The following is a 144179-nucleotide window of genomic DNA, read 5'->3' as shown; positions in this document are numbered from 1 at the left end:
TTGTTCATTCATAGTGATTTTAAAATATATTGAAGTTTGTTGCAATTTCTACTGAGCAAATTGCTGAGAAATTACTGAAGGTAAAATTCAGATGTTCATTTGAACAAACTTCCACGTGTGTATAAGTTCAGGAAAAACAAATACAGAAACCAAAAGGAAAATAATTTACAATTTGTTTGAATACTTGAAAATACTTTGTCCTCATACACACTTATAGTGCTAACTCAATCCAGTTTAAGTATTTTTTACTTCTCATAGTTGTGTGAAATTTCCACCTCACATTTGTTCATACAGAGATTTCTATAGACAGGTGCTGAATCTTTTCTCAGGAACAATTTCACATTTTCTAAACACACAGCTGTTTGAATTTTTGGATGTGATTCATGGAGACAGCCAACCCTTAGGATTCTACAGATAAATTATTGCTTGCATTACTCTGGGTTAAAATTATATCTTATAAAATGGTCATAAATATTAGTTAACCCACTAACTCTGAATATTACATAACACACTGGTCTTGATATGTTCATATTTCTTGATACCTCTTGTAGATACATCCAAGAAGTGTGGACATAATATGGAATTGAAGTTATTAGCAGGGAATAACTTTCTTCTCCTAAAAAATAAAACATAAACCACACATTACTAGATATATTTTCTGAACTTTTAATTCAGTACTGGTTTGCACATTACTAAACAAGCCTGCTGGATCAAACCTGTTCAAATCTCATAATTACGGCATTCTTCTGGGGCTTGCTGGTGATTTTTAAGCATCTGAGTACACCATTGAATGGATGGTTTCTCTTTATTTTACTTAAGAGAAGTTGAAGCATTCCTCAGATTAGTGTGACCACATCAGTGTAGGTTAAAAAAAAGTGCTCTGAGTGAAGAATTGAATTTACATTCAGGTCTTTAACATATAAATATGCCAGCTGTGTACTGCTGGTACAGATCTGAACTGTCAAGATGCATCTTACTACCGAGGCACTTTATTTTTTACAAAAATTGACCAGTCATAATTTTTTTCCCAAGTTTCTTTCAACTGGTAAAATATGAAAGTTGAAAATATAAGAGCCAGGGCTCTCCCAAAAAAGTCAATTTCCTGGTTGTGCAAGGAGTGGATGAAGGTTCAGATGAGGGCTGTCCCTTGGAGTAATGCTGATGCCCTGTGTCCTGGTACCCCTCAGCAGCACATGGGGGTGCATTCACCTATGGGGTGTGTAGGCCTTCCTGGGGTCCCCTGAACTGAGGCTGCATCTGCAGAAGGTGGATGAAGTGAAGATGGTGTCCTCACAGTTGCAGTGGCAGGCAGCCACTTGTGGCACAAGGGAGAGCCAGGGCCTGATTCACCATCCTATCCACTCTGGGGTTCCTTCACATCTGCAATAAAGTGCAAGCTACATTCCCAAAGGACTAGACACTAATTCATTATGAACAGGGAATTTGGAAACTTTCGTATTTATTTTTATTGGGTGGCAACTGTTTTTTCTGCAGCTATTTCAGAATTATAGCTTATTTCATAGGCCATCTGAAAATTAACAAAGAGTGTGGAAAACCAAATATAAGGCTGCAGACTATTCTTGACTTCATGAAATATATTATTTTCCTGATGATAAAGGACTATCTTAATATCTTTAGCACTGCAAATATGCTACCTTTATAAACATTCTTTGGATATGTGTTGCTGCTAATTCTAGCAAACCTACATAAACATAATTTGCAAAAAGACAAAAAAGGAAAGTGAGTTACTAAACAGTGTTTAGGTTTACTAAGTAAACTTATGTTAGCATTCTGTATGCTTCCTTAAAATTAATTAGTGAACAGACAGCTGACAAGCTAAGAGTAAAGCTAGAAAGTTGGGAATAATTAACAGAAAGAAAATGAAAGGCACTTTTATTCCTCTTTGCTACAGAGTCATAAAATATAATTTGTACTATGACAGTTGCTTAAATATTTAGTAGAATAAAGTAATTTATGCATAAGAGAGTATAACTATAAATATAACTGCAGTCAGGAAACTGTACGAGTAGAAAAAAATTAATTTAAATTGAAGCCAGAAGTATGGAGATGTTCCATTGTCCTCTTTTCCAGTGGGTGGTTGTTCTGAATATGTAGATATCAGCAGGGGACCTTGGCCTCTCCATGGGTGTAGGTGTTTACCCCATCTTGTCACTTTTAGGCCTGATGCCATAGGAAGTGAGCTTTTCATCATTTATGACAAGCACTTTTGATACTGACTAGTGATTCAGAGCTCTGTCACTAGATGCAAAATTATATGATCTTACCTTTTTGAATGCGTACTCAGAAGCTTTCCATTGTTTTCTGTTGTTATGGGAAATGGGACGATTTAAATTATCAACTATAGGAAAAGAGACACTAGACATGAAATATTTCAAATAAAAAAAAAGAAGTGGATTGAAACTTACTTCAGCTTCATAGAATCACAGAACCACAGAGTGGTTTGTGTTGGAAGAGACCTTCAACATCATGTAGTTCCAACACTTCTGCCATGGACAGGGACATCTTTCACTACCTTGGGTTGGTCAAGAGCCCCATCCAACCCAGTCTCGAACACTTCCAGGAATAGGGCATCCACAACTCCTCTGGTTAATCTGTTCTATTATCTCACTACCCTTACAGTAAAGAATTTCTTCCTAATATGTAATCTAAACCTACTATCTTTCAGTTTGAAGCCATTCTCCCTTGTCCTGTCACTGCATGCCCTTGTAAATAACGTCTCTCCATCTTTCTTGTAGGCTCCCTTTAGGTACTGGCAGGCACCTAAGCCTTATCTTTTCAGGCTGAACAATCCCAATTCTCCTAGCCTTTCCTTGTAAGAGAGGTACTCCACCCTTTTAATCATCCAGGTGACCTTCTCTGGACTTGCTCCAACAGGTCGGTGTCCTTCCTCTGCTGGGGACCCCAGAGTTGGATGCAGCCCTCCAGGTCCGGGTCTCACCAGAGCAGAGCAGAGGAACAAAATCACTTCCCTCACCCTGCTGGTCACGCTGCTTTTAATGCAGCCCAGGACACAATTGGCTTTCTGGACTGCAAGTGCACATTGCCAGGTCATGTCCAGCCTTTCACCTACCAGCACCCTTAAGTCCTTCTCTGAAGGTTGTTTCTGAACTATTCATCCCTCAGCCTGAATTGAGACTGGGAGTTGCCCTGATCCAGGTGCAGCACCTTGGACTTGGTCTTGTTAAACTACTTGAGATTCCCATGAGCCCACTTCTAGAGCCTGTCCAGGTCCCTCTGGATGGCATCCCATCCCTCAGATGTGTCAACCACACCACTCAGCTTGGTGTCATCTGCAAACTTGCTTATGGTGCACCTAATCCTTCTGTCTATTAATGAAGATATTAAATAACATTGGTCCCAATACAGACCCCTGAAGGACACCACATGTCACAGATGCCCATCAGGACTCTGAGCCATTGACCACTACCATCTGGATGTGACCATCCAACCACTTTTCTTATTCATCTAACAGACCACCCATCAAAACCATCTCTCTCCAATTTAGAGAGAAGGATGTTGTGGAGGACTGTGTAAAAGGTTTTACAGAAGTCCAGATAAATGCCACCTGTAGCCCTTCCCTTGTCCACTGCTGTAGTCACTCCATCATAAAAGGCTACTAGACTGGTCAGGCAGGACTTGACCGTGGTGAAACCGTGCTGGCCATGTCAAATCACTTTCTTGAAGCTGAGTAGACTTAAAATGAATGTTGCCTCTTTAAGACTAACATTTTTCCTTATTTTAAGTAAGGTGGAGCATTTATAGTAGTTAATGTAGTAAAAGAATTCTTGATGGTGCTGCTATGTTCCAAGTGAGTATAATGATCAGAGTTTCAAGAAAGGAGTTAAGACTATAGTCCTACTATCCAAACATGAGAGACTAAGTTTGAGCCTCAAACTCAAGTTGCATTCCTATGGGAAAAACAAAAAAACAAACTTATTAAAAAAACTTTGTCATAGCAAAAGTGCTTTTTTCAGAGTAAGACCAAATGCATTTTTGAGTCTACAGGAGGAAGGGATGCCAGCAGCAGCAACAGCCACTGTACAAACCCTCTTAACCCGCCATTTCAAAAAGAGTAAACTTTGGTTTCTTTTCCAACTATTTCAGGTTTCATATCTTATGAAAAACAACGTAGTATTTTGTTTAAAAACTATCTGAACCAAGGACAAATTGTCAGACTTAATTAGGAATGTTCTGTCTGTCTGTTTATTGGTTTAAAATATTTCCTAATGAAGTATAAAGACATTTTGTGCCTCAATAGTACAATGAGTACAATATTCAGTGTTTTGTATGACTTAGATGTCAGAGGATTGTCTGAGCATCTGCACTTTGAAAAGCATATGAAAAAACATTTTCTAAGAAGTAATATCATATCTTTAGACGAAAAAGTTGTTTCAAATGAAACTCAGCCGATTCCTGCAGATTAGTAGTAGTGAGATCTCAAGACGGACATGAAGACAGAAAGTCCAGTAAAACCAGCAGAATAGGCACAAGTTCTTTGTAAACCCAGTATTATCCAAAACCAAAGGAAAAATGTACTGCTCTCACTACTTATACAGCATTTCAAGTCTCAAAAAAGCTAAATAATACTGTGGTTTAGATGCTGCACTATCATCAAACGGCTAGGTTTGCAGAGTTTTTTATACTGAAGACAAAGAGGGAGGTATCTGCTGCTGTTTTTAGGAACTCCCTTTTTTCTTCTGTTTGCCTATGTACAGTTGCTGAACTGCAAGTTCTACAAAGGAATGAAGTTTTTATGGAAAGCCACTGAAAAATAAAGGCAGAACTAATATATCAAATGAAAATACAACAAACAAACAAACAAAAAACCCAGAACAAACAAACAAAAACAATCAAACAAAAACAAACCAAAACAAACAACAACAAAAAAAAAACAACTTGGTACAAAGGCAGAAAATGATAACTGAGCAATTCCTCTTTATTTGGTCTCAAACTAGCAAAATTTATTCTTCTCAAGCATGAATTTGAACCCATTGTGTTAAAAACTGACAAATCACTGACAAAAAAAAGAGATTGTTGACCCTCCAGCCAGTCCAGGAACCTGTTACTGTGAGAAGAAGAGGATGAGGAGCAGAAAGGAGAGGAGAAGGGGTAAGATGAAGTGGCTGCCATGTATCAGAGTGCCACCCTCCAAAAGTGTGAAGAAATTATGCAAGCTGTTAGTGGAGAAGTAGGTCCTCTAAAGGCACCAGAAGCCCTCTGTTGTGCTATGCTAAGTCTCAAAGCCAAGTACTCAAAAATCATATTAAATGTGGATAGTTGTTAGATGGTAAAAGACAAGAATTTCCAAGGTTCTGAGCTTCTACTGCTACCAGTTGACTTCACTAGACTTGTGGATGCTACATGTCTATGTGAGGAGTATCAAATTAAGCAAAAGCAGCTATATATAAAAAGCATAAATAATCCCCTCTGAAAATGCAGTCTACTTTTATACATGCCTGTGTGGAAATGGTTACAAGAGGTGTGCTTAAAGGGCGTTTGTCACATAAAGAACGTTGCATTTCAGTGCCAGAGATTGTTATTCTCCTTCTAAAAAATAGTGCAGGGAGTTTACAGGAACTGGAAAAAACGGAAGAGAGAAAATGAGGAAAAGATTCAAAAACAGGCAGATAATCACACAATATTTTACTTCTTGAATTTTAAATTAAATTAAAATATATTGTACCACCAAATACCATTTCCTTTCCTGTCAGCTAGGAGAACCATTCTTGCTGAGTGGATTGAAGAAGTGGGTATTAGTTTGCTCAACAGTATTCAGTCTTCCTGCATTTACTAACCTGTTTGATTAATTTTTTAGCATGTTTTACTAAAGCCAGTTCTCTAAAATCACTGACATAAGCTTCAAATATTAATTTAAAATGCAAATGTCTGAAAAAGTGTCCAGTCTACTTGTACTGCCTTTCTATCAGAAAAGTAATTTTGAAATATATTTCCAAGTATCCAAAAATGAACTCTTCTATAGGGATTAAGTGAAGCAAATATGAGGGCATTGTTCTTGCTGTACCTAATAAAACACTATTTCCTTTTCTTCTTTTTTTTTTTACTCTCTTTTCAAAGCTTTTTGCTACTTGTAAGGATAGCAGCCACATAAATCTGAACAGATTTAGGCATCACTGCCCGCTGGCAAATAGGTTACTAGCCTATCTATAAACTGCATAATTTCTGCAATACTATTCCATCCTAAAGTCACTTTTCCAGTCTGTGTTATTTCTGAATAACATTGCTACCATGGGGTTTTTTCCCCCTTGTGTAGCTGTGTCTACATAGCCACAAGTATACAGGTAACTGCTTACACTATTGAATAACATTTAAATAATCACATTTTCAAACGTACTTCAAATTGCTTTGTGAGCAGTAGACCAGAGGAACAAAGCCAAGCCAAAAGCTTTCTCAAATCTTTCAAAACTACATGTAGAAGTAAAATTTTTGTAAAAAAAAAAATTGACATAGGAATTCCAACAAGTAGGTTTGCCAAATAAATGCTCTTATAAAACTGAAATATTTAAACTTAGTTAAGATAAAAGAAATTATTAAACATACAGAATTCTAATTATTCTATTATAGTAGCTTATAGTATGCATCTTAAATAATAGCAGATTGATATATATTTCTGATACATTACAAGATTCCCAAACTCAGCTTAGTATGATGACCCCTAGAAGTAGTAATGTGGCTCCTATCAGTTCTTCAGGGAAGGCAGTGAGGCACTAACCTAGGTGTGGAGCAGATACTCATTTCTACTTAGCATCCAGGAGCTCGCTGTACACTTTTAACACAGAGATGCAGAAGAGGGACCCCATCTCCCTGAGAAGGCATGTTATCTGCTCAGTGGTACTTGCACTCCCTGAGACCCCTCACAGCTTCCCCAAGCCACTAAAAAATGGTTTACTGAGAAGCTAGAGTAGCTTCAACTCAGTCTTTCTGACTGGGAAAAGCTTTAATCAGTGTCCTAGAATCCAGGGACTCTTGAATCCAGGCTGAGTTTCCCAGAGACACTGAAAGACCTTTTTCTAAGTCATAGTTGAGTTTTGGCATGACCTAAATTTTGAGAAATCATTTTAGTCCTTTTAGACTTTTTGTCTACAGTCATATAGGGTGCTGCCCATGACAGGAAAAGCAGGGTTAAAGTCCCCTGTATTAATTTCTCTGCATCTCCAAGACCACTGTTATATTCAGAATGAAGAATAAAAACACTTCCTATTTTATGAAATACTATTTCAGTAAAATATTTGACAACTTAACACTGAGACCAATTGTAACCCTACAACTGAGGAGAGCACACGAAAGGAATTAATTACAAAGGCAGTACACAGGGAATGGGAAGTTCCCATGCTTGTTTTGCAACTGTAGCCACCTTCTCATGAACCTATATATTTGTTCCCTTAGTAAACTTTACCCTTAGTGCTGTCTATTCCTGTGCATATTTCTCAAAGCACAGACTCCACATGCTCCACGAAGTTTTTTGGCACAGAGAAAGTCTCTTCAGTGCTTTCTACATGTTGTCACTGCTAATTAAAAGAATAAGATAACCCTTTTTTTTCCCCAAAGACAAAGCAAGAATGTGTCCTACAGCTGCTGATATTCCAGTTTAATCAAAAAAGCATATATGCCACTAGTTTAGTCCATGTTCTTTGCATTAGCACATCTAATCACTGCAAACCATCTGTCACTCAAACATCAAATTTTTTTTCCAGAAATCTCTGGAATTCCCATCTGCCATGTCCACAAGTATGAAAAATGAATTTCTCAGTCAAAGTTGCAGGATAATTTTCAGCAATTTTCTCATAAGTTTGTAGGTGTTAGAAAGAATTCGTGTCCTGAAAGTAGATGTGTTTCTTCAAGGTAAACTATTTTAAGTAAAGTTTATGAGATTTGAGAGATACTATGTGTATACTTCCAGGTGATGGTTGGAGAACGTAACTAAAGCTAATGCAATGAATTACATTTCCGTTATGTTTAACATACTGGAAGTGGAAGAATTTGGCCAAAAATGCTGCATAGGGACAATCTGGTCACAGTTTGGCTTTTGAAAGAAAATAATATGCTAAAGTTGGTTGCTGTAGTTTGAGATTTTCAGAATTTGTGAGACTCCAAAAATAAGATATGTTGGAAAATTAAGGGATGAAGATTCCATTACTATCAATGTGATAGTATCACATGGTGTGATTCTTCTGTACAGGGCCAGGAGTTGGACTCAGTTATCCTGATGGGTCCCTTCCAACTCAGTATATTCTGTGATTCTGATTCTATCAAATATACCAGGCACCGTGGTGGTATGCTATTATAACAGTGAAGCACTGTACTACTCTTCTCATGTAACTTGGCAACAGAGGTTCTGTGTGACAGAGGTGTCAGCCAGTGAGCTCTATAAATCCCAATAGCACTGTCTGCATTTTTGGCTAATATAACCATCCCTTGAAAACTGAGAAGATCACTAGACTGTTCTGTAAGAGTGAAGTCATCACCAAAATGAAGTTTCCATGGTTAAAATAATATTTGCAATTCATTTGCTTATATTCAAATATACTACTTCTTCCCAACCAGTAAGATATTCTGAACTAATTTATAATTTTTTGTACTAACTCCCAAAAACTGAAACGACACATCTGTTAAGAGAAGGGAAATGGTGGAAAGTGAAATCTCACATTAGGAACTGTAGTCAGAAAATGATATTTTCCATTATTTCATCACATTTAACTGCACTAGCCATCCAATAAAACACCCAAGAGTATTCTGGAACTGAAAAAAATAGATTGATTTCTTGTTTATTTATGTGTTTAACAATGGAGAGTGACTACACATTAACGTAAACCTACAAGGCAGCCCTGGAAGAATCACAGCTGCAGCTTGCTGCTAAAAGCATCTACTCTAAACAGGCAAGATAGACTCCTAAATGGGTTTGACACTACAAACATTACCCCTGGAGTGGTGGTAGATCTCAGACTGGTGGTAGTGTCGGAGAGAGGGGTGATACTTTGGAGGAAAACACTAAGTAGAAGCAAACTTAAGGAGAAAGGGGACATTGAAAGGAACAGGGAATAATGAAACAGTGTAAGATGAGAGGCAGCTGTGGCTTAAATGGAGATGTGTCCATGAAAATTTACAGATCCAAATCTCCCTTAAGTAGAAATGTCTCCAAATCTTCACAGAACCCTCCTTAGGCTACGTCTGGAGCTGCCCTTGTAGCTGAAGTTTCTGGCTTGATCTTACCTCTGAATTTCACCCTGGAAGTTGGGTAGGAAAGGAGGAAGATGACCTGAATTTTAGTTTTCCCAAAACTCTCTTTTCCATGGGTCTGGGATCAGAGTGATACTTTGGAGATCAAAAGTTAACAGCTGGGCCCCATCATATCCCTTCTCCTTCAGGACAGCTGCCCATGCCATCTGGAAGAAATGCGGTTTCTACCTCACACAAAGTTCTCTCTCTCACCACACAGTTACTACAAGGCTTGTTTATTCCACTGTTGTAGCATATTCCCTCCTTTGCATTTTTCTGTTCCCACCCATCATTTACTCATAACAGATGACATCATTGCTGGACAAATATATGGTGAAGGTGTTTTCAGCCTTTGTAAAAGCTCTAAAGCATGTGCAGAAAGTCCATTATTAGCCTAGATTTGTAAAAAGCCCTCTCTCCTTCTTTTATTGTTTCCTTTTGGTATCTTTCCTTCTAACAATGTCTACATAAACATAACCCAAATATTTAGGACCCCAAGCTCTCAAATACAACCCATGCCTGTTCATTTTCTTTATGGAAAGTAAGGCTGTGATTAGACATGAAATAACTCTAGCTAATAAATCTGCTTCCAAGGACTGAGTAATCTCATTACAAGTGGGAAATGATGGTTTATTCATCAACATGTGGAGTGCTTTAAAAGTGCTGGAACTGCCAAGCCAATGTAGAGAGGCAGGGAAAGTCAGCTTGAAGAAAAGAAGGAACCTCTAGTGATGTTTTATATATGTAGAGACTTATGTTGGAAAGAATATCCTGGAAAATAGGCTAATTGTAAAAATCTTTAGGATGTGAGGCCTGCATAAATATTACCCATTCGTATAACAGGTTAATTTTGATGTTCTTAATAGAGATGAGAACATATGTTGTACATGGTGGAAAGGAGGTATAAAGTAATTTCTAAGTGCATTTTCTTTCTACTTGGAAAACCTCATGGTGAGATGTCAGCCTCGTGTTACACAAAATGCCAGATTAGCTTCAAAAAAATGGGTTTTCTTTTGAGCTAATTGTGGTTTTGCTAGTATGATTCAGTTTGGGAGAAAAGGAAATCTCTGCAACTTTCCAGAGAGAGAATCAATTTTTCTCCACAGCTCTTTTCTTTCTTTCGTGATTGAATACAATGCCTATAGTGACATCTGTTTCCACTGGGATGGAAGACGCAATATCAGTCCAAAAGAACTTGTAACTGTTGACACTGAGCATGGTTTTAAGAACCTTGATTGCCAAACTAGAATGTTTAATTATCACATTTTTTCTCTTTTCACTGGGAAATGTGTGTGCACTTTTTTAATTTGCACAATGAAATTTGAACAAAAATTAGGCCCTAAGCTGTCTTTTGTGTTTTGGTTGTTTTTTTTTTTTCATAACTAGTTGTGGAGGAATGTTTAGTTTCAGGGGCCAGATATAGTACTCTTTCATCAGCTGTGCAGGAATTGAAATGAACTTTTTTGTTGGAAAATAAAGCGCTACAAATTTAGTTCTCAGAGTTAAATTAAATGTCATCTTCATACCTGACAGCCTACATTTTTCATAGAGTAATCACAAAGATGTTCTGAGAGTGCTAGAAACTGAGCTAGTTTATAAGCCATGAATATTTGAATTGTTTTTCTTTATGGCCAAATGGAAGAAACTGTTGAGTTCCTTCCCAGAATAAGACAGCTGGCACTCTCAAAGCCAGGACTCCAGTGTATGTGACATCTCAGCAAAGGTTGAGTAACATGGGTGAAACTGTTTCCATGAACTGATGAGAATAGAGAACTGTGTGGTTTTTTGGTTGAAATTGGCTGCTTTGTAAGAAGCAGACAGAAATTAGATTGCAAACCATAAGAAAAATTAGTGTGGACCTGAGAATGTTCTAAAGGACATAGACTGAAGAATTAGAAGATTCAAGCAAGGAAATAGTCTCCATCTACCTCTTCTTTTGCACGCATATGGGCTTGTCATTCATTTTACATAGATTAGGTTGTGTTACAGAAATTTCTGTCTTATGAAATCATACTTTCTTTATTGGGAGGGAAAAAAGCAAACCATCAAGAGAAGTTTCAGTGAGCACCCAACAGAATTCTTGGAGAGGGAAGGAACAGAAAGTCTTGTCAGGAGGGAAAGGAATATATCCATATCTTCACAGAATCACAGGGTGGTTAAAGTTGACAAGGACCTATAGGGATCACCTAGTTCACCTTCATGCAAAGCAAGCTGAATAGCTTTAAGGATGGATATAACAGAAGCTCACTGAACACCTCTCCAATAAACTTCTTTGTTTTAGCAATACAGACAGACTGAATTAAACAGACAGGTGTTGAAGTGAATAATTCAAGGGACCTGTACTAGGACTAAGAAAGACAAATGCAGATGTAGGGAAAATACATAGATATAATTCAGAAAAAAAAAAAAAAAAAAGAAAAAGTAATTTAAAGGTCTTTTGAAGATAAGGGTATAGGCTTTACCTTTTGCCAAATCAGTCTAATTTTATGAAGTTTCAAGGTAAATATGAAACCTTGGTTCCTCTGTAGAAAATGGCAAAATTCTGAATTACTTCCAATACAGAAAAATACCACTCTAATGTTTGAGAAAAATATACATTAAAAGGTAAAACTAATGTAACAGGGGTAAGGCAAGTACAAATTAAAAGAACCATCAGAAAAATGAATTCATGGTTTCAACAAATTGAGATCAAACAAAAAATTGACCATGGTTTCCCATTATGCAAAAAATCACGGATGTTTAAAAGTGGGGAAATAGACAAGACAACATCACCACCGTGACAGTTCTGAAGCTTGTCAATAAGATGCTAAAGAGGAAGCAGAAAAAAACTAACACCAGGGACAGAAGAAAACCCTCTAAGTTTCATCTCATGATGAAGACTATCTGATTGAGCTAATATGTCACTGAGGCTGCTTACAGCACCCTGATGAAAGCAAAACTAGTTCAGAAATTTGGAAGGTGTTTTATTTACTGGTTTGTTAAGGGCATGCTGAACCAGTACAGAGCACAGAAGGATATACTGGCAATCACAATGAACCCTCTTGTTTTTGAAACAGAAAAATATGCTATAAATAAATGTCTGAGAAGCCGTGGTGCTTACCATTTAAATGCTTGAGCTGGTCTAGGCAAAAAATAAATATTGCTACTCTTTGCCAAGCTGATGGGTAAAACAGTCTCGTAATGTTTCCAGTACTTTATGCCTATGGCTTGGTCATAGACCACAAGTAAAACTTTTCCATGACCATTTTGGAATTTCCACTTCTGTTCAAGATTGGGAAATGCAGTCACCATTAGCACAAGGGAAAAAAAAAAAGGAGTTTCAAGAAACTTTTACCAAACTTCTGCATCACAATATTGTTTGAGTCTTTGTCTTATTTTTTTTTCACATAGTGTGTCTCATATAACACTCCAAAACTTGTTACTGTAACAACAGAGCACAGCACCATACATAGGAGGAAAACCTGAGGACTTTGACTTAGAGAGGATCTAAAGAATTAATGAAAACATCTGACGCTGTTCCACAGAGCCCCCACAGGATCTAAGAAAGTGAAGAAATGGTGGAATGACCAAAGTGGAATCTGTGTGGGTTGAGAACAGTATGTGAGAAGGATGGGACAGCTACAGTAGCAGAGCAGGAATAGGGAAGGGTTTTGTTTCTTCTGGCATCAGAGCTACTGGTGGCAGCTTTGGTCAGACTTCATGGACAGCCAAGGCAGTGAGAGAGTGGTCTTTCTCCTGCTGCTTGCTTTTCCCCATTTGACTTGCTATATCCAACTCCTGCAGTGCATGGATGGAACAGAGGAAGCAATAGCTATTGCAGCCCTCAGGATTGCAAGGCAACTGCACCTTGCTCTTGGCACACCTCTAGCAAACTTCACAACATACCCTGGGCAGCTGAGGTACTGTGCTGCTGGTGCTCCCTCTGATGACCATCTGGGCTGCTCTGAGTGTCATGGCTTTCAAACCCTCCACCCTTTCAGTACTCAATCTCTCCTTAATGTCAGGAGAGTGACATCTTCTTCCAGTACTGGCAGGTTTCAGGGACTGTCCCAGTAATATTTCCTTGGAACATCATAGAAGCAGGTGGCTGGAAGGTGCTTCAAGAGGGCAGATGTTCAGCCCATCTTTGTGTTCAAGGGTAGTTTCAAGCATACCTATGCAATACAGATATCCATGCATTTTAAAGAACATATCTTAGGTATTTAAAGGGATACTGCAATTTCTTTAAGTAACCATTCAAGTGATCAGTTAATGACTGATCTAAATCTGTCTTGGTGCAAAATGAGCCAATCTCTGCACATCCTACTCCCTGTGATCCAGGAGCCCAATCAGTCACTGTTTTCTGGGTAGCTGTCTTGCCATAGTTATTATCATTTGCCTTTTCAACTCCTCATTTCCAGTCTAAACAAACCCAGCTCTCTCAGCTTTTCCACATAAGTCTTATTTTCTGACTGTCTGTTTAGTAGGAAACCACAGACCAGCTTACAGGTTTACTTTGAAATCGCGTACTAAGCTTCTATTATCTACACACCAGAAATAACAAAGTAATATCAAGTATTGCAAGATAAGCGACAGAAATTTCAGAATGGGTTTTCATAACTTGATAGCATCTAAAAAGCTCTTACGTGCAAATGTATTTAGTGCTCTGGATAGTTTCAGATCATGAGGTAGTGAATATACCAGGGAACTCTGGAACCATCATGTTTACTATTGCAAAAAATAATCTCTCCTCCCAGATTCCTCTCTCTCTCCAGTTCTCTAGACAATTTCAATTGCATGAAGCAAAGAAAATTTATGTCTGAAAGCAGAAAACTAAAAAGATGGATGATCTCATCAGTTCCTACTCAATCTGTCCCAATGCTTCACATGCTACAGCAAGTACCCTGCTCAGCATTTGCAAGGGGCATTTCACACTTCGTGGCACAAATGCACTTGTTGCTTCACTGAGGGTAGTATTTGTCATTGATGCTGCAATTATGGTCAGCAACTAGCTGTACTGACACTGTGGAGCCTTTACTGTTTCACAATCCCAATCAGGATGAGTAATTTTTCCCATTTGAGATCTTCTTTGACTGTTTTTTTTTTGATCTTGCTCTTGTCTAGAGCAGTAAAGAGCATGTGTGTCCATACTGACAAGAGTAGGCAGGAGCCTTCACAGGGAGCTGTCAGTGTACCGCTGCAGCCAGCTGCTTGCAGATACAGGGCTGATCCAGCCAAACCTGCTGTGTGAGTTTTGAAGATGGCTGCTTGCAATAAAACTCTTCCAATCCACAGCCCAGCATGCAGTGTCCCCAGAAGATTTCCACAGACAGTCTGAGTTTTTCAGAGATTGCCAGAGCTTCCCCCTGCATGAACGTAGCCTCACACTGAATGGGGGCCACTGAGTGGAGCCAAGTCGGGAGCCACAGTTATCTCTCTTGTCCCCTCCCTCCTCTGCAGGATGCACCACTGAGAGATAGAACCAGTGCCACAGGGACAGCAGGATGAGAGGATGTTTCTCATTGGACCCAGATCAGCCCTGTGGAGTGGGATAAAAGGATCCCCTGAGGGTCACAGAAAGGTGTTTTCTAAATCCATCACAGACTGTGAACAGCAGGATAGCAAGGAGGTGCTACTGCCATCTTTTACCTACACATGGTCATGCTAAGTCCTGGAGGGAAATGCTTAGGATAACACGCTAAGTGTCTTAATAAACTTGCAAAGTTAATGACTGATCTAAATCTGTCTTGGTGCAAAATGAGCCAGTCTCTGCACATCCTACTTGCAAAGAAAAGAGGTGTCTGGTCCTGAAAACGTCTTGAACCTTCTTAACAAAGCTTCTGCCTTGTGCCACACTATGACATGGTGGAGCAAACACTCTTCCCATTCCAGAGTGCTCAGTGAGCAGGAGGAGAAATCCCTGTTCTCACCGGAAGAAAATTATATGTTTCTCCAAGGTTATAAGTGCCTTCCATCATGGTTAATTCTGTGTTTCTTCAGGTGTCAGGGTACTAATCTAATATTTCCCTTTGTACACCAACATGGGTGCTACTAGGAGTCCTAATTACTTCTGCACATTCCAGTATACCTTTTACTGTGGTAAGGAAATAAGATAATAGGGAAATGCCTACCGTTTTTATTTTTTAACAAGCTTTCTGAGATAAATCACAAATATGTAGACTAAATAGTAGGTATGGCAAATTAAAAGGCTTGGAAGAGAACAGTTATGTGGGGCTGTCACACTTCTCTCCAGTACTGAAGTACAGGTGTCTGTGCTACGTGATGCACTCAAGATGTGTTGGATCTATGTACTATGCACATTTTACACTATTGGTTTTTGCAGAGTAAATTTAATGATATCAGGACATTGACAATAAGCATAGTTGCTTGCCTAGGAAGCAGATACAAAGTAAGTCAAGAGCTTTTCAGATCCATGTAGGTTTGTTGCACAATTCAGTTGCTTAGGGACATACCGGAAATTTTGGATGTATGGCAGCCTGGATGGAGTTTCTGACTGAGTGCAACCACATCTCATCTGCCAGCACCATCAAACAGCTGCTTATCTGATAGAAAATCTCCACTACCAATACAAACATTTCCAGAAAAATTTCATTTTCAATAAAAAACATACATTGTAGGGAAAATTCAAACTTATAGTCTTTCTCCTTCTTCATCTTTCCTTCCCTCCCCAAAAATTATCTGCAATTTGCCAATTTTTTTTCAGTTCTTTCCTCCATCTCCCCCTTCCCTTCTTTTACTCCCTCCCTCCTTGAGCAATTAACTCTGTAGTAACCAGCCAGCACATAACAGGGGCTTGTACCTTTTAGCATCCTCTGTTGTAGAAGATGCTAGAAATAACAAGTTTTGATATTTTCCTGCGTTATGGAACTGTCATTCAAGCAGGTCATGTCTAGAGTACTACTGAAATGAAAGCTTTTTCAGTCAGTTTTCTCCTCTGTTTGGTCTATCTGATCCATGCACCTCCAAGCCCTTTCTCTACTTGCAATATAGCATCCAGGCCACCAGCATTCCTCAGGCTACCCATGCCTTAACTTTGGATGACCTCCTTTTCTAAAGATTAAATCTGTATGCTCTTTCTCTCTTTCCTTCTTTCCTAGCCCAATTTTTGACAAAAATAAAGACAGAAGGAGGGTCCTGTTGACCTGTGACCAGGCTCTGTAACCCAGAACACATCTGGGAAGGAAGAGCAAAGTGATCTCTCGTCCCAGCTACATCTGACATCCCCCTAACTCCCTCACCCACTTCTGCTGCCCTGAACTCCCAAACCGCTCCTTTACCCTTTAACTGCTTCATGACTTCTTATTCCATTTATTCTCCTCTATCTTTCTGCAGTTTCTCCTTCTTTCCCAAAGCTGCTACCTGATATTCCTCCATCACTACCCATCCAGTGCATGCATCTTGCACTTTCTTTTCACAACCAGCTTCTAATTAGACAGTAAATTCTGATTACATTTCTTCCACACACAAACACTTCCTTCATCAGAGCTGCATTTTAGTGAAACGCAGACATTTCTCAGATTTCAGCCAAGAGAAAGGGTCAGATTTATATTGCTTGGGTATGACATGGAATGAGCAACCCAAGTATGTTCCCTTGAGCAATTAAGTTCATATAACCGCCAGCTCATGGGTAGATACTTGCTGGGATATTCTGTCTGCCAGTGCTTACTTTAATTCATCTACCTTACAGCTTGGCATAACTCTCTGCAAAAACTAATCCCTTTCTTTTTCTAGTCTTGTTTCCCATGGAAGTGGCAGGTTTGTAGTGAACACCTGAGAGGTCATGGGGTGGCAGTGAAGCCAGGCTTTGTGGCTCCATAGGCAGTTACGTAGTTGTTAACATGTACACACAGCAAGAGATTTCATGGTGTTTTATTCAGAAAGTTGTATCTTAAGAACCTTTTGCCTAATGAACCTGAGGTCTGGACCACAAAACCAATCCTGCATCATGAGCAATTCTAGACGAGATCAGCAAGAGTTTATGGTTATGGTCTTAAATTAAAAAAAAAAAAGTTTGCAAACGTAAGGAGTTCTCCACCTTAGTTGCTACAAAACTGGCAGTGTACTATAATAAAGCATTTGAGGGCTCTGGCAGTCACAAAGTAGAAACATAAATGCAGTCCTGCTTTTCTAACATAAGCACTATAAAAACAGTTCTACTATAATGTGTAAAGGAGCTGTTAGACGAGAGCGTCTTTGATTAAGAAATCTTAGACCACATCAGACAACCCTATTGTCTCATAACAACTACTTTAAGAAAACTCATAACATGGCCTGCTTCTGCCAAGTAGGACACTTAAGATGGCCAGCCACTATCATTGCTTTCCCTTTGTAATCTGGGACGGGGAATATCAGCTTCAACAGAGTCTTCCCTCCTTCTTAATGACTCGCACATGGCTGTGCTGGCACTTCCTGCAGTTCCTCCCAGAAGTTTTCGAAGTGTTTAGTGTTCAATTATTGCTGCATCAGTGCATCTTCATTCTACAGGAATAGGGAAGTGCACTTCCATTATCATCTTGCACTGAGGTTAATTAAAAACAGCTTGTGGCCTGTTTGACAGTTCCATTTTGTCACATATTGCAGCGACATCTGAAAGCAGTGGTTCTGCTTGTTTATTGGGTCACATAAATATATCTGGTAAAGATGGTTCTGCACAGAAATGTTTAAAACAAATATGCTTATGCATATGTGGATGTGTGTTTGTACACATATGTTTTCTGGGGCCTCATTCCCTCATGTCCTGTAATTCACCCAACCATTCATATAAAGGACAATGTATCTAGACATCTTTCCACAGTGGATGTGATCTCATTTCTAGAAAATATCATGAAAACCTTGCTGCAAAGGAGCAGGTCCTTATATTCACAGTTGTGGCATCTTAGCTACTTTCAGAAAGCCACCACCAGTATTGCTCTTAAATCAGACTGACTAGTTTAGAACACTCTTGAATACTTACCACTATATGGTAAACCAGAAATAAAATTAAAAACTAAAGTTTTCACCACATATCTTCTGCAGGGCTACACTCTGAGGTATTTTCAGTAACATCAAGCTGCCACAGTGCTGTGGCAGCTTTTTCTAGAGGTCCTGCATAGGAACCAAAAACCCTGCTTACACAGTTCCCCTACTGCCTTCTATCTGCCTTCACATAGTATTTGCATATTTGAAAATGTCTGCTGAAAACCTAATTACAACTGCAGTAAACATTAAAGACTTCTGTAGTTAAATTGCTCACATAACACTGATTTGGGTTTGGTTTGGTTTTTAATATGAAAACAACAAGCATTCCACAGCCAATTATACATACCTTAAACAAAGTTCAGAGCAGAGAAACCCCCTGATCACTGATGCTATTTAACTCCCTTCAAGTAGCCAAATCACAGAACTACAGATGCAGATGAAGAAAGACTACCAGTAATCCACAAAAATGCTGAAACAAGTGCTTGTCCAGCCCACTGGTCTAGTGTCCATTGTTCATGTCATAAAGTTAAAGGCTGCTGCTTGTTGTTTCTTCAGAGTGCTGGTTTTACACAGGGAAGAGTGGTGAAGGTTACTCAACATGCAGACCCTCCTTCAAAGATTTTAGTCCCCAGGATGAGTTGATCAGCCCCTGTTTGACAGTGGGGAAAGTCTACTACCATCCAAGTTCATATGATGGAAGGTATGAAGAGCATTAAGGGAGTGGTTTCAAGAATAAAACTGAAAAAGATCAAAAGAACACCATTTGGATTTGTCATTAGTTGAGGCTTGACTTGGACACTGCTAACAAAGCAACTCTTTAATCTAGAATCTTTTATTACTGCAGAGAACAAATGCAAGGTACGAAATATTTGGTTTAATTATTTTTCTCTCTTCCTCTCCTCCGCCCCAGGAAAGTGAACAATTCAGACTCTAATGCGGGTTTTAGAGGTGCAGCTGTGTGTTGTGTTTCCAAGTTCCTTTTTAACTCGCACTTCTAGCAACCAGTCACAAAAGTTATAGATTGTTAAAAAAACCTGGGTTTGGGTTTCCTCATGCTAAAATGAAAGACTAATTCTCTAGAAATCCCTGAGGCAAAGTAAACTGTGCCAAGTGTAATTTTGTTTCCTTGCTGATTGTCTTCTTTCTCCGATACAGTCATTCATTTGCTCTGTCACATGTTCCAAATTATAGAAAGCATTTATCAGAAAATTTCTGGCCTGTGACTGTCAATGACTATGTGGATTTCTCTGGTAGCCTCCAGGCTTTTTTTCTTCTCTGTTCCAAAAGACGTATTTCCCATTTTTATTTTCAAAGAGGAACTAAGGTGTTATTACTGTAATTGCAGAGATTGTTATAGCGTTATTATTACTTCCTTTTTCTGCTTATGCAGAACTACCAGGAACGTATCTTTTTCTACTTGATACCTTTGTCAAGGATGGTTTTAACAGGCTAGTAAATCTAAATAGGAGTCAACTTTTTTTCTAGGGGCTTGAGCAACACAAACTTGTATTTGAGGCTTTGACTGGAATAGGGGTGAGGCAGATCCTCCCCTCCACCCACTTTATAATTAAGTATGATTTATTAGTAATTTTTTTCCAGTATAGCTTCAACTGAAGATTAAAATATGTCCTTTCCTAGTTTTAGAAATTCCAAGAAATAGTATCCAGACCCTTTAGTCTCATGAGACAGAAGACAGCTTGCTCTGAAAACAGACTAACAACAGACACGTGATATTTCCACCAGGACCATGAAGTCATTATACTTTACATTGCATGAAGGTGAAAAAAAAAGCATCTTTTAAAATAATGTTATACAGGCTTTCTTCTAGTACTGGGGTAATGAGCTGGAAAAAAATCCAGAGAGGGTCTTGGTTTTTATAGCTTGGAAGCTGCAGCTGATCTCCAAAATCATGACCTTATAATTTTGTCTCCAAATTTTACTTCTTACTTACTCCTCTGCTGCCATTTCTATGATAGCTGTCCAGATGCCACTCTTCAATAAAGTCTGATCTTTTCAGGATTTGCAACTATTTGAAACTATTGGTCTGAAGATTCTCATAAAGTGGATCTTTTAAGGGATGATCCGTGGTGTCATGTAACCTCATATTCAGATACAAATGAAGTAGCAAATAAGCAAAGGAACAAGAACATTTTAGGTTTTTAAGGTGTAACAGTGGAAAATATAACATGCAGTTTCACTCCATTTTAGTCCAGACATCAGCTAATTGTAGTACTCAAAGAAAAATTTTTCTGTTGTTCTGTTTCTGACAGCCACAGGCTCCCTCTGTAAATGCAAACAGGAACTATGATGTAACTAATAAAGTCTGAGTCTTCATTCTTTCTGTGCTGTTTACATAGTGGACTTTTGAATAAATTCAATTTAAAAGAAAGCTCCATGGATTGATCTTGGCAGTTAATCACAGGATATGAGCAAGAAGAAAGGTTCTACTTCACATTTCTTTAGATTAGTTGATGAATCCTATTTCCTAACAACTGTTCGTCTACTACTGTCAGTGTTATAAAGCAGATCATTCTGAAGAAAATTGCTCTGTACAAATCTGGGGGAAAATGAACATCTTTTCATCACTGAGATATTGAGAGACTCACTGAACATAAAAGAAAATCTAAAGTCTCTCCATAGTTGTAAAGAACTCAGCAATACAATTTACAATTATATTAACACATGGAATTCTTTCTGGAAGCAGTTTCTGTGAAAGACTCTGGACAAAGAGGAAGGAAATATAAGGAATTTGGAGCAAGTTTTACTCAGTCATATTTGAGTTTAGGCTTGCAGACTTTTGTGCTTTTCCAAATAGAATCTGATGGCATCAATAATATGTAGCATAACAGGAGACAGAGACCAGCTGTGCTTTGAGAGTTAATCTCATAAACTGCTTCCAGAGGAAGGTCATATTCAGAACCCTGAGGGCTTCCAATATGTTCAGACTTGAAAGGTATGTCAAGGAGGAATTGATTTTAAACCATCTAATTTTAACATGCAGTTGGGCCCCAGCACCGCAAATCCCCCATGCACATTGCAAAATATCAGAGCTCTCAAATTTTGCATCTCCAGGAGAATACATGTAATAACCAGAGATACTCAAAACTTAGTGATTTATTTAACACAGTACCTCCTATGACCTTTAAGATAAAAAGGTGCATTTCCTCTCACAATACCCATATTGCTTGCAGTGCAAGTACTGTGTACAGCATGCAGGACTCTGATTTGTTAACTCCCATGCTCCATGGCTCTTTTAAAGCAAAATGCCCCTAATACTACCAGACAAAAGTTCACATAGCTTCCACATACATATTAAAAAAAGGGAAGGGAAGGGAAGAAAAATTAAAAATTCATTAGGTTATAATATATGAATATATTATAAAAGACCAGCTGTCAATCTGAGATTTAGGTTCATTTCATTCAATACAAACATATGTAGAAAGCCAAGGAGATATCACCCCCTCTTTTTGCTCTCTTTCAGACTGTTTAGAATTTTAATAATGGTCACTTAGTAATGGAGGTAAAATATACAGAAAAATTCAGTAAAGTTTGTTCTTCCCAGGGCTGTGACACGCTGCTTATTAACAGCCAATCATCTCATTTGAATCAGAGGGAAACTACTAGTAACATGACACTTGTCTATGAATCAAAAAGAGACACTTTCACAAGGACTGACAAAAATCTGAGTTCCATCATAGACTGTTGAATATGACTGGGGAACTCTCCCAGCAAAAAGTCCACTACTCTGAATGAGATTTGATATCTTGTATTCATAGTAATATGTCTGTGTGTCAGACTGGCCTTTTGGTATTGAACAGCATTAAAATGCTTGCAGGGGAAATTTGCACTACAGATTTTCAAGAAGACGGTAGATGTTAATTTTGCATTTGCTAGAAGTGAAAATGAGAGGAATTAACCATCATTCAGGGGATATTTGATTATCATCTTGGTTCAGATATTGCAGCAATTTTAAAAGAGAGTAAGCTCATTTTTATTTCCTCTCATGATTACCGTTGAAGATGCTTAAGACTGAATAATGCCTACATGTTACGTTTGGATGTTCCAGGTCTGGGTTACTAGAAATTAAAGAGGTACTTTTAAAGACTTTAAAAATTAACTGACTCAGAAGATAATCTCAAGCTATTTTACTTACAAGAAGGTAATAGAGTGGTACAATCAGCGAGTGCAAAATTCACACTGCACAAAGAAATCACACAAAAAAATTTTTCTATTTGGTATAAGTTAAGGTTTTATTGTAGGCTGAATTTTAAATTAAATTTCTCAGCTGGTATCACTCTGAGTTTATAGCCATAAAGATCTTAATGTTTCCACAAAATTTCTGAGAATCTTCACTTTCACCCTTTTACAGAACTTGCCTCCATATATCAAATCTAGAAAGACAAAAATGCAGATTCCTTTGTCTATAAAGTATAGGACAAAAAAAAGTGAAGAATCACAATGAACGCAAGGGACTGATTCCCCTTTAACACCTGAGTTGTCCCCAAAAGAGAAAAGAAACTTCATGTGGGAAGTTTGAAAATTTTATCTTATGAAGCACTGCTTTTCACAAAGACCAAGATACCCTGATCACAAGTTATGCAATTAGAAGTTACAGTGCTAAGGGGAAAGGACTTTCATTTCATCTAACTTCCTTTATCTGTAAGTTAAGCATCCAAAGTAATCAGTTATGTATGCAACCTCTCTAGTGCATGGAGAGGGTTAGGCTGTTACAGGAAGTGGTTCATCCTGTTAGTCATACAGCCCTATATTAAGATGATTCCAGCACCACGTGGCTATGCAATTTCTTTCCACAGATCGCAGAAAAAGCCTAGATGAATAGCTGAGGTTGGATACCTAGGATCCATAAGCCACATCCCTAAACTACTGGAAACCCTTTAAAACCTGTCCTTTCCCCCACCTTGCCATCCAAACCAGCACTGCAGTGTTAAGGTGTGAGGAATATTTGCCACTTTAACATCAATACCTTGCATCCGGGTCCCCCTCTCATCCACATAGTGTTTCTTCCACATGCTGTTCAGAATCAGTGACAAGAACCAGGCCTTCACTGATTTATAAAAGGAAGGCATAATCATGCAACTCACCTGTTCAGGATTTCCATCCTTTACATATATATAGCTAGGGTAAAAACAGTGTCCAAATGAATATTTTTACTTAGGGATAGTGCAAGGCTGATACTTCAGAAACATTTTTCTGTGAATTTAGTTTACACTCAGGTGTCTTAAGAAAATGAAAGTCCATGGCACATCTTTTCTTCGGACAATTTTCCACAGCAATAGTATACTGTATTTAAGCCCTATTTCAAGCCTGTGCTTTATGTTACTCTTCATAATGAAGATAAATTCATCTGTCAAATACTCTTCCAGAATCCTGAGACCTGCTTAGATAACAGGGCTCTACTTTGTCTTCAGACTTTTAAAAAATATCCTAAAACAACTTAAACTTTATAGATATTGTAATCTTTGATAGTTGTCATTAATAGCAAGACACTTAGATTTTGAATTTTCCTCTGTATCCATAAAAATAACATGTTGAAATTGTTTCCACTTGAGTCAATCTACTTACTTTTTGCAACTTGAAATTTGCAAGCTCAGAAATACAACTGAGTGGAACTGCATTACCTGAAGTTTCATAACAGTCCTAAGATTTCATAAATTTTCTCCTTATGCCAAAGAACAATAGGAGAAATCACTGTGTCCCAAAATAGTCACTTTCTGGAGACCTGAGGTTATCACCTCTCATTTGATAAACCCAAGTTCAAGTATCACTTGGGACTAGGCCTGGGACTAGCACAAAGCTCTTGCATTGCAATGTGCACTCTAACCACCAGGCAACTGGGTGAGCGCAGGGGCTCTCTCAGCTTTTCTCTTTCACAATTAATCAGCAATTCTATCCTGAATCTAAAAAGACTTTCTTAATAAATTTTCTTTACACAGCACATTTCTGTGGAAAGATTCAGTGACAGCGAATAGATATTTTCTGACCTGAAAAATATCTTGTTTGCCAAAGAGGTTTTCTGACAACTCTATTAGGGTAAGGAAACTTAATGCCACTTTTCAAATTAGCTGGGCATATTTGATCTCTCTCTCTGTATTGGAGAAACCAGGGGTATTGAATCTGTGAGAGGAGACTTCTGTCCGAGGTCTCTGCCCCTCCAATTTGTCTCTAATCAAGACAAGTCCTCTGTGATGTTTTCCTTATTCAATCAGAATTTTCTTCACCCTTTGACTTCTGTCATAACTCCTTGTGTATTTAGCTCTATCTGTACTTAATCCAACTGGATGGGATGCCAAGGGTTAGCAGGGGAAGCTATACATTCGTACCTGTCTATATCTAGCCAGATTCAGAGATGTCTGATAGTTTCTTACCAACTTTCCCACCCCAGCTCCTAACAGCCTGTCTGACACTTCAGAGTTTCTGCTTAGAGGTACATGAAAATGCTTCTGAAACCTAACTCTGTATCTAGTTTTGCCATAGAAATTCCAAAAGCATTGCTGTTATTGCACTATACTGAGTCTGCCCATATAGTGCTGGTTTGACTTTCCTGTGAGAAGACCAGATTCATAAATCTCAAACCCAGCAAACTGGTTTTTTCCCCCATTTATTTTCTTTCTTGTGCATACTATGTCTACTATTTTGTTTTCCTGGACACTTGTCTGACATAGTGATAAGCACAGAGCAGCATTTAAGTCATGAAGGAATAAAATAACAATACTTTCTCGTTGTCTTGGTGTTAGAAACTTCACAATAAGTGTGAGCAGGTTGCCTTGGGCAGATGAAAGAGCATTTATTGGAACAGCATACATCGTAATTTGCTATGACACTGTGTAAAGGAAAAAATACTTATTATAAACTGTTTTATAATACTTTGGCCTTGGGACAAGAGCATGTGATATCTAACCACAGTCTACAGAGCTGCTCTGAAAACTAGAGTTATATTATGCAGTTAGAGGGTTCATAAGTTTCTTAGGATCAAAAGGTAGAGAAAAGTACCAGGATAAAATAAGAAGATTACTAACTTTAAATAAGCAGTTGTGGAAACAAGGGCAGACAACACTTCGTTTTCACTGCATTAAGCAGTTCAGTGTTTGTCCAGAAGCTTTGTGTTGACTATTCCTTATTGGCTACTATCAAACTATTATACTGTTATTAAAGCACTTTTCTACTCTGACTTTCTTTTTTTCCAAGCTAAAATATAGTATCCATTCTCTGTTGAGCTGGACCAAGATCAGTGCCAGGCACTGAAAACAGTAGCAGTGAGGCAGCTGGGATAAAGGTGCTATCCAGTTTAGCTTTGAAAACGTGTATTTGGACCTAATGTTTTTTGGCAACAGAAATTCTTGTGTGAGTCCCCTAGAAAGCTTCCAAAGGCAAGGATGGTCAAATTCCATGCAGAAATGGAAGCAAGTTACAGAATAGGGAATTAGTATTGCCCTTGAATGTGTCTTGGACCTCACTGTTCACCATCAACAGATTTTCAAAGTGAAAGGACAGAAAACAAACTTATTGTGTTACTTAGTAAAATTTACTTAGTAAAAACTTTTTTCCAGGTTTTTAATATTGTTCTACTAAAGTGTCTTTCATATCTGTTTTCCCTTATCTTGTGTCAGGAGTGTCTGACAACTTTTTTGCATAGCCCATAGGAAGACAAGAAAAAAAAGATAATGTGGGCATGGAGTCTCCTTTCATCAATTTTGAGGCTTTCCCTGTATCTTGCCAAGATTCTGACTGTCCTATTTCAATAATAAAATTCTAAAGTATCACATTAAGAACAGAATTCTGACGGCGAAATTTATCAGAATACGAAAATTATAGCCCCGTCTAAAAAAAAAAAAAAAAGAAAAAAGAGAGAGAGGGAAAAAAAAGGCTTCTTCCATCATGCCTAGACTATCTGATGGAAAAAAGAGCAAAGGCTGTCTTAGCAAGGCTAGGGGGTCCAAGTGTAGTGATCTGCGCTGGGGGTTGTTGAATAGGAATGTTTATAACATGGAACTTCTCAGGACAAGCACCATGTAAAGGAATAACATGAAACAGAGAGGGATAAGGATGAGACAGGAAATATGCTCCTGCAGTCTCACAAAAGGCAGTAGTCCAGCATTAGCCAGAGGATCTTCGGCAAAATGCTACTATGAACACTCACAACTTTGGGGAGACACCCTACACTTCACCCTATCCCTCTACCCACGTACCCTGCCCCACAATCTGCAGGTGAGATAGCCTGCAAACTGGCTTGAAAAAAGCATTGGACTGTTCTGTGCATGAGCTGGGAGGTGACAGCACAGCAGCATGTGGAGCTTGGCTCTGTGGTTCCACACACTGCAGCCAGCCACCATCTCGGAGCATACTGCAATCACAGGAGCTGGTCACTGAAATCCCCATTGCTGAACAGACAGAACTGAGAAACTCAGTAACCTCACCACTTCTGAACTCATCAGCAGAGTTTATATAACGATGAGCCATCAGCTCTTTCACTTCAAGTACTGCCTCAATTTACGTGGCATAGCAGCAATCTAGCTTTGGAGAAAAATGTGAAGGAATGTGTTCCCTGGGGAGTAATTTAATATACAGTGTGAGTAAGAAGGAGGTTGTGCTGTTAAATGATACACATTTCTATCCAGAACATTTTTATTAGTCTTGGAACAAAATTAAAGTTTCCACTCTCATTTGCTAAGGTTAATCCAGATTTCTATGAGATGTGCCCCAAACAGATCTAATCTTTTTAATGAACTGTTCTGCTCATTAATTTCTTTAGCTCTTCTTTTTTTTCTCCTGCACTGAAGATACTATAGGCGTATGAAAAAGAATGAAAAAGAAAAAACATGTGGAATCAAAAACTTCAGACTAACAGATAAAACCCCAAGGACTCTCAGTTGTAAATTTAATACAGGACTGGCTAATGTTTAGACATTAAAAGGGAAATTAAAATTTTAATTAAAAATTATATTACTGTATTACAGAATTATTTTAAAATCCTATTTTTCAATATCTTTTCAATCTCCTAATTAAAAATATATTTTTCTTTTAAAATACTATCCTTTAGGACTTAAAATGTAAATAAATTATTTGCTATAATCCAATTTCCTAGTGTAGCAGTTGCTAGTATGGAGCTTGTATTGTTATTGTCTGTAGCTCAGGAAATCCACTGCTGAGTATTTTCAAAATTTCTAGTTGTGTATCACTCTTTTTTTCTTCTGAATTTCTTAATTTTTCCCATCATTCTTCTTTTGCACCTCAATGATCTATGCTTTTCCCTTAAAACAATATGTCTCGGGCAACATCTCCACAGAATTATCACTGGTAAAAACAGATGTTTAAAAGCCACCTATCAACTACATAAACTTGTTCCCCTTCTTTAATGCTTATTAAGATCCCTGAGGCTCCAGCACACCTAACTATTCTCTCTTAGACTTCCTGTTTCAGAGATCGAAATATTTAGGTTCGGTGTCTTCAATAACTTTCTTAAACCCTCTTTAGTTTCATCAGGCATTCTATGTCTTGTGACATACATTCCACTTCACTCACTTCATCTGATGGGATTTCCAATTTCTGGAATATTATTACTTTGCCTCACCATTTTCAATGTTTTCATTAGCTGTTCTGGAATGTGTGCTCCTTTTGTGTTATAATACTGAACATAAATGCTGAACATCAAAAAGAGCTCAGGAATAAACTAGCAGGGTCACTCCAGAATTTAGCACCTTTGCTGGTAAGTGTAGATCAGCACAAGAGAAAGTCAGACTTTCCTTGAAATAGTTTCCCTCTAGCTAAAAAAATTAGATTCTGGACCTTTAACAAGTCACCTGTTTGCATGCTATTTGCACAAACTACCACAAGCAACTGACAAAAACACAGCTATTGGATTTTGAATTTATTGCCTTGAATCCAGAAAATCCAGAAAATAAGTAGTGTATTAAAATAGTGTATGAAACTCATTAGGGATATTATAGATCCTACAACAATAATAGATCGGTGTTTCTGGTTAGCTTTTGCAACCCATAAAATCATGTTATATCTATTGTTTTTAAAGACACAACCGAGACTTCAGTTTACCACAGGGGTGGTCAGACAACCAGGCCACCGAGTGTCTGTGACTGCCTCTTTCACACTGAAATCAATGGTATCTTCACCATTAACTGCAGGAGAGAGAGAATCAGCTCCTGATAACTGAGAAAGGTATTTTACTTATCTGAAACTGAAATTCCAGGTACAGGTGAGAATAGCATTCATGTCTACACTGATTTCTGCCACCTACAAACTGGGTCTGGAGGGTGAGCAGGGAAGAATATGTGGGCTCTGTTCCTTACCAAACTCTCATCTTCTTTTTCCGCAGTTAAACAGAAGGAACTCTAAATGCTGTTAAAAGGCCACTTTGCTACTTCCAGCTAATTTTTTTTTTCCACCTATTTTCCCTTTTCTCCCCAGGCCTGTATTGCTGCCTTCCAAATGAAGCTAATGAAGACAGCTAATGAACTACAGTTATATTCTTCTACATCACGAATATCTCCTCCCCAAATCCCTATTGGTCTCCATTTCTTCTCCACATATCTTAAATTTCATTCTGTATTTTCTGCCACTTCAGAAAATATTCCAAGGCATCACTGGCTGTAGAGGCTAAATCTTTTTAAATGGGCCATAGCTTGCTTTATCAGTCTACAGTCAACTGGCATGGTACCTGAAAAATATGTTGTAGTCTTCTGTACTGTTAAGGCCCCATTGTCCCAACACCATAGATTGATGCAGACTATTTACTGAGCACAAGATTGGCCTATGCTGTCCCACAGAGTCTCATATTGTTGGAGAAGTTCCAGCAAGCTCAGGTAAAAACCATGTAAAGACTGTCAAACAAGCAGCAGGAATGAGCATCTCTTGCAGACATTTAGCTGGGAGCCTGGCCTTGTTTAGTTTACTTGCAGAGATATAGCCAGAGCATCCAGCAATGTTAGTCATATGCAATGACCCAATTATGCTTCCAGACCAATCCCAGAATCTGCTGCCCAAACCTGTGAGCATCATGCCACTGATGAAACAGAATATAAGCCAGCACTGACACTTTAAACCCAACGTTTAATACTCATACCGAAGAGGGATAGTCTTATCCTTTTATTCCAAATTTACTCTAAGGTGTATTCCAGTAAATTGCTTGCCTTCATACATGGTTGAGTTTTTTTCAGTGTGCCATTTTAAACATGGATGATCAAAATATTTGATCCAGAATTTTCACACTATATGTACATAATGTTTAGATAGATCAGCTCTTGAAAAAAGACATAGAAAAGCTGAGAAAATGACCCTTTATTCAACAGAAAGACAAAATGGCCTTAGTATTCTTACATTGCAAACAAAAATGTGGATAAAATATGATTATTGTGAAACTTTCCATCAACTTGAAATAAATGTCAGGTTGTATTATGACCAAAAATTTATGTTCCCATTACTTCACAACTTCCCTGTCCTAACTTGACTATATTAAAAAAGCCAACCTATTTGTCAACATTACCAGTTTTGCCTTATCCGTTCTCTTTTTCCCATTTGGATTTTTTCTCTTTCTGGAACCTGATCAACTTCTGACTCAGAAGTTTCCCCAGATTTTCAGCTAATTGACCCCTAGGGTTTAATCAGGACTGAAAGCAGAAGCAGGTGGGAAGAATCTTTGCAATTTTGTTTACAAGCACGTATTTCCAGAAACCTCGCCTGAACTTGGTGGAAACACAGCCTTAATTTTCCTTCCATAAACAATGGATTAAGTGAAGTTGCCATAAAAAGCTCTGCTTCAAACATTTCACTTGTATGCTCTTGGAGCCTGTTAGAAGTCTGTTAAGGTTATGACAGGCACGTGACTTTATACGACAATTTTTGCATTTGAATCTAGATCATGAACACGAGGAGCAGGAGTCAAAGAGACGTCATCCTCAAACAGTGCTTTGCACCATGTAGTAGTATCAGGGCCTAGAGAAGGTCACCCTGTTTGCCATCAGAAGTCTCATAATCAAAAAACAGCAAGAATGGCTGACATGAAAACAACAATAATTCAGATAATAATACCCCAATTGAAAATTCAGCATTAAGATCTTTTCCATAGGCTTTGGTATAAGAGCAGGAAAGAAAATAATGTAAGAGTTTGTATCACTTTAAAAGGAAAACTACTATATTCCTAGCTAGGTATTTTGCCTTTACTATTTCCAGCACAAACATATACTAGAGAATAATTTTCATTAACTTCAATATGGTAATCAAGCTTTCAAAGTTTAAAGTATTGGATGATTAGAACTTACTGGAATGGTGACTGTGGCTGAATTAGAACAAAAAAGTGCATTGTACTTAGAAAATACAGAGGGTTTATCAAAAGACTTAAGTTTTGGGTAGTCAAAAGACTTTTAGATGCTTGCATCAAGGTAGGGGTTTTTAAAGTCATCCAGCTGTTCTCTGTGCATCTACTTAAAACACAAAAATACACAAGATTTAAGAAAATCAAGAAAAATAAGTTCACCTACTCAAATATCCCCATAAAGGATTATTTTAAATATTCTGAGGTATTTTCTTGTTTTGGGATATTTTTCTGTGTTATGTCTCCTTTACAAAGCAATTCTCCCAGGGCCATTTACAGAATATCAGATTAAAATGTCATAAAAATAACTGAAATACATTCGAAACACTGATAGAGATGCCAAATCAGCAAAGAGCTCTTCCAACACATTTATATCATGATTACTTAATTATCACTGACTAGTCAGTAGTGTTGTGAGACATTCCTATGTGAGTCTGATGGATTATTGTTGAATTAGGCATCATAAAGCACCCAAAAGGTCTTTTGAATTAACAATAAAAATGAACTGACATCAGTAGTCTCAAATTAGAGAAAATAAAACTAAAAATAAAAACCAAATCCAACACCTTTTTAGAGTTTTACACATATCTTTTATTCTTAGTTCCAATAAATGCCTTTACCCATACAAACAAAAATATTTTGCTTTATAGGTGTTTTCCTTTTGCCCAAAGAACTGCCAGAGGAATGGGTAATGACAACCTAATTTATCACTTCATTAGACTACCTGGGACCAAAGGATCCTTTTGTGGTTTTCTGAGACATGAAAAAGAAGTAACTATGACAACTAAATCCCAAATTTTCACTATTTTTACAGTTACTTTTTCTTGTTTTCATTTCTCAAATATGTTGAACTATGTAAATGATGAAAATAAAATAACTTTGGTACTTTTATAATCAGAAAAAAAGATCGGTATTTTCCCGTTTTCAAAGTATTTGAAAAGGTAGAGGAAAATACTGAGCATGACTGCTTTACACTTTTGTCAGTGTTGCTGTAGTTGTTGCTGTCACTATTATTGTTAGCCAGACAGTGAGGTGTGCCTGTGTCATTTTCTTGAAATGAGATCTCGGGACTAGCAGAAGAACTTTTAAAGTCAGAAGAGAGGTGGGTTTGTTTTCTTTTAACATGAAAATGAATTTTTCCTTAAAAAAAATCTATGAAGAGAGAATACCAAAGTAGAAGAACATAAATCTTATCTCTTTCTCCATCCACTCTTTCCTTGCAAGTCTCTTACTTCAGACCTCAGTATCAGACCACCAGCATTACAATGAACTCTGCAAAGTCCCTTTAAGTCCTTAGTAAAAGTCTAAAGAAAAGCCTAAGGATGTTCTGATTCCACTTCATGTGCCTGCTCCCATGGCTGTTGCAATTTAATAGCTTTTGTCTGTTTTGGGGTTTTTTTTTGTCCTTATATACAGTTTCTTACTAATTTTTGTGTGAACTTTCTGTTGTGTTCTAGACCTTTAATTCAGTTCCTAAAATACCCAAGAAAGAGCACTGAAATACCTGCACAACAGCATACAGTCACCATTTTAGGGGGAACTTCATAAAGCTACACCCAGTACCCTATGCAAGGGAACTCTGTATTAAGATGGCTATCTAGGCATAGCCTATGTGGTAGAAGAAAGTAGATGGAAGGGCAGAGGTGTGGAAAAATAAAAGTAATGCTTCTGACTTCTTATGTGCCTAATATTATATTTAGGCAAAATAAGCCTAGAGAAGCCTACATCTCTTGTAAGAAATGCTGAAAACTGGGAACATCATAGTTGCTGAAGAAGAAACGAAATTTAGCTTCTTCCTTATTTTCTCCTTTTTTTCCCTACACTGGGCAGAAGAATACTGAGCACCAAAGAGGATTTGGGACAGGCTGTCCCGAAATACCTCTACACCTCAGAGGGAAAAATGAGCACAACTGCTCTGGTAATATTGTCTGAAAGGCTTCTCCCTCTCTTTCACTGGTTGCTTAATAGCTTCTTCTCCTTAGGAATGACAGTGAATAGAAGAAATTTATGAATCTATCAGTTTATCTTGGAATAAGATAAAATAAGATGACTTCTTTGGGAAATATAAATTGCAAGCATATAAGACTGTTGTATATATATGCTAATATATCTGCCATGACAGGGAGAAGTTTACGGAATAATGCATATTCCGTTTGTGTGAAAGAGTTGCCCAGGATTTTGTCCGAAGCTCATGAAAGTCCTGAACTGTTTTGAAAATTACATTTAAAACTTTCTTTTTATAGCGAAAAAAAATAATTCAGAATACCTTGAACAAGGGAAGCACTACTGTTAACTCTTTTATTCACTGGAGAAATACCAAGAATCATACACAGCTTTTCAAAAACACTTTGTTATTTTTATTTTACCTATGCTTGGACCTGCTCTAAAGTCAAGTACTTTCTCACCACATTGTCCACTGGGGTTAATAATATATACCCAGAGACACAAAGTATAAATTATCCTGAAGTTTCTCACTGTTTGCCTTTTTTTTAATTTCACACCAGCCATCTCACTACTAATGCGTGTGCCATCTCTATTTGGAAACCAAAAGAGTGTTTTTAATAGGTACAGACAGAAAGTCATAGGAGACAAGTGGTTCTCACCACTCCTGTTCTGTTGTTGGATACATTTATTCTCCATACACATTCTTGCTTGGTTTATTAGGTTTTAGCTATGGTACTAAACTTCTACTTTTCTGTCTTTTTAGAGTGGATTTACTTTATATTAGCAACTAAACATTAATTGCATTAGACAACTAAAGCCAAAGTCTGGATGGTGTGATTGGGTGTATAAACCCATAGTTCAAGACCTCTACTCTGCCTGATTGGGCAAGCCTGTTTTACCACATACCTGCCAAATACTATAATGATCTCCACCCCACAACCACAGGCAATTTTAGGATAAACCTCTCTCTCTCTCTGTTTCTCATTTTCACATTGCTTTTATTAGAAATTCCATCCAACTCAAAAGCATGGCACTATATTCCTTTTTTCAGATACAAATCCACTTCCCAGAAATTTTACCAATGAAATAATAATATTAATATTATTAATAATAAAAATAAAAACCACAACAATTTTTAAAAAAACAACAGACCCAACTACAGTTAAGACAGTTTAGGAGCTTTTCAGTTCCATTAATAGTAGGAAAGTGAAGGTTTATTTTTAACCGAAGCTTTTACTGAAGCAAGCAATTCTTTTTATTATTATTACATTTTTTATTTATCCAGACCAAGATGGGAGTGTCTGGAATGTTACTTTTTATTTTTAAAATAAGTCATCATTTTCACCATCAGAACTCAGATAGGAGTTACACTGATTACAATACTAGTGGTTGAAAGGTCTGAGCATTTTTGCGGTTTGTTGAATAAATATCAGTAATTCAATTCTGTTGTTCTCAAATTTGTGGAATGTGATATTTGGAAGGGTATAAGAACTCTTGGAAGGGTATAAGAAGGGTATAAGCATTCTACTCAAAGAAAAAGTTATTTCAATCTTATAACACTGGATGGAAGAAGGGTTTTTTGGTTTGCTTTGCTTTTTCCCATAAGGGAACAAGAACAAATAGCACCTAACAAATAAAGTCCCTGTAACACTTAACAACAATTGATAAAAATGTCCACACTGATTAAAAGATTCTGTTTCTTTTAGATATGCTGATCATACTCACCTTATCAATACTCTGTGTCACTGTCCAAGAGTAGCATTCAGTCCTGATACTGTTAAATGTTTTCTGTGAGTGACTCGTGAAACAAACTTACAAAGCTCCGAATTTGACTTTAATTTTTTTCAGGCGAGGGACAAGGTGGTTTCTGGCCTCACAGTCTTTATTATCTGTTTCTGCTCAGTGTCTCTAGTTCATACTGCAAAAATCCAGTCCCAGGAAAGAAGTCAATACTATGGCATTTATTTTCTGTGTGAAGTCTCCAAAGACAAAGAAAAGGTCTTTTCAAATTAAAAAACAAAACAAAACAAAACAAACAAACAAACAAACAAAACAAAAACAAAAACAACAGAAGACTGTGAAGTTTTCTCTATTTTGTTACTAGGTTGGTGTCACATGGTGTCACCTCTGCTGCTCTACCTATTGCCAAATGGGCCACATTCGCAAGGAAGACACATTTGAAGTAAACACCATCTGGGAGCACTGCATAGAGTAACTGTGCTGACCAGAGACAGAGTTTCTTCCTTTGGATGACAATTGTCATGTAAGTGCCAAGAATACCTGTAGCTAGAAAACTGTTATATTACCAAAAAAGGGTGCCTAACATTCTCTTTGATACTGCTTAAAGGATCCAGAGCCCTTGAGAACCTACAGGCACTGAAAACTACTATTTCTGGAATATTGTCCATAGCATTTCTATTTTCAGTTACATGTTACTGTTAGAAATGTTAATTAGGAGGTTTTAATTTGGCATAAACTGACTAAAACTGATGGTCCAAAGGAAAATGAAAGGGTGGATCTGCTATTGTACCTGGATCTGCTAGAGTAACCTGGAGTACTGAGTACAGTTCTGGTGCCCCCAACATAAGAATGGCATGGAACTGTTGGATCAAGTCCAGAGGAGGGCCACAAAGTTGATAAGAGGACTGGAGCAACTCTTATAAAAAGGCTGAAAAAGTTGGGACTGTTCAGCCTCGAGAAGAGAAGGTTGCATGGAGACCTCATTTCAACCTTTCAGTATCTGAAGAGGGCCTACAGAAACACCAGAGAGGGGCTCCTCATATGACACTGCAGTGATAAAGCAAGGAGTAATGGGTACAAATTGAAAGAGGGGAAATGTAGGCTACATATTAGGAAGCAATTTTTATTGTGTGGGTGGTGATATACTGGAACAAGTTGACCAGGGAGGTTGTGGATGTCCCAACACTGGCACAGTTCAAGGCCAGATTGAATAAGGCCTTGAGCAACCCAGTCTAGTGGGAGTAGAGGTTGGAACTAGATGATCTTTAAGGTTCCTTCCAACCCTTAACATTCTATTATTCTATGATCATTGAGTTTGGTCCTTTGGAGCCACTGTTTCCTTGCCATGCAGCCACCTCTGTTAGTGTCTCTAGCTACATGTAAAGAGTGATCAGACTTTTCAGCCACTCCTACACTTCCAGAACATTCATCCTTATACTGTTCACATGGCATATTTTCAGGTCCTGTTTTTGCAACTTTTTTCTGGTGGCAAGAAACAAAGTGCTGAACAAGGGAAGAAGCAGAGGAGAGTTAATAAAGGAGCCAGACTCACATATGCACACACAAAAGCAAATAAAAGAAATGAGGAAAGGACAGAGGAGAAAAAGAAAACAAACAGCAGGGAGGTAACAGGGAGACCATACTTTCTCAATGAGTGAGACCAAAAGCTGCAGGAAAGATAATAGTAGCAATTAAATGTTCAGTGGGGTTTTCACCACTGACATGTGTTCTCCTATGCAATGTCCAGATTCATTTGGAGCCTAGAAATGGTATGTGAAATACAGGTGGGTTACATCTACCCTCTCACCCACCAGGCCTCACAGACATGACATTAGGTACCTCTGAATCCCTTTCCCCACCCACGACGTGGGGGAGCCCAGTTCTAGTTCCATCTCCATCTGAAGAACCATTCCGACGTCTTGAGGGATGGGGAAAGGTAACTCCAGGGGTTTCTTCAGGGGTTTCTGGCCCTGAGCCTGGAGGGGAGAGGTGCCCTCCCCTCCCCCCAGCACCCACGTGGTCCCATGGCTGGTACAGAGACAGCACACCGGCATTGGAGAGGAGGCAAGAGAGAGTTTATTGCTGGGGATGTTACATTTATAGGGTTAGGGAGAATCACAGGTTAACCAATTAGAAGTCTCAAGGGGTTTACAGGAACACCCAATCACAGGAAGGGGTTAACAAGGTCCAATGAAACACCTTAGGACATCTTCCCAGGACATTCCTGCATGGGAGATAACAGTTGCTGTGGGGGGTGTTGGGAAGAAGAAACACGTGTTTACAAAGAGACCACCAAAAGCCATTTTAAGACTTGTTTAAACAAGTTTCTCATCAGATTTAGTGCTACAGGTACCCTCTCCTGAGCAATGGCAGGACACTAGACCAGTATGGTGGTCCTATGATTCAAGCAATCCTCTGTCACAAACAAGCAGCCTGCACCCTCCCTCCCCTCCCTGTCCCCAGAGGAAGAACAGGTGCAATACTAGAAGATTAGAGAGCTTTTAAATTCCACTTAATACCATTTCTTTCATCTCTAGATTCAACTTTGCAGTGTAAATATCATACTGTGAAAGCTTAAACAGATAAAAGTGTTGAACTGACTTTATTTTTTTCCAAAAATATGTAAATTCTATGCAAGAGGAAGGGTCCCCTACACAACAACCCAAATCAATGGTTTTCTATTTCAGTACAAGAACTGGCAACAAAATAAGTAGCTGCCTATTATCCATTCCAGCAAAGGGCTACTGGCAAATAAGAAAGTTAAAGGAAAAGAAACTAAGAAAGCAGGAAAGATAGTCATTAAAAAAATGAACATTCAGATGGTGTGTTGATTTTTATATAGAAAGAATTCCAAACAAAATTGAATAAAAGTCTGTCTTTGTCTGTGGTAGAGCTGAACAATTTTTGGCAGGATTTGTTTGTAGGAAACGAAGAGAAGGAACCTACCTAGCAGCATGGTTGATGTAATTATGATCTTATGCAGAATCTATATGCAAAGCTTCCCTCCCAGGATCTTAGAGGAAAAATATTAATCTGGCATAAACTAATCTGGCAGCTGGTCAATCACTAATGTGAGCAGAGACAATTATGGGTGGGGAAACACAAAATGGGAAAAGTCAAGGGGAAGGGAGGGGTTTTGTAGTTTATGATTATTAAAGTAAAATCCTGACCTAAGAGTGGGCCTGGTATGTACCTAAAGACATTTATGTGATTACTGACTTAATCACGAGGAAAAGATTATATTCCAGAGGCATGCGGAGGGAGAAAGGGAGGAGCATCCATTCATATATGGAAGTTGTGGCAGAGGAGAATCTCCTGTTTCCAAAGACAATCTTCAAAGTTAGCATACACATTCAAATTACAGTCGTTAACGCACCCATTCATAAACAAAACAGAAGTCCCTGAGATGCCCAGGCCCGTCAGTTCCCCAGACAAACAAACAAAATGGGCAGAATTTTTTTTATGTGCAGATTACACAAAATGACAAGTTCTCCTTCCCTCCTAAAGCTGCTCAATTTGTATGAGGCAGCTGCACTAGGCACAGGGGCTGTGCATGGCTTTGGAACACTGTGAAATCAATGTGAGGGAGAACAGCAGATCCTGGGAGGAAGCCGGTGCCTTCCTCTGTGGCTGGTTTCAGAGAGGCAGTCTGGTAGAAAATAATGTGCTAGAGGTAATCAACACAAGTATTACTGCAGTAGAAACAGTAAGCCTGACGCAGTTTATTTTCATTCCATTGAAATGTCAAGATTCAGAACTATGTGGGTCTGAGGAGTAAACAGTATCTGTGGCTATCCAGCCTTTACACAGGCTCTGTTCCTTTCATTTTAATAAAAAAGCTCTGAAAGCAGTGCTCCGCTGGCACTCCAGTTATGCATGTGCGTACGTGTGCTAATGTGCATGGAACAAAGGGTGGAGAGGAGCTCTGGACTGTAGTTACTATTTGGAGTATATCTGCTTTGTACTTAGTAACCTTCTACTGCTTCCAAGAACAGCTCGATAAATCATGCCTCTTCCACTGAAACTGCATGCACACCACTGTACATTTTCAGCAGGGATCCAGATGTAAGCAATTAGGCCACACTGTGCTATTCTGCTGCCTCCCATATATGAGACATGGCTAAATAAAAATAAACCAGCTCCTTCTTAAAAATGTGCCTAGTCCTTCCCAGACAGGCAGTGGTTAGCCCATGCTGGCAGATCCAGTGAGCGCTTTCCAAACTCATGGTCTAAATACATGTCTAGACAATGTTCTGACTGCATGATGAGACAAGGTCCTGTCATCCAACAGCCCTCACTTCCCTCTTGCTTCACTGATATGAAGAGCTCTGGCTCTGAGGCTTGCAGATAGCTATGATGTGCAGAACCCCCATCCTCCTGCCACCCCAGAGACACCTTGTTTGGCAACCAGAAAAAAGGAGTACTCTGAAGCAAAAAGGAGTACTCTGAAGCTACCTCACTAATTTCGATAAGTATCTAAAGGGTGGGTGTTGAGAGGATGAAGCCAGGCTCTTCTCACTGTTGCCAACCAATAAAACCAGAGGCAATGGGCAGGAACTGATGCACAGGAAGTTCAACTTGAACATGAGGAAGAACTTTACTGTGTAGGTGACTGTGCACCGGAACAAACTGTCCAGAGAGATTGTGGATTCTCCCTCACTGGAAATATCAAGAACCCTCTGGATACAATCCTGTACCAAGGGCTCTAGAATGACCCTGCTTCAGTGGGGAGGCTGGACCAGATCACTCACTGTAGTCCCTTCTAACTTCTGTGATTCTGTGATTCTCTGAAGCGTAATGTACCCTAGGGATCCAAGAAAGCTGTTTGGACTGAGCTCTCAGTTCCTCTTGGACATGAAGTTTGCCAGGCACCTCGGAGGATGCTGTCATTTCCACTTGCTGTCTCTTTTATGATGAAATTCCAGAAAAAAAAAAAAAAAAAAAAAAAGACAGCTAGAGAAAACTGGTATGCTGGAGAGAAAGGTTTAGGCCTTCAGTAATGTCTAAACAAATGGCAATGAGCCACTTGGGTTGAATTTTTTTCCTCAAAAGATTTCAGACTGCTCTGAATACAATAAAAAATAACTGCCACTTGGGAAGGTAGACATATTTTTCTTTTCTCTTGAGAAATTGTAGATGTTATTCTGTGTTCTGTGGTGAAGAAAAATTTTCTTGAAGCAACTCCCTATCAGTGAGATGCTGAGAGAAAATCTCTAAGCAAGCAATTTGATTGCTCTTTGAAAATACATTGGAGGGGCATAGACATTAGAGAGAGACCCTAAAGCTTTGTTGTAACATCCTAAATATTTCTGGAGTTCAGACATCTTATACCATAATCATATTTTTTTGCTAGATCATCAAACAGTTGGCTGTAGGAAAGCATTTCACTGTACAGCCCTTGAAGTTTTGGGGCCACACAAACAGCTACAGAACAGAGGTTTGGCTCTGCCTGCTGGTTAATCTGCCACCTGTCAGAAAGCCCTTTCCTTTCGGTACAAATTCCTGGTTGACCTAGGCAAGCAGCAATGCTGAGTGTTGCAGGGAGAACTCTCTGCATTTCAGTTGCCCCAGTGGAATATCAGGGGCTGTTCCTCAGGAAACATTTTCCTCTAACCTTGCAGGCAGCTGAGGAAGCAGGGAACATGCTCCTGATGGCCAGGTCTGGCTGCATTTTTTTACTACTGGATCAGCCTGTAACAACAAGAAAGCCTTCTCAGTAACGGTGGACTTCATTTACAGCACCCTTTCCTTCTCTAGACTCCTCTCAGCCTGTCTCAGCATACCACCCTACCAGGCCACTCAGTACCTCCATCAACAATTTTTCTTCTTATGCTCTTTCTTGTCTTTTCTTGTTTTTGTCTTGTATCTTCTCTTCCAGACAAAGATGAGACTCTTATCCAGGGAGGCATAAGCAAATAGCATCTACTTAATTTCCCTTTCTTGAGAAAGTGCAAGTTACTGATGTTGTGCTTAGAAGGCAAGAAATGCAGGCAGCCTCTCACTTTGACCACTATGAACAGTGTTTACATGCCTGTAGACAGCAGTAAGAGATGACTTTTCAAACCTCCTCATACTAAGATCATGGCCAAAGGCAGTATGAGGATATATTTTTTCTGATTATTTCAGTGAACTTTGAATCAGAGAGATGGAACACATGTCCATAGACATGGAACACCTACAGCACACAGCGATGTCTATTTTTACCTGTTCTAATCTTTGGACTTTCCCAACATCCATCAGGTGACCAGTAAAGAGATCTTGCCTTCCTGACAACTGCACAACAGAGCTTTCCAAAAGTTCTATTCCTCAGCAGTCACTTCCAGGGCTGGTTCTTTTGTCAATGGGTTTCTAATTTCACTTAACTTCCCAGCTACCCAGAGTATTACCTTGTGGTGGTTCCTGAGATGAGTTCACCAGTTTTTCATCACAATCGCTGACTTTCACACAGCCAGTCCTTCCCCCTAACCAGACGGTAATTTTGAGATATAGGAATAGGAATATTTGAACCCAAACTTTAGAAGCAATGTCTGCCAAAAATTCTTGTTAAACATGACAGCCTCTCAATTCTGCTAACAGCTGTTACAAGAGAACAGAGCTCCTCATGCAGGGTGAGAGGACAAGCTTGTGTTTCAACTCTTTTGGCAGTATGATGGAAATGGGAGTTTGATACATTGTGGAGGATTTGTAAAACTGAGTGTTTAATTAGAGACTCTTTTTAATTTATTTTTTTTCAGCTGCAAACTAATGAATAAAGTGATAGTTTACAAGCTCTCAAAAGCTGAATGCATAGAACATTTCTCAGAAAGAATATATAAAAAAGCAACATATTTATCTCATGAAGTTATAACGTGGCCAGTAATTTATCAGGAACCTTCCTCTATCATTTTGTGCACAATTCTTTCCAGTCTCTGCTACATGGTATATTTACAATCCCTTTCTATCCAAAGCAGTGGTAAGACATGCTTCGAAACAGTGCATTTTTATAAGGCTTTGTGTGACCTTTTCATTCTGTTGGCCTTCCCAGAATAGGATGATGAATGCAGTCTAGCTTGTTTGAATGTTGCAAGTGGTCAACAATATTTTTGTGGCATGTGGTGACTGCAAAGCCATAAAATACACAGAAGGATGTTGATATGAGAAGTCACAGTGCTGGTAAAACTGGACATCTGTAACCCTGAAGTCATCTGCAAAGCCACAGGAGAAAAAAACCCAATATATCAAATCCAGTTAAAAGCTTTCTGAGACTGGCTTTGACACTCCTTCCTACAAGAGTAGGTGTATAAAAATACTTTTAATCTTTGACTTGACTCCTGGACTTCCAACCTGGACACCTGAGTAGAATGCCAGGGGTATGGAAACAGGGAGGATCGCCACAGCTCCCCGCCCAGTAACCCTCAGAACCAGCATGTGTTGACCGCTCTGCAGTGCTCATGGTCTAGCAGACTCTGAGCTAGGGACTGGCTTCTCATTGTCCCCAGCCCCCCAGCTGCCTGTCCTCCCACATGTTCATTGAAATAGATGCTACATCAGGCTGGGAAACATGGGGACACCACAGCTGTGCAGCCCTGGATTTTAAGCAAGACCAGGACCTCTCTTGGTCTCTCGTCTTTTGATCAACAACCATGTTCTGTCTTCCCCCCTTCCAAGGTCTGGTTTTGTTTAACCATAATATGCAAGGGGAATAATCTAGCATAAAAAAAAAAAACAAAATAAAAAAAAAAAAAACAACACCAAAACAAACAAAAAAATCAAAACAAACAACAAAGGACCCCCTTCCCATTCCGTCTTCAGACACTTCTGCAGTTGCAAACCGGAATGCAGTTTTTCTGTTCAAAGCCGCCAGCCTGAGGTTGCTAAAATGCTGGGCTAGTGCACATGAAACCTTCAGCATGACTGTGAACTGCCCTATGGCTCGAGAAAGTGGGAACTGATCTGCCAATTCCCCCCAAGGAACCCCACAAATTTGCTGCCTTTGCTGCCAGTGCCACCAGTGCTGTTACAAGCCCCAACATTGCCCCTTTGTGGCTGGAGCTCTCCTGCACGTGTCTGGGCCAGTGGTTCCACCGGCTGCTGCCTTGCACACTAAAACTGAAAAGCACCGGTGTGTTTACAGAAAGGGGTGGCCTCGCCCTGCCATCCTGCCCTCTAAATTCCAGTCGGAGCAGATCAGACTAACCAATCTGTGTGTCCTCCAAAACAGACTTCACCTACACCACCCTAGAACCAAGGCTTAGTCCTGAACTCCAACTAGTCATACAACTCTTTTATGACATTTTATCAGCTTCTCTGAAAATCAAGAGAGTTGAACTTATGAATTTGACTGCTTTCTCTTCCAGGCAATATGGTACAACAGACTCAGTGCACATCTGTGTGGGGCTTGGGAAGAGGCAGTGATAGAGCAGAACAAAAGTGCTGTAGCACACTTTTCCATCTCCTCACCTTCCTGACAGGACCGTGCTATACATTAGACCACTTACAGAGTTGCTCTATTCTGCTTTTTGCAGCAGGCAAGATTAATCAGCACACAACCACCTTCCAGCCTCAGTGTGACTGTCGCCCAATCCCTACAAGAGCCATTTTCCCCACACATCCCTGCCTAGGACCCCATTTTCCCTTCATCAGTCCAAGTGTGAATCACCAAGGAACACTACTAGTCACTGCCAGGGTGGTAGAAACACAGGGTGCTCAATCACTTGTTCTGGATTTCATTTCTTCACTGAAACTCAAAACACTTTGGTATGACTGATGTAACCAGACGTGGACAGTTTCCAAGATTCTTGCACATCCCAGACCATCTCTTTTTAACTTAATGACTGTATTAATACTTGAGCAAATCTGCAGGCATTGGTCTTGCTCACCTAGGTAGGAAAAGCCCTTGCTCCTCGGTGCCAAAGTGAAGATGTGTTTTATGACATCTCTGCTCTCTGCTGCAGGCTTTTTGTTATCTTGGTTATTTTTCCAAACCTTCTACCTTCCTTCCCCACCCCCAACCCCCAGCCCCTGAGAAGCTCGTGTGTCCTTTATCAGAATCAGTCTGTGCAAACTGGGGGATGACACAAACCAGACAGCCGGCATCCGCTGCAGACTGGGACAAAAGATGGAAGCAAAAGATAATAATGAAGCACAGCTGGCTGATAAGCATGTTTAAATTTTGCAGAGATTAACTGTGAGAACAGGAAGGAGTTCTTTCTCTCCCTTCTGTTTGTTTAGCTTTCTTTAATTGTTTATTTTTAGGATGAAAAACATACCGATGTGGACTTATCAAGAAAGTTAAAGCAAGGCAAAGGGAGAAATTTGCCTCATTAGAAACATGAAAGCCCCATCACAGCCAAAAGTAAACAGGACTTTCCATTTTCCAGAGCCACGTAAGCTGGCGGAGGGCCGCTCTGCTCCTGGCTGTCCTCACCAGCGCCGGCTGGGAGCGAGGCCGGCGCGGAGCAGAGAGCGCAGCCCCTGGGTCCGCCTGGCTCCCCTGGCTCCGCGACAGGGCGCGGGAGGGAGCAGGGCTGCACAGGCGCCTCCTCGCTCACAGCGGGGACACAGACGGCTGAGCCGGCTCGTTTCACAGCTCCTCTCACACAGCAAAACCCTCCCGTTATTTATCTGGGCCGTCGGAAAGTGCTGTAAGTACAGGCTATTCAGCAGCAAGCCTTTCCTAAAGTCTGCGAGTGTCTGTGCCTGGCTTCTACAGATGTAAAAACAAGCTCTGGAAAATAAGGGTGTTTTGTAAAGGGAACAAGCAAACAAAACACATTTGAAGGAGGTGTTGCAGTTTGAGGGACTGACGCTGCTGTGGCAGTATGAAATGGAAGTTTTCCTGACTTTTTGGGATATAGGGTGTTTCATTGTCCTTATTCCCCTGTCTGCCCTAAATCTGAACCAGCTTTGCTCAGTTCCCTGGAAACCTGTAGCCCCTTCTGTGGATCCCCACTGGTGAGAAAGCTACAGGATGGTATTATAACATCTCACTTCTCCCTCCCTTCTGACCATCAGCACACGCAGGAGGGCCTGCACAACACACTTGTACAAAGATTAGACCAGAAACACTATCTGAGCTTCCTGTTCACACATGAATGAAGAGGCCATAGGGTCAGCTGTACTCTGAGTTCCTCATGATACCCTGCAGAAGCAAAGTTGTGGTGGAGCTGGGTTTCCTATGGCTATGCGTCCCTGAGGTGCTGCCAGGCTTTCAGAGGTGTGACCCTGTATGTCATCACCCTTTGCTGGCACAGCTGGAGCTTGGACACTCATCACACTATGTGAAAAGACTTTTTTGTCCAGGTCTTTAGGACTATTCCTTCACTGGTCACAAGAGACTGAGACAAAACCAGACCAGGAGGGTAGTTCTATGGTGTTCCCCTCTTACCTTATCTTTAAAATAGTACTGGCATGAAATGGAGAAAAAACCAGAGCTATTGAGGTCAGGCATGCTCTCTCAATAGTCATCTTTACTGGGTAGGGAAGAAAAGTTTCACTGTTTTTCAGAACGTATTGAGACTATTACATTAATATGTGGACGAAGTAAGTACAACTGATAGAAACAATGTGCTTCTTGTTCTCTAAACTGTGTGGTTTGTTCACATGAGCCATCCTTTTGGATAGCTACACAGAATTGTTTGCAGGACGTAAAGTGCAGAGGTACAGAAACCAGCTGTACTCAAAGCTTGTCAGTTGTGTTGAAGCCTGACAATTCCCATGACTCAGCTGAGCACTGACCTGCTGCTTCCCCTGTTATCCCCTCTGTTGTTGTCACTGCAAGAATTTTTGTTTCAAATACATTCATGAAATAAAGACCTCTCTTTTTTGATTAAAAACCACCAACCCTCTAGAAGTTGATTAATTCTCTGAGAAGTCTGTAGTTGGCTACAGAAACCCCTTCAGCACAATGATATTAACTTATGTTAATCCTAGTGGCACTGCCACCTCCAGAGGGCTGTGCTGCTCAGGCTTCACCAGCCATGTCTCAGGGTAGGAATACTTGGGATGTCCAAGTGGAATGCATGGTGGGGCCACAACTGCCTGGACCCTGCAAACACTGCAGAAATGTAGCACAGTTTCTCTGACTTCAGTTGCAGGAGGGTGAGGAGACAGATGATATTTTTCAATAGGTAAAGCAAGTGAAGACTCCTAGGTAATTATAACCAGAAGTAAAACACAATGTTTGCTCTAAAAAGCTTCCTATCTAATTACACATATTACTCCACAATTATTATTAATTATTATTGCTGTCTGGATTCATAAATGACAAGTATTTTAATAAGTGCACGAAGTAGATTTCAAAGATTTAAAATGTCACAAGGAATTTTAGGTGATTTTTAGATGTCTGTGTTCTATAAAATCAAGCTTTTACAACAGCTCATGTAAGACAGAAATACAAATACATTGTATACATAATTTGAAGGCGAGCATATTCCCAGTGTGTGGTTTTCCATTTCTGCATTAAAAAAAGGTAAAACAAGATGAATCAAATCTACACACTGTTGGTGCTTTGCTGCAGTGGCTGTCTCAGAACCCAGAATATATCAATTCACATATATGAAATTACCTTTTTCTTTTCTAGTATTGGGGATGGGATGGAAGGAGCAGATTTGAGGTACCGAAAGGTAAAGGATAGGCATCAATGAAGGAAAACAAAGCTTAAATCCAGAAAAGTATCACCAAGTCCATGTGGCTGCTGTGAGATCTGGTTTATTACCTTTGTACTATGTGTGCTTCCACTTAGGAGAAACAGTAATAGAAGCACTGATAATCTGCAACCCAGAATGTGGCAAACGAATAATTGGATTGGCCACATAATGAGGTACAATGTCTAATAGCTGCATTTTTTTTCACCATTTTTAAATAGGTCACATCTTTCCTCTGACTCTGAATTGAATTTTCCTCTGTGCTGACTGCCAAACATGTGACTCTTCGTAGCTGTAAAAAAGAAAGCAGCAGCAGACCCTTGGGGTATAGAGATATTACAGCAGCCACGCAACACATTTCTGCATTCAGAAAAGCTTTAGTATTGGGTCAGGCAATAGCTACTAAGCAAGGACATATGATTTTTTTCATGTTGTCAGAAGAAAATGTGAAACTGATAAGAAACACCTGTGGAAATGGAAAGCCATCTCAGAAACCGGAGTTTGTTTTAGATGATAAAGAGATAAAATCTGAAGGCATGTGTTGCAAGGGAAAATAGTCTTGAACAGAATGTCTGTTTTGAAAAAAAAAAAAAGGAAGAAACAGTGGTACATTTCAGGTAATCAGCTTTCTGCGCAAAGAAAGGTCCTAGAGGATCATAAGGCAACATTGGTGCAATATGTAAAACTGCATGAGCTGCATGGATGTTGTTCAATCATTTTTCTTCATGAAAACATGATGCCATTTACATTTTATTTGCATCTTGTAAATATTTTCTTAGAACCCCAACAGGGCACTGGAAAACATAAAACAGACATTAACAGCTGAACATATGTAACCACTATTTTCTCTTTGCTTGCAGCTCAGCCTATTCCATGTGCTCTGATTTACCACATAGGAATTCTGTCTAGCTACATCTAACTTTTTTGAGGGAAGGTTTTTCAGATCATTCGCTTTACTCAATGCATACATATTTTCATGCCTTTGTCCTACTTGATGTAAAATAAGCATTTTTTAAAGGAAGTCGATCTCAATATTTCTTTTCATAGTATGGAAAGGATGCAGTAGTTAAATACTGAAAAATGTGCAGTACGGTGTAAATTTAATGGAAACATTGTCATGATTCCATGCTTACGTTGTGGCATTAAATCAATCAGAGGACAGAGGCAGACTGCCAGTGTGTGTGATGCCTAGAGGAGGAGGCAGTTCCAGTAATAATTTTAGAGACTATAATGTGACTCTAAAATGGAAATCTCAGCAGCAGCTCTAGGCGAGCTCAGCTGCACAAGATGCACAAGCGCATGCCCAGTTTTAAACACATAAGTAGCTCCAAAATCAATGAGACCACCCACAGGCTTACAATCCTTTGAAGAATTGAGTCCTTAATTGCTCAGTAACTGCTCCGAAAAAGACATCAAGTTCCCTTTGTATTACTTAATATTAAAAAGAGCTTTACAGACATAAAATACTGGAGGATCCCAACCCAAACCAAATGGACAAAGTAAGGAGCCAAAGCAGCCTTGCAGAAGGTCTGCTTTTTGCTAAATGTCTCCCCTGTTTCAGCCCACAACGAGTTGTTCCGCCTGCTGTAGTCCACACTCAGCAACACTTCAGGCAGGACCACCAGACTACAATTGCTTCCCCCTTTGAATGATGAACAATTGACAAGTTTGGGAGATTTGGGGATTATTTTCATTGCAGACAAAGTTCTACTCAACAACCCCTTACTAGAAAGAAAATTATTTCTGTAGCAAACCCTTTTAAGACCTACTTGGGATTCCAAGCTTCTTCATCTGCCAGGGCGTTTCTGCATCTTCACAAACTGTTTTACATGAGAGGCAAATGAACTTTAATGAGCTGATCCTTTGCAGTGTGCTAGGCAGGGAAGTGTTAATATCTCTGCTTTACGGAGACAACTGATCTGCAAGGGGTCAGAAACCTCAGCTGCAGAAAATCTGGAAAGCTAAGCTAACGTTATTGGAGCTGTGCTGATTTATACCAGCTGAACATATGGCCCCAGAAGATTAAGTAGTCTGTGTGGGAAATCTGTGGCACATCTGGGACACTCCAGGGCCTGAGTCACAAGATCATCCTTTCTGCCCATAATGCTTGCAAACATACCTCTACTACGCAGAAGCCTCTGCAAACTTTTTTGCTAACCTCTTGGCAGAGCAATAATGAAATTTTTGAATGACTGAGCCCAGGGAAAGTTGGGGTTAGCTTGTGCTGTTAACAAAACCACTTTCTTTGATTACTTTGTGCATGACACTATTTTATATAGGTAAGCCAAAACTACATAAAAGATTGGATTATTGTACTTGCAGTCATATTCTAAACAGAGACACAGAAGAAGGAATATTCAGTCCAACTTGGGGAAGAGTCTGTCAATATCTTACAAACTGTGATCTGTGTTTCCTTTTTGCCTCAGTCCTGTGCCATACTGGATTTGAGTAGCTGAGAACCAACACGTCACTGCAGAGGTGTTTCCCTGTGTATGCTTTTTTTATCATCGAGGGGTTTATGTCAGCCTAACACTGGCATACACACATTTCCCTCACTACCTTTTGCCCGGGCAAGAGGGAACTTTTGGAAATAAAAGAGGTCTGAATAAAGTCACATACATACTTTATTAGGTTATTAAAGCATGATCATTTTGTAACGGGGGCAGCTATTGTAGCCACAGCAATACTTATTTAACTATTGCTCCGGGTCAGAAAAAAATGAAGGGGGGGGGGGGGGAAAAAAACAAAAAAAAAAAAAAAAAAAAACCAAACAAAAACCAAAACAACACACCAAAACCCAAACAAAAAAAAACTTAAATCTTATCCAAATAGGTTTCTAAAAATATATATCGGGACAAAGCCTGCACAGTTTGTAGGGGAAAAAAGGTGAAGCTGTTCATGTGCAGGATCTGAATGATTTTTGGGTTACTGTGATACCCCAGGCATGGCTTCAAAATGATACAGTGTTAACTGTTTACCTCATTTGCGTTACAGTGATAATTTCAGCTAATGGTACTGGTAAGAGAGGTAATTGCAACCATCGGTCAAAAGTAACAGAACAATACAAAGAAAACTCATTTAGAACTTGTTTTATTACTTCAATATTTTGTATTGAGAAGATCAATATTGCAAATGACATGAAACAGCCATTGACAAATAAGTAACACTGAACAGTATTTCTAATTACCAAGGGAAAAGGTAGAACTGAACTGTATTTAAACAAAGACAAAAAAAAAAAGAAAACAAAAAAGAAAAAGAGAAAAAATAATTATATTCTTGAACAAAGGAGAAGCACAAACACATACCCCACAACACTAGACTGGAAAATGAATGAAAAATGTAATCAAATTACTCCAGAAGTTAAGAAACACAAAATTACTTCATCAGTTTTCAGAAAAATACATCAGACAGCAAAGTTTTTAAAGGATTAATAACATTTCTTACTGTGATCTGTATTTACCCTAAAATCCCAGCCATTTATTTTAGAAAGGTTTATTTTTTAAACACACTTTGTTAAACTACTTGATAAAAGGAGTAAACATTAAGTGACCCTCTAATAAGGAGAAGGAGGGGGAAAAAAATGGAGAAAAGTTTGCTTAGCAGCATGCATTTTCAGCCTGTTATTCAACAATGAAGCAACATCTGTAAGCACTTTCTCAAGTGCTCTGTGTAACCCAGCACTACCACCTGCTGTCTGGGAAGGAAGACTCGATTTCCCTTGTCTTGTACATTAAATCTCCAGTACCATGTAGGCGAGGAGAAATCATGCACTTCAAACATTAAAAGATGAGAAGGAGGACAAATGAACACCAAAAAAAGAGAAAGTAAACTCCCACCACCCCCAGCAGTGTGTAGGAGAGGCAGCTCTGCCCATGTAAACCACAGGGAGATCCTTCCTCAGAAATAGGGTGAAGAAGCTTAGCTGTTCACAACAGCTGTAACAGCATGCTGCTTCTGCTCTCTTGGATCGGATTACCCACAAAATCTTTATAAACTCTGGCACTGTATGTGAGTTGCCTCAAGTGTGCTACCTGACTTCCCCCAAATCCTGCAGTTTACTAGAAAAATAGCTTATGTTGCCTGTGTTTGGTGCTTCTGCCTATGGGGGCTGCTGAAACTTCCTTGCATGATGCTTTCATGGGGAAAATCAATTGAATACTTTCCTCCCAGGTTTATAAACATGGAACTGGATAAGACCTAAAGCTTTTCCTTCAAAAAACCCTGTGAAGAAGTCCCTTATTCCTTCCAATGGGTGGGATGGAAAAGAGAATCTGTGTCATTTCCTTTTAATTAGCAATGCACCAAAAAGAAAGAAAATTGTACCTGAGGAGGCCCTAGGAAAGCCAAAAGAAGACATTCAATACCATTCTGTTGCCTGAATACAAAGATGCAGCTAAAAGCTGTGTCAGCTGCACCTGAGAATTTGACCTGATTCTGCACTGCAGGAATAACTGAATTACAGCTGATGGGAACAACTGTGGGGAAGCCATGCTCCACTCAGGCTGTTAAATGACAGCCCAAAATCCACCTGGTTTTCTTTTTCAACCAGTTTTCCCTTTAGACAGGTAAATCTCTAACTTGGTCTACCTATGTATCTAATTCTTCCTAGGTCCAATGCTCTGTCCGATATCTTGTGCAGACATGCACAGAGCGTGTTTAAAAGGGCATGTCACTGATTAATGGCAAATGGTGCAATTCTTAACAGATAGTGAAATATCCCCCAGCTGCTAATCAGTACTGTCAGTGAACTGTGATATTAGGCATTAGCATTTCTGTGATACAAGGCCTGTGAAACTTGAGAGTCTGGCTGTGGTGTCCATAATCCTCATTTACTCTGAAGAGGAAAGTGTTTCGGAGGGGAAAGGGGAGTATTTGCTTTTTGTTTGTTGTTCTTGTATTTGGCTTTTTTTGGATTTTTTTGTTGCTGTTGCTTCCCCCCCAGAGGAGACGTCTTTCATGCTTTAAGGTTGCTCTTTCTGCATTGTCTCTTTCCATTCAGCTCCTAAGTTGAGATGTGAAGTTTTACTTTATTTGCATGCCCAGTGCACACCTGGAAGCTGTAGAACTAAGCACTAAGCTTATTATCAGGTCAACACAGATTACATTTTCCCGCTCTCCTGGTCTGCAATTCTAGAGCTTTTGCATGAAGCACAGCACAGCCTGATTACCATCCAGATCTTGGAAGAGTGTCAGTTTACAATTTCTGCCCCTCACTTAAACATCTAAAAGAGCTGATGGCAATTTTAAATGTAGACATGGGTTTCTTGTTTGTTTGTTTGTTTGTTTGTTTGTTACTGGCTTTTTTTTGTTTGCTTGTTTGTTTGATTGATTTAGTTGTTTGGGGTTTTTTTCTTACAAAATGGAAGAAATACCTCCACTATATCAATGGAGCTGAAAGTGTTTCAGCTTAGAGTTGGACCAGCAGGGTGACTCTAGAGCTAGGGCAGGCACACAGGAGCCTGCCTGCCCCACCACTGTGGAGGACAGTCAGAAACCTAGGCAAGGTAGAAAAGTAAATATCAGACACATGGGGTGGAGTCCTACTTTCAGCTTTTTGTCTGTACCTATCTCCGCAGCAGGAATGCACTGTTAATGTAGTTTGACATAACAGCCATTGGAGTTGGGTGGGGAAGGTTTTATATTCACTTGATAGCTGTGACATGGATCAAACAAGGACTGCTTTCCTAAACACTGATTCGAAAAAACCTTAGCCAATGCTCACCTTCACTAGCTCCAGAGACTTCTAGAAAGTGATCAGTTTTTAAGTATACTAACCTGTTTCCGTTGGCTGGAAAACAAAAAGGGAATTGTTTTAAATGTGCCGTGCTCCTGTTCAAGTGCCCTGAGGTGGGAGGCTACATTGCTATTGGTACCTTAAGAGAACACATATATGTTGAAGTTGTTATGTGTGTAATATGAATATGAAACTAACACCTAAAAATACATCTGAATTTTTGTAAACACTAAATAAATGCAGGAGAGGTCTGAAATATTTACTAGTATTATCCTTACCCTAGCAGTGGATTTTTGTAGTAGAAAAGCTGCAACATTACTTAGAAAATATAGACCACTAAAAAACTCTAATGAATCAATGAAATGACATACTACAGCACTGAACTTATCAGTGACTTTCAATCTGGGTATGCTGGGAATTTCCCTTTTGACATGTTTAGGATTTCTTAAAAAAACAGGTCATCTTTTAACTGCAAATATGCAGACTGTCAATTGCATAACATGAATGGTAAAAATGATGGAGTTCTTCACTGAGCAATTAAAGATTAAGGTATTTTCACTTTAGTTGCCTCAATGAGACTGATTTAAAAAACACTAATGCTAAATATTTTAAAATAAATCTGGTGTTCTCCTACTTTTTGCCTGTGATTAAATACATTTATTTAAACTGTTTATTATTGCATCAGCAGAGGTAAAAAGCTAACATCTATCCATCCTTTCTACCTGAAAGAAATTCCACTCTGATGTGCTCTCCATCCTCATTGTATTTTTAATGAAGGTGGATTTCTCGGGAGCCTTGAGGGCCTCTAAGTGCACATACCCCAACGCTATCCAGGTTTATCTGGTTATTCACTAAACCATGCAAGGAGAAGATGGCTCTCAACATTGTGACTGCCAAAGAAAAAGTCCCATGGCATAGATGAAAATAAGTTTTGAAGAGAAAAAGAGACTATAAAGTGATAGCAAGTTGGTGATGAAATTCTCATTACTTTTTATGACTTAAATCTATGGGAAATGGACCTTGCAGGCCCTTAAATGTTCCATACTATGTGGAATATTCTTTTATTTCAGAGATCAATCTGAATGAGATTTCCTCGTTTCAGAAATGCCTTTTGCCTCACTAAATCCCTCCACTTTTGTCGAGCCTGAGCTTTCAGAGATGAGTGCAAATTCTGAGGTACTCCAATGAGCAAATACTTTGTCAAGTTCAAGTTTTCCAGTTTAATCATGTAATCAAAAGCCACTTCTCAGTAATTTGACGGTGATTGAGATCAAGCTTTTCTAGCTCTGACAGCTCACTGAAGACATCAGTAGGAATTACCGATATTTTACTGGATGCTAAATATAATTCCTTAAGGGCACAGGGGAGAATAGAGGGAACAAATGCTCCTCAGTTGACTGAAGTTCATCTTCACCATGTGCAAATATGTTACAGAGTGTAACTCTGTTTTGAAGAAGTGTTGGTGAATTAACCTGGTACTGTGGAGGCTCAGTTTCTCCGGGTTCCTGTGCTGAGTCAAAGCCCGCTCTAAAACATTTAAGGTGCCCCGGCTGCACCACGGCACACCTGCTGGAATGCTCCTAAGATTATTGCCAACCACATGAAGACACATGAGCTTTTGCAAGCCTTCATAGGCTTCTTTTATAGCTCCACCACTGAATTGCTTTTCTTTTAGAACCAAGAAACTGGGTGACAAATATTCCTTCAGGAGACCAAGCTGAATGAAATTTATCTTGTTAGTCATAAGTCTTAAATACTTAGCACTAAAGGGGACTCCTTCAGGGATATCTCATATCCTTTTGCCTGAGAAATAAACCACTCCAAAAATAAAATGAGAACAGTGAACTGTTTTCAGCCAAAGAAGAGTTTAAAAATGCTTGGTGTAAAAATTCCTTTCTAATATGTTCTAACAGTTATATTGCTGCAATAATGGCTGTAATATATATAGTCATTTATTTCTCTGCATTGGTAATATGAACATAAAATTGTTACTATTTAGTGTTATTTAGACCACTAGTCCTCTCTCCTCATTATCTTTTATAAACAAAGTTCTCTAGGGTTACATAATTTGTTTTTATGTTGAGCTGATTTTCTCCTTCACTTGTTTGAGCGTCTATGACACCAGTGTCTGTCTGATATCCCCTCTCTAATGCTTTCTTTGAACATCTGTTTTCTACATTTTCACTTTTTTTTTTTCAAGAAAGGGTAAGTTAATAACTCATGCTTAAATTAATGCTGATGTACGATTTGTTCATTTGGTCATCACATTCATGTGATGGATAACCACAAAGGAACTGTATATAAAAGTGCCTCTAATTATTTACATCCTATGATATGAACATTACTTGCCTATGACTGTCCACCATACATCATCATATACAGCTACAAGCTTTATGATAATTATTTTTAAACAACTTAGCCTCAGAATGCAACGAGACAATTTCATCTGGAGGACTCGACTGCCACAGCAAGCACAACCTGGAGGGTGAGACTCATCCTCAAAAAAAGCTGTTGATTTGATCAACTCGTCTTCCACATCCCTATGACATTATTGCTTTAAAAAAAAAATATTCTGCCTTTCACTCCCTTTGCTAGCTTACTCCTTGCTTTTGAGCTCCTCATCTTTGCTTTTTGCTGTTTCAATGTCTCTCAGACCATGCACACTTTTCTATTTTTTTCTCTTAACTCTTCCCTTTTCTTCCATTCACTTGAAGGAATGTTAGTGACCCTTCTCCTGACACTTCCTGGAATAACAGTCCAACACTACGGCATGATAGAACACGCACCCTTGTTTAATTTGTGACTTACAGTTCTGACAGCTGGAAAGTGCCTCTGCCTGTCCATGGAGATGCTGGTAGAGATGGCCTGCTGGGCTGCCCTTGAATGTCAGTAGTGATGGTCCTACGCAAGAGACCGGCCTTGATCTCTGCAGGGGACACATGTGAGGTGCAGCAGGAAACAGAAGATCACTCAGCAATGCGCAGGTTGTGCCCTCATGCTCTTCTACAGCTGTGGGCTCACCTGTGAATTTCAAGACTGACTAAGTGCTAATGTGTTTCACAGGCAAAACTATTTTTAAACTTCTTGTTGAACTTATGGACCAATTTGAATATTCTCAATTTTTTTTTGAGAATATTTTTCCTGTTTTCAGGATTTTCTCTGTTCCTCCTTCATTTATCTCTGTTAAGGAAAAAGCATAAGTACTTCCAGAAAAAAGACAGGAATACATAAAACCATAAAACCATTAACATAAAAGTCTGTGGATAAGATTTTTAAATGACATAAATTAAGAAAACTTTGATTGAAGGTCCTGCTTCTTTTCTGATTTTTAACAGCCTGGGGGACCTGCATTCTCTGGTAACAGAGAATGTAATTTCTACTTCCATTTTAAAGGCTTTAGGATATTGAAGCTCTAAAATACATTTGTTGCATTTTAACATGGATCTGAATAACATTGCTCTTTAAAATGAAAATTGTATTTAACCTGCCTTTTAGCATACTATAAAGTAATTTCAGTATCTTTAGATATAAGGCACATGAGACTTTCTGTGTAGGTGATACATATGGCTTGGAGAGGCTTAGAATTAGCGAAACCTCATCAGAAGAAAAGAGTTTATACACATCTGTTGAAACTGTCCTTTTTAAATACTGAATTTTTTGTCTTTTTACTCCAGGAAAGTAGAAAAGAATGTAATACTTATGACAGCTAGTTATTTACATCCATACAATTATAATTAAGTAATTAATTTCTGAAATTGTTACATACTTTCCTATCTCTTTGTCTAACTATGCAGCCATCATTTTTCAAGAGACTAATAACTTTCCACTAAGTTATTGAGTTTCTTTCAATAATTATTTCGTTTTATCTCCTGATACTTCTGAAAGTACTCTCATCCTAGGTACTCGGATAGAAAATTTAAGCTTTCTTAAAACTCACAGTCATCTTGTGCAGCTGAGAGGAAGAGAAGTGATTTAATCAAAATTACATCATTATCCCCGTTGGGTTAAGGAAAGTCCCCATCCTTTGCTGAAATGGATATTAGAAAAAGGGAGAGTTGAAATAGCTAACAATTCAATTGAAAATGAAATGAAAATAATTCTTGCAGCACTCTTTCAGTTTTCTTCTTACTTTTATCCTGTGAGTATAATTTCTCACAGCTTTTCATTTGAACACAGAAGTCAGCTACATCCCCCATGAGGAGTGCTCTTTGGCACAGACTGCTGCCCCACAGGCAGCAGTAAAGGGCATCCTGTGGGGTTATGTGCCTTAGAATACCTTTCCCAAATGGATTGTTTGCCTGGAAATGTCTCACGTTAATATTGACTTGGAAGAATTTGAAAAGTGAGCTCGAGAGGGGTTAGAGATTTCATAAAGGGGCAAGGCTGATGATGCCACCACTTTTGTAAGGGATATGTTTGACAATGGCTTGAGTTACTACAAAGCTCATTATTATTTCATTATTTCAGTCTTGGAAGAGATTTCAACAGGAATGAATCTCTAATGCAATATGCTAACTTTCCCTGCTACGTTCCTTCCAACTCCCCCAGACAAAACCCTTTGGTAATTGCCACAGCCCCCGCTGCCTGCAACCACAGGCAATACTCTAAAGTACCTTCCTTATGAATGTCTCATTTTCCTCTCCTTATGTAAGATTAACTTTCTTTAATATGCTCAGCTTCTTCCTACACCACAGGTCTCCTCTGAAAACCCTGTTTTTTCCCAATGCTGATCCAACAGAGCATTTGCAGCTCTCCATTCTCCTGACTAACTCGGTTTAGCCCATTCCTGAGCATAAGATATGAGATGTGCTGGCAAAAGGAACTTTTAACTGTACTGCCTGGCAACCTGCTCCCCTGGTGGGAGCCTTCCAAGGGTTTCTTTGCCTCATTCAGCTGATGATTTTTTTATGGAAATTTAAGAACTTAGTATTTAGTTCTCTATCAGATTTGAATAAACTTGGCCAATGGGATTAGAAGGTATAAGACTGGGAGACAAACCCTATGATTAAGTTTAGTTTTCTTTCCCCTACTGAAAGTAGGATGAAAGTAACTTAAAAATAGTGTGTCTTATTACTAGTTTATATAATAGACCATAGCAGAAGTTTTCATCCTTTTATAATTCTCTGAATTTTCCAAGGCCAGACCTCGCAAATGACATTAAAGTAAAACTTAGGATGTCTATAGCAAGTCAAACAATTTGAATCTATAATTAACAGAAAAAGTTAAATTCATTTAAGTGAACTATTTATCCCATTTAAATAAATAAATAAATAAATAAATAGATTAAGACATGAGATTTCCAAACAAACACAAAATGAACTGCAAAACTTTGATTTTCCCCATCATAGTTGTATTTTGCAAAGTCTCCCTACCTACAGTGAAGGTACGGTCAGGCTTTCTCACACCCTGGAACTTACATTGCTTCTTTCTATTGAAACAAATATTATTAAAATAAGACACTAGGAAAAAAACTACTTTTCAATTAAGAAAAATTAATATTCCCATTAATAAGTTAGAGGAAGGGTTATTTTTTTAGTCAATGTGAAAATCAGAAGTATGTCTTCATTCTTTTAATATAAGATACATATTTCTGGTTGTACGGTAACTGCCGTAATTGTCCGGATTATGTGAAATCTACTTCCTACCACTACATTTTTGTATAGATCTTTCATCACCCTGCACCGATGTGTGGCTCTACTTTATATATCTGACTCTAGCATTTTTTGATACAGCAATTTACGTAGCCATGAAGAAGAAGAAAAACCCACAAATATTTGCATTTTCAGAATGCTCTGAACTTTTTCAGCAGTAGTTTCAGTAACAGGACCCCAGTTTAACAAGAAGATTGTGCCCAGCACATTCTTCACCCACAGGAAATGCACGAGGTGTCAGTGCTGACACAGGCCCTGCAGAATGCCACTGCACAGCCCAGCAGTACCCTATCTGTGCCACTGAGAACAAAATAAAAGGAGCACTGAAACGTTCTTGGCAGAGTCTACAGCACAAAGACTCATACTCAGCTTGGGCCTGTACCTTCCCAGCTGAAGCTCTTCTCTGACATGAGAGCTCTGTGCCCACAGCCCCACTGAGCTGTAATTGCCATATGCCCTGAGGGCCTACAAGGGCATGGGGCAACTGTGCTCTTTACAGTCTTCAGAGGGATTAAGGAAGGCTGAGAAGAGCAATGCTTTGCCAGAGATAATTCCATTTAGATTCAACCTCACCTAAATATTTATATTAAGAGCAGTTGAGGATGGTTTTGCACTGAAAGCAGAGGCTGGGGAGTCAGACCTGGCTGTAGTCTCAACTCTGAAAGAGGCTTTCTGCAAAACTGTAAAGCTAGAATCATAGAATCATCTAGGTTGGAAAGAACCTCCCAGATCATTGAGTCCAACTGCTTTAACAAGCACTGCCAAGTCCACCACCAAACCTTGTTCCTTAAGGACCACATCCACACATCTTTCAAATACCTGCAGCGATGGTGACTCAACCACCTCCCTGGGCAGCCTTTTCCAGTGCTTGACAGCCCTTCTGGTGAAGAAATTTTTCCTAATATGCATTCTAAAACTTGCCCGGTGCAATTTGAGTGTTCTGCTCCTCACTCCTGGAGCAATAACTCTACAAATACATACAGGTACCACTTCAGACCCAGAGGTACCAGTGGGATTGGGCACAGGTGACAGAGCCAAACAAGGGTTCAAAAGCATGGGTTTTGGCACTTAATTTCTTTATCCCTAAACCAGGGATATATGCTTCCATTTTTACAGCTTAATTCGTCAGTACTTGCAACCGTTCCAGGATCCCTGACTGGAAGATCTCTACTCGTGCTTTGATTTCTGGACCATCTCTACACAGATTGTCACTGAATTAAAAAAAAAAAAAAAAAAAAAAAAAAAAAAAAAAAAAAAAAAAAAAAAAGAAAGAAAGAAAGAAAGAAAGAAAGAAAACGAAAGAACAAAGTCTTTATCAGTTACACATCTCCATTAAAAATTTTTATTGCTTGACTGAAATATTTAGAAAGCAATTATATCACTACCTAAACAGTTTTGGTTTCAGAAAGGTAAGAGTAAAATCCAGCAGTCATTTTTCCTCCTGAATGCTTGAAATAGAAACAACTGATTCAAGGCTTTACATTACAATTATTCCACTGTGTATTATTTTATAATCATTTCCACTCCAACTATGTGCTGACATTTACATATTATGTTATAGGTTTCAGCATGTTCCCAGCTCTGACTATGTTTTGCACTGTAGGCTAAATTCTTCTGTTATTACTGGTGTTGTTTTTCCAATGTGTCTGCCTGAACTGTCCACATGGAAAACACTCTGGTCTGATGATGTACTTTGTTGGGATTACAAATGGGTCAATTAATAATGGTCAGTGATCAGAAGCACCTCTCAGCTAGGTTACATAGTTTAATATGACAACATAATTCTTTTGTCGTCTTCAACAAGTCACCTGTCCGTAGAATGACATAGTTCATAAAAAAAAACCCCGAGGCAATAAATACTTATTTTTATAATAGTATTATTAAGTAAACACACTCAAATCCCATGTAAATCTTCTCTATTATCTCAAATACCAGAAAAACATTAATGTCTACAGAAGTCCCAGATGTGAAAAAGAAAGTGGAAATAGAATGGTCACCTGCTAACTTATCAAAGACAGAATATCCCACTTAGTATTACCCTGTGGCTACAATAGGCTACAACTGTGTGGTGGTACTTTCACGCAGGGCTCTGTGAAATGCATTCACCCATGCAGATTGGCTGCTCACACAGCACCTGTTTTTTGGTTTTCCTCAGAGAAGTTTCTGACAAGGTACAGATTCTCACACCACCTCATCTACGCAAGTATCTATCAATCTGGAACAGGAACAAACTTGGAAGCCTTCATGAGGCCTTGCTCACATTACTCAAATTTAAGGTCAAACAAGCCCGTGCATTGTCAGGGTACATCAGAAGTCTGACCTTGCTTCAACAGTACTGCAGGAACTTCAACTTTACTACTATTTATTATAAACCTCTTCCCTTAAAGTCTTGAAATCTTTTCTTGTACGATGTTTTTCTCTGAGATCAGTATGATTTTACCCTTTGTTGTAGTTGAGTCTGTTGAGTCTCATAAAAATTACTGGGGTTAGGAGTGGTGGGTGGGCAGGGCTAGGTTTGCTATGGGCCATAAGACTACCACAGCTCTCACAAGTTATATCCAGCTCTCACAAGTCAAGGTAGAAATTTGAAAGACAAGAGATGCCCAAAAGAGGTGTCCAAAAAAGTGCATGAGAATGACTGCAGGACTTGAGCATCTTTTTTCTAGGAACAGACTCAAAAGGATTAGTCTGGTGAGAAATACTTAGGTGACATGATCACAAATGAGTCAGAGACATGGAGTATAAAAAGGTGATAAAAAACAAAACAGTTTTTCCGCACCTTGAATACTGTGTCCAGTTCTGGGCCTCTGACTTAAAGAAAGACATTGAGGTGCTGGAGCATGTCCAGAGAAGAGCAATGAAGCTGTTGAGGAGTCTGGAGAGTAAGTCATATGAGGAGCAACTGAGGGAGATGGGGGTGTTTAGCCTGGACAAAAGGAGACTCGGGGGTGACAGTATTGCTCTCTACAACTATCTGAAAGGAGGTTGTAGCCAGGTGGGGATCAGTCTCTTCTCCTAGGCAACTAGTGACAGGACAGGAGGAAACAGACTCAAGCTGCACCAGGGGAGGTTCAGGTTGGACATCTGGAAGAATTTCTTCACTGAAAGGGTAGTTAAGCACTGGAACAGGCTGCTCAGGGGAGTGTTGGAATCACTATTCCTGGGAGTGTTCAAGAAACAATTTGACACGGTCCTTAGCACTATGGTTTAGTTGATATGATAGCGTTTGGTCAAAGGTAGGACTCGATGGTCTTGGAGGTCTTTTCCAACCTTAATGATTCTACGATTTTGTTTCCTAACTTAGCAAAAGAGGTCAGCCAAGACCAAGTGCTGAATGTTGTAGAAAAGAGGCTTTCAGGAAAAATGCAATACCCATTGATGTCAGAAGGGAATTAATTATTACAACACCTTATCAACAGTTGCAACTCATTCTACTGTCTGATTGCGATTGGATGTTTTCCTAAAAGATGTACTACATTTCATACAGGATTTAATATGGAAATTCTATTGCTCATGTAATAGAGCAATTCAGGGAATTGCTTAGTTTATATCCTTAGAAACCTGATAGTATGATCCTAGACTACAAAGCACTTCCTTGGGAACCATTACTCATTGGCACAAAGAAGAGTTCTTCCCTAAAAACCCACCTCTAAACTGTTCTGTTTCATTTCCAGGGAAGCAGAACTTTTCTTCACGTTCCAAGCTTTCCTTGTGAGTATTTTGCAAAACATGAATGAAAAGTGCTTTGCCATGGAAAATAACACAGGCTGATAACATCAATACAGAGATCAGCCAGGTTGTTGATGGTCGTAGGATGAAGTTTTGCCTGTTTGGTGTCTTTAGTAAGGTTGATCACATATCTGGATTAAGCAATGGCACCTAAAAGCTGACTTAAAATGTAGGCAGAGCTGCACAGAGGGTTTTGGGTCACTGCTCAAGGCTGAAGATGAGAAAAGGTGAAGAAGTTGGGGTAATTAATGCTTTGAGAGCTTTTGCTCAGCTTAGCAAGGGCCCTTCTACAGGCTGCAAATAGAGGAAGGAGGACAAAGAAGAGGGCAGGTGCCAGCGACCACCAACCACCACATCATCTCAACAAGGGTTGTGCCGGGAAATTTTTGCAGAATGCCTCCCATAAAGAAAATGAGAATCTTCAGAGCAATTTACATGGACTGAGCTATATTGCTGAAAAGGGACTCACAGAAAAATGATTTCTGACCCAGCACTCCCTTTGTCTGGAGTGTTGTGTTTCCAGGGAGACAAGTGAGGTGCTAGATACAGGTTTTCTGCTGACTTCCCTTGAAACTTAATTTTTGGCTCAGATCAAAATGCAGTTGAATGAATCAGGGATTAGTCAATATGTGTAGCTTAGTATTGAAATTTCCAGAGCATTACTTCTAAAAGCAGTCCTTCAGAATTTTGTTTATTTTGATAGAGTGCTAAGGTAGTTCATATACTCACATTCTAAGTCAAACATCTGAGCCTTGATAGGTGAATGAAAAGTTAGAAAAAGGGTCTCAGATAAAACTTCTTACTTGATCAGTTTCCCTTCTGTCAGTCAACTGTTGCCTCCAAAATCTGAATGATTTTCCTTGAATATTTAAAGTATGTCTATATTACTGCATAGCACACGATCAGACTTTGAAGGGGAGCAGTACCAAATGTACCTTGGCCGTCAGTTGTGATACGTAATACACATTCAGCTGCTAGCACTGCTAGTACTTGAGTCTCTACTTCAGGTCACTAAAGAGGTGTGAGAAACACACGGTTACAAATGATGCTGCTTCATCTCACCACCAAAACACTCAAAGCATATCTGCTTGCCAAGCTAATAGCATTTCCCATTTCCATCTCACAATTTCCTGATGTCTTACCATCTGGCAACACTGTTGTACTTCAGGGGTTTGTGATACTGCTTCTCCAGTGGAAGCAAACCAAAGATGGACCCAGGAGCCAGAGAAACTCCCACTCCAAACCATTGAAGTATTGAGTAAAACTAATTTTACAGCCCATTTATCAGCTAGGGAAATTATCTTAATGTTCTCAGGTTTGATGCAAGTGCCAATACAGACACAGTGAAAAGCAAAGCTTTCTTCTCAAAAGTTGTTGCAGAGTTTCTATCCTGACTGCCAGTGAGATAGTACTGCACTCTAACTGAGGAGTGCTGCAAGATTTTCTGAGTTGTGAAAAAATTTCAAGTATCCAAAAAGGACATGCCTTTCCTATTACTTGGGCAAACTTTCAAGCACAGCTATAAATCTTCTTCAGTTTATACCCTAGTTTGAAAAAGCATAAAGATCCCCTAGAGTATTTTTCTCTGAGCTAAGGGGCAATACTCTTCTCACTTTTCTTTTTATGAACCTTGCCACTATCAGAGTAAGAAGTTCAATTTTCATCAATATCTTCTTATCCTTCCAGGCTGTTTCCCCAAGGAATGGAATGCTAACAAGCCCCAAGTCGTCAATCCCCTTCCCCACCTCTGAGTTATAATGCTGTATTTTGGATGCACTGTTTTGGAGTGTCTACTGCCAGATGATGCTCATCTTATTTGAACCTCTGCTCCACTTACAAATCCTCCCTCCTTTTGCTTTTCTTCACTGCTGTTGTTAATTGCACCATCTCAGACTTTCTCATTTCCATAATCTTTGATCCTGCCTCCCCCAGCCTCTATGCTACATGAAAGTTCTGCCAAAATATTGCTTGTATACTGTTAGGGTTTCAGTTAGCTGTGTTGTGTTCTTCATTGACACACTAAAATAATATATTGCTTATGTTTAGACAGCTCTGGCTCTATATGTTGTAACTTCATCCAGACTAATTTTAACTATACTGTTGCCAGTGCCCTCCAAACAGCTCAAGAGTTCAAACTTCAATCTTAGCCTGTTAAACAGGATAAATTAGCCTCTCCACTGACCTTGTGGTCAATCCAGTCTTTCATGATACTCCATTCAATAAGTTCAAATTTCTTAAATTTGAAGGTCAGCATACTGCAGATCAATTGCAGAGTTCATGACTGATTCATTCAGTCCTCATGCTAGCTCCAAAATTTCTCTTAGTTTCTTACCATGTTTTTTTTTAACCTTGTTTTCCAGGATATGCTTAAGGTGCACAGTAAAATCATGTCTTACCATTTAGTTACAACACACAGACTTCTCCCCAGCCTTCAGAAGGGATGCAAGCATCTGACAGATGCAAGCCTTCTGCTTTTGCACATTGTGAATAGTTTCAGATTGCACAGAAAGGATTTAAGAGCAAGGCTGGGATAGAAATCTATGTCTACCAGCCTAGAGACTCCAAAACCTTAGCAAGATTTTCTAGCTGAAGTCATCAGCACTCAGACCCACCTCCCCCACTGACCAGTCCTCGGAGAATAAATTTTAGGCCTCTGCTTGCTCACTTTTCACTGAGCACTGACTACATCATTCTTGTGGGTCACTCAGGAAAATGAAAATAAATGCACTCCATGGCAACTCCTCCTATATCATTCTGTGTCTGTTTTCTGCATCACTAACGGTATGTTAGGTGGCTTTTTTGTCATAGCTCTCTTTACCAGCTCTGAATGCTTTATCACTGCACCTATTCTCTCCCATTAGACCAAAATTTGCATCCAAATGATAAATCTCATAAAAAATTTTCCGGGATTTAGCACCTCCTCAAGAGCCAACTAAGGCGAAATCTACTGCTCACAGAAAGACAGAGACAACTCAGGCCAAATACATAGGGACGTTTGAGCAGAAGACCACCTGTATTCCACTTTTGGTTACTCACTCACCCCTTCTTTCGAGCCAAAGAGTTGTGTAATCATGCACATCTGTGTAAATACAGCATGTGAAGAGCCCCTCGTAGTCTGTGTCAGCTTGCTTTCTCCTCCTTGTGGTTTTGGCTGGAACGGTGTTTGATGATGGACTGTCAGCTTTGCATAGAAGGGCTATATCAGATAGCCTTGCATGGAACGTACATGCTGCCCATGGGCTTTGAACCAGACAGCTGGACATACGAGTGGTTTTGTTTTCAGTTCCAAATCTAAAATAGTTTTAGAGGTCACGACAGTGTGTCTCCTTTTTTCACAGCTGTGAAGAAGTCACTGACGTGGTGGAAGAAAAATAAAACAGAGGATGACTCAACGCTAATATGAAAAAGTACAGAAATGTGTCTAAAACCTCAAGATTAATTTATTTTATCTGTTTCTTTTCTGGGATCTGTGCATGTGTATGCAGTAGAGTGTGATGGGACAAGGTGGGAGGAGGGCAAGGATGGTAATATGTGAATGAGTCTACCAGGAGGTAGCTGTGCAAAGTCAGCATTTTTCCCAGAAGAAAAGAAAATTCCCTGAGAATTAAAGCATTGGAAGGTGACTGGTGGCATAAATGGTGCCACTAGTATATTCTCATAGCTGCTTGTGCTCGTATTTGTGAGGGCAGACAGGCCTCAAGATCAGTGTGTTTCCTGGGGACTGGAAACCTTGCTTCTTTCTTTTATAGAAAAGGTTCAGGAATATTTCTGGGGTGTTTATGGAGGAAAGGACTATCCCTAGGACCTCTGCAGTACTGTGACAGATGACTCATAAACCATAAATCTCTAAACTTCAACTAAAAGCATCGATATGTTAAGCTGACAAAAGTGAGTGCTTTTGTGACTCCATGTGTGAGATACAGAGATTGACACAAGTTCATACAACCACTGCATTGAAATAATTCAAGTGACTCATCTTCAGTCTTGAAGGCCTTAATGGTTTATCTCCATCTACTCCATCATATTCACTTCACCAGATGTGATGTCCTTCCATTGCTGTCAGTCTTCACTGCCCAGTTGCAAACCTTCAAGCAAACGTTTTCAGTTTTCTGCAATCTGATCCTTATCCCTGGGAATAGCTTCCAGTAATCATACATAAATCTACATGATTTCCCTTTCCCTTCCTCCTAAAAGCCTATTACCTCTGCTTCAAAACCACTTGAAGCTTTGGGATTGCTTGGCTTGCTGTGTGCTGAGGCCACCACATATCACGTTAACAGGCAAGGTCTTCTTATTTCTCTCCTACAGATCTGTCTATATTTTTTCCTTGACTAGAAATGTCTTTTTTTTTTTTTTTTTTTTGGTGTATGCTGTGCCTAATGTTGCAGAGTCCTGGTCTTTCACACAACATAGAAACACAAATAGTTATAAAGAAACATGTGAGTGTGCATATAGGAAAGTGGGGGAGCACATTTCCCCACATTTCATGAGTGTAAAGCAGTAAAATGAATCAATAGATCAAAATATAGTATTTAAAATTTAGTTTAGTTTTGGTTTTATCTGTTAGATAAAGAAACTGTCTGGAGTTCAAAATTGTTCCTTTTGCCCAGTGCCTGCCAGTGTCTTGCCAACAACAAGACAAAGAAAGATTTCATTTTTCCTCTTTTGGGTGTAACAAAATTGTTCTCCAACAGAAATACAGAAATTTAACTTGGTTTCTTCCCAAAAAGGTAGCTCATTAAGGTTCCTGACAGGAAAAAGCAGTCTGTTAAATGTTGTTCAGCAGCATTGCAGAGCTTCAAAGAGATAGGACTTTCCTTCTCAAAGGGGCCTTATTCTTGAAGTATGCACCCATAAAAAATGAGGATTTAACACGAGGCACTCCTGTCGCTTAAGAGTTATCTGGAGCTAAAAATATAAATCAATTCTATCTACTAGACTTTGTTATCAGTTAAATCAGTACATTCATCATTGAGAACATATGTTTCAAGCTTCTTTACTTATCAGGCAAACAACTACCAGATATACCATCTATGATGATGCTAGGAAGCAATAATCTTCTAATAGGTTTGTTTCCATCTATCAAGTTAAAAGGAGAGAAAAAGAAACTAAACCAAACATACAAACAAGTAACCCCCTCAAAAAAACATACTCACATCATGAACACAGAACATACACTTTAGGTTGACTAACAAATGCATGCACAGAAACTCATCTGTTAACAATATCAGCCTACAAAACCAACTGGTTTAACGCATGCAAAAACTTGTAGGAGGGATCCTAACCAGCTATTTAAATTAGAAAAACTTGTGCTTCAAGCAGAGAAGTTTTTGATCTATGATAAAATATATATACATATATATATATATATATATATAGGCCATAATATGACTTATTTTGTTATCAAACCTCAGCTCTGCTGACACATTAAATCATCTGTCTTGTACCTATTAGACATGGAACAAAAAAACAGATACAAGCTTTGGTCCTAACTTTGAGAAACTTAGTTTGAGATAAAGACTGAAATGTCACCATTTCTAATTATTTGGTTTGCAGGCTTTGGCTTTAGTTTTTATTAACTGTAACAAGTAGTTCTGATTTCACCAAAGTCCCCATGAAAGTCTATTAAGCCTGTCCTTGAGTAGTGATTAAGGACTGCTAAGCCACTTCATTCTATCTTCCCTTACAGTCTTCTGCTTGATCTCACGTACTCGCATTGAATTTTCTTCACTTACTTTATTTTCATCTTCTTTTTACCACGAGAGAAGATTTATGGATATCTGACAGAGCTATATTTGCCTTTTTGGTGTAACCTTTCTACTGATATCCTGAAGCTTCCCTCCAGGCACTGAATTCAGGTATGAATTATTATGAATGATCTGAGGAACCATCCTAACTCAGCCTTCCCTTTCTCCCTCTTTTTTTTTTTCCCCATTAACTGATCAGTTCAAATGGCACCTAAAGAAGTCTATCAAATAATTTTTTTGTTGTTGTTATTGTTTACTCTTCGCCAAATGTCAAGGCATAACCTTGGCTCATGCCAAGGCTGTTCAAGTCATTTTCCGTCCAAGAAGAAGAAAAGCAAGCCTGCCTGAATTTTCTCAAAGGATAAACATACAAAGTGTCTGTGAACTACTCACACAGTCACGGGTTTGCCATTCTTCAGTGGTGTTCTGTCAAATCACTCTCTCACATTCTACTCATTTAAGGCATTGGTAAATTCAGGACCCTCAGAGCAGCACTGGAATATAGATCACGGCCAATTCTTTGAATGTGATCAACCCCACCTTTTACTTGTGGAGGCCACATTTTGCAATCCTCATTTTAGGAAATCATTTTTAATGAACCACACAAGCATTGCATTAAAGAACATAAATCTTCTATTGATATTAAGAGAGCCAAGAATCATCTGTTTCCATGGACTATTTTCACAGTCTCTGTCAATGTATCAAATTGGAGTACATTTCTTCTAAACCTCTAAAGAAATATCTCTGATCCAAGTTCGATTTTAAATGAAATATTCTTGTATATCTTGCTACTGATTGTTCAGCCTGTTCAGGTGGGAAAACTGAGGGGTTGAACAGTAACCTGAGTCTTTAGGACAGAAACTTCAGAAAATAAGCCAAATAAATGTAATAATAATGATACTGATGGTTTTTTGAGGTTTTTTTTGGTCTGGTAAATACATATGTCTTCTATATGCTTCTGTTCAATGAGACTATCTCAGTCTACAATAGCTTCAGCTTCTTCCAGAATAATTATTGTGAAAGCATTAATGCAAGTACAGTCTTCTTCTAACAATACGTGTGTAAAAGTGGCTTGAGCAGCACACATTGTCCTACTGCTTTAAGGGAAAGCCATCAAGTAAGCAACTAGTTCAACTGCATCTTGGCTTGCATAGCAGGTCGTAAAGAAAAGAGAGGGAGCTTGTGCTGGTGTCTCCTTGGATGGAGATCTCACTGTTTTCCCTGCCAATGCCTTGATCCTGTGAGTTACACTTCACCACAGGTGCACAAAAAGACAGCCAATGTCTGGAGCCATTTCAGCATTACTAGATCAATCACTAGACCCTTGGAAATATGAAGATGTCATTAAAATACCTCAATATAAATCTATCCAACTCTGACAAGGAATTTGAAATCTTCTTTGTATTAATGGTACATAATGAATTGAACATACCCAATATAGGCAGATGGAAAATTAATGAACAACGTGTACATATTTTTAGGGTGGTCTTGAAGTCTCTCCAACATAAAAACTTCTTAGGAATGAACTGTTACTTTTTCTCCTTTGTGAACAGCATATCCAGGCAATAGAATCATGCACAAATTTCCAGCAATTTTAAACAATTCTGACTTCAGCTCATTTTGTTCATTTCTCCTCTAAACTTGGGAGCAAAATTTCAGTGATTGTGAATTTTGGCTTTATCTGTATCTCATGTTCTACAGATTGACTTCAAAGAATAGCTGCAGTGGAAAAGTGTGACTTATATGTGAGATAGTAGTTGCAAAATCCTTAGGGAAGAAAATCAAGGTCAGAGTTACTGATCCAGTAGGAAATCCTGGTTTGAATGTGTTTGGGTTTTTTTCCTCCTAATGCTTTCTAGTAATAAATCGCTTTGCAGAATACAAGTAAACCACAGATAGTATAGAAATCAAGTACTCTGTGTAACACTTTACACACAGAAAATTATTATTTATGTATAAGTCTAAAATATTTCCGAAAAAAGTAATTACTTTAACTGTCATAAACATCATATTTTCCACATCTCAGAAGATGATTCTTGTCTTTAGCTGAGTGACAGATTTACCTTTATAACAGAATCTAAGAATCAGAAATGGAATTAAAAATTATATTGCTTGCATTCAAGTGCTCTTATATTTCATACAGTAAGATTCTATATTTACTTTTCAATTGAAAGATCATGTCTTCTCCTCTGATTGAAATAATATTAACCTCTTCTTATGCCACATAATTTGCTTCAATTTCTGTGCACAAGGCACAGTCTCTTTCATTTCAGACCAGATGCAACAGTTGCTCAATGGCAAAACAGCAAATATTAAATAAACCACAAGAAATTGACTGCATTGGTAGGACCCCAGAACTGACGAAAGGAAAGCAGGGCCTTGAGTAAATGATATTGGCTGACGTGAATCATCTAGAGGAAGGCTATGTCATGGAGCTGACTTTGGGAAGAAGAGGGTAGATAGAATATCAGCATTTGAGAGTTTCAAATAAAGCAGCAACTTCTTAATTTTCTCCAAACTATATGGATTCATTTCACTATGAACATAATACAGATCAGCTCTGTGAATTGTTGGAAAGACTAAAGCACTACAGGATGGATATTTTGGAGGACATTCAATTTGTGACTTTGCTTCCTGACTCTCTTGCTCCCCTTTCGCTGCCAGAGAACATTTGTTCCACTGAAATATTGATTTCTGGCCTTTTCCTGTCTTTTCTTAATATTTTTGCTTTAACAAACTCGGTTGATTTTTCCATTCAGTGATATCTCATTTCTACAGCACCTTGAACACTTAGGATTAGAGAAGACAAAAAAAATCTTTTCTCAGATAACATAGTTCATGATATTTCCCAGTGCATCATATGCACCTGACTATATGGCTGGTCCTGCCCTGTGGAAGGGGGGATGATATCCACCAGTTTACTCCCAGTTTACCAGTTTACTGCCGCTTTAAAAGCCTTCAGTTCTATGGCTTGAAATTAATTTCCATCTATGAAGATGGATTTATAGGAGCAGCTTTCATTCCTTCAATGAATAATTTCCTCTAACCAAAAATAGAGAGTAATATTAAGTAATTATGGCTTAGACCTTCTCCAGAGAGCAAACTGGGGCTTCTTTTCTGCAAATCTCTGAAGACTAACTGCAGAAACAGACACATATTCCAGGGACATGGCGGCAACTGGTAAAACAGACAATATGTAAGACTGATAGAGAAATCAAATATTTTCTTACTTTTTAGGAGTTTATAAATTAAACTTGATCAGGATATTAAATTTAGATTACTCAAAATTTCTGCCTACAAAATAGCACAGTTATGCTGAAAAGACAAATTACAAATAGAATGTTCTTTAATCTGTAAGAAAGTTAAAACATCTGTGTCTTTTGCGGTTTAGAGGTGAAAGGCAATTTTGAGCAAAAAGTTATTTCCAGCCATAAAGGTTGAATATCTTTTAGCTGTGACTCTATGAGGTAGCTATAGGACATGCTTGCAAATACTTCTATTTGGCTGACACATTTCCATTTTATTTTAAGATGTGGCACCCATGTCTGTTTGACTATCCATGGACACTCCTACAGAAATGGATATAAAACCAGCGGAATTAAAGTGAATTTACACTGGGTCAGCTGAAAAATATAATGTAGTCCTTGACGCCTGTGATCTGGATGAAATGCTGAAACAAACCCACCCTGTAGTTTCAGCCTTCAATAGTATGTTTAAAGCTGATAGTACCATCTAGTGGGCAGAGAAAGAATTGAAGAGTACAAATACAAGTAACCAGAATCCTGAGAACCTAAGTATTATATTGAGATTTAGAAAATAAAACGACAATAGCTATCACCTATAAGATTGTTGGATCTATAATTTTTTCACATTAATGTCACAAATATATTCAATGGAATACATGTGGGAAAAACATAAAGGAATTTGGTACAATTTTTTCATTACCAGTGACATCTTTCAGCTAAATATAATTGCTCTATAGCTTCTTTCTCATAATTGTAAGCCCTATGTCCTAGTCCTTTAACTCTGTTGGTTTGGGACCGTCCCATAAATCTGCATAGACTCATTTAGCTTTGGTTTAGATTCCTTCTTCTCTTTCTTTTCCAAAACCTACACTATAGTTCTTATTGCCTCATTGTTATTTTAATGTAGCTCAAGAAGAAGCACAACAGATTTCAGTTTTCTTTTTGAATTTATACAGAATGTTTTTTCTTTTTTATCATCTTCTGGTTTAGCTATTTTAGATTGCCTTGCTTCCTGCAGGTTTCCCAGCTCCAGGTTATGTATAATATGTTAGTCTTAAGAACTACATAAGTAAGAACTTAACAATTCTTACACTGTGGACTGCTCAGCACATATGGTATTGTAGAACCAGAGGGTAAAATCAGAATTAATTTTTGATAAAAATTCTTCATAAGATAGTTTCCATTTTCAGTGATTTCAGATCTTCTTACTTTGTGTCATGATTTAACCCCAGCCAGCAACCAAGTACCACGCAGCCACTTGCCAACATCCCCTCCACCAGCAGGATCAGGGAGAGAATCGGAAGGGTAAAAGCCAGAAAACTCATGGGTTGAGATAAAGACAGTTTAATAGGGAAAAAGCCCCACACAAGCAAAACAAGGAATTGATTCACTGTTTTCCGTGGACAGACAGGTGTTCATCCATCTCCAGGAGGGCAGGGTCCCATCGCATGCAACAGTTACCTGGGAAGACAAACACCATCAATCCCAATGTCCCCCTTCTTCTTCCTTCTTCCCCCAGCTTTGTATACTGAGCATGATGCCATGTGGTCTGGAATATCCCTTTGGTCAGTTTGGGTCAGCTGTCCCAGCTGTGTCTCCTCCCAACCTCCCACACACCTCCAACTTCCTTGCCAGCATGGCAGTACAAAAAAGCAGAAAAGGCCTTGGTTCTGTGTGAGCACCGTTCAGCAACAACAAAAACATCTCTATATTATCAACCTCATGTTCAAGCACAAATCCAAAACACAGCCATACTAGCCACTGTGAAGAAAATTAACTCTACCCCAGCCAAACCCAGTACACTTTGTGAAAGACATTTATGTTTATATAGAAACCACAACATAAAAATAACAATCTTTAACAACTAGAGTGCTAGTAACTGATAAATAGTTCTTCATTTGGGACTGTGTCTCACAAGCAAGGATAATTGCAGTATTTCATGAACATTTCTGTGTGAACACCAATATTCTTCTCTGGTCTTTAATTTCTGTCTTGCTGATGAGTCATCAGATTACACTTATCTCTAGTTATCTTATCTCACAGGATGATTTATGAGTGAAGAGTATGAGCAAAACCCACTTTGAGATCCCTTCCCTATTTGTAGTTGGTCTGAGGAACCTGAGAGGACTACGTGTTCTTGGGCATCTACAACTAGCCAGTAATGTCTAAGGATGTCTCAGAGAGAGTTTCAACAGGTTTACCTAAACTTCTTGGGGGAAATTCTTAGCTCACATTCATTGCCATCTCTTCCCCTTAGACAGAGCTAGGCCAATTTACAAGGTCTATGTATCTTCCTCTCCCTTCCCCCACATAGCTTATGCAGTGACCCGTGACTAATGAACTTATGTTCCTGGGGTCTAGGGGACTTCTCTTGACAACCATGAAACAGTAGTCAGGTATGAGCAAAAGCACGGAGAAGTGACAAGAGTAAAAACTATTTGGAAGGATGTTACTGCAGAAGTAGCTGAGACAACTTTGAACATCTGTATTATTGCTACCAGATAGTATTTGAATCCGGTGGCATTGGCAAGAAGGTGGCAGAGAGAGTTTTTCCTATAAAGAGTTCACAAACTATTCACCTCTTTTTACTTAAACGGAGCTTTAGTTTCCAGACTCTGCAGAAACTTAATAAAATGCAAAAGCAGCAGTGGTGACTTCCTATGCTGAATTGCAAATTTTGAGTTAGAGTAGGTTCTACAGGCTTCAACTTTACCATGCTACTTTTGCAGGCACTAAAAATAAATCAACCAATAGTAGTCTTAGCCTCAAAGATTTCTCCACATAAAATGTTCATACAATCCTTCAATAGCAGGCTATTTCATATGTCATATATAAATTCTCCTAGCCTTCTATTTACCACCTTGTAGTGTATTCAGGATTTTAAAACTATATTCCTCATGGTTTATTGCTATGTGTTTGTTTCAGGGGAGAGCAAGGCTGACATCCAGTGGTGTATTTAGCATTCTGTACAGATGGACTATGCCTCCAGTGAAATGAGATCTCACTGAGACCTTGGAGACATAAAACATTACCTCTTAAAGCTTAGGTAAAATTGAGAGTGCATGGTTTTCCCCATGGGCCCCAGACTGCATCTTTTAATAAATAATTTACATTTCTTGATACACTTTAGTACAGAATTAGGAAGCAAAGAGTGTTAGTAAAAAATAGGCCAAAGGATATTCTGTAAACTGGCTTTTGCTCACATGAAATAATAAGTAAATAATGAAATAATAATAAAAACTTCCTCACCAAGTTCAGCAACTTCCCTAGGGTGGATATTCAAGCCAGAAATGTCACTAATCGTGTTATCTGCAGATGTGCCATTTATATTTGTAAGGCTTTCCCACCCTAGCTTTGTAACAGGGAAATAGTGAGAAAAACTAACTATTTTTTTTCCCCTTCATTTTTTTCTGCTGATTTCAAGTATTTAAATATCAAGGCAGGTATTAGGTAGAAGTATGAAGGTGGCAATATTATTTCAGCTTAAATCACTTTAACTACATTGTCTGAACAATATATTATAGAAAGCTGCTGTCTCAGACATTCCACAGAGCTGCTAGAATTTGGGGCACTTTACTGGCCAGAGTTATGCAGTCAGTATATTTTTGAAACTCATGGCAGCATGTATTCAGTATTTAAGTTTGGGAACAGAAGTAAGCATAATATTTCTCCTGATCCATTGCCTTCTAGCCCTGGGCATGTCTCAGGGATAGCCTGCAGCATCCCTTAGGCTGTTCAGGCATAGATTACAGCACAGACAAATGCCATACATGTGGCATCTTGAATGCTCTACAGGGCATCTTCTAGCTGTATGTCACATTGGCTTTGGGAATGTGTTCACTGTAGGTCTCGATGATCCACAGAAGACAGACTAAATATCATACATGGAGGTAGGTTCCTCAGTATTAAGTAACTTTTAAAAATGAGACCCAGGCATAAAATTTTGGGGTTATATGAAAGCCTGCCTTTTACTGAAATATAATATAGTCCTGTCCAAACATTACAACTCCATTATGTGTTTTTGCTACCTTCTTTTTAAGCAAAAAATAAAAAAATTAAAAAAAAAATAAAAAAAATAAAAAAATAAAAATAAAAAAATCAACAGTTGGTACATTTATTCACTAATCATCTGGACTGAATTAGCTTTATCAAAATGTCTTTTCTGGTCATATGACATCAAGATACAACTTCTGATGTCAGGGTTAACAAAACCCAATTTTAATAAGGTCTATAAAACCAAACCTTCAATAAAAGAAGTGATTATGCATGCACCTTCAGGACCCATCCCTGTATGATACAAAAGTATTATGATCCAGATCAATAAAATTACTTCTGTGTCCACACAAGACCTGATTTAGGCAGGTAGGAACCCAATAAAGAGGGGAGGGCTCAGAGAATGAAGTAACATCTTTTATTAAACCAGCTGATGCTGTTAGAAGTAGATGAGCCTCTGAATTCATGACTTCAAATTGAACTCAGTGTAAAGATTGAGGCACCCTATAAACAGAAGCAGAAAACCCCTTGAGCTGAGTGGGGACGTGCCTGCACTATACAAGTTCAGTTGTATTATTTGACCTTCTTCTCTGTGAGAAGGTATTACCTGGAGCTGACAGGAGGTGCCAGTCTCAAGCTGATGAGTTCCAGCACTGACCTTGATCTCTGCCTGTCATGCAAAGCCAAAGTGGAGGAAGGAGTACACCTCCTCCTTTTGCATGGTGATTTTCTGGTTAGTTCTCCTGTCCAGCAGGAAGGAGACCTGGGCCATGCTTCTCCTTGGTACCTGTGGAGACCTGAAGGTCCATCTCAAAGGTCCCAGGTGGGTAGTCCATCAAAAATGATACTCTGAGTTACAGTAGCAAACAAGATTCCTGCCTCTGCTCTCACAAGCGTCTGAGTGTTTCACATTTAGTGTTCAACAGACCTTGTGCAGGAGCCAAGCCACCCCCACTCTTGTCCCCAGGCCACAGACGCATGCTTTCTCTGCCCTAATAATTACTTAATTATTGACGCATGAAAAAGTTTCAACAGATGGTCTGGAGCTGAATAAATTCTATTCCTGCAGGCCAAGGATTCAACAAAATTTGGACTCCACACCCCAGCGAGCCCTCTCGCAGCTGAGTCTGTGGAGCTGGCAATAAGCCCTGAGCCTTTTACTGGATTATGTACTTTGTGTTTTCTGTAAGTGCCAACCAAGACCATAGATAAAGGGGCACAGGGGCCTGGGCAGCAGCACCACAAGCTGCTTTAAGGACATAAGTTTTAGAACTACATATGACTGAGGCAGTTGAGAGGTATCTGTGTCCTTTATTGATCTAATTGGAAACAGCTAAGGAGTGAGCATATTTGTAGCTTAAATCCAATTGGTAATATTTAGGATAACTCCTTTTTACCAGTTAATAGGTAAGGCTTGCAACATATCCAATCCTGTTATTATTTTTTTTCCCCCACATTCCCCCTTTGTCCTTTGCACAATTTTGCCTCTAGTCATTCACAGTCTTGCTGCTCCTTCCCCAAGTCCTATATTCTGCATTGGGGAATGACGCTTTTCACTGACCTAATTTTTCATTTTTCTTTTCTTTTCCTTTCTTTTCTTTTTTCTTAACATTAGTATCTGAACAAATCAGGATGTCATTTGATAGATTTTAAAAGGAGAGGACATTATGATCTGCTGCTTTGAGCAGTTGTATAAATCCGCCAAGGAACCTCACCCAGTCCTTTCCACAAAGAAATGCACAGGCCAGAGGTGAATATATCATGTAGCACAGATGAGAATACCTCAGGTATTGAGGTATTGACTGGACAAACAAGGTTGTGAGAGGGCAGCCCGAGCTGCCAGAATAATACCATGCCGCAGATCAAACAGCAACATTTATTTTAGGACTGGCTTAAATACCACAGATGTCCAAAAGAAATGAAATACGTCTTATATGAAATGATAGCAACCATATCAAGAAAGATTAAGGGTCCATTATACATTTTAAATATATTTTAATTGTGCTGTGATTTGGGAAAGACAAGAGAGAAGGGCTTGATACAAATTCTTGTTGGAAAAACCCATCAGCATATACAAGATATAAATGAATGCAAGTCAGTATCATCTGGAAGGTACTGTGTTACAGCTACCAAATGAATTTATATAATAAATCCAGGAGAAAGACAGCTTATTTTTAGCTAAGCATGTACAGCAAACAAGCCTAGAAATTGAGACTGAAACATGACAATATAGCTGAGAGATACAATAACTAAAAACAAACAAATATATAGTAAGTAATGACAAAAAAATCAGGGTTGACTACTCAGAGCAGGAAACCTTGATGTGTTCAAAGCAGAGTTAGAAGAAAATAATTTATTTAAATGAGCTTTGTATGCTGCACTTGTATTTTTACAGATAATTAAAGAAACACTTAGAGTGACCATACCACCTTGATATTTTCACCTCAAGTAGGATTGCTTTATGCTTTCACCACCCAGTCAGGGAAGAAAGTGTGGGATAGTGTGAAACTTGTCAAGTTCTGCAATTGGTCTGACCCAGGACAATTGTGTTTTGTGGCAACTTAGGAAGATGTAGCATGTGATTTTTCCCACTGATAAGTTGAAAAGAAAACCTTTCAGTCTATGGCATGAAAATGCAGTGTTAAAGTGTCTCCTCCACCTCTGTAGCAGGTGTGTACCTGGATCTCCCAGAATACCCTGCTAAAGCCCTTCCCCGAGCTGAAATACACAGGCAAGATGTTTGGATCCATCAAAGACACTTCTGCAGATGTCACTTCCACGAGGAGTGAGGAGTTTCACATCCAGCAGAGGATAAGAACTTTGCTGCAGCGGGCAGGAGGAGCAATCGTAGGTTCTTTATTCCAACCCGTGCTTCTTTACAAGCTTTTTCCTGGTAGATGTTCCTCAACATTTCACTGCTTAACATCATTTGAAGTGAAATGTTTGGGGCAGGTCTATGGGCTGAAGCAAAGACAGCTATCAGTGTGTGCTTTGTCATATGTCAGAAGGTGGGACCAGAGTCAAGGCTGTGCCACCTCCTCCCTGGTCCCCACCACCCCATCTCTGGGTTTCTGCAGAGACCCACTGGTGACAAGGCCATTGAGCACAGCATGGCAGGAGGGACTGCAAAAAGCAAACACATTGCACTGAAAGGCTCATCTTTCAAAAAACTTCTTTCACAGAAGGAAATTAAAAGAAAGAAAGCTTCCAGGGCCTGTTATCAGTTAAAACACTTGTGTTAATAAGAATCCCAGTTTTAGTTGTTGTTTCCGTTCAAAGGACGCTTTCCAAATAACCCTAATCTAATGAAAGATAAACCATGCTTGTACAAAATAAAACATGAGAGACACTTCGGACTCAATAAAGCCTCTAACAATAACGACAGCAAAAAGTTGACAGAGGAACTTAAGAGTAATTGAAAGTTTTCCAAAGGAAGAAAACAAATCCAGTAAGGTCAGCCTGAAGTATTTAAAGTCTAAAGCAATCATCTGAAATGTGCTTTTCATACTGTAGATTTCACTGGCACATCTTTCCACATCCTGCTTAGAGCTACCTGCATAAGTAATGAGTGCATTAATTAGTTAGAGATAAATACGCAGTGATATATATATATTAATTTTATGTAAATTGTCTATACCATAGAGCTTGACTCTTGTGTCTTTGATCTGCTGATAATCTCCAAGTGTGTAGATTTCAGCAGGCCAAATAATTTTTATCTCTGCTGAGAGTACTTTTGGCAAGTTTTCCATCAGTAGGAAATAAGCTGGAAAATTCTGGTGAAACTTCAAAGCAACAGCTTAAGGTGATCTTTCATTTCATGAATTTCAGACTGTCTCTTCTGTTTAACAACATACTGAGTTCTTTCTCCCTAATACAGTTTTAAAAATTGCATATAAGATGAATTAACAAAAATCATATATGAGATATATGAGAGATCCTGTCACTTTGCAATACAGGGCATTTTTCAAATTATAGAGATACTAAGAGAAGTATTAAAGCCTTGAGTGCTGTCTCTTACTAGTGCATTCATTTGCACAAATAAATGGACTTTAAATCCTTTTACACATGAGTTCTTTCTGCTGGGGTTGGAGGTGCATTGTTCATTTGTTTGACTGATTTCTGCTTTACTTTTTCTCCCAATTTTGTTATAAATATCCATTCTTTTCCATCCCACATTCTATAATAGCAAATTTATGAGTGCTTGTAATGCCCTCAGTTATGTCTCACATGTATACAAGAAATCAGGGACAATATGAAACCTGCTGTAACTTCTACTAGGAAGGGGGGACAATCTAGCTAAAAATCCAAAGGGCAAAAAACCAATCTCTTCCAGGGCTTAAATTACAAGGTAAGGAAAGACACGAATGGATATAATTAGAGGGAGAATTAAAAGAAATCTCAATAGTACTCTCTTCAAAAATACCATAAGTTGTCTGGACTCAGAGGTCAGTGCCTGCTCTTGGCAACCGATCCAGTTATTAATTGTCCAGTCATTAACTGGGGCTATGCAGTTTAAGAAGCCAAGCAAGGTCAGGATATATTTGACCTCTTGAACATTATTTGCAATTGCATTTTTCTAAATTTTAGTGTAATCATTATTCTTAAAACAGTCTGCTTCCTTCTTAAAAGTGCACTTCACAGCAAAAATGCTATTGAAATTCACCGAAAAGAAAAAAAAACCCACAAGATTTACATGATTATTGTTCCAATTCTTGGCTAAACACCTACAAAGCAACATAACAGGGTTTGAACTAATTGGTCACCGTAATGCATCTATCCCAAGAGAAAGCAGAAACCAAAAAAAGCTTTAAAAGCCACCAGTTACACAAAGAAATTGTATCAATATGAATCGTTTCGATGTTTGTTCACTTGATGATGGTTATCTTGAAGGAAAACAAGGGGAATGCAGCTCTGGGAGACCATTTATTTTTTTAGAGTGCTGGAAGAACATGGGATCTATTGACCTGGAACAGCAGCAAGAACAGAAAACAAGGCCAATGACAGTGCCTCTGGCAGCAGTTAAAAGCTGATGTTTCGGGGAAGGGGGAGGCCAGGAGCCAACACAAAGTAAGCTTGCCAGAGCCATAGCACAACTGGTGACAGGGACAGATTTGGGCTTCATCTCAGATGCTACCTTGCTGTACAGCTGCTTCTGCCATACGGTACAGCACGATTTTTCTAACCCATATTTAGCTGTGTGCCCTGCTTCTGCTGAGAGCCATCTGCAGACAGAGGAAGGATTTACCCAGAGATCAGATTACCTTTTGCTCAGTTCATAAAAGGCTGCATCGAAGCAACGAGGAAGCAAGGAGAGGGGCAAGAAAGGTTAACTATTCTCTGGTTAAAAGAAGCATTGGCAAGGAAGAAAGAAAGGGAGGAGACAAGTCAAACCCCCAAGGCAGAATCTGTTTCTGCCCGCCAAGTGAAGAATAGAGCAGGTATCCCACTACATCTGTAGGTGTCTTGTGTAAAAGAAAAAATTTTCCACTCAAAACAGGAATAGGTCCACATGTTATTCCTCAGGGCTAAAGGACCATTACAGATGGCTCTTTTGAACTGGCAGCAGTACCAAGGATGCAAAGGACCCCAGATAGCACTGGATGGAGAAAAGGGCCTGGAATGTGACCTCAAACATGTTCCTGGGGACAATCAGTAACCTAGTCTCATTAACTTGGGTAAAAACTGACACTAAGGACAGGTTAGTCAGCACTCGAACATGAGTCATGGTTGGAAAAGGATAAGTCCCCATCTTTACATTGTTTCACTACCATGATTGTACTGTAAATGCTATCAAACTCATTCCTAGTCCAGAAAGTAGTGCACATTGCCACACTCTCACAAACTCAGAGAATAAGACGCTGACCAGATCAGCTGATGTAGCCAGATCTGTTGGCTGTGTATCAGGGACGGGGACTGAATGTGGATGTCTGGATTTCCTTCAAAGAACTGCTTCTCAGAAGTGGTTCAGACGCAGCCCAGACCAGAGGAAATTAGTTTCTATTTCTAGTACCAAAATTAATGCTCCCAAAAGATCAACTTCTTCTTTTGATAAATGCTTATCAGTAATGCTTCCACCATTTGAGGTTGCACAAAGGTAGGGACTACCAGCAAGAAAATGCTGAAAATTAGTCCAGTGTGACCATGAGCAAACTCAAGTACTAATCTCCTCCTAAGCCTGTGCTAACAACTGCAAAAAACCCACACTGTATTCCCTCTCTTCTTCCAGGGCCTAGGATATGGCAAGTAATAAGGTCACATGGCAAGCTAGGAAGGACTAGGAGACACTGTCTTGTCAGTTAACCAGGGACTCCATTACAATATATACAACAAATGCTGTAATTAAGGATAGGTAAGGTTTACTCACCTCTTACTGCTCAACCAGGAACACCAAATAGGTGACTTAGTCCTTAGATGACTGAAACAAGGCATTTTTGCCTGTGAACATAGTTGCTATGCCTCCATGGCAAAAATAAAACAATCACGGAGTGTCACATTGGTTTAAAAATTTTATGACACAGTAATGTTTCTCTGAACTTGAAATTCTTTTAGAAGTGGCTTGGAGAAAAAATAAAAGCAGCTTCCAGAGTGCTTCACTGGCACATTAAGTTATGCATTCTAAGTCCTGGAGGTGAAACGTTTTTAGCATTTACGGGAGCTCTGAGCTTCCAGTCCTCATGCTGAGACAGTTACTAATACATGACAGAAAGCATCTGTGATCTACTGCTTGCAGGGTTCAAGCCCCAAAGCATCCAGAAAGCCTGTGCATAATCCTTCACTCACATGGCAGATTGACTGCACCACGCATAAGTCAGTGTGATGTATACACTCTGATATGACAGGTCCAAAATATAATGTACTCTATAAATGATTTGATCTTAATTAGAAGAACAAGGGTCTTTTACATGACAATTTTCTTTTAGAAAAAGGCAAAGGGCATTAAGAGATATTAATGTCAGCATCAGTCCTCATAAACAGGGACAATATCTATTCTAAGGCTTTTGGGTATAAAGTACACATTAAAAATGGGATTATGCTACTCTGAAAGGGAAAATGATTGCTACTCTAATTTCCGACTAAACCAGACTGGGGCGTCACTATGAACACAGCAGTTCTTTATAGAAAGAGTAACAGCCCAGTATTCTGTTGGAAAATACCTGGTCCATTTCTTTGATGTCCAGGGTACTGTTAGTCTCTCCATGAGTGCACAGGCAAGTACATCCATGCAGGACCAGGGCCAAGCAGCTGACCTGAAGACAGGCTGTAACAGACCTTTCTGAATCACAGCCTTCGTCACATGAATGTTTCTACCCTGCACTGTTTTTTTTTCCTGGTGGACTGGATCAAAGCTGTCTAGCTGGCAAGAGATTTCATTCACTTCAGTCAGCAGGGAAGTATGTCTGGTTTAAACCTGAATTTCAAGGAGGGCATAGTTTCACAACCTTGGTTTTCCTGAGTAATATGATTACTTGTTTTCACCTGATGTGGCATTGGCGCCTGCTATCTAGCAGCTTCTCCCTGTTTGTGCAGTTTCTGCAATTAAGATGTCAGGCTGATAAGCAGGGATATTATGTAAGTGGTGTCTATGGGAATTCTGAGTGGACGAAAATAAAGGGAAAGAAAAAAGGTGTTATGATAGTACCTGGCAAAACTATGCATCTTACAAGCAGAAAAGCACATCTCTCTTTGCCAGCTTGTCTCAGAGTACTGCATGGGAGAACAGGCTGTGCTCTCCAATGTTTTGCCTAAGGAAAGCTTCAGGAAGCTCTGCAGCACAGCTTGTGAAGCGGCTTGTCACACTCCTGCAATGAGAATGCATCCCTGTGGTGCCTCTTGCCTTTCTCAGTCAGCTGCTTGCTTTGGGTGGAGGTGGGGGGGCTTTCTTCTGGAGGAGCTCTGTGTTAGGGAGCTGTGACTGCAAGTCTGAACCACTGAAAGAGTTGTCTTGCTTGTCTCCCTGAAGTCACAGTATGGAAACATGTATGTGAGACCCCATGATCCGGAGAATGGCCTTCCCAGGGACTGTCTTTCCTTGCATTTCAGGAGTGCTGACTGATTTTCCCAAATGTAGGTAACTCGGCTGGCATGAAATGGAGGTGGAGGGTGTGGAAACTCATACACAGTCTTCCTTGAAAAGAAACAGCTAATGCACACAGCCATCACATGCTCAGTTAAGTACATTTCACACACTGCAACACCAGTGGAGGGGGATGGGGTTGCAATCCCCTTAGCTCACCTAGAAAATCTGTGCCTGTTCTCACATGCTGGAAACACACGACCTGAAACACAAGACAGTACATCTGGGAACAGATCAGAATAGCAATTTCCTTTACTGGCTAGATTAAAAATTGTGGAGAACAGACATTCGTATCCCAGTATCTGTTGAGGATTCATGAGAGAATTGTGGTCAATTTTATCATGTTTGCGCTTAAATTCTCCAATGTGTAGTCTTTTAAACTCAGTTGATATGGAAGAAGCCCTTGATTAGACACTATGCCTCCACAAAAACACATTACATTTTTTTATTTTCATCGATGCCAATTCACCTCAATGCACAAGCAGAGCTTTTGGGTTGGGGATTGATAGAAACTGCACTAAAAACATTTTAAAAATAACTGATACAATTAAAAAACCTACTGGAATTAAAATAGGAAAAACTTATAACTTGGGCTTGGAGTGCTCAGACTGGAAACTGGGGTGCTGCTACCCATGTGTTCAGTATGGCCCCTGTGTGAGGCAGAGGCCATGACATTTGCTGAGAGAAACGCACATCAATTCCAAACAGCACATTAGATCATTTTAATGCCCACAGTTATAAATTGCAATGGGCTGCAACTTGTCCTAGTGACAATCCACACATCCAGTGCTGTTGGGTATTTCAGTCTTGCAACTGCCTTTTTTTCTCCAAATGGGTTGCTCAGCAGTAATGATTATTCAGAGAAAAGTGGCAGACAAGGTCAGGTAGCAGCAGAATGAAAAGTGAAAACTTGAAAGATACTAGATGAATATTTATGCAGAGCAATCTTCACTCTCAAATTATGGAGCATAATGGGATCAGCAAAGCTAACGAAATTCACGCTGCCTGAACTTCCTCTGTGAGAACTTAAGTTTAATCTGCACATAAGACTGACAACCCGTGAACACAGAGAAAACATTCAATGGCATGTAAAAACTTCATTGAAATAATGTTTCTGACTATATCAGTGTTCTGGCAATGACAGAATAAACAACAATTTTTTTCAGACAGATTTGAAATCCACCGGCCACTTCTTTGAAATGGCATCCAAACATTGTCACAGCAGACTTTGTTCTTTTGTTTTGCTGCCGATTTGGTATGGTAACTGAAAAGCATCCATGAGGATCCAGTAATGAGTACAAGAATTTCAGAACAGCCTGGCACTGAACTGATGACGACAAGAAGCAGCCAGGCACTGTTTCGCCCTCATATTGAAAGATTTGTCAGGGAATACTTTTCATTGCAAAAACAAATGGCAGTTAGCTGAATTTGGAGAATCCGTCTTACTTCAAAAGATTTTTTTCTCAAGTATCTTGGTGCACATGGGCAGTGAAATCCATTCCTGTGCTGTAAGGTCAGCACAAGAGCTGCAGATCAGTTTACTCCTTTAGGGGGCTGCAGATTTAGTGCACAGAGGTCTGCATTTCATCCACTCTGTATTTTCTGTGAGCAGGTCACAACAAAGACCCGAGAGCTATTACAATCCATCACTATGCACAAACCCCAAAACAGTTGATTACTTGGGGCTAAATACTCATATATTTAGAGAGATAGATAAACCTTTTATGTTTATACAAGGATCTTTAAAAACTTTATTAGTAAGACCAGTTTTTTCCTTGACATTTCTAGAGTATACTATTATTACTGTTTTGTCTTGACTTAAAAATTAAATGAACAGTTTTCCTTACTGTCCTTTAATATTTTCTTTTCTGAACTAGAGGCCCTGCTTTGTCCCTCTTCTGAATGCTTCAGCACATGTCTAATCTTTCTGAATTCAGGGATATATAAAAAAGCTCTATTGAATCCAGAGGTCTCTGAGAAACTGCAAAAAAATGCAGCTCCTGCTACCTGAAGTATCTGCACCCTTCAAAATATTCAATGTATTACCTGTTTATGTCTGATCTTTTTGCTCCTGAACTTACACATCTGTCATTATCCAAATGTATCAGAAGCACATCAGTTACAGACACAGCCAGCTGCCTTATGTGTGAATTTAATTAAATGAGAATACGCAAAATAATATTTTAAAGATGCAGAATTTAGCCCATGCTGGCAATCCGACCTTTCCCCTCCGATGCCAATTCGTTCGAGAGGCCAGGCAATGCCTGCAGGTCGGGGACAGCGATCCTCACCGGGCACACCGGGCGCTGCGCACGGGGGCCCTCCTTCTCCACACTTCAAGGCCGGGGAAAGCAAAGCTGGGAGGACAAGGGACGGAGCCCTCTGCAGAGCCATTCTCGGTTGCAACAGTCATCGCAATTAATTAATTTATATATTTATTAACATAATACTTTTCATTCGACATTTTCTTTAGTAGAAAGCACTGCCTGAGGCTGTGGGCTCTGGATCTGGTTTCCGTCTGTCCTCCAGCGGGAAGGCGCCCGGGTATGACGCTGCCCTCCTGCTCCCATCTCACTCGGGTTCCCGGTACCGCCGCGGCCCATCCGGCTCGCCGGCCCTGAGCCCCGGGCGCGCCCCCGACCGCGCGTGCCCGCGAGCGCGCACCTCCGCGCGCGCAGCTGCCACCGAGCGCGTCTGTTTGTGCGTGCTAAAAATAGACGGGAGAGCCTGACAACTGCGTTCTGATTGGCTGCCGCTGAGGAGCCGGCAGCCAATGGGGGCGCGGGGAGCGGCGGGGCGCGGGGCTCGTGGCGGATGCGGGCGGGAGGTTTGCGGGAGCCAGCGGGGGTTGTTGGAGATGCCGCCCTCGCCCCGGCCGCAAGCGCAGCCGTCCCCCCCCCGTCCCTCCTGGCACCACTAACCGCGGGCCGCCATCGCCCTCCGCCTCCCGCCGGCCTGTGGGGGCCGCTGCCCTCTCGCGGCGCCGCCGCCGCGGCTGCCGCCCCCGCTCCACTCCGGCAGGGGGCGGCCGTGGCCGTGTCGGAGCGTTCCCTTCCTCAGGGTGCCTTGGAGTAAACAAAGGCAGTTCCGTGGAAAGTTAAGCTCTTTACGTGAATGCGTCACCAGTCTGTTTCCGTGTATTTCGTACATCCTGAAGACATTTCGTGCGCTTCCGTGTACTAAGTAGTACCTGCAGTGACAGAGAAATAAATCAGGGAAGCAACATGTGCTGAAAGAACAAAAATGAAGTAAAAATGTGGGGTTTTTTTCCCGTGGAATTAACAAGGAATACTGTTAAACCAGTTGCAATGGAAGATTAGGAGAATGACCTCATATCTATACAGCGAATGCATCAATCTGTACCATAAATTAATCGAATCAGTAATTTCACTGGAAAGAAGCATCAGCATTATCTATAAATACGGTTATACAAAGATATATTAAAAATAAAATTTGCTAATAAAATTGCTAGTGCTTTATAGTCCCAAAAAGTGCACTGGGGGAACTTGGAAGGCAGAAGCAAGAGCTGATTATAAGGGTGCTGTGTCCTAATTTATTCAAGCACTGAATAACACCTCTGAAACTGTCAAAGTATGTCACAGTCTTGAGCAGTGTTTTGACTTTTATATCTCTTTTCCCAGAACCTCTTTTTCATGGGCGCCACACAGACTGAGCATCACAGAGGTGTGAGTCCAAGTGTAGCAAAGGTAAAAACAGTAAAGAAGGGAAATGAAAGAAGAATTTCTCCCAAATAAATTTGTGTCTTTTGATTTTATCTGAGCTTGTGCCTTAACTCACAGTGATAGAAGGAAGCGAGCAGTTCTGTGTTCTGGTCCACTTTAGGTTAAATGCTTTGAAACTTCTAAAAATCATTATTTTCTCTTGCTGTTACATTATGCACAGGTAGCCTTCAGTACCTGAGCATTATCTTGTCCATATGAGCTGTTGGTGTCAACTTGTAATTTACATACTAATTGCTCACAATCTTTAGCAGTAGAAAAGTGAACTGTCCACAATTCAAAGGATTTCTTAATTATCAAGGAAAAGTACTTCATGGCGAAGAGTATAGCCGGTAATTATCTACTGCCAAGTGTCAAAACACGTGTAAAATGAATGTTAACTGCCGGCAACAGAAGGAAGCTGATTTCTTCTGTGGCAGTTTGAGGCTTCTAGCATGAAAAAGAGAATAATTGGTCACATGTTCTATTAGCTTCAAATGTAATGGTATTTTCTGTGTGGTGATGGCATTCAGGAGATAGCGTAATAACTCTGGTGCTGTAAATTCAGAGGTGCAGGCTACATACAGAGGGACCATTCTCCACATGGGTTCTGAGCACTTCTGAGGGCTTATATCACACCTTGCCACTGGTGGGAGTTTTCCTGTGTGCACACAGTCACCCTTCCTCTCTGTGGGCAGCAGCAGAAATTTGTTGGGTTTTAACCAGTCCCACCACCTGATCATCCTCTCCTGTGTCATCACCACACAAAGCCAGAACGAAAGGGTTAAGGCTTTTTAGTAGGGTAAATGTTTGCATTTCTCTTGGATTTAACTGGAAGATTTTTCATGCAAGTCAAAAATGTGAAACTTCTTTAAATTTGCCCTTTTGCTGTATAAGAGAGTCCAGCTGGTTTTCATTTTGCTGCATGCAGCTGCAAATACTTCCAAAGTTTAGAAAAGCATAGTAACTTGGTGATCTGTGCCTAAAAAAGTTTAAACTGACTTTTAATACAATATTTGAACACTTTCAGTACCACAGCTTGATCTTTCAAAGCAATAACCTTTTAGATTAGTCCTTCAACAAGAACATCTTCAGCTTTTATTGATTTTTTTATAGATTGCTTAGTAAACTTTTAACTTCTTTTTGCAGATTAATCTCACTTATATTTTTAATTTGCTTCTTAATCTTTGTCATACATTTTGTTTCCAACACTGTTTCTTGCAGTGTCATGTATAGCTTCAGTCTCTTACCTTTTATAACTTCTGAATAACTGTTTTATGGTGACAAGTCTTGCTGCATATGTGCTGTTAATGTAAATGCGATATTTTGTGTTGATTAAGGTATAAAGTTCTCGAGGGCATCTGTTCAGGTTCACATGTATAATTTCTTTTACTAAAATGTTTGACTTAAACCTTTTCTGAGGTGCTTGTATTATATTTTCTTTACAGTGAATCCCTCTGGTTGCTTTTCTGAGAGCTTTAATTATAATGCTGTCTCTAAGACAATTATGTAATTGTTTTCATTTTCATTCAGAATTTGGTAATTATATTAAAAAACACTGAAAAATGCATCAGCTGCCATATGAAGAAACTCAGTCACTAAAAGAAAAAGTACCTAGAAGAGAAACACAGTTGAGAAGATTCTACTAATAACCGGCAAACGAAATAAAAATGAAAAAGAAATAGGGAAGATTGAGCTTTCTGGACTCCTTCAGACTATTGATTTAAATTATAAACTTTTTGTAGCTTTGCTGATGGCAAAAATGTGATGCTTCAGTGAAAATTTATAAATATAGTTGTAGTAGTTAAACATTTCCATAAGTATGGTAGAAAAGAGTGCTGAAAGGACAGGTGTTTTATTGTTTTATAATTTTTCTTATTTAATATTTTAAAGATAGATTCTTTTTCTGCTCTCCCTAGTTCTAGCATTGCCCCAGTCACGTGTGTGTACTTTTCATGTTTTATTGAAACAGATGGCATATCTCCTCCTTCCAGGCTCAGGCAAGCGGGGCGTAGGAAATCTGGTAGGATTAAATTATTTTGAAACAAGAAGACATCTTTCTCATATCCTATTTCTCATACACCTGTTAGTCTTTAAAGCAGGCAGTGACAGTAAACACTCAGAAACAGGGAGCGTGTTTCAGTGGTGGTGTTCTGAAAACCCTGCACTGTTCAGTTCCTATGACTACCTGTTTTTCAAAAACAGAGTCTAAAAGTTAGCAGCTAAGCTTGACCAAGCTCAACAGTAATACTTTTAACAACCAAAAAGGGAGCAGATTAGGCATTTGTTCCAGCTCTATTAGAAAACCTCTCCCCTAAATCCACCAAAGTCACACAAGGCTCAGTGCTTTTGCAAATCAGGTCATTTCTTAAAGCATATAAACATGAGTTTAGAAGCCTGATTTTCAGCTTTTCATTGTGAAGATGTTGAACAAGCTTAATTTTTACAGAAATACTAAAAAGTCAGGGTTTCTAGAATTTAATATATGTATATGTGCTCTGGAGAAGACTTGGAATGCTATGAGTAAAATGTATTTTTCTGGCCTCTGGTTTCTGTATATATCATACATACATGCATGAAACCTTATCCATCGACCATGCAGTGCAGGACATGTGAGTGAAACAGTAGTGGCATGTCTGGAAGTCCAGATGAAAAAATGGCTTGAAACAGTTAGAGTTCCTGATTCAATCAGAGGTTTCGGATACGGTTATGCTGCCAACAACAGTGAGTGTTCAGGCAAGCATTTATACTGTTTGATGAATTCCCATTCGATCCTGCAGGAATGTCTGTTCAAATCCATGTTTGAGATACTTACATTTCTATCAGAGTAGTGGCAATGAGTATTTTTAATGTTAACATCTACTTTAACACTTACTAAAGTAATACAATAGTTGCATAAAATGTACAGGACGTTTATTTGGGGCCTCAGTCCTACTCTACTACTAGTAAAACAGATTTCTCAGCATGGGGAAATCTCTATTTCTGTCAGCATACTTGTGCAAATAGCTTAGAACTTGATCATGGAGTAAACCTGGTCAGACAGGTTGTCCTCTTTCCTCATGTGAACATTCACCATAGAATTGAGATCTTCGGAACATGTTGTAAAAGCATTTTTAAAATTTAGTGATTCTAAAGCTAAAATTCACATATAGATTTATGATAATGAAAGTTCAAAATGAAAAGTAGTACCTGCAATTTAACATATAGGTTGATCTCTGACTTATAGTGAAACTCAAAGCAAAACCTATCCTGGTAGTCATGAGTGCCCAACTTCTTCATGTGACCAGGGAAAGGATTAAATGGGTCAGGGGTCTGATTTAGTAAAACAAATCCTGTTTTCCCACAGGTTTCTAAGGACCTTGTTGGTGAATACTGGATTGTTTTGAGAGGCAGAGCATCAGAAATTTGAGCTGGCATAATGAAATGTGTGCAGTTCAGAGCTGTGCATCTCTAACTCCAAGTGACATGGCTATGATATGTGGCCCACAGCTAATCTGTGGTGTTCCATTAAACAACAGAATTGGTACTGTTTTCAGTTTCAAGGCTGGCGAGCAATCCACGAGAAACTTGAAAAGATTCACGGATGTTTGTCCTTTGGCTCCAGAACATGGGGAGTTGGTTTGAAGGACTAAAGTCTTGTGTGGTTTTCTAGGGGCCTGAACATGCTTGTGTCAGGTTACATTTCATGTCAGAAATGTAATAACCGCAATCAAATGTTTCTCTGGTTTTTCCATAGCCACATTTTAAAGTTGTGCCGTAGTTTTTCTCGTAAAACATACTTCAGATATCATATTTTTGTTCAGCTTTCAGCCATTCAGCTTCCAGTGAGCAGCCACTGTTGTCAAAGTGCCAAGAAGGCGTCAGTACAAATTCACATTTGAGAAGGCAGAAGATCGCATAGACATGTTAAGATTCATTATTGATCAGGACTTTGTCTCCACAAACTCAGGTTATTATTTTCACTGGAGTCAGGAGTCCTACTGCCTGGATGAAGAAGTAACTTGGATCTTATCCAGCTATTGATATTTCTAAAGTAATGATATGGCTCTAAATCTGGCCGCAGTGATGCATTGCCTCACCACACAGATCTTATTACATGTGCCTGTCATTAGTAATGCTTCTGACTTTGACTTTTGAATGCCTTGAACACAGAGCCTAGTGGTTTTCGTTTTAATAGGTTCTGTGTGCAAGACAATCCTTTTACTCTTGTATAGTGTTGCCAGTGGATTGCTTACTACTGACAATCATGCAAGCAAGTTGCTGGATGTGCAAAATGTGCTGCTTGGGGGAATTGTGCAGTACCAGAATACTATTATGTAAACAGGTAATCTGCACTGGTTTTCACCACAAAAGTTTTGAATTTAATATTAAGGTCAAAATGACATGTCATCCTCATAAAATATTCTGATTTCTCATATTCATAAGTATCTCCGTAAGACTCACTCAGCAGTATTATGGGCTAATAAAAATACCTACTGCAGCAAAGAGTATTCCAAAGTCACTGGTCCAAAGTTGCTCTTTTCTTTTTTAGAGCTTGTATGAGTTGATGGAAATGTCACTGAGCTACAAAATGAGTAGTGAAACCTGGATTTGGTCTGGTGTTTTTGGCTGCTGAGGAGCATACCTCCCTCAGTTCACACTGTGTGACAGCACCTGTACCACCGCGGGAATACTTGTGTTGCTGCAGAGCTCTGGCAGAGCAGACACTGCAAATCCACTCGCACCTCCTGCACTGTGAGGCTGAAATGCAAACCGAGCAAGGCCAAAGTGATGTTGTTTGGAGAACAGAGGTGGTCTGAAAGCCAGGGTATTTTTGCCTTTTTTTACCCACATGTGCTACCATCAATTCAGTGCTCATGTGATTTCTTAGTCAGCCTAGATAATCAGATGCCAGGTGATACTCCTTTTGCACTGCTGGACAATATTTTAAGTAAAAGCGTGATGGATGAACTGTGTATGTTTGTCCCTTCAGGTGAGATTCTTCTCACTAAACTTAGATACTTGCTTTACAGGTGCCAATTCTAGGTCACAGCCATCTCATTTTAGTATACATGTCTGTGTATAGTGTACTGTTGTATGCTGCAGTATACAAGTGAACTATTGTAGATGTCAGCGTTTACTACTGTAGGTACTTATGTTGATTTTTTGAATCCCATACTCCAAATTAATGCAAAATATGACTACCTTCCACTTTATTTGCTTGCTTGCTTGCTACTTTACCATGAGTACTTTCCTTTATTTTTGATTCCCATCAATCTATTTGTGATGAACAAGCCTGTCCAAGAGCTTGGTCTTCAAGTTCATTAGTAAAAAGAGAAGGATGTGATTCTAAAACTAATTCTCTCTTAACACTTGTCAGACTAAACTCACTTTCAGGGATCTTGTCAAAGCCTGATTTTGGAAGGAATTTTTTTGACGTCACATTAATTCCATCTGGGATATGTGTGATAATAGGAAAAAGAATAATTATTAGTATTACATTATTTAAAGGTATACCCAGGCTTTCTGCTGTATATGTGTCTCAAGGTTCTTGTATATTTTTTATTTGTGTATGTGTTTTGGGGCTGTTGCCTTTTGCTATTTGCCCTGTGCTCATGCATATTTCATAAGTCAACTGGCAGAGTCATCACTGTAAATATAGTAATTTATTCTTTTTTATTTTATTTGGCATGAGGAACAGACCTCCAAGCATAATTCTAGCTTTATATGTCTTCTTAAATATATTCTATGCATAGTATGGATTCAGTAAACTCTTTGGCCTGGTCGAAAGGATTTTCTTTTTTTTTGTTTTTCTTTCATTATTTTAAATGAAGGTAAAAGAATACAATTTAAAACTGTCCACTAGAAATATTCATTAGTCATTATTAGGGTTCATAATAACAAGAGTCTTGGCTTTATTTTATTTAAAATATTGAAATATTATTTAGACGAAACCTGAGCAAACCAAATTATGTCAATGCCTTGCTTCCTGGAGTCTTGCACTTCACCCACCACAGAAATTAGAATATGGAAAAAATAAAAGTCTAATAGCAATGAGATAAAATCAGCACAATGAAAAAAGAAGATAATTGCATTGCTCAGCTGTCATGAGACCAGCATAAAAAAATTAAATTACTCATCTTCCATCTCAGGCACAGCCTGCTCAAACATACATATATAATTATTTATTTGTATGGGTTTGATTCCTTAGCAAAATGTCACTACTTTATAATGTGGTTTAACCACTTGGGGATTCTATTCAAAGAGTTCATTTATAGTTTTATCACTGAACTACAAAAAACTGTTCTGGGCTCTAATATAATTAAGTTGCATGCAAGTGTTTTATTATCATTAGGTCTTACTGTGTCTAAGTACATGAATTCAAAGACAACTCTCCTGCAAAGATAAGATACAATATGCAATGAACAAGGGCTACTTTCTAGTGAAGGCATATTCCACTCTATCAGGCAAGGGTGTGCTCAAGACCCAAACATCAAAAAATTTTCATGTAACAGTGTAATTTTGACTTTGGAGGTAAGTGAAAAATTGATTTAGACCATTTCTCAAAAGAAAAGGATTCAGCTTTATAATTTATAAGTGTGTTTTTGAGAGTTTTAACCATGATTTTATGAGCAAAATATATAAAAATTGCAATATACAACAATGCTGTAAAGAAAAACCACTGGTATAAAATCTTTGAATAATAGTTGCCATTGATTTAAAAATTTTGACAAAATGTGATACTCCCACTAGGTGGAGAGTCTGAAATAAGAAAGAAAGATTTTCTGGGTTGGAGGTGCAGATATACTTTTGTAGAGAGCCTTTATGCAATCCTCAAGCTGAACAAAGTATAACAGTTTTGTCTTATAGAACTTAAAGTTAAGGCTGAGCAAATAGAATTCATGCTAATTTTCATGCAAATTTAGCGCTTTTTTTCTTTTTTTTTTCCTCGACTGGGAGTCATTCCTGGTTTTTGGACAGTGTGTTAGTGGTTGGTGTTTGCGGAAGTTACTTGGATAAATTTGAATTTTCAGCCAGTGGGTTATTTACAAACTGTTTGCTTTGACTGTTAACCCTGCTCTATTATATGTTTGCTTTGGTTCATTCTATGGAATCTAATTAATCAGCCTAAATTCCACTGTGTGCAATGCCTACCAGTGCAAATGAGAGGAACCCTTTTGCTTCCCTGACTGGCATCAGGAAGTGCTTTGGCAAATCATATTGCACTGGCATGCTTCAGCGTCTTTCTCTTTCTTGAAAGAAAAATGAGGAAAAAAGATAAATCTAGTGCAAAGAGATCTTTTTGTGATGTTAGTAGCAGACCCAGAAAGTTACTGTTAATATAGGAAACTTCCTGAGCTCTGGGAAAGTCACACCATGGAAGATATCAGGATTACAGAATGAAAGTAACTGTAAACAAAAAACTTGCTGACTTGCCATTTTTTGTCAATATCAGCAAATATCTACTCACAGGCAAGGATCATGTGTAGTGACCCACTTCCTAGAACTGATTTTTCCTCCTTTTATTTTTTACAAACCTTTTGAAAAATTAATTCAAAGGGAATAAAAAGGGTAATGTTCTGGTTGAGCATTCTGTAATCTAACATGACTGAGGAAGTGGCTGTTTGGTACGAGTTCCCTCTTCAGTTAAGGAGGGAAAACAAGCAGCGTTATAGAAATTAGTTCTGCCAGTGCAATACTAGGTCTGTATGATAGGTCCTTTGAGGCTATACCTTTCTTTCTCCAAACTAGAGGTGGAGGAAGAGCTTACTTAGATGTAGATCCTCAAGTTATATGAGATGGTGCCAATACCAAAAGAGATTGGGAAGCTGGCATGAGTTCAGTACAGACCCACCAGTGTAGCCAAGGGGCTGGAGCACCTGCCCTCTAGGGAGAGGCTGAGGAACTGGAGCTGACTCAACTGCGAGCAAAGGTGGCCTTTTGGGGCTTATGAAGCAGCCATCAAGAAGATGGAACCAGGCTCTTCACAATGAGGCAACGTCTGCATATTGAAACAAGAGCAGCTGAGAATATAAGGAAAAACTTTTCGTGGTCAGACCAGTCAAACAGTCCCTTTCAATCTGAATTGTGATCCTCTTTTACTGTAAGATCTGACTGTCCAGGTCAAATGTACTGTTGAGTGAGTTGCTGGATCTCCACTGGTGTCTTGTCTCTCATGAAGTCATTAAAATATTCGAAAAGGAAGTTACATTGCTGCTTTAAAAACCATTTACACAGTCCACTATTGGAAGGTCCTCTATAGCAACTGCTCTGTTTGAGAGCTGTTTAGTGTAAGCTCATTTCACATCCTTATGAAGGTGTGGCATTACAATATTCCACTGTTTTCTCTATTTTTACTGTGTTTAACTTAACATTTGAACTATATGCACCAGAGTTTACTGTGACTTTTATGAGCTTTTTAATAAAAGTGTTTGCCTGATCATTTTTTAGTCTTTCCACATGTAGTATCATTATTTTCTCAAGGACCAGCTGACATAACTGTTTGAACACAGGCATCTTGACATGTCTTGTTCTTCTCCTCTTTTCTGTCTCTCAAGTTCCCCTGTTAATCTGTGTTCATTATTGCTAACATAGTGAGTTTACTCCCAACCCCAAAGTAGGCCACAAATAAGGCAAAGCTCTTGCGGCCTCTATGAATCATATCCCCCTTAAAAGAATACCAACTTCTTCACCCAAAATTCTTTGTCCCTCACAGTAGAGAAATCAACCTGTCATTGCTAAAAAAAACCAAAGTCAATAGGTTAGAAATGTATCCAGAGACCTAAACCTCTCCACTACTGCTATTTCTTTTTCCGGAGTTTGTTAATTTTGTCCAGTTTGTTATTTTTATAGTTTTCCCTGAGTTTCTGTGTGAGAAACCACTATGTACAGTTTAGCATACGAAGATACTAGCAACAGAAGTAAGCTGCAAGTCTCAGACTTCAAAACCAGGAACAGAAAATGCACTCTGAAAGTCAAAATCAAAGTGACAGCTTAGCCATGAGTATTCCATTCCTGCTTCTGGAAAGGTGAGATTCTGAGGAGAGATACAATGTACTCGAACAGGATCAGCTTCACATATTTATTGACAGCTGAAATATGGCAAATACAGCCTGGGAAAAAAAATTAAATATTTAATTCCACCTTTCCTTTTAGACAAAATGCAGTTCAATTCTTGTTTCATGAGTGGTGGGGTGGCAGGAGGAAGACTTTCTCCTTGCATTATTCTTTCAATGAGATGTTATCCTTGGGTTTTAGTACAAGGTAGTAGAAGATGGATCACCTAGAGAGGTGAGACTGAGTCCTGGGTCTGTGAATAAACCTGTCTATTGCACAGGGCAATTAGACATTTTACTTTACTGATCTTCTGTTGCCCCTCTTATACTTTGCTTGTCTACTTTTATAGGAATACATTCAGGAAAGAGATGTAGTCTGGTTGGTGTTTGTTGATACCCTCAAAAATTCTCTAAAATGTTTGAAAATCATGTTCTGGCTATTTCAAAATATAACTGAAGTCATAAGGACAACCTGAGTTCTTCACGACTTGGTGGATTTTACCAATAAGAGTTCTTGATTTGATTGCCTTAGTTTCTATTCACTATAAATATATTCCCGTCATAAGCGATCTGTGCTAATTTCACACTAAATAAAAACAGAAAACATATGAAGAAAGACTGCAAGATGGTTAAAATATATTTTTGCGTAATGACTGAAAATCTGAGTTTTGCATAGTCGATTCTCCTTTCCGTCCCTCCATGGGAACTGTTGTGTGCACAGTACCATTAACATGCTTTATATGGAACAAGGCTCTTCTGAAAGTTGCATGTGTTAAATCTGCAGGGATTTGTTTCACTTTGTGGGGAAGGCACAGAAAAAGACATTTGGAATTGAAGGTGGAGAATACTGACTCCATATCCAGTACTGAAAGCAAATATAGACTCAAACCTTGTATATCCTCTGTGTGTGTCTCAGTACCTTCTGTTTTATTGGCCAATTTCATCCTCTTATTTCTCATTACTGCTATTACTGGGAGTTATCTGGGGCTTGCTGCAGCATCAGGGTGCAACTGCTGTTTCAGGAAAAACTCCTTCAATAAAGCAACCAATGAAAGGTGACCTTAAGCCTAGAGGAATACATCTGGTGGAGTGCTTGCTCCTGAATTAATATTTTGGAGGGCATACTGTTGATGCTATCACTGCCTTTAGGCTCAACGTCTGCTGCATTTTTGCTCATTTGGAGGATTAACATCTGAAGAGATTCTTTGGGACACATGCTCCTTTAACACACGCAATGAAGGTCAAAAATCCACCTCTGCTGTGCCTCTTTTCTATGATGCACTAGAGGTTTTTCCAGAGAGCGCCAGTGGTGGAAGGTTAGCAGGGAAGAGTTTCCAGTGTCTTCTGGTCTCTGCTATCCTCCAAAGGCGTGTCTGAAGGCAGCATCGCGGGATGTGCCCTGTCACACACTCTGTTTCCAGTCCCAGAGCTCTCCTTTGAGGTGGTGTACAAGGCAGCTGGAGTCTGTGAAGCCCTGTGGGGCTGTCAGTCAGCAGAGTGATGGTGGATGGATGTCAGAAGTAATTGATACTGGGGCTTTCTATGAAAATTGATCCATAGCTGAGAGGGTGCAAGCCCTCCCTTCTGGCAGAGTAAACACTTCTCTGTCTCTCAAAAAAAAGGGAACAAAAAGTACTTTGAGCTGAGATATGGATCACATTTCTTTCACATCTGAGTTATTCACTTACAGGAGAGGGCTGAGTCCATGATTATGAATCTAGATTTTGAGAGGAACGAGAAATGCCTCTTGAATGTACAGATGTGCAGGGTGAGGAAGAGTGACACAGAAGACTGAGGGATAGGCTTAGAATTATAAATTGTAGCTCTAAGCTAAGACCGTAACTCAGATTTTAATTTAAGACTTAAAGAAAATCAGATTTTTTTCTATGCTTTCTTTTTTTTTTTTTCTGAAAGAGAACATTGTGTTTGGTGCTACTGGGCCTTGGAAGTTAGGGTTTGCAAGAAGAACTCTGAGAGAGAATAAAAGTTTAAAGTCAAATTTACAGAAATAATTGACATTTTCAATACACAGTTCTAAAGACAACCTGTAGCCAAGAAACAAAAAGGCATTTGAGTCATATGTCAAAAAAATCCTTGTTGATTAGACTCTCCTATAGTGTCTTTGTGCCACCTCTGAGTTTTTAGTCTATTCCTAGAACCTCTTCAATTAACTTTCTGTAATGATGAATTTGAGAGCATGGTATTGCCTTTACATCTGTCTTGTTCTTTGAATCTGTTATAACAGTATGTTCCAATTTAACGTTTCTGAAAAAAAAGAGAAACAAATAGGGAGACAAGAAAAAAACCACCAGCCTTAATTTAGATAAATTGCAGGATTACTGTATGGGGCAACATGAGTGCACAATTCAATCAGGAAACTGAAAGAAAGGAGAAGGATCACAGAAAAAGAAAAAGGAATGAATTAGTGTGTGATGTCCATGTGTATTGCATATGAGAGGTTTTCCTAGCATAACCTACACTCATTTTCCAGACAGCCAAGTGCTTCACATTGCAAAAGATACTATTCAGCACTTGGAATTAGCCAGGCAAACTGAATTATCCTACACTGGGTGTCTGCCACAATCTGGGGATCTTCTTTGTCTTCAAATGGTTTAGCTGGTTTTGTGAGAGTTGTTCTTTTTACCTGCTGTTTAAAAATCCACCCATGCTTGACCATGCTATAAACCAGATAAAATTGTTTACTTTATCTCCTGAGCCATGCCAGACATTAAAACTAAGGTGACAGGGCTGGGGAGAGTGGGTGGAGTGAGGGAATAGGGGGTGGAATGGGGTGTCTGTTTAAATATGTGTTCTCCTTTGCCCTGTAACCCATGCACATGGGAAGAAAGCCTTTTGAGTGTGATGTTGATGGCACAGAGATCTGATCTAAACTAATTGGGGCAAAGAAGATGAGAGAGAAATTGAGACCAGATATTGTTGGTGCAGCAAAGAAAGGCTAATTTTGAAGGCTGGCACTTGCTGAGAAGGGAACAACAAGCAGCTAATTGGGGATGAAATAGGTAATACTGAGAATCTGTGATCAGGAGAAACAAATATACAGATCAGCACTTGGTGGAAAACAAAGGCGAACATATGTTTAAAATTTATAAAGTAATGCCTGATCCCATGGAATTACAGTGTCTCATTATATTTCCTTAACCTCTGTGAACTTGAAATCGTACTGTTAATGGTCTTTTAAGGTAGTTAAGTAAGTGTAGCCTCCCCCCATGTGGCACTTCAAAAGATCCGTGTTTTGTAGTTTTTTACTAATATATACATGAATTCTGTCTTATGTGTCCACTCCCATCAGCTGAGCTGTAAAACATGGAGTGATCTTTACTACCATATTACACAGCTGAGAGTAAAGAAAATACTCTTAAGTGTTGGCAGTGGTAAGAGTCCTACAGAATGGTGCTTTCACAAAAGCATTTCTTCTTTTTTCCATTGCATATTTCTGTAGAAAGCAGGTATTACCTCCAAAAGTTTAATATAATAAACAAAAAGCTATAAAATAATTAAATCACTAGCAATTCAATTTGAAAAGAAACCTAAATGATTTAAAAAGAACAGGGAATAAATACCATAGCAGCATTTTAATAAGCTCAAGTAAAATACAAATGTCATGAACTTTTCTGGCTACAGAAATCCACAAGAAGCTCAGAAACAGTTGATGTAATTTGTTTAGCTCATTCATGTTAATAAAGACCTCATTTGTTTTGCTACTAAGAATTTTTTAATTGTCTCAAATATGCCATTAGTTTTGACTTTGTTTCACATGCTTTAATTGCCAAAGGGTATCTCAAAGTTCCATTCTTTCAGAGGGGAGAAAAAGTCTTTAGAAATAACTTCTCAGTTCTTTCAATAGCAGTATTTGAAAAATCTGGGTACACTGGGACAGGAAAGTTATAAATCCCAAGACTTCACTGTGCTTCTTTCATTCGAATTCAGTCATCTCGTCATATCTGAGGAGGCAGTCCTGAATTCACAGAGTCAAAATAGGATTGGTTTGAGAAACTCTGGCTTACTGGCATTATTTCAGATAGTGTCTTCTAAAAAATAGCTTTAATCTATTTGTATAGTGAATTATCCTTGAAATAAAGAGCTGAAAAATAAGCATCCACTTCTGTACAAAAAACACTTGATGTTCCCGTAGCTTTCCCTACAATACTCAGTCACTTTAATCTTTTGCCACTGTTTCCTTGTATTTATTTGATAGTTTAATTCAGATTTTGCTTCAGTCTTCAGAATTCACCAATAAAAACCCTCTTTAACGAAGCACATTTTCATGTGCTGGATACTCAGCACTGAATATCCCCTTCAGTCTCCAGGTGGACACATTATTGAACTTCTTCCACTGAACTTCCAAAGTTCTTCTCTCTTGAACTTTGGGCCATTTCTAGCCCAAACCTTGAACAGTTTCTTACAAAACCATTGGTGACCCAGTGGTTAGCAAACATAGGGCTAGCAAAGTCTACCTGGTTTATGTTAACTGCTTCACTAGTGTTTTCACTTTTCTGGGTGACATCACTGTTAAAAGAATTTCCACATGTTTTAAAACAGGGACAAGGCATTCTCCTTCCAGCTCTCCTGTGTAACTTTGAAATAGAAGTGTTAGGCAGGAATCATCTGCAGGTCCCACATCCAGCTCTTCAGTGGGATTCCTGATGCCTCTCAGTTGAGCCCTTTACCCTGTTTAATGCTCATGGTTTTATGTGGACAATGGAAAGGGTAACATATTTCCCCTTGTGTCTTGACTTTTTTGTCTTCTTTTTGGTTATACTGAGGGCTCATTATAGCAGGGATCACTTGTAAAAGATGTCTGAGATCGCCTCTTGTAAATCTCCTGGATTTTAGCTCTGATCTCTATTGTGGTTTTTAGCTATTTAGAGCTAGAAATGTCATCTTTAGCTTTACTGAATCAAAACATAATGTGCTAAGCTCAGAAGTGCTAGATATCATTATTACTAAAAAAATATTTCCAGATAGCTAGTGGTTGAGTCATTGTGAGCTAAAACTGCATTGTAGAACACATCCTATCCTTCTCCCTGAAGAAATCAATATATCTGTGCTTCCTGACCCAGTGACCTTTTTTTGTCTTTTTAATATTATAAGCCTTTAGTCTAAGAAATATGAACTATATCTTTGTCAGTCTTGAAAGGTCTTTTATTACATTCAGAGACAAAAATCATATTATTCACAGCAACCTTGGTACTTGTTAGTGTAAGGAGAAAATCTGTATAATTCCACTACCAACACTAATGCAAGAAAATAAGAGAAAGGCAATGCTGCGTATGAATCTTATTGAACTGCAAACTGCCTTCTCAGTCAGAGCTGTACACTGATGCAGATCAGATGCTGACATAATGCTGTTATGCAAGGAGGATGACAAGAGCTGCAGTGATTAAGACACTCTTGCTGTGTTCAGACTGTGTTGTCCTTTCACTTCAGAAAAAAACACTGACAAATTAACTGCTTGAAACGGATCATTCTAAAGTGGCTCAAGAATCAAACACATCTCTGTACTCTGCTGACTTTTCACCTAATTCTTTTTTGTTGGTTTTTTTGGGGGTTTTTTTGTGTTTGTTTTGGTTTGGTTTTTGTTTGGTTGGTTTGGTTTTTTTGGTTTTTTTTCTTCCAAGGTGCTTTGTGGAGCACACCAAGATGAACATCCCCTTTTCCTTGCTGCATCTTGGGACAGCTCTCTCATACTGGATGCACATGCATATGCTGTGCAGAGTGGTACATGGCAACTTCTAAATTTAAGACATGTGCTCCTGCATCACTACACATGCTCAATAATACAAATTACAGCATTTGTGTCTGGCCTTGCAGTAACTGTTTTTCAATAGAGCCATGTCAGGAATCAGATTAGAATCTAATCTTTATTCTTTTAGTTACTTAGTATCAAAATAAGCATATATATATATATATATATATATATATATATATATATACTAAATGCATCTAATACTGGTTTAAATCTCTGAAGAGGGTTTTTTTCACTCTTATTTGTTCTCCTCTATTATCTCTTTGCAAAATTCTCCAGCAGATGAGCCAAGAAGCACATCAAATAATAATGACTTTGCTGAAAATCAATTTATTTAGAACGAGTACATATGATATCATATTGGAAACTGTATTTGCAGAATTTTGTATATCCGGATCCAACTATATTTTAAAAATGTAGCGTGAACTTTTTACACTTCAGATATTCAGTAGTGTTGATGACAAAGATGGTAGAACTACTGTAGCAAATCACTTCTAGATATATGTCCTAGTAACTCTTTTTCATGGCTAGATAACATGCATAAATATCAAATCTGGCTCAATCCACCTTAACAATTTTGAACTAATTCTTTTCTTCATGTTTCCTGGCTTAATTTTACCACAGTGTAAGATAAAACAAGTAATGTTTCATGCAGAATGAAATCAGTTAAAGTTAGTAGCAAATTGAAATAAAAGCTTATTTGAAGCTTTATGATAACAGCAGAAACAAAATGGAATATATTGAATTTGGGAAAAAAACAACTGAGAATATTATTATGCTAAAAGGATTTTGTTTGTAAGGATATTAATCTGTAGAATTTTTTTAAAGTACCTTTAGCATACTCCTTTTCAATAAAATATTTTTACAGTAATGTGAAATTTCTCTGCAAATAGTACAGCTAAAACCAAGTCATAAGCAGGGCAAATGTGAGATGATAAAGAAGAAAACATATCAGTAATTTGGATTATCTTTTTTTCCTTCCTCCATATGTCTCCTGGGGTCACCAAAAACAAGGATGCAGAGTAATGAATGAAGCACCAATTACTGCACCAAGCCAGGAAAGGAAACAGCAAGAAAACAAGAGAAAACAGTGGTTGAAAAAGTAGTAGATATATTTGTCCAAAAGTTTATACTATCCATATGTCGATGGTACAGTATTGCAAATATTTGCATCATACTTAGAGATTTCAACTGAGTTCCTGCTGTGTTCACTGTTATAAAAGTACACAGAAATAAGAATTTCTATCTAAAATATTCCGAGCATTTGAGACAAAGAAGATTTGGAAGAAAAACAGGTGTCTAACATACCTTAGATTCTGGGTTTGATTGTGGTCCTTATCTGGTTTTGATTGTGATCTGACTGCTGGCCAGAAGCAATATATTTTAAATGTCTATTTATTTATATGTGAAATGGTTCATCATATGTCAGAATTCATATCTGTGGCAAAGCCAGGAATAGATCCAGGTCACCTGGGAAACTAGTTTGTTTCCTTATCCTGAGGTTAGTTGAATGAAATCCTCTCCCACCTCCCTTCCTTTTAACTATTTGGTGAAATTAGTTGTATTTCCATATTATCTGACTTTTCATAGTTATTCCAGTATATTAACACTCTTTCCAGATAATTTAATCTCTGCCCCACAAAACAGCTCTTTGTAAAATATTAAAAAAAAACCCTAATAAGAAATGGCAAATAGAAAGAACTTAGTGCCAACTGTCTGATCTTACATCAAATCCATCTTCTAACTCATAATGCCATAAATAAAAATAAATAATTTATCTGAATTATATTATGTCTTTCAAGCCTGCTGCTATTATTAGTGAAACTTGTATGGAAGACAGTCAAAATCTAAAGTAAAGACATTCCACCTTTTTCTGAGCTTCTATTACAGACAGAAATCCAACTGAATTAGAATACTTTGATGTAGCATTTGTCTCTATTTAGTAAAATATGAAAGATAGATTTGCTTTCTTATGTGAAATAGGCAACATGTTCAATAATGGGATGCATCTTCGCATAAGGTACTATTGTGTGTAGCTGTTCTTTTAGTACACTATTGCCAAATATTAGAGTAATTTCATATCCAGAGTGTGGATGAAAACTCAGTCTACAACTACCTGGAATATATTGGAAGATTTCTGTATAGATTGTCTGGAAATGGGAGGTAATTAAGTGCCAAGGGCATGGCAAAAATGCTATTTCTGTATTGCTTTTACAAGGTTGCTTTCCTTCTGGTGGAGAACAGAGAGGTTGCCCTGAGAAGACTGAAGAGGAGTTCTGCTGCCTTACAGAGCCAGATGAGCCAAATACACAACTTGAGCTGCTGCTTCAGAAACAACAGAGGGTATTTGGTACACTGATAGGCACCAACACTGAGTCCTATTTGTGGTCACTTATTCCAGCTTGGTATCTCGGATGGAGCTGATGTGTGGGCAGGAGAGATGTCACAACTAAAGGTTTTGACAATCCATTCTAAGGATTTTTTTCAGTCCCACTTTTACCTTCTGTTTGGAAAATTAAGATGCAATAGTTTGGGGAGGATTTCACACTGCCAAGTCAAATCAAATCATAAAAAAGCTTTTCCTTTAAATTCAGTCTGCTTCAGCATAGGATTTTGTGATCCAGGGGGTTACTGCACATACTGGGGTTAAGGAAGATGTTTTACACTGTTTTCTGGAATGATACTTCATGAGCTTATTTGTTTGAAGATGAAAGTCTATCGTGTATGCATTTGTCATGACACTACTGTCAGTGATATAACATTGATCGGCAAGAGATCTTCTCTGTTTTTCAGGAAAAAATTTACCCCAAAATGGATTAATTTTCTCTCTATTTTCCTCACAACTTCAACAATTTCATAAAATGGATTCTATTTTTAAATAGAATTACCCAAAATGATTCTATAATGAGAGTCACTACTGTTGTGCTGTTACTATAACTCATTGTTCACAGACAGAAATGAGAACTGACCATGGCACAAGATTAATCCATTCCCATCCCAACATCTCCAACTTAACATGGATTGAAGACAGCAGCATGTTTATTTTTTCAGGCTGTGACAGGAATGAGAAATAGGACAAGGACAGCTCAGTTTCCTTCTAGGGATATGCTTTGAAATGTTTAAAGTCTTGAAAATCTCAAACAATAGATGGTTTATATAACTTTTTCTAATTGACCATCTTTTTAACCAAAATACTAACCAGAGAAAAGACTAAATACACTTTTCACTGCATCTTGACTACAAGAAACTGGCAAACTGCTTGTGAAAACAGTAAAGGTGTCAACATACAGAAAAGGCACCAAAAATATGGAAATCATTCACAAACAATCAGTAAAGATTTCCCTTCTCACCAATGTATTGTTGGCAAAGAAGTGTGTTGGTGTTTTTCATGGTAAGGATTGTCAAAGCTGAATTGAAAAAGAGTCTGTTGTATGACCTTGGTCCATTGCATGAGCATAATTGTTAAGATTTTTGTATGTCTGCACTGGCTCCAGATCATTAAGTTCCAGTTTGAAAATTTCCCTGGGAGGCCACACCTTTGGAACTAATTTACATTGCTAATTTATAGTTGCTGCTACTTCAAAAGTGTTGTCCTAGATTTTTTCTTCCTTGGCCATCATCATGGCATATGCCAATTCTTGGTGACAGTCCAATCCATGTAGCTCAGCTCTGTTCCCTTCACATACTGTATGTTTCTGTGGTGTTCTTTCAAAAGCATTACATAAAATGAGTTGATAGAAAGACATATGATAATAAGCATGCATGCCTCAGGCTTCATGGTTGTAAAATGTCATGCTTACACAGAGACCATTGTTTGTTGGAAGTCAGCAGTCTCAATAACCCATTATAGCTTTGTTTACTCAAGGGCACACAATAAGCCCTAGTTTCAACTCACAACCAAACACTCCTTTGCTGAAACACACAGTACCCCATCTCACCCCCAGGCTGCCATTTACTTCATGGGCTTTATTTCGGCAGATATTTTTCATAATATAAAGTTACCAGCCCAAAACCAAAACCATAACCATTTTGTGACTCAAGGGCACAATTATTTCATTACTTTGGTCTTCAGTTAAGTAGCCTTGAAGTACTGTGTTTCTATTGCTGTGAGTCAAGAGAGCACAGGTGCTGTGCTCTGCAGTGCTGAGTGACAGTGAGATGCTGGAATAGCTGCATTCTCAGAACTGCAGAGACTGTCCTTGCAACACCACACACCGAAGGACAGGAGGATCTCAGAAGTGTTTGTGGGAAGAATGAATTGTGTGAAATAATTTTGGTAAGGACTTGTGCACAGGATATTATCATATAAGGGAGAGGAGAGGAAGGAAAAAGAGAAATCAAGCAATCAGATTCCTTTGTTTCTTCACACTTCCTATTTTTAGCATAAGACACAGCTAGCAGTAAAAAAGACAGGTGAGAAAAAGCGCACTTTTGTACTGCCTTACATTCCATGAGTTCCAGTCCATGCATGGGACTGACTGTCCCCTGCTTGTTTGGGTAATTCTTTCAGTCAAGTCAGAATTCAGCTAGAATTTCAACAGTTTTGGTGGAAAACATTTTGTGTCATTCACATAACTGTAACTGATACATTTTTGGCACTCCAACATCTATTTCCAGGAACTGTAAAGAGACATGTGGCAATTAAAATATTAGCAGAATTATGTGAACTTTGTGAACCTCAGATGATGTTAAGTGTGGATTCAGACCAAGTTTTGGGCAGAGGTACTAAGTATTCTTATTTAGTAAGGACTGGTTGTATTCTCACTGTAATTGGGACTTTGACTGGAAATGGTTTTTGTTTGCAGTATGCTAGGTATAAATATTAAATAAATATCATTCAGGTTATGAATTTTGGCAGCCTTGATCATGGCTTACATTTGAAGGCAATTTGTAGTTTCTTCATTTTCATAACTACATTTTAATTCTCTTAACTACTAGAGAAATTATTTAGTTTGTTGTTTTTTTTTTTCCTTTTAATTTTATTAAGTTGCAAAAAGAATTCATTTCCTGCCCTCTAAGAAAATTGGAAAAGCATGTTAAAAAAACCTGTTCTCATACTCAGCTGGATTCTGTAATGAGAGAACTGTTATGGGACTGCCCATGGTGCTTCTTGAGGATATGACAGCTGCTCACTTAAATCATGGATGACCTCTTTCTTAGGGGTGCTTTGCAATTCTGTTTTAGGAGCACATTTGCCTGCAGTTTTCACATCTTTTCCGGTTTTGGCAAGCCTCTCAGTTTCTTGCTTCTCTTTCATATCTCTAGTACAAGTTTTCCTTCTTAGTGGCCTCTTTTCAGTGTTGAGCATAACAGAGTATCTTGTAAAGTTTTTGCCATTTTCAAGCAAAATGGAACTAAGCAGGTAATAGGAAGCCCTATGCCAAAGCAATTTCACAGGGCAGTAGTGACTGGCACAGTGACCATCTTTCCGTCTAGCCCACTGGGCATGCACCAATATACTCCTCTTGCATAGTCTGCGTCTTTCAGCATGTTCTCTCCTTATTTTCTAAGAAAGACTTATTTGCCCCATTTCTTCCTGCTCAGCTTCTGACCTCTTTTTCCTGACCATGACTGAAGCTAAGCCACATTTAGTGATGCAGTAATTTGCCTACACTCTTCTTTTACTAGAAACCGTGGTCTTGGTTCCTTTGTTTTCTGCCGTTTCTGTCTTTTTTCCCCCACTTTGTCTTTTTTACTTGTGTTCTTACTAGAAGTTTCAGGAAATACTGTGGTTTCTGTGCAATGTTTTGGATCTTCAAATACTCAGTTGGAGTGGGACCCTTCCCCACTGAACTTAGAATTTAATGCCCATTTTGTAATGCTGTTGAGTTTGGCTTTGTGCATATAGATAAACATAGCAAACAGATGTATAGGACAGAAGAAACCCAGAAGGAGATAAGCAAATGAAGTAACTCACTCCATTGCAGAAAATAAATGTATATATTCCTTTATTTTCCTATTTTGAGATATTTCCATTTAATTCCTTCCTTTGAATGTGTTAAACTATTTGGATTCTATGTCAGGGAATCCCAAATTGTAGGATAGAAACCACTAATGGAACTTAAAGATTATTCAGCTTTATTCCACAAACATGTGTAGCTGAGAAGTGTTCTTTTGTTACCAGCAAGACCAATTATATTAAGTGACAAAGTAGTTGAGCAGGGTATTAGTATACAAATAAGCAGCTTCTCCAGGCTGGCCAATCAAAAAGCTCTAATACAGTGTTTCCAAGCTATTGGAGGAGCTGTTCCTCTTTATGAATGGGTATGTACTACCAAATAAAATGGAAAGCCAAGGCAACATGGTATCCCAACAATGATGGAGTCCATTGCAGCTGCCTGGAGAAGAACAGGGCAAGAGAGGACTTGCTTCTTGCCATAGAGTGTTCTATCAAACCCCAGCAGTTTACAGTCCAAGAGTTTTCCGTAGCTTTTTATTCCCATGACTTACCACTGCCATCTAAATGGCCAGACCTTACTGTGGCAGATTTAGATACAGAATATGGAGCTGAATTTAACTGCCCATGCTGCAGAGCTGGGAGAACGGCTCATGGGAACACTTGCTTCAGTGCAAAGATGGCTGGCATAGGCAGACCTCCCAGTGAAAACCCTCCAGGGCACATGCCATGGTACTCAGGTATTCTCTTCCCTGCATGAGGAAAAGGCATTTTGGAAAGCCACCCCACTTCTAGCCACTTCCAGTCTGGCAAAAGCCAGAAGTTGATGTAAACATTACGTTTGAAGATCCTCTCTATCCTTGAGCACACACGTGGCAGTACTCTGCTCCTGGAAGCTGATCACAAGTAGCCCAGAGAGCAGAGAATGTTGAGGACAGTGCATCTCATTCCTCTGCCATCAGTAAGAGACAAATATGCTTGCTCCGTTTGGGAGTGTCAGGTGAATTCACAGTCTCTTCTTGAGCTAGAAAGTTTCATGAGCGTAACAGAACACTGATGCAGTGCCTTATGCATCAGAGTATGAAAAGAAGCACAGGTCGGGAGGGCATGTGTTTAATGCATGCTATGGTTCACCATCTTTTGAAGAGCTATTTCTTTGCTTGCTGAATTGCTGTTATTCTATTTCCGGAAGAACACTGAGGACAAGAACAGGTTAAAAATAAAAAAATCATACAATGATGGACCAATAATTATTCTTTCCATAAAAAATAAACCTAATTCATCTATCTGGTAGGGGGACCAAAGGCTGGCTGTGTGTCATAGCTCACTGGGTGTGACATTTTGAAAAAAGCATCTACTCTGCTCCTGGCAATGATTTTCAAAAACAATTTGCACTTTATCTCTGTGACACCAAGAGATCACACATCAGCCAACACAGTCAGGTATCTGGAGCGAATCAATGGCTGTCTTACCTCCCAAGGTCTGTCCCCTAGTTTTATTGCCGCTGACAGTGGAGCCACCAGTTAAAGGGCAGCCTGAGATGACCAATTTGTAGATAACACTAGATTTCACACACTAGCTGAGCCTACTGGGACACAATTTCCTTTAGAGTGATGATAGTATCAAAGAACTTCCAGCATAAACTTGCAAGGAAGTTTCGCTGTTTTGTCTGCCATTTGAAGCCCCACAAATGTTTTCTTAAATAGCAGGATAAAAGACAGCAACAATAAGAGTAATAAAAGCAATAGGTATATACAAAATAGTGTCTCAAGAAAAACATGCTTTTTAGCAACCAGAGGCAAAACCCCAACATAAAAACAAAAAGTGGGTATAAGGCATGTGGTAGTGGGATATAGATTCACATTTTCCATCCTCTTTAGGGAAGGCTACACATATTGTCTGTGAATGGGAAGCAGCTGGGAAGTAATCTTTATCAGCCTGAAACATATACTAGCAATCTTCAGGGTAAGCTATATTTTGCCAATTATGCTACTTAAACTGCCAAGTGAAAAGATGCTTAATGTGAAGAGTTCAATAATGAAAGGATTTTAAGATAAAAATAAAAGTTCCATTCTTAGCTCTATTTTCTGATATGGGAACATAAATGCTTGTTAGGAATAGTTGAAGATTCCATACTCAAAAAACTCTAGCTGACTGGCCTTATGTGGTCTTATTGAAACCAGCCATAAATCCTTTGACTTATGTCATGTCTCTGCATAGTCTTCCATCAGCTCGTCTCAGTATGAAATTCTGTCAGAACTTCTTATTTCAACCATTTTTTCATAATTTAGTGTGTTTTGTAACTATGACTTATGTTCATCTTTGTTTCCCACTCATTCTCTAGGTCTCATGATCTGTTTGCTTCTAAAGATTTAAAATTATTTTGGACTTCTAATCCTGAGCATTAGTGGGTAAAGAAGTCCTTTTCAAATATTAGTACAAACTTATTCAGTCCCCTTGCTGGCCATGACTTGACAGCCCATTTCAGTACCACATATTTTAGATGGATTAATGACATGTGTGTGAATTAACAGCACTTTATTGTTGGCTCTTTTTTAGAAATCAGGTGAGAAATATTCAGCCAGGATGAGTAAAAATATAGGTCCTACAAAATCACTCAGCTTTTTAAAAATACCTTGGACAATGGTGCTATATTTTCAAGACTTTGCAGTTTAATGTAAGTTGTGTCATTTTGAGTTCAAAGAGAAAGATGTCTGCATGTTAGTGCAGCTGCTTTTCCTAAATATGGAAATTTGAAGGATCTAAGGTGAAGGTGTCTACAACTCTTCTCTCCACAAGCCCGTTAGTTATCTTACACTGGCTTTAGAAAGAACGGCTTTAAAATAATACTTGCGAGCGCAGAAATAAAGGGTACCTGTGACTGCAGGGAGCAGAGCCTTTGGATATTTTGTCAGGCTTTATGCCTTGCCTGTGGTATTACCCAAAGCTGGACAATCTAAAGGGTATCAGGAATAGTTATGGGGTATTTGTGAAGGCCTGAGGTCAGAGCTAGGGAACACCTCAGTCCAGTACTGATAGACATCTCAATATTGAATGGAAAGGACATCATCATACTCCCTCTGTCCCTGTCAACTTTGTGTTTCTAATTTTGCATGGTATTTTTACATTCTCTTTTTTTCCCCCTATAATTATTGCATTCCTTGTCTTCTGCCTTCCATGCTATTAGCCTTGGATATGCCAGGAAAATTCTGGTGATATCTGAATATGAGTCAGAACCTATTCAGAAACACAGCTTATGTACCATATTGATAGCCTTGGCTTTTGCTGAGTTCTTACTACCCATTGTATAGAACCGTTTTTAAAGCACAGTGTTGCTTTAAACAAATATTAGATCTAAAATCTGTGCCACCATTCTTACTGAAGGGCAGATAAGAGGTTTGCTCATTTCCTAATGAAAATTCCTTTTTACTGGTTGACTTGATGATTTGAAAATGAAAATAATTGAAAATAGCAACAGTGTAGATAATTATGCAGTTTGAGTTCAGGAGCAGGTTCTCAGCATTAGACAGAGCATTGTTTAAATGCTATGGATGACAATGATTAAGGCAAATAATTGATATCCTCTTTAGAGTGTTACATCTGTAGCCCAACATTCTCCTAGGATACAGTCTAGCATACTAATGAGGAATTACTAATAGTTGGTGGGGTTTTTGAGTGTCTGGAGCTGCGAAGGCAGGCCTAGATACAGGAAATAATCCTTGGAGCAGTCTCCAACTGTTCTGAAGCATCAGACAAGTTTGGTTTTACATAAACTGAAATTTTCCTGGAAGACACTGGGTACCTGTTAATAAATTTTTCATCACTTTGATGGATAGTCAGATTCTGAGCCTTCTTTGTTTGTTTGGTATTTGTGTAATACTCAACCTTTCCTCTTTACTTGCCATCCAATCTTTTGCACATAGACACATACAGAAAAATGAACATACCTTTATATCCATATTTGTTAACACTAGGAATGGATATTTTTAATGAATATTTAAAATCTTTACCGCACATTCTAAGATTACAAGATGACTTCACATACAGTTAACTACTTTTTGGAATTTCCAAATTTAAAATAAATAAAGGTTCTTTCAACAATGTGTCATTGCTCTTGTTCTGCATGTGTATAGAACAAACCCAATGGTAAGCATAAGGTCATAAATTTAAAGGTAAATCTAGTGCTGAACAACATCAAGGTCTTATACCCTAAAAACATGGAAGAACACTGTAGGAGCTCCAAGACCCAAAATGACACTCAAAAATTTGCCATTCTTTACAACCTTGAAGACTATGATCATGTTTCAAATAGAAATTTCACTGTAAAAAGATAAGTGCAATGTGTTTTTTTAGAACAGCGTAATTAGAAAGAGCTCTAAAGCTGTTTTAAACTCACTCCAAATGTCTTCTGGATGTCCTTGAGTAAAAGAGCAGAAAATGGATAGGAATTCATGTATTGGAGAAAAATAATGAAAAAAACAGATGAAGCCATGGCCTAGTTGATAATTTAGTCTAGCATATCAGAAGCTGCCTTTAGTTCTTTGCATGCAGTCTCTAAGCTCTCAATTTTTCTGATGCCTAGGAGAAATGGGGGGTCATTCTGTGCCCTCAGAATGGGCAACTCAAAGGAAAATTAGTACTTCTTTTGCAGAGGCCACATATGAAAAATTTGCGAAATATTCATTGGAATTCAACCTGGGCAACAACCTGTCAGAAAGAAATGTAAAAGATCTCTGGTGCTGAATTCACATTTTAATTAACTCTGCAGAACAATAGTGACTAAAAAAAAGTACTACGTTGTATTACCTCTTAAAATGCTCTTGTTATTTTTTGAAAGGATGCCATTTTATCCCAGAAGCAACGAGCCTGTGCTCAAAGCACTTGGAGCAAAGACCACCATTCCACCATACCTTGAATGATGTCTCTATGGCCAGGGATGTTAGAATTCATAATACAGCCCTTGAAGGATGTCTGTCAGAAGTCTAGAGTACCTTCATAGTCAAAAGAAGGAAAAAGACATTTCTAAAACGTGATTTCTCTCATCCCAAAGTAGATGGGTCAGATTAATCATTCCCTGCGAGTACCTATTGATCTCAGTTTTCTATAAAATTGGCTCGTAAAAGAGACATCTGAATCATAGATACTGAAGCTTTTGTGAGATCAGTCTCACACAGGCTGTCTTGGCATGTCACATAGCCTCAGTGGAAACACTTGTAAATATATTCAAGACAAGTTTTAGGATAACAGCACTGAAGTCAAAGATATGCTAAGTTAATAAAGTTATTAACAGTCTTATGAATGCAATTAATTAATGATTACTTTGAAATTAGTAGCCTGAATATATCTGTAATTCATTATTAGCCTAAAACATATTAATTGGAAGGTCCAGATTCTTATTTTCAGTTACTTTCTCATATGAAAACACTGGGGGATGAGGAAAATTAACTGTATTTTTTGGTGTTGATGTTAATGAAATTGGAAACTGAACAACAGAGAAGTAGAGAAAAATGACACCTCAGCTTTCATAATTCTTTTCTCTGAGTTTGAATTCATTGTCATGTGGTAAAGATATTTAGAAGTGTTTAGACAATGAAAGAGAAAAGTAAAAAGGAGAAAAACTGAGAGGGTTTTTTCCATTTATATCTGTAATGTCTATTTTTGCAGGTAAAATTACTATGACAGTGTTCTTTGGAATTCTTGCTGTACAAACTGAATAAATTTAACCTGTACCTTTGACAGGAACCCCACTAACCTTTTAAATTTTGATTCTTGGATTTATTTTTTTCTTTTTGAACCACCATATTGACAAGAAAAAGCAAATCCAAGCTGCAAAAATAAGCTAGAATGCCTTCTCCAAGTGGTCTTTTCACTAAACTGAAACAAAAATGACACCACCCCCTGCTCCCAAACCATCATGAATTACAGCCACAAGTATGACTTTCTTGACTCACCTTGGCTTGATTTCAGATACTTCATATTTCCTTAGGCTTTTTATAGTTTGATTTCCTTACTGCTGTCAAGAAAGAGAGAAAAAGAATCATGTTTCCAAATAAATTCTTTTCTGGATTCTGTAATGTGAGATTTCTTTAATAAATTACATAAACAGATACTCAATGAATACTTTATCCACAGATTTTTGGCCTGAACCACTGACAATACTGTTTTCTCTTGATCTTTCTGCTTAAAAAATATTGAATTTTTAGTTCCACAGAATGGCACATGTCCTATAACTCTTGTAGTAACAGAGAATAGTTTATTGTTTGGTTTGGGACCTCAAGATTTCATTGGGATTTCCAGTTCTGGGAGGACCCAAACTGTGTCTTGCCCCTTGTGCCATGCCTGCAGGGCTGTCATGCCACCCAAGGCGCAGGTAGCAAGGCCAGGGCATAATCCGTGAGGGAGCTGCCTGAACAGCCCTGCTCACCCACTTGGGAGTTTGGACCGGTCAGTGGTTGGGATCACGAGGACATTAGAGTTGTGGTGTAGTGCACATCTCACCCATAGTCTAGATATTGCCTAATCCTATGGGATATTTTACTTTAGAGGTGTAGGTGAGGTTTTGAATTGCACTGTAGGTGTCTGCATAGAGGATGCAGAGCCACAGAAGGTGCTCTTGTTTTGTGTGAGGTGGTGGTTGCCCAGGGCTGTATTTCAGCTGTGCAGTGTGAACAGATATCAGGCTACAATGAATTTCATATCTCTCAGAGATTTTTTTAGTTGTGAAATAATATATCAGAGACTGGTTAGTAAAATTAGTGGACTGTAAATCCCACAATATAAATCACTCATGGGAAATGATTTAAAAGATATACTTGGAAACTGCAGTATTTCGTCTGAGGTAATTGAATTAGTTCATAATAAAAGAAAGATTTGTGACCCTTATTGATTTTTTTCCTCTTTGAAAATAATGGCTATGGAACAGAAGGAGAGAGGGGGAGGGAGAAGAAGACTGCTTCTTTTAAGAAAATTTGCTTTCGTTGAAAAAAAAAAGTCAAGAATCTTTTCTTCCTCTCCTTGTCCTATACATAAAAGATTTTAAATTCATTTGGTTGAAGAACAAGAACTTTTAAGCAGTACCTTGATTTTTTTTTTGTTTGTTTTTTGGTTTTTTTAGTAGCAAACTTTCTGAGGGCATATGTTCATCAGCTATATTGTCCAATCTGCTTAAGCCATCTTTTGCCAAACGATTTGATTTTGCTAGTTATCTAGAAACATGGAGCTTCTTTCCGGAATTGATTTTCTCCACTGGATCTGTTGAGGTCACTTTTCCTGTGTCAGAGATCAGAAAACGTTGGAGAGAAACCAGGAATCTCCCTCTAAAACATAATATCTGCAAAAATGATGGTGAAAAATTGTGGTTTAACTCTGACTATTTTAAAGAAAGATTTCTTTAATCCAGAGTTGTGACGTTGGTGTTCTGTAGCATTTTAATAACTGATGTTTACTAATTATTCTTTCAGGACTGCTTCCTTGTAGATTCTGCAAATAAGAACAAGAAATTAAAAACAATTAATATACCCTTAAAATGATCCTGATTTTGTGCACTGAAACAATTTCTCTGATCCTCAAAGGTAAAAGAAATATCACTTAGTTACTTCTACCTCATTTTGCAGGGAACATAATTTAATCCTTCATTAAACAGGAACCTCTGCTGGAGCAAGAAACAGCTACTGAAGCCAAGAATAGATAATAATAAATATGTTTACATTGGTCTTGATGAACGAGTACAATCCACCAATATATACTTGTTTGCTGCATGTGGCTTGTAGGCAGCCAGAGGCTGTGTGTGGTGGTGCTCTCACCCAGCACTTCCCAGGACCTGCAGGCAGAGTCGGCTGAAGGAGCACCCTCATCCGTTTGTGGAAAGCTGGGGAGAACCTGTGGTACAGGCACTCACTCTGTCACAACACTTCTGTTTGAATGTGCTGTGCCTTCATTAAAGCTCTTAAACATCAAAATCAGGTTTGAATATTACAGCCTTAGATCACTTACCCATCTATTCTCTACTTCTGTAGTTGCCTCTCAGGCTTCTAAGGTTCCCTGGCAGCTAAAATTCTGTTTTCTATGGGACCATAAACATTGCTGTAGGATCTTTCAGCATTTATCTTCCATTCAAACTTGAAGGGAATCCAACAACATGGCACTTCTCAATGTGAATCCCTTCAAGGTTGTAATCTGCTAGCTATCCTCACGACATGTCCAAAGTAGATCAACAAGATGTGACTCTTCATAAAAGGTAGTTGCAACAACTTATCACTACAAATTACTTCTAACCCTACAGTTTAGTGGCAAGGGCACTTTCCAAGGATGTTTAGGCTCCAGGGCTGGACATCTCCTCAGCCTAACAAAGTTCAAAGGCACAATTCGTGCTTCTGAAGTGGTGGCTTTTACTGTCAGTGGTGGCCTTTTGGATAAGGCAAGCTCTCCATATCTCCCTCTGAATACATTACAGCCAATACTCCAAAAGAAGATAGGCAAACAATATAGAGAAGCTAAATCTGCATCTTGGATATTGAGCTGCTTGTTTTTAACTGAGGTAGCCTGCATTGTGATCCTCACATTTTAAACTCAGTAGTCATTCCTGGGATCAAAATCTAATACCTAGTCAGAACTACAGGCATTAGTCAGGTCAATTTAGCACATAAGCTTTTGTTCTATTTCGTTTTATCCCCCTATCCTCTTCCAGCCTTAGGACCTCAGAGACCAGATTTAAAAATGTAGTGATGCCTTTTCACAGTGCACTTTTACAATGCTGTTTTCTGTAATTGTGGTGGAAAAGTGCTTAAGGAAAGGAAGAGCAATAATATTTTTAGAGTGGAGAAAACAGTTGATGAAATCTGAATGGTGTAGAAATAGAAACTCAGCTTGACTGCAAGCAGAATTAAGTGGATGAAACCAGGAGGTGGAAAAGCTGTGTTCCTCATCACAACTCTGCCACAAAAGTCCTGACAGAAGAAAATGTTGACAGCTGCAATTTGTTAGAGCTGAGGCTTTTTTCTGAGAGCAGCTCTGGTATTTTCTAAATGTAAGAATTGTATGTTTTGGTTAGGGATTTTTAAAATCTGAGAGTTATTGATAGGCTCATACAATATATCACAAGTGGTATATCGACACTGAAACAACTGCTGAACCATGAATCTAAACTCATTGTCTTGGACCATTCCTTGACCTTAATTATCTATTAATTCACTCACTGCATAATTAAGATTGATTTATGTAAGAAATATGTCATCCATTTCCTTTGAACCCAGAAAAAACATATAACTAGCATATTTACATGAATCCCTTAGATCAGCAAATGATCCCATATACCACAAATTTATCTTTTTTCAGACACATCAGTTTTACTATCACTTTTGAGTAGAATTTGTACTTTTGAGGTTTAGAGGGATTGAGGCAATTTGTGAAATGACATCATCCCAACCCTGATGGGCCGGTGGAGACAGACATTTTAAACTGATACTGTTTAAAAGCAGAGCAGTAAAATAGTAAGAACATTTGTCAGGTCAAATGTTCATAAAAATAAATAGAGTGCTCTGCAGACACAAATGACTGGATAATATATGAAGACTGTGATTTATAAAAATATGAACTGCAAGTATTTTCTTTCATTTATTGAACTTCTGCTGAAAATCCTAGAATTATTTACATTTTATAACCCTGTGGTGTATTGAGGACATTTTACCTATTTTCCTTATTGTCACAAATGTCATGTCTTACAGAATCCCTCATCTGCAGAATGTCATCTGTCTTGTTTCCCACAATCACATTTGTCTGTGCTAGATTGCCCCCACTGAATCACCCCCCCCTCCTTCTTTTAAACAAGTGCCATAAACAGCCTTCTTTGGCTGAGACACGAACACATACTGACAATGGAGGGACTTTTATACTAAGTAACCCCTAAAATTAATTTTTTCCTTTAGCTAATGCTAAATAGGTGACTTCAGCGATGCAGACCCTCAAGTTTGATTGTCCAAAGCAGTTGCAGGCTTGAGCTCTTACATTTCTCATACATCTGTGTATACTCTTGTAGAGTGGCACCAAGATTAATCTAAATAAATTTGTGAGGCTTTTGAGGGAGACTTGATTTTGATTGAATTGCTGGTTTCTCCTGTTAAACAAGGTCTCCTTTTTTAGCAGCTGGCTAAAATGCTCTCAGGTAAAATCCTTCAAGAATCCTGTAGCTTATACATAATAAGATTTAATTATTTTACAACTTATCTCTTTCACATTAGTGGTCCCCTGCATTGCTACATCCAAAGGAGCAATCCAAGTGCTGAATTATGAAAAATAATTCCAGTGTAGGAATATGAGTAATAACACACAAGGTCAAAGAATATGCAAGAGTAATTTGTGACAACTAAATTGCTTGATGTAATACTTTGGCTTGATAGTCTTTAAGAGGAGGCTTTACATAAGTCAGAGGTCTTTGGAGTAATATGCAAATCAAAATCCTACCACTCTCCTAAATCCTTTTAATCCAGTCGTTAATCTCAATAATGACCTAGTTTTTGGAACCTTTAGTGTGTTCAGCTACTTAATCACATTACCTAGTTTGCCCTTTGCAAACTTTTAGAGGAGAAATAAATAGCATCATGCTCAAATGTAACTGAAACTCTCCTGAACAAGTGCAGTTTTATAGCAGAAAATCTCATAGCACTTGCTGAAGTTTCATGTAGCCTCTCTGTTTAACAATAACTATTAGATTTTTAGAGCTTTGCATAATACAAAGGAAGAAAGAGATGGATACCAAATTCCTATACTTAGCTGACAATTGTTAGACAAGCATCAAAATGAAGAATGATTCGTTACATAGTATGAATCTTTTTTCTCCGGTTGCTGTGCATTGTGTGATCACTGTCCTACCTGGCTTTCTGTAAAAATAAATAATGGAGAAAACTACTGGATTCATGTGAGTTTTGAAATTGCAGAAGAGAATTATCAGCTGTGAAAACATGACACAATGGTAGCTTGGTTTTACGTATTGCTCTTATAGAGAGTAAGAACTGGTTTAGATTTAGTGAAGACAATTAATGTCAGAATTCCTCAAAAAAGGAAGGCACAGACCAGCTAAACCACAGCATATACAACACTCAAATATTCTCTAATACCAAGCATAGTGAAGCCTGAAGTTCACTTCCAGCAATTGCTTGGCTGGCAAATAGGCTTCATACTTTGTGCCTGGGGAAGCATGTCAGAAGAGTTTTACACAACAGGATGATGCACTTTGTGTGTAATTCCACCAATGAGATAATCACATACCTTCCTGATTGTCGAGTATCTGTCAAACATAGTAAGTATGCTTTCAGATGATCTTGTAGAAGAACGGGTGGATTTTTTTTATTTTATTCTATTTTATTTCAATTTATTTTACTTCACTTTTGAAAGTTCTTATACCAATCATATTTTAAAAAGCCCTAACTCTTTGATCTCTGATCTCTGATAGCCATCCTGCACTAGAATTGGAGTTAAATGGTGTTTTTAGCTGTTATGTCTCAGAGAGAATACCAAAGAGTAAGACAAGAACTGGACTCTCATGAGGTGTGTATCAAACCAGACAGTAATGTATGTATTCTCTGTAAGGAGTCACAAAGGCTAAAAGCATTCACTAGTTCTCTGAGGCCTAAAAGACCATGACAGATACAAGGCATGCTCTAGTAACTACATACAAGAACTCTGAATTAAGTTTATCATTATTGTGAGTTTCATTTTTTTATTTAAGATGCACAAGTCCTATTTTTGAGAAGAGTTAGTATGTTGCACAGGTGTGTTTTGAAATTCAGATAAGTCCAACTGCTTAATAAGCAAGCCGAATAATGGTCTTCCATAATTATTCAGAGTTGCTAACTGAAAGGTTTTTTAGATAATTTCTTTATCATATTGTCTGAGTTCATAACCATGCCAACCACTACTCTTCAATATTTGTGAAATAACAGAGAAACAGAGAATGGTTGAGGTCTATGAGATACTCCATGTCTTAATATTTCCCTGGTCCTTTGATGGACTAGGTTCAGTATGACTTTTGTCTCTCTTTTACTGGGGAATCCAGAATTCGACCTGGCACTCCAGCTACGTCTCACTAGGGGTGATTGTTATGATCTGATCATTAAAATTGTTAGACAGATGTCTCTGCCCAAATTAAGGTCCAAACAAGACCATATGCCAAATTCAATAGTATGGATTTTTTTTTTTTAAGTAAATGTGAGGGAGAAAGAGAGAAAGAAATGGGGAGAAGGGGGGAGGGGAAGAAAGAGAGCAACAGAGAGACAGATTAAGTAGAAAAATATCACCACTCCATGAATTCTGAAAGCATCCTGTTGGTCCTTTTCTAGTCTTTATCAGTGGTGAGAGTCCCAGCCTTGTTGAAGTGATGGTTGCAGTCTGGATCCATCAGGTGGTGGGGTAAGCCCATAAAACCTAGTCCACTGGGTTTATATTACACTTTGGCTAGGTGGGAATGCCCAGGTGCCTCCCCCAGGGCAGGGAGTTTTACACTGGATGATGTAATACTGGATCACAAGATACTTCAGGAGAATTTGACACTTTCTAAGACATTACAGCTGCCTATTGTGTCAGTGAAGCTGAGTCAGTTGTGGCCCTTCAGCAGGGATGAATACCTTCAGGGCTATGTGTGAATGTCCCAGTAATTCTTTGGAGGGGAGTTTTCACTCCCTGAGCCACTTGTGTAAGGACTTTGGCATGATAAAAGGCACTATCCCAGCTCACAGGATTTGCCTCTTTCAGCCTTTTCCTTTATCTTGTTCAACACCCAGCTGTAGCCTCCAGTGACGGATGTGTACGCCCTCTGCACCTGAGTGGTTGCTGCAAGTGGTCAATTGTTTGAGCCAGTCCAATCTCACATAGTGAGTTGAGCAGAAGAATCATCTTCCTTGATCCATAGGTCTTCTTAATGCAACCCAGGATGCTGTTGGACATCTTTGCTGCAAGGGCGCATTGCTGACTCATAGTCAGCCTGTTGTCCACCAGGACCCCAAGGTTCTTGTCCTCAAAGCTGTTTTCCAGGCAGCTTGCCTCCAGCCTGTACTGATGCATGGGGTTATTCTTGCTGAGGTGCAGGACTTTGCATTTGCCTTTACTGAAATTCATCATGTTCTTATCAGACCATTCCTTGTACCTGTTGAGGTCCTGAATAGCAGCATGCCCGTCTGGTGCATCAGCCGCTCAGCAAACATGATGGACTACCTTCAGTCTCACTATGCAGATCACTAATGAAGAACTTCAACTGTATTACCCCCAGTATCAAACCCTGAGGTGCATCACTGGTGACTGGCTTCCAGTTGGACCTTGTGCTGCTGACTACAACCTGTTGACCTTGGCAGCACTGCCGGTCCACTGTCCTCTTATCTGACCTGTACTAAAGCTTATAAGTAGTACCAATTGCTCTGCTTTCCCATTCTTTTGAAGAAAAGACCAGCATGTACCAAGGGTAAAATTAGGCACACATATATAGATATATTTTTATGAAAAGAGCACATACAGTCTCTTTACAGTTAGCATTCAAAACATTGCATGTGTTGTCCTTCATATAGCTGAAAATATCCTTTGTACTGAACTTACGTATCTGTAAATTTAACTTGGTCCTGCAAGGCTCTGCGGATTTTCTCGGAGGCTGTATGGATTTTTACTCTCTCTGAAAAAAATTTCCGTAACATGCATAAACAGTACATCTTTGATCATTTTAATTACAGTAGTAAATGCAATTTGCATGGAGTGTAGTGTAGGAGAGTGCAATGCTAGTATATGAAAATTACATCAAGGTAATACTTCATTTTGTGTAATGACAAACAGAAAGGATAGCATTCTATTGGCATTTTCAAAGTGGCATTTGCCAGCTCTACTGACTCATCCTTGAGACAGTCTCTGAACATCAACAGATATCGTTCAAACTGTTACCTTTCCCTTTCAAAAATTGCAAGCCTCTGCTGAGTCACCAAAAACATCTTCTTTTCATTTTCAAGATATTTTTTTGATGAGCATAGAAAAAGATCACAAATATTTTTATTTCTGTATCAGTGCAAACTGCAAAACAGAGATCAGTTAGAAAGATAAGGACTGTAATATGCAAATGTAGTAATTGAAATGGGAGTTCTCAAAAAAATATTTAAAAATCTTCAAGCATTTATGGAGAGGGGAAAGGTAGGATAGGGAAGAGACTGTATCAATATCCACATATATATAGAATTCTGTTCCATGAATATGATTCAAACACTCGTAGCAAGATCAGTGACCAAGTACACCTGTAAATATATCCAGGTTAAGTACTACTGTAAAAAGAGAAGATTTTGGATGAGGGGTGGAGGCAGAGTACCTAAGCTAAAAGTACACTGAACCACAGAAAGACTGAGGTTGGTTTTTAGTTGGAGTCTCCACTCCAACCTCTAATCTGACCAATTAGTGATGCTAATTTCAAAGTGAAGTGAATTTGCTCAGGGCCTCACCTATAACTTCCCTGAGCAGCCTGTTCCAGTGCTTGACCACTCTCATCCTGAAGAGGTTTTGTTCTGTAACACAAACGGATTTCTTTTCTTGGGACTTTCCACTGTTGCCTCTTGTGTATGTCCTGTACTGTCCATGGGGAATACCATTAGCTATAGAAGGCAATCCAGAGCTTGTGAGTTGGAACTTCTTACATTTCATGTCTTTCTTCATGCGAGGAGATTAAATGACTGTTCTTCCAAGGTTTTCTTTACTGTTCTTCCTCAGAAGGAGAAATAAGTGAATTACATGTAGAAATTCTGTTGCTTGCTGTACCTTATGCACCAGATTTCTTTGAGTCTGTATTTGAAAGAGTCTTAGTCATTCAGCTGTACCTGTTTTACCTATACTACTTTATTTTGGCTTATATGTTAGAGTCTTCTTAATTTTTCTCAGTCACACTTCACAACCATTTCATTAAAATACTACAATATTGACTCTCCTTTCCAATGCATGTTTTCCAAGCTTTATAATATTATAGTTCTGCACACATTCCTGTCTTAAAAGGATAGCACTCACAGATGTCTCCTTTAAAATAACAATATAAGACAAAAAATTGCTCTGGTAAATAACATAACATGCTGCTGACAAATCAATACCACATGCTACTGTTATGAACCCCTGTGTGCACTGGCCCCCAACCATGAGAATCCATCAAAACAATTTTTATTTCCACTTATGATGTAGTAAGTCACCTTCAGATTTGACTGACAAAGAGGCACTTTAAAATGAGATTGAATGCTACTGTGTTAGATTGACCAAGATTCCCCAAATTTGATCTCATTTAAATCACTACACTTCTACCAGTATTTATGGAGCACTTGGTTTTCCTAATTGTTTATCATAGAAGCAAAGGCCTGAAACAGACCTCAGGTTCATTTTTGTCTTTCCCAACAGGTACACCTCCTGTCAAAAGTGGCTCAACAATGTCTTCGTCAGTTCTGAAGGACATTAGAGACAGAGGGTAATTTTGGTCCTTTTACGAGCATCCATTCAAACAATGGCAGCACAGGTTTCCCCACAGTGCAGCAGGTTCTGTGTCTCCACACTGGTATTTGTGAATGGAGATGTCTCTGGCAGAAGAAGAAATGTCTGGTTACAGTGTAGTAAGTCTGCTGCTCATCGATAACCTGAAGTCCAGTGCTACGTGATTCTAATGCAATCTGCCAGATCAAGAAAACTGTGCTAGCTCATAATTCAGACAGATGTGACTCATACATGGAAAGAAAAGAAATGGGGGGAGAGAGAATCAGTATTGGAAAATCTCATCTATAGCTGTCGTGTGAAAGCTCCAAAAATTGAGGCTTCTGTAACATGAAACATTAATCTGTATGATGTGCAGGGGTTGGGAAGATGAAAAGGGAATACTAGATAACAGAATGAAACCTCTTAACACTTTTATCAGGCCCAGCTTTCAATGAAAAACACATAAAAATTGAAAAGGCAAGCATAAAGATCTGCAGCCTTTCAACACGTAAGTCCTTTGAGGTATGCTTATATTGTTCAGTTAAGTTATTTCACTTGATCAGCAAAATAACGATTGAGGGAAGCTGAAAAGATAAAACAGTTATCAAAAGGATCCCTATGAAAAGCCCAATATGAACATACTGGTGGTTCCACCATCGTGAATAATATGCACACAACAGTTTACTTGTGATTGCATCAGGATTGTTTAGGTTTTATGTACAAAATTATTCTCTTTTAATTAGTATTCCTTTGTCCTCTGCATATCAGCTGAATAATCACTGAATAATCATGACAAAGTTGTTTTTGTTTAAATGCCTATTAGAATTCCATTTTGTGTCATATATACTCCAAATAAATCCCACAGGAAGTTAGCCAGGGGACAGAGCTAAAGGAAATGACAGTAAATCCAGAACTTGTTTTTCTGACATGCAAAGTTTTAACCTTTGTGGGACATGTATTTAGTCTGTAAAGAAAAAGTGCAGCAAAAGAAAAGGCTGAGCTGTCTGAAGCACTTGGAGGCTGAAGGTACCTCCTCTGCTGCCTTCAGAATCCATTATCAGCCCAGGACATTTGTTTACATGTTGTAGATAAGAAAGGACATGGCTCATTAGTTCTTAGAGACCAGGTGTCAGGGTTGACAGCAGGTCTGTCAGCAGCCTGGCACTTATCGATGAAGCAATCGACATTGACCAGATTACAGTACACCCCTGAAAGGAGGAGAACACAGCATGCAGAGGAATGTGGGCAACTTTCAGAAAGGAAGAAGATGGAAGACAGAAATGGACTTCCTGTACTTTCTGCAAGTCAGGATGACTCGACAAAAGCTGTGTTTGCTACATTGCAGCCAATCCTGATGTATGTATACATAAAGTACCAATAGCAGGTTGACATGTACATGGCCTGATATATGAAGGCTCCAATAGAAAGTTGATATGTGTAATGTGTGAATAGTATAAATGTTTGCAACCTGTTGCAATAAACTGATAGCAACCTTCTTGCAATCCTGTCCCTGTTTTGAAAGAAGATTCAATGTCGCTCTGCCTGTCCCAACTTTAACAGCGACAGCCAGGTGGTTTCACAGAAGTGAAAGAAATATTTTTCTAGTGTTATCTACAGATTCCATTCCTCAGTTGCAACAACTGTGCTGCTGGAGGTGTAAAATTACAAACATGAATATATGCCTTGAGGTTGTCACAAGAGCACAAACTGGTCCTTTAGTTTGTGAAGGCAGCACAGACCTGTAGCCATGACCTTGAAGGTGACAGGGAATCATCTCATGTACCTAAGTGCCCATCAGCAAGAACACAAGCAGGACTGGGTTGCATTTTCCAAAAGATCCAAAAGATCAAAAATTCCAAAATTTACCATAGTAAATTAAACTTCAGGTTAATAAGATCTTCGAAGGTTGAGGGTGTTTTTATTTTACTCAAAAAAATGTATCAGTCACAGAAGTCAATGTAAAAATACCAAAATATCACTGAGAATTGGGGCTGGATAGCTCTTCAATATCCTGGGAAATATCCTGAGATAAGGATACGTGCTCAGGATTCCTGGGAGGTAGATATTGCAGCATATGAATGAAGCCTTGAGTCTTCATCGCACCAGGCACCATACAACACACAAAAATATGTGCCTGAAAGAAGTTTCCATGTGAGAGGCCATGGTGACTCCTTGTCCCAGAAGTGATGGAGGACAAAAGGATATTTGGGATAAGATTTATTTCACTTGACTTCAGCCATCTACAGTGCAGATCCCATGTTTTAGTCACGTGGGAGGCTTTGCCTGCCCAGCAGAGAGAGCTTGGAGCCTGAAAAATTGATGCACCTCTTCTGACCTCCCTGTGCTGTCAGGTCACTGGTGTTTCTTGTGAACTGGCACTAGTCTCTTGGCAACACGTACTCTCCTTTCTTGAAATAAGTTATTTCACACAGGGTAGGGGATAAGACATGAATTAACATACCTTCTTTTGTACTCAAGCCAAGATATCTACATATGGTCACTTAAAATGTCCCTGGTATTCACTTTCATTACATACCGCATATAAAAAACCAAAATTGATTTAAAAAATGAGCATTAACCAGGATGTAAGAAACTATTATACTCAGGCATATATCCTAATATCTTTTTGTAAATAGAGTTGTCTGATTTTGTTTTGTCTGTTTTGTTGGGTTTTTTAATTCTAGCCCCAAATATGAAGAGGCATAAAAGCTAAAATAAATCTAGAATAAATGTACTTCGGGATATATATATATATCCTCACATGAGAAGAGGCAATTCACTTGAATGTAATGGGATGCCTGGCCAAATTGTAAATTCTCCAACGACAGAACAAAGCATCAGTGCCATTCTGGGCCTGACAATAATACAGCAAGAGCTGGAGAAGTGTTTCTATCCATGAGGTTATTAAACAAAAAAAAAGTTTCAGGACATTTAAAGGAATTTAAATTTTTTTAATGAATCAGTAGATTCATTCAAGTCAGCTGTACAAAAGATGTTTCAATTTTTTAAGAAAAAATTCCAAGGTCATATTTTCACCAAATGCAACTTTTCAACTGCTCATCTTCTATCAAACTTTTTTCTTTTTTTTTTTAACCTCTTGGTTTTAATTTTGTCATCAAAACAATGAGTAGTTCTCACAGCCATGTTCCTATGCTGATGTGTGCTATCACAAACATGTTTCTTTGGAAGTTTTAAAACAGCCCAGGCTTGCTTACCACTATCAGGCTCTATTCCAATATGTAGGGGGACAAAAAATATTAAGTATAGAACAAAATTACCAGTACTATAAAGTAGTATTTCTCAGTGTGTCAACGCTTTCTTTGACCTTTCTGGTGATGTTATGATGTCACAACTCTGTGGCTTTGGCCTATTTTCTGCGTAGTCTCCACTGGGCTAGACTTGATGGAAATAAACATCTTACATAACAGTCTGGCTGTGCATTCAGCTTTTTTCCCTTCTCTATTTTTTTTCCTGAAGGAGATTTTCCCAGCATGAATTCTGTATGTACAATTAACATTTGCCAAATTTCATCTTTAAAATCTGTTAGGATTTTTAAAACGATTAAGAGACAGAGCTGATGTGTTTTATCACCCTTCCTCTGTAATCACACAGCTTTACACTGGGAAAGAGAGAAAGAGGCAGGTTAAAACTGCAGTAATTCCCTTGAAAGATGAATTAAAATAGAAGACTCTGAATGTAAGACTTTGTACTACTGGGGTTATTTAAGCCAAACCCTTTCAGTAAAGAGCAAAGATTAGATACAGACTACACACAGAGACATAAAAACATCCCCTGACCTGATAGCAAAGAGAAGGATGAACAGTATTGTACATCAGAATCTTTAACTCTTTCTTTTCCTTTTGCCTATATTTATTTTGACTGAATGTGTAGCAGGTATGTATTGAACAGAAAATCTTCCTAAAGAATAAAGGATGAAATACACATACGGAAATATTATTAACCAAAATGAATACAGAAATAGGTGCATACATACCAAGGAAAAAATATGCTATAATATGTACCATAGATTGGCATTACCCAACTTACTTACGCAAGTTTTTTAAACTAGGAAAGTTTGCAGAGAAAATTTTGCAAAGCTTTCAGTGTTTACTCTCAAAACTACAGTTGCAGGAGCTGCCATCAACTTTTGCTTTCAAAATCACTGAACAATTTAAAAATAATGACAATTAAAACTCAGTATTTTTGGTTTTCTTGTAGTTTGTCTTCTGTTTTTCCAGTCTTATGGCTTTAAGTCACCACATTTTACTCCATAAAACACAGACAGGAGAAAAAGCTTACTTAAAAGAAAATAAAGTAGCTGAAATTTATAGTAGTCATTGAGCACTTTGGGCATTGAGCACCTTTTTTTTTAAATTTATAGTACCAGCTCTTCTCTCTTGCACCAGTTTCACCCCCCATATCTCTGTTGGTGCTAGTGGCATGACCTGATGAAGTACACCGAATACAAATGATCAGGCCTGTAATTACCAAATCAGAAGTGTTAAACCCTCTGTATTAGAAAAGAAATATTTGACATGTCACATGGCTGTTGGGCAAAAACTTTCATATTCTCAGTCATGGAGATTTTTTAAAAGTTACCAAAGAAATGAGAGAACTGATGTAAAAAAAAAAGGCAAAAGCATAAGGATATAGCTTTGGTGCACAAAAATGCTTGTGGATACCACTTGAAATAAGGGGCATTGTAACTTTCAGATACAAACTTCCATAGATAATTTAGGAAAGTAAACCTTCCCTTTCATCTTGTCTATGTCCTTTCTATCATGATAATCAATGATAGAAAAAAATTGTCAGACTTAGTAATGTTGAGTTTCTAACAAAATGAATAAACAAGTGCAATTTGTGATCTCTTTATGGCAAAGCAGGTTTTAAAGTTTGGTCTGAAGCTTAGCCAAAGTAACAGAAAAAAATAAGTGGAAACTGTATGCCCACGTTATTATAAGTCAGATTTCCAGAAGAATTTATAAGCTTCATGGAATTCATAAGTCCTGGACATCCATGCCTTTTCCTTTTAGAACTGATATGTACTGTGTATGATTTATGAGCAACACTGTTTAAAAATTGGATGCCAGTTGAATATGTTCCTTAAACCAATGTTATGTACATCTGTAAAAATGACAGATATAAGATACAATGTCGAAACAGAAAGGATAAACCAACCAAAAGTATTAACAAGATTTAATGTGTCACCTCCCACTTCTTCAACTAGTGTTTAAGACAGGAGGAAAACACTGAGGATCAGGGATGGTCTCAGATCTCAAATTTTAACAGCATTCACTTTCCTGTGACAGTATGCAGACTTGGAATATATAATCAGGAAGGGAAAACACAAAAACATCTGCTTGTAAAGTATCATACTTTAAGACGCTCCCAGATTAGCTATTACTTAGCTATTACTAAGTTATATAAATTCTGGTGTTACGTGAGGATTCTCAGTTAGATCTGTCACTGAAATGTGCAGACTCTGTCACACTCAATGGCTATGAGCAATGATTAAATAGTAAGAGTCCTCAGGCATAATTTAGAAGGTTTTCCAGACCTAAAAATATCCTTCCTTACCTCATGCTGCCCAAAGTAACAAGGTATCACTCAGTTTTGCATCACCACCTGTGTCCTATGCTGTTCATACACCTGCCATTTCCAGGGCCTAAGAGGACTGCTCCAAACTGAAAACTTTTGACTGTTTTCTTTGGCACTTAAAACAGAGAAATTATCCTCCTGTGAAAGCAGTGTTTTAGCAATTCCTACAGAACACCTTCTGCTGCTTCATCCCTTTTACATGGTGTGAAGAGGCCAGACTATCATGATGATCTCACAATAAATCTTTAACATTACTTTGAGCAACATTCTGATTTGTTTTGTATCCTGTTATTCATGACCTTCCTTTTTTTTTACCTGTATTCATAGTCATCACACAAAGATATTAATGAGCAGGTAAAACAGATGTCGTCACTATTCTGAGCCAATGGAAATTTACAGTGAAACTGGCTTTATTCAGATGGTATTAAAAATAAAATCTCTTTGGGGCTCCACAGCTTTAGCATAAAATTTGATGAATTCATTAGGTTTCTTGCATTTGCTTTTACTTCTGCAGGGACCTAGGAAATATTCCAAGAAAAATTATGAGACCAAGTGTAATCTTTCTGGCAAATAATTTGGAAGATAGAATAGCTACACTGATATAAATGTCTTCCTTATGAAAAGCCTCATCTTAAACTCTCTTGACCTTCATGTGCCTTTGACAAACATGTGCCTAACTCTAGTTCATGCCATTGACAGCAACCTAACTACTCTTGAATTTGCAGCTGAGTGAATTTTTAGATCAAGATCTCTCTGATCATATTGCATACTTCTGTGGGAATATGGGAACAGAGGGCTCAAGAGCACCATCTAAGCCCTCAAGTTCTCTGTGTAAACATAGCATTATGTGTGCTGCATTAGATAAAAAAAGCCTAATTTAGGAGGATCTACATCTTTGTCACACCACCTCATCACTACATTGCACTTTCAAGAGTCCAGAGTACCATCTAAACAAGAGCAAACACAGCCCTAACTGTAACACACTGCAGGAACAGGCCAGGATGGAAGGACAGCAGAGGACACTTGTAAGAACAGGGGAGCTCAAATTAAAATGTTCAGATGAGTATAGAAAAAGGAACTGATTCCCTACATCACAGAGAGAAAAAAAATCCCAAAGTTCAGCTAGTCTGATCCAAGGCAAAAATATTCCTATGTCCAGTGCTTGTGGTTTAGCAGAACAATCGCTGAAGAGGTTTCAATGCATTTAAGTAGCTGTGGTACATGTGTAATGCTTCATAGGAAGGCAAGAAACCCCACAAAAAAACATATTTTTGTCTTAATCATTCCAGTGAAGTTGAAATAAAAAACTTCTAACTGAAAAGCAATGAAAAATGATAACTGAAAATAGTATTTGCCACCTGCAATTTGAGTCCAGATCAACTGTTAGAAATATAGGAACTGAATTTTCTTGAGTGAAGAAGTTACATTACTCATTACTCTAGCTGTGTGAAGTTGCCTGCTAGGTAGGTGGCTCTAGAAGAAACCCCCTAGTTGACATGTCAGCCTAAGGCAGCTCCTACTCCTAGGTTTTTAGGTTTCCAATTCTGCCATCCCAGGAGCTTTAAAATACTTAAAATCCAAAGTTTTATCTCTGCTCTAAGTGTTCAGATCCTTTCCCACCAGCACCTCCTTGCCCCTGTTGTGTTTAATATTGACATACTCCTGCTTGCCCTTTTTACCTGCTGCAAGGGAAGCATCAGGATGTGTCTCAGACCTGCTTGGTAAGAAGAAAGAATTGAAAATGGAAGCTGATTGTATTTAAAAATTGTGTATCACCAGTACATTTCTTGCCTTGGTACACAACTAAAATGAAACAATTCAGAGTCGGATATCTGTGTCCCTATAAGGATATTGTCCTTTGTTGCTGTTCCTCACCTAAAAAGGGGGGATTGTTGTGCTTTTTCTCCTGATCCCTCTATATACCTGGGTGCTATAAGCTTTGTCTGCCTTTTTTTTCCATGGTATTTCATACAAAGTCTTTACAAGTCTTCCTGTTGAGCTTCTATGGACTTGCAGTCAAAACAAAAGGTAATACTGCATGTCACTCTGAGGCTTATGTTAAGTATTTTTCAGAAACATTGGTACTTTCAACTTCTCCTGAGACATTTAAACACATTTCTTAATTGAAGATGCCTCTGTAAAATGTTTACAGTAAAATTCATACCTCCTGTATTCTTGAAAAATTATTTTCTTGTTTTCAAGATGCTGTTCTAGATTTCTGTCCTTTGTCCATGATATATTTTCTCAGTCTTGCATTTTTCATTCTGAACCATGAAGCTAAGCTTTGTTAGGACAGCTGAGAGATTTAGATCCTCTGCATAAGCTGTGTGATGCTTAGCAGTAAATTTCCCTAACCTACTGATAAAACATCTCAGCAAAGCAAAAGGGTTTTACAGTTGTGTTCTTTTTAACACAACAGTGACACCTCCCAGATGCTGCAGAAATAGAAATAAAACCAGTAGTCATTCTTTTGCCAAGTTTAGACTGAAGCCTTAGAAAGGACTTTCTTTTTTTTTTTGGCAGAATATTTTATAAGTGCATAGATATCTGCTTCCTCAAAATATCTTTGGTTTATCACTCCTTGCTTGGTTTTTTCTCTTTTCTGGTTTTTCTAGGTTAGGAAACAAAATGTAATGCTTGAAAATGTTGGTTGGCATATGGTAAGTCCACACATTTTGGAAGTCTAGTTTTGGCAAAACAGTCTGTCTTTATTATTACTCAATTTAAAGCTTAAAGGAACTTAAACCACACTTGATGACTTCAACAATAGTCTTATAATAGGACTTCAGCACAGTGGAACAGTATTTACTAGGAGGACACCTTATTGTTGTTAAGGATACTGGTGGTAATCTTGCAACATAATTCTAGGCATCTAAGCAGGTACTCCAAGTCTGAACCTGAAACTAGTCATTGCACCCCTAGTGAGACAACACATCATTGTTGTATTTCATATTAAATATCCTTGGAGAATATTAAAATTAGAGTTTCATAAATGAGCAAATAATTGCTTTAAAAAGTGCCCAGAATGCTGAAAGCAGATTATATTTGTATGGCTGTAGGCCAAAATGGCCTTCTGAAAAATACTCAGGATTAGAATAACACATGGTATCTGGTGCAGTCCTGAAGGGACATGTCTCAGTATTAAGGTCAACTATGTACTTTAAGATAACACTCTTGATCTTCTGTGTTGATTCATGCCATTAATTCATGTTTGTATCAGAACTGTGTTTTTATAACAGATTTCCTAGTCATATCACCTAAATATGCTTTGGTGTGCATATTGGTATAGTCTTGGAGCACCTAAACTAGAATTATTTAGGATGAAACTATACCAGCAGCACCCAGCACTCTGCTGAACACCAACCTTCCAGCAGCACCCCTACTCTGTGCCAGCTGCCACTGGGTATTTAGTTTATAGGAAAAACTAACCCAAAGTAAAACCCCTGTATCATACACAGTATGGACATTTGTCCCTCTGTGTCTGTGTTTCACTCTGTGGGTTGAGATCCATGCACCATACCACTTGCACCTGTGAATAAGGCCTCTGTTATATAAAGGGTCCAGACCTGAATCTCAGCTGCTGTCAAATCCAGGTTCTTTGCGTCGGTGAAGTTTCACTGATTAATATGGCTTAAGGATCAGGGTCTAGTGAAACATTTTTGAATGGAAGATATAACAGGGAAAAGATTATACAGGGCATTGAGTTGGCCATTTCTTTTTCTTATTTTTTTTTTTTATGAGACATTTCTTGCTCTTCAGGTGCCTAAAGACTAACTCCAATGAAAACTGCAAAGCAGGTGCTTCACCTCTCAAAACCCTGCTCTTCAGTAATTTCAGGACTAGTTGCTAATCTAAAGCTGTGATCCTTAAGGACTTAAATGATGAAAGTAATAAAATCAAACAGAGCAAAGCCGTGTGCAGAAAATGGAAACAAGAGGTTATCCAAAAAAATTAATTTATGATATAGAACAAGGCCTTGGCCATACCAAAAGACTTTGAATTTCTAAATCCCTGAGTTGAGCTCTCTTTCATTTTATCATCAGACACATCAAATAAAGACTCTCCTCTTACATCTGGCTGCCTATTTTTAATCTCAGTCCCGTTGAAAATGCTTAATGTAGTTTAATGTAACCACCAAATTGCATATAAAACCAATGCTGAGTTTCTGAAAAGAACAAAATTAAAGAAAATTAAATATATTTCACTTGCTTCTGCTATTATTTAATATTGTTAGCAAGTGGCTTGATACTGTGGAATGAATGCAAAAGGATTAGTATTCTGCTTGTTAGTTGTAAAGAACTGTTACATAGGAAGCTATTAAAGTCCTTACACTGGTTCACATTTGCTTCCCAAGTAAAGCAGGACTTGGATCCTCCTAAACCCCAGCCATCTTTTTTATAGATCAAAGTGGGTGATTACAGTGCACCTTCTGGCTCTAAAATATGTTACTTGTTTGTATGACAACACAATTAAGACAAAATCCACTGTGCCAGGCCAAGTAAAGGAAATGTGATTAGAGACAGTCTTTCTTCCCAGAAGAATCACCATCTAAATAAATACAATCATTTTGTATTGGAGAAATCAGTAGAGAATTCCCCTGAGGCTAAGCACAAAATAGTCTAAAATATAATTATTGTGAACTGTTACACAAAACAGCAGTGGATGAGTGTGGTGTGTCGACATGATTCAGGTAAGTTTTATAAGGCTTCTTTTTAATTTGTCTCTTCTTGTACACTGCTAACATTTTCCAAGCCACTAAAATACCCTTGGTACAGCCTATTAGTGTTGCAGATTGAAAGGTGTCTTTTCTCTCCACAGTATTATTTTACAAATATGGGGTTGCTACCAGCTACGTGAAAGGCATATACATACTAACAAATTTTCCCCCATAACTCCTTATTTGGAACCTGAACTGATTAGATCCTTGTCAATCAATGTGATGGACTTCTATCACTAAAGTGTTAGAAAGGGCTTTGGAATGGGTAAATAACCAGAGTATGTAACTCTGAAACTGATGGTGTCCATCAACTTCTGCAGTAAAGCATTTTTAGACTAATTTATTGACGTTTCATGCTGTGTGTTCAATGCTCCTGCCAACTAACGCCAGCCAAAATTTTCAATTAGAAATGCAGACCATCTGAAGAAAAAGTTGTTTCTTTTCGCTTACATTTCTTCCTCATTTATTTTTGTATTTATTCAAGGACTCTGGAGTATTGTAAAGACTACATTATGCCCAGTTACTGTGAATTCCTGTTTTTAAATCAGTGTTGCTATGTCACAAAAAGACATGTGTTTACATCTTGTATGCAGGGCTAATTTTGTATGAAAGTAAGTGCTAGGATGAGGTGCTAGAATGCTAATAGCTTATCTGTAAGTGACATAGCAGCAGAGCTGACAGGCAAACAGATTCTGGCATGTCATTTCAGACTATTTTGTCACAAAATTAGCTTTGTGAAAATGTTTTTTAGCACTTTGGATTTTTTTATTTTGGTTTTCCTCTTCTTTTTTTCTAAAGTCTTCTAAATTGTAATTATTTATGTTAAAGTTTCAAGTTCTAATGAATCCAAATCACTTTTTCTTAGTATTCTATTTACAAATGTTTTCCTAAGTGAAGAACTTGGGAGGCCAAGAGAGGTCAAATTCATAATACAAGATATTTGAGGTATTCACTTGTTAATCATTTGTACCTAATTTCTACTTTGATTCTGCCTGGCTTCAGTCTCCAGGCACTTATTTTTTGTCTTTTCTCTTTGGAAAGTCCCATAACTTTCTTTCTGTGCAATACAAATTAGTCCTTAAGCAACTGTGAAGTTTTGGTCAGTTATTAATCAATTTTTTCCTTATTAAAAAGTCCAACCCAGAGTCACAATGTATTGAGTAAAATACTTCTTGTCTGACAACAGGCAGACAGACACTTCACAGATACATTAGCCTAACCCTGTATGAGCAGAAAAGGTGACAAAAAGCCAGTCACCTCGGCTGTTTTATGAATCTGTCTGGGGTCACTGAAGAGTTGTATCCACACACTTATTCTCTTTTTAAATTTCTAAAAGCATGTAGGGAATTATTTTGAAAAATTGTAAATGAAGACATAGAAACCAGCATAATTAAGTTCTGTTTCAGAGCAAGGAACAGAACCCAGTGTGATGTCTGTCCTCCTGCAGCTAACAGGGAATCTCATGTCAGCTTCAAGAGGGCTCTGATGTTTCCCTTGGTCAACTATTTCTGTTACCATTGTATTCCGCCCTTTCACTAGACCCTTCTACTTTCTCCAAAAGTTCATCAGATCCCCTTGATTTGTATCAACGATTGTTTGATTTTAATCAGATCTGGACAAAGCATTCAGGGTTGGTTGGTTTATTTACCCTGTATAATTTTACTCACCACTTGTCAAGCACAAAAATAAAAATCAAGTAACTGACATATAGCCCTTATTCTTCCAAACCATCAAGGACCATAATATTAGCAAAGTATGAAGCAGTGTTTCAGGGGCAGTCAAGTTCCAGGAGCAAATCTGGCTTATGAAGCTTCATTCATCTCCCACCCATGCCGCTGCTGATTCCTCTCCCTCACCCTCTCGGTGCTATGAAGGAAGGAGGTGTTTTGGGTCCATACTGTATGTCACAGAAATGGTTAAAAGAAGAACCCTTTCTAAAATAACCCTTCATTTCAGTTACCCCACAGTCAGTGTAGTGCCACAGGTACTGCTGAGACAGTGGAAAAACAAACCATGTTTTGGTGATGGCAACAAGCAGCTGAGGGAAACAAACTAGTGAACAACTTCTTCAAAGGGCTTCTCCTCCCTTACCTGTGTGCCATCGGCCTGCCCTTGCCTGACAGTTGAACAGTGTCTACTAAAAGGAAATATTATTCATGCATAAAAAAATGAATACCCAGTCCAGGAGACTACCAATGAGATCACCCAGTAAGAAAAAGGAATGTTATGACACTTTCATAGAAGAAATATTGCATAGGAACAAGGTCTGACCTATTCAGGGCATATTATCAATATTTCATGGGTGTGTGAAGAAAGGAGACATTTAGCAACACGGCATTAATTTTCCATCTGAAAATGTATATCAATGGCAGGCATAAGAAAGCGTAGCTTTAACTCTGAATATGTGGAGTTTTTCAAGAAATTCAGAAATTACCTGTGCAAAACTTACATAAAGTTGAGACAGGAAATATAGTGCCTAAAGTTACTGAATGGAGTTTTATAAAGTAAAAATTCTTCAGTAATGGTTTAAAAAAAATTCATTTCAATAACTTTCTGACAAGGAATGTATACAATGTGCTAAGATACATTATAAGTATCTCTAAGTTTAACCAAATAAAATGTATCTGAGACTTGAGCATTTCCCTCCAGGAAGAAAAGATTGACCATTATGCTTTCAGGTTCAACCAAATACTGAAGAGACGAGATTAAAAAAATGAGGTAAATTCTTTCCACTGGAAAACACAATTTCATTGAAATTGAAACATTTTGAGTTAATAAACCAGCTCGAATGAAATCCTCTGGAGTAAATCTTTCGAAGGAGCTGTTCTGATGACATGAAAAAAATATTTTTACTTCTGTTTTCCTTGTTAAGACTTTTCAGTTCTATTAATATATCACCCTCTATTCAATATATCATGTACTATATAAATTAAGAAGACTGCCTTTTCCTGGAAAATAAATGCTTCAGCAATCCTTTGTCAGTATTTATTTTTAAACTTCATATTCTTCTGGAAGTTTCTGATGAGAAGTAAGGCATATACACTCAAACATTAAAATTTCCCAGAGTATTTTATTTTATGACTCACACCATCTTTGATTCTATGCTCAATCTTAAATTAGTACTCTCAGTGACACGTGGTCTGGGATGAAGTCCCCCGAATTGTACAGTAAATGACTCTTTGACTACCTAGCTACATTTAAGGGCTTTTGCAGCACTAATAAAGAGGAGGGGGTGCAGGCTGAGAGGACAGGATGAGAACTCAGACAACTGAGATCTTTATTTGTCTGGGAACATAATTAAGCAAATACATTTCTTATTACAGTGGACAGATTAACAGCCTTGCAGCCTGAACGTCTGAAACGATGCTTGGCCATAAAAATTCACCATGCTACTCTTACAATGTGGTCTGGAAAAACACCCTCAGGGCTAAATAAACTAGTCAGTTTTTATCCCTCTCTGCTAAGGGTAGAAGATAAGTTAGTGGAGTAAATCTGTGATGGGAGCCATGGGCCACCAAAAATCACTTGAAAGCAGCAGTCAGTTTCAGATAAATTATTAAAAACTCACAGGCATTCAGCTGCAGGACTTCATAGTTGCTGCCAGCCAAGTGCAGTCAGAGTGGTGACTTCAAGCCCTGCACAATGTGGTTTTACAGGAGAGCGCTCTGCCAAAGAGGACTGGCACTCTTACCAGTTGTTTGGGAATTTTTTCCCTATCTGCATTAAAAATGTTTAAAAAAGATTTTAGGAATGCAGCTGAATTCGCAGAAATTCCCAAGTGGGATAAGTATCTCATTTGCACCAGTTTCCTCAGTGTAAACAGCAGGCATCCTTGACACTTTAGCATTATGCCCTTTTGAGCATGGTCTAATTGTCTTTGAAGTCCATGGAAGAGTAGAGGGAAATAACCACAGGCTGGACAAACAGCAGCGCTGTTATAAAGGTTCAAAGTAGGAGAAGGTATCTGAAGGGAAAGAAAGCGTAGCAATCTTTCAAGCTCCAGAGACAAATTAACTCTCACTTCAAAGCATGTCAATGTGGAATTACAAAATCAGACAGCAGCCTATGCTGGCAGGCACGCCTGGATATCATTTAGTCCATCTCCTTGCTCAAAGCAAGGTCAGCTTGTGCAGGTTGCCCAGGACTGCAGACTGAGTTTTGAGCATCTCCAAGGACAAAGACACAACATCATCTCTGGTCAACCTTGTCCAGTGTTTGTTCACCCTCACACTGATTTTTTTTTCTGTTTAAGTGGGATTTCCTGTATTTCCATGTCTGTCCATTGCCTCTTGAGAGGCAATAAGAAGTCATTGGGCACCACTGAGGAGAATTTAACTCCATCTTCTTTGCTCTCCCCGTCAGGTATTTATGCACACCGACAAGATCCTCCAGGCTGAACAGTCTCAGCTCTTTCAGCTTCCTGTCATATGTCAGATACTGCAGTCCCTTATTCATCTTTGTGTAACATTAGTTGTGATAGATTAGATAAGATGCACTGATTGTGAGCCATGCTAGTTCTCTAGGATCTAAAGATGTAAGTCCATAGTTTAAATCTGGCCATTTGTATTCATGGATCTCAGCTCTTCTCGCTTTGGCTTAGGTGTCCTTTTGGGTTGGGCATTGCTGTTACTGTGGAATTGAACTCCCTGGAAAATACCCAGTTAAGACAACAAAAAATGCCAGAAGAGTACTTTGTGCTGGCTGTACAAATATGATAATTGCTCCATGACTGTGAGCAAAATTAATAAATAATTTTAACAGCCACCACTAAGCATCTGAGCTTTCATCTGCTGGTAGTGCTATCCACACTACCTGGAGATGTCGATTCTGGTAATCTGAAAACTTGAAAGTCTCGTACTGGTTAGCTACAAAGTACATCAACAAAGTTTTCTTCATAACTGGAACAGAAGCAAAAAGCTGGCATTGACAGTTCCCATGAAATTTTAATGAGAGATAGAGACATGCAATTGAGTGTTTTTAACAACCTAGCTCCCATAATATACTCAGTAGCCACTTTTCATGAGCTGCACTGACTGGCCATGTGCATATGCTTAACCAGTCCTCTTGAGAAGTGAAATGTGATCTTCAACAGAAGTGGTTTAAGCTGATGCGTATTTCTTTGCAATTGTGACAGCTATGGCATATCGAGGGCTTACTATATCAGTGTATTGAACTACCAAACCCTATAAGCTTTATTTCCCTATATGCTGATGTACTGGTATTTTAACTAATATAGCCTGACTAGTATGGTCATATAAATATGCTTACTCTGTAATTTATTCCCCTTCCAGTATAGGAATCTCTTTTAGTGAAAAGTATGTAAACACACATATAATGGTGTTCCCTCGATGCCACTGTAACACTGCCCAGGCTGGAAAGGGCTGCTGCATTACTTCAGTTCTACCAGTATAGGTATAGCACTTTCAATTGTGCCCTATCTGGTTGTTTTTGTAAGAAAATGGTGAGGAGAAGGAGAAAAAGCCAGCAACTTAAAACACTGTCTAACAGGCCAAATTGAGACCAGTCTGCTCATGATAAATAACTTGTGACTGATAGAAGACAAATGGATTAAATCTATGCCTTTGGCAGATGCATTAATACATGTGTGCTCTCCATATGAGAGGAGATGTTTTCCAAAACTCCAGCCTCATTTCTCATCTATGGTTCTCGTTCTCTGCTGAGACAGGTGCATGGGAAGTCCATAAGAAATTCAATGGCACTTAATTTGGCTTTCATTTTGCTGCTCAGAAGATGTGTCCTGTTGGATAGGAGTGAGAGAAGTGGAAGCTTTCCTGGTCTATGAAATTAGGGATTTGTAATATAAAGCAAAGAGAATAACATACTTTCATTTTCCTTGGCATAGACAGTATCTAAACATGTACTTACCATAGAATGAAGTAGGTAAGGGTGCAGGAGAAATCTAAACAGAAAGTAATGAGCTTGGTTGTTTTTTTTCAAGAGTAATTTCTCTTAAATATATGTTTCTCGCCTTATTCATTTTTCTTTAGTAACATCAATTATTCTAACTACTTATATCAAATTACTTCATCTGAAAGCATCATCTTCTGCCCTTAAGCTTTGATTGTCCAAAGATTTATATATGTATTTAACTTAATGTGGCCTGGGCCTTATTCCTAGCTAAACTGAGGCATTTTACATCATTGTAATGAATGTAAATGCATTTGATAACTGCTTTCAGACCAATCTCACTACAAGACCATTTTAGACAAACCACAGAGTAAATAAGTGATAGACCCTGTGAGTAGGCCCATTGATTTCAATTATGCCATTCAGAATGGGTTGTGCGTGTCTGTGTGCATGTGAGTATTTATGCGTACACATCTCTTTGAAGAATCAGGTTACTCTTACATGTTTGCCCTCTATTATTGACTGAACTGAAGTAAGAATTCTTGGTAATTATATCCTCCAACCCTTCATATTAAGTATTGTAAAATGAGTTGTTGTTCCCCTTTCTTAATTATTAGGGATTGTTATTGTCTCTGGGTTGCATGAAGAGGCAATTAGTTTTTATTCTGAAATCTGTTATGTGTGGTCATTACATGTATTATAAGAAGCCTTGGTAATCTGCCACTGAGTATGGCAGACACAGTGTCTGTGTCTAGATAGCTACAAATGTTGAAGGTAATGCTTCCCACTTGCGACTCTTTGCAAAACACTGAATACACATTTTCATCTGCGTTTTGACTACAGTTCCATTGTGGAAGAGATTACACGAAATATATTATCAAGACAAAACCATTAACCAAATGTAACTCAGACGTGTCAGCAAACAAAGGGTGGAATCCAGTATGATGTGTTTAATAGACCCTGAGATTTCAAGTCAATAGTTGCCCTGCTTCTTCCATGCATCAATATGGGCAAATGCTGTATTTCCAAACAAAGCTTAGATCTGAAACTCAATATTTGTATGTGATCAGAATTGTAATTATTTTAATTTGAATGTTAATTAATTTATTTGATAATTGCCTACTGGTCTTGTGCTCCATCTGGCCCAGTTTTACATCTCTCGATAATATCTGTTTGGTGTCTGATGATGAACACAAAGTGTGTTTACCTACTTTGAAATGATACTATTAAATGATAGATGTCATTCTTCAGAAATCCTGAGGCAGACTGCTAGGTATTTAATTGAGACTCTATCCATTTCATCACCTCAGTCTGCATTTCTGTTATTCCTTGCATAAACAGTTAAAATCTGAGTCAATAAAATTTCCCATATATGCAAGCACACATAAATTTCTTAAAAGCATAATGGGTCAGACTCATTTTACATTATACTGTTTCCACAGTCATTTGGGGAAAGCAAGGCATATGTGTACTAGTTTAGACAGATAAAATTCAGTATAAATGCAATGGGCTTTTGGGAGGAACAATCTAAACTACTTACACATGAGTGACTTTTATATTAACAGCAAGCACTCAGGATAAGTTCTGGAGTCATTGTGGACAGCTCAATAGAAACATCTGTTCAGCACAGCACTGGCAAAATAACGTCCAAACGATCATTCAAGCCAGCTCCCCACCTTTCTGAAGTTGCAGAATTGAAGTGGTATTCAGCTCACTAACCTCAGCAATTTAAAAGTTAGACATCCTGTATAAAGTAGTTACTGAAGCTCTTTCTGTGCTCAGTGGAGGGAGACTAACCTCTGGAGGACAATCCAGCTTGCTAGAGTATGTCTGAAGTAGGCAGAATTAAGTGCTCTTTTGAGGTGTCATCTTTTTCACCAACTGTGAAAAGGCAAAGCAGTTGCTTTAAACTCCAAGCCTAGACTTTAAATAGATAAAGCTGTGTAGGATCTTGATGCCTCCATGCCCTCCTCTCAGCCCTTGATGTTGCATTTATTTTGCTGAAAAATTGTGGAGCTTGGCTGATAAGGTTCTTGGCGGGTACAGAGAGGATGGAGCATGTTGTCCACATATCTTATGAATTCTGCACTTACCAGACTTTCTATGCTGGGACTTGCAGCTGTCTTCTTAAACTGTACAAGTAGTCAAGACACTATTGTTGTCATCCCCATCAGCTTCAACTCTCCTGGCTGAGATATTAGTGGCTGCAGTACACTTTCCTCTGTCAGCTGGAATTCCTCCACATTTTCATAGTTTAATCAGTGGAAAACCTGAGGGATGACTTATTTACATTGTGTTTATTATTTGGGATAGTTGTGTTCCTGACTCCCAACAGGCAGTGACAAAATAACAAAGAGAAGTCCGAGGGAAATCAAAAGAGACTTCAGGGCCATGGGACAATTGGTAGAGGGATCAGGAGCACAGGTAGTGATTTCCTCAATTCTTCTGGTAACGAGGAATAATATTGATAGGAATAGGCAAAGCAGATCCATCAGGTCAATGAGTGGTTCTGACGTTGGTGTAGTTGGAAAAAATTTTGGTTTTTTCACTGCGGAATGATGTACGCAACACCTGGTCTACTGACACCTGAAGGGATCCATCTATCTCAAAGGGGAAAAGGAGTTCTACCACAGGAGCTAGCAGGGCTCATTGATAAAGCTTTAAACTAGCTTGGAAGGGGGAAGGAGACAAAACCAGGTTTGCCAGTGATGAGTGATGGGATGTTGTGCTAAAACTTGAGGAAATGAGCACTTATGGGATCCCTCAATCTGCCTCATGAGGTGTTGGCTACAATGTACCACACCTGAAATGTCTCTGCACTAACGCAGGTAGCATGAGGAACAAACGAGGAGCTCAAAGCTTTGGTCCAGTCCCAGACATTTGACATCATTGGCATAAGTGAAACCTGTTGGGATGAGTCCTGTTAAAGGGTTACAGGCTCTTCAGGAGGAATGGGCAGGGCAGAAGAGGCAGAGGGGTGGCACTGTGTGTAATAGAAGGGTTGGAATGTATGGAGCTCACAGCTGGCAATGACACAGTTGAGAGGCTCTGGGTAAGAATCAAGAGGCAAACAAATAATGGAGATGTCATTGTGCAAGTCTGCTACAGACCTCCTGGCCAGGACAATGACACCAACAAATTATTCTTTGAGGAACTAAGGGACACTTCCAAGTCAATTGCCCTTGTCCTTATGGGAGTCATCAACTTGCCAGAAATTAACTGGGAGCATCACACAGCTGGTACAACCTGGGCCAGAAGATTCCTAAAAAACCTGGGTGACTTTATGGAACAGGTCCTAAGGGAGCTGACTCAGAAAGATGCCCTCCTTGATCTGCTGCATGTCAACAGAATGGATCTCGTGAGCAAAGTGGAGATTGGTGGCTGTCTTGGCCACAGCGACCACAAAGTGATAGAGTTTGAAATCTCTGTTGACAGGAGGAAAAGTCTCAGCAAAACCTCATCTCTGGACATGAGAAGAGCAGGCTTCAGCCTGCTCAGGGAATTAGTAAGTAAGGTCCCCTGGGAAAATGTTTTTACAGGTGTTATGAATATTAAGCAAAATCATCCTTCCTTTTTTAGAAAGACTACAAGCCGCACATGAAAAACAATTCTTCTTTAAGCACAAAAGCAGAATAATATAGGAAAATCCAAGTGAGCTGTATGTCTAGCACATTTGCCTTTTTACTTATGACTGTAATTCTAAATGAGGTTTGAAGGAAGAGCACTCTGACTTATTAGCACTGTGGACAATACAAGGGTACTTGGTTTTTCCTGCCCAGTACATATTCAGTGTTTGGGTCAGGGAAGCTGGTAGTGATGGTCCTGACTTCAGACATGGAGATGTCTCTTGCATCGCACTGTTTTTATAATCAGAGGTGATTAAACCTTTGGTCTTCTGCAAATGATTAGTTAATTTTCTGGAACACTAGAAAACAATATGGAAATTTTTCAATGGTATATGTGGCAGTCTTGAGATTTTTCTTTTACTCACCAGAAATACAGTTTCTTCCAAGGACTTATCTCCATTGGGCAATATTCATTGTTTGACATTTCTATGGATCCTGTCACACTTGGCAATATCAGTTAGTCATGCAACAAAGGTAACATCACATAACAGGAGTTGACACATTATACATGTTGAAAAACCATGACAAAGGGACATGGCAAAGTGATTTAGTGAAAAATAGTAATTCACAAATATGTCATAAGTTTGGATTTGGCCACAAGTGAACTGCTTAACAAATGGTTTTTCTTTTTTTTTTTTACTTGCTCAGATGTAAATTCAGCCACTGAAGCAAAGATCTGCAGACTAACAAGACAGTATTTGTAATGAACAATTCAGCTGTCCTACTAACCAGTTGTCTGGTTAATGTACCATTTGAAATAAATTGAAATGTTTTGCATCTGACAGATGTTGTGTGCAGGTTTAACAACATGGGAGGACATCATGGTTGAGACTTAGCTAGGCTCCAAGAATATACTTACCATACCCTGGAAAAAGTTTAAGACCTTATTTAAGACCTTATTTGTTGAATTTATTAATTCTCAGATGACTATCATTCCTCTCATAAACTCCACATGAGTGAGAAAATATTCAGGTGGCATTTTGCAGCTGCTGGCGTCTCTAATCTACACTCTGCTTCAAGCTTTTAAACAATTAGCTTAATTTTTGTAATTAGTTTTGATCTCTGGTTTGGGGTCTGTAGAATATTAGGAGCTGTTTCAACAGGCTAAAGGGGTAAGCAGTGTTATAGCTGGAACATATGACTGAATTAATTTTCTCTCAGGACACCTGGAATCAATATTATCAGCCAGAAACATGTTGTGTCCTGTATTTTTTCCATTATCTCTAAATTGCTCTTTATGAACCCTGGGTGGTATAATGATGAATATTGTGACAGGAAAAAGGATTTTCTGTGTTGATGTGACACAGTACAGTGATACAGACAACTCTTTTGTAAGGAGCTGGGAGCTATTATTTATTAATTCATTTATTTCTTTTATTGAATCTATATGCACTGTAGTGATACTGCATTAAACTGTAGCCCCTACTGAATATTTTTCTGACAGCTGTTACTAATCAGTGGAAATAAGTTGGACCAAAAACTTGTGTACTAGAAACAAAAAGAATATATCACAGGAAGGCTGGTCTCTTCAGCCACAGAGAAAAAGAACAGAATAGTTTATGAGCCGTTGGATTAAAGCACCAGCACACTGATAATCCACTCAAGATGATGCAATGCTGGGCACTAATCACAACTACCTTCATGTGAACTGTGATCAAGTCAGCAGATATCAACCCCCACTTCATGGCATTGGCCCAAAAGGAAGAGGTGGTTGGTGCCGTAGGTATGACAGATCAGTATTCAAAAACACCTGGTAGTTCCAGGTCCAGAAGAGGTATTCAAATGGAGGAAACTGGAAACTGAGCTATTTCTTACCCAATTCCTTTTTAATTCTGTAATTTCAAACAGGCAAATGTGAGAATTTTCCAGGCTTTTAAAATACAAAGGTTTTCTGGGTATCCCATCAGGACAAGAATTCATAGAAGAAAATCAAAACAAGAAACCTTATTTGAAATCAATTAACATCAATATCTGAAAACATTCAACATCATTTCAAAATGAATGCCCAACTCTCCATTAATTAGTCTTACAGAAATACAACAATGGACTTAGTGCACTTGTCTCACCCAGCAGCCATTCTCCATTGTGCTCTTTGGATTCATTGGTTATAGAAATTATAAAGTAGTGCTGTAGAGAAGTACAGGATTTGGAATGCTTTGGAAAGTATTAGATGAGTACATACATTAAAAAAAAGTTGTAGATGTTTACATTGAGACCCCCTACCTTTTAAAGAGGTGTAACAGCACTACTTGTTTGAAATGAAAACTATTTGTTTACATGTAGATTTTTTAGTCCATAATGATGAATATATCAAGCTGCTTTTAATTAAGTTTTGAATGCGGAAAGATATTTACAAGCAAAAACCACAGCAAGTCTTTAATAAAATGCACGTTTCCAGTGCTTACCTGCACATTGACCATGAACCATACGAGGTGTAGCATGTGCCTGTTCTAA

Source organism: Pipra filicauda, unplaced genomic scaffold (genome assembly GCF_003945595.2).
Source record: "Pipra filicauda isolate LSUMZ 115617 unplaced genomic scaffold, ASM394559v2 scaffold54_size4384275_pilon, whole genome shotgun sequence".
In the NCBI taxonomy this organism is placed as follows: domain Eukaryota; kingdom Metazoa; phylum Chordata; class Aves; order Passeriformes; family Pipridae; genus Pipra; species Pipra filicauda.
The sequence above is the reverse complement of the archived record's forward strand: the minus strand, read 5'-3'. Positions refer to the sequence as shown.